Below are 143,160 nucleotides of genomic sequence, written 5' to 3'. Positions count from 1 at the left end.
CCTATCCCTTCCTCTCATATGTAAGCTACAGGTAACAAATGAAAGGAAAAAAATAGGTGTTGAGACTGTGTGGCAGAGCAGAGGGGAGAAATGGACCCGCGGGAGCCAACGCCAAAACGGACTCGACAATTTGGTTTCACTACAGTTTACTTCCACCCAACAGGGAAAGACTTCCAAGCCTTCATATCTGGTGGTCACTTTTAGATTGAGTACTTACTGTATTAACATGACATTGCATTAAGTGTACAGTCGGCAATAAAGTATCGAGCACCCATAGGTCGACTGAATAGAATGGAGCGAGATCTATTGCTATTGGCTATTGGCATCCACTCAGCCTACACAATACCATGTCCATAGATTTTACTCAAATTCTCTTCAGTCGACCCATGGGTGTTCGATATTTTTTTTGCCCACTGTACATTGCTTAGAGCTCAACACCAAGTGAGTAAAGGCAAAGGCTGTCAACATATTCCTGTGCTGTCAAGATGGTGAAACACTGACTCAGAACACTCAGTACTCTTAAAGGAAGGGAAAACATTACAGTCGAGTCCTTACTTTAGGGGATGAGGGTAGTGGAGTTTTTTCTCACTACCATGCCACTGTTGAAGCCCATCTTAATGGCGTCAACTGCCATTGTGAGCATGCTGAGCGTCAAGACAACATGATTGATCACCTCGGATGGCCTTTGCTGTTTGTCAACATTGATATTGAACGCAGTCAGGAGTCCCACCATGATGACCGCCAGTGCCTACGATAGACAGAGGTGTATAACTATCACTAGAAAGTACGCGGGGACAGAAAGTCAGCTCTATAGTCACACCCCGCCAGCCCCGTACAGCCTCAGCCACACCCACACACGGCCGAGACAGTGGGCCAGTTTCACAGTTCCCCATGATGGGTTAGTAAGCTCCCAAACCAATACCAGAGCCATCGAAATTTCCTTGTATAGTGTTTGGTGTTTATATTTAAGTTCACAAATTTGACGAAACTATACAGCAAAGGTCTTGTGTATTTAGTGTGGCATCGAAGACCTCACCGTTTTGGATTGTTTGGGATTCTGTTGTTTGGTTCGGGCTGTTACGAAGACACTGTATTGGACTGTGAAATCGGCTTAGTGTTAGGGTTAGTTGGGCCCATATTCTCAGACATTTCGGCGCCCACACACACCTTTTGTAGATGTGTTAGTATTTCCCTGGGTAGTTTTATGAGCCTGGTGATAGTTTGACAAGGCTTTTGCACCATGAACTTGGAAAACACTCTGAAAGCCTGACTAATCTCCGTTGTGGCCTTTGGAAATACTAGTTGTGGGAGCCGAAAACGCTTGAGAATACTGTTGTTTTTAGAGTGCATTGTGTCATGTCTTTGGTGCCGTCCAGCTGGGCCACACTTAGGAAGGAAAGAAAGGATGACTGAAGCCACTTTGGTGCTGACAACATATATGCTCTTTTTAGGATTTTTTTTTAGTATTCATAATTATAAGTTTAGTAGAAATAATTGCAATTTACACACACACACACACACACACACACACACACACACACACACACACACACACACACACACACACACACACACACATTAATTAATATTTTGTGTATGCTTTTTTAAAAAATTAATTTACGTATTGAATGAATGTTTAGCCACTATGCAACAAGGGTTATTTTTTTTAGATCTGTTGTGCATTTATTTATTTATATATTCAGTCATGCGCTCGTTATTTTTGTATGTTAATTCATGTATTTATTATGTTTATCATTTTACTTAATGGCTAGCTAAACATAACACATTCAGATTATAGTGACAAATCATAGAAAACCAACTAGGTTCTTTTAGTATGGGTGGCGTTTTTAAATAACAGAACTGTATATGCACTGACGTTTTCCATTAAGTAGTGTGTTGTAACCACGTTAGTCTCCATAGAGGTGTAGCAAAAGAAGTAAACTCTCATATACTCGGCGTTAAGTAGTTTAGTATATTGCGACCGCGTAGGCTTCCATAGACTGTTAACAGGCCTCCACACAGCTTGGCCAGACCGTCAACACGCCATACAAGAGAAGAGTTTTGGCTACCTTGATCACAGGCGCCTTATTACTACCAAAAGAACCGAACGAAATTGAAATTGACGCTGATACCTTTGTGTTTTATTGTGCTCTAGGCATCGTTAGAATCTTGAAGTATCTAGAACATACACACACACACACACACAAAAAAAAAACTTATATCCGCATCAATTTTGATATTGCACGGCATTTTTTATAACAGCTTGGCGCCTATGATCAAGTTGGCCACACTCTCTGGTAAAGCTGTAAAACATGCTGCCACGTCACACATCTGCAGTCAGAGAGCGAACGATTTGGGAGCGACTCGGAAATATCCCAAAGCCGTTGATGATGATGTTGAGGGAGGCGATGACGAAGACAGAGGCGAGGTTGACGTGGCTGATAATGTTGGCGGAGCGGTGATAGTCAATCATGTGTAGGCGACAGTCCCGCAGCATGGACAGGGAGAGACTGAGGATCCCGACCATCAGCTGTTTGGCGAGCATATTTAGGTGGGTGGGAGGCTCCTTCTGCGAGCACGAACTCACAGACACACACACACACACACACACACACACACACACACAGGCCCATATTCTCAAACATTTCGGGGCCCACACACCCACTTTTGATAAGGCTTTCGTAGAGGGATAGTTCCTTTTAATATTTTGACAAGGTTTCTGCACCGTGAACGTGAAAAAAATTCCCACTCATAAACCGACTAATCTCCTTTATGGCCTTTGGAAATATTGGTCGTAAGAGCCGAAAGCGTCAAACCTTCCGGGGCTTACACAAGGTAAAGAGAATGGAAGGTAGGTTCACCGAGGGGGGGGGGGGGAGGTAGGTACCAAAATTTGTCTCTTCTGCGCATGACGTCACGTGAAATATGACTGCGGGGTCCGGGCATGGATGGAAGAGAGGTCGTGAGTCTTGCGCGCACCAGCCTCCTGGCCTGAGCTCCTCACTCACTCAATGGGAAACTTAGTTAAAGTGTGTTTTCTTTCAATATACCAACTATTTGTACTGTGCGCGGTTGTCGATCAATTTATGTGAGAGGAAACAATAATATACGGTTTCATCGGCTGCCAAGAGGTCAAGAACTTAGAAAGAAATGGATGGAAATATGTGATATAAAATAATTTTATTCTCGAGCAGATTCTGTTGGCTTTGTGTGTGGTCGTCACTTTGAAACTACAGCTTTTGAACGCAACATAAAATACGAACTGTTTGGGTTACCTGTGCCACCAAACAACATAAAATTAAAGCAAACCGTGTTGTCTTTTGTAGATGCTAAATAAGTTATTTTGATTTGAAAATATTCTTTTGAGTCCGTACTAGAGTTATTGCCCGTCAATGTGAGTATACAGTCTGCTGCACAAATGTCACCAGGCCACCCATCTCATGCTTAAACAGCACTTAAGATCTTATACAACGTCAGTTATACCGACATATTAGTAGAAGTGGCCGCCCTCACTACTTCAGTGGCACCTACCAGGTGTTGTGATTTATGATTCGTGGCTAGACACCACTAGGATGACGTAAGTGTCGTTTGCCGTAAATGGGTACCTGTGCATTTTCTCAGTATCACATTTGATCGGCAAAATTAAGGGCACAAATCTTTGATGTTTCTAACTAGTTGGACATGCCGTTAAAGGAATAAACACTGGCATAAAATTTCATTTTGGTCGTAGACATTAGTTCTCCATCACTGAGTATACCAGGCTACCTGTCATTCTCTTTAACTTTAAATTACACACGTTTCATTAGACGTCCGCGCTAATATTTACCGTACCAATATGGCGGCCGGCGGCCGGCCGTATAGGCCAGTCAAGCGCGCGGTATCTACTCTTCCACAACTTTATTTCGCGTGACGTCACACCCTGCGCGGAGCGGCCGGTGTGAACCTACCTCCCCTTCTCTTTACCTTGGGCTTACACACCCACATTTGATAAGGCTTTCGTAGAGGTTGGGGGGTGGGGGGGTGGGGTGATTTCCATGTGTAGTTTTGTGAGCTTAGTGTTAGTTTGATAAGGCTTCTGCTGTGACATGAATGCGAAAAACACTCGTGAGAACCCGACTAATAATTATAATCTCCGTTGTGGTCTTTGGAAGTATTTGTTGTGAGAGGCGGAAGCGTTTGAGAATACGGGCGACACACACACACACACACACGGACACACGGACACGGACACGGACACTTGTACGTAAACAACACCCTGACACTCTAAGGACAAAGGACTGGCTGGCACTTCTTGAAACCTTTACTACAAGACAACACAAGACAACACAGAAACTTAACACAGCGACACAACTCACCTGCAGGACGAGGGAGGAGATGATGAGGACGAGCATGACGGTGTAGAACTCGTGCTCCTCGCCCACGCTGAGCACGTACTTGAGCTGGGAGGCGTTGGCGGTGAGGAGGGCCACGTCCAGCATGCCCTGCGCCACGGTCTTCTTGGTGGCATACTGGTTGGCGTCCAGGCCCTTGCCCACCTGTTAAAGGGACAAACTCTTAGTATAACAGCTTCGTTCAAGAGGAGCACCGGGAGGCAGAATGGGCCAAACAATAGTCAGATATCACGGCAACCACTATAAATAAAATTCGCTTGCGCCACTAACGGGCTCGGGGTCGCTCAAGAGGCCCCTCAAGAAAGCCTACCGGCGTTACTTTGTGTAAAAAAAAGTCATCTCTATGAAAAGGGATAGTCTGCACTTTGTATCTAGTCAGTGATTGTGAAGTAAAGGGCTGTATATTCGTAGTTAGGAACGCTAAGCACTACACAGCGGAGGCACTTGGCTCATTGGATATAATACAGAGAAATTTGTTGATCCCCTCTGTTGACTAGTATAGCAAATTCATCGTCAGGCAAAACTGTTGTTGTAGTACAGATACAAAGTGCAGGACATGCTCCTCGATGTACAGAAGTGGGAGCAACAATCTTTCTTGGCGATGAATTTGCTATGGCGGTTACCAGAGGACGTCACAAAGTTTATAAGCAACATCAAAGCAGCCCATTTCGCTTTTAATTCTGTTGATGAAAACTGTGGTGGCGGTGATGATGGTGGTGGAGGGTGGGTGGAGGGAGAGGGTTCTTTTGATGATGTTTCTTTTGGTGGTTATTGATGAGAGATGATGCAACAGTTAAGGATACAGATAATAATCAAGTGGGCATAAGGGAGTGAGGAGGCGATACAGGGTTCATTTCGCTCTTGGTCATATAAGCTATTGAATATATTGTGATGGTGTGCGTAGTAGTGGTGGAGGTGGCTATTGATGAGAGGTGATGAAAAGGTTAAAGATAGTGGTAAAAATGAAATCGGCATGAGGGAGCAAGGCGATACTAAACATATTTCGCTCTTGGTCTTGTAAGTGAAGATTGTGGTGGTGGTGGTGGTGGTGGTTATTGATTAGTGGGTGTTGGTGGTGGTTGGCTGGGAGACTGACCGAGTGACTGAGCGTTGGTAGCTACAGGAATCGACACCCACCACGCCACGAAGTCTTCCAAGAACGCATTAAATATTACCATACACACACACACACACACACACACACACACACACACACACACACACTACAAGAATGCCAGTGTTTTTTATATAGCAAAGGAGACAGCACAAGGGCACAAAAAAAGGAAACAATAATAAAAAAAAGCCCGCTACTTGCTGCTCCCAGTGTATAATATTATGTATTAACGTTATATATAAATTCGCCCCTGACATTCATTCCTGTGCTCGGCGTGATCAATACCTGCCTACCTACTCCCTACCTGCCTGCCTTCCTTCCCACCTGACCACTGATGAACGCCTTCCTTCACCTTGACGCATACATTGTTATTCGTGTTATTTCTTTGTGCTATTAGTGTTCATTGTTTTGTTAGTTTGCTCGTTTTATTAGTGTTACTTTGTGTTACTTATAGACACCGTGGTGCATTAAATTGGTCCCTTCCTCACCGTCTCTCCAAGGTAACATTGACCTCTAAATCCAACCTCCTTCCATTCAGCCAATCAGCTCCCATGGCTATGAAAAAGAGGGCGGGGCTTCGGGGTCAGTTTAGTGTACAGTGACTATAATTGGTTGATGTAAGGGAAGGTTAGGTAGGTTTGTTGGTAGTTAGTTAGGTTAGGTTAGGTTAGGTAGGTTAGGTTCCTTCGCTTTAATACAGAAACAGGCCATCTTCGTACTATTTAGTTAGTTAGGGTGATGGTTGGTAGGTTAGGTTAAGTTAGGTAGATAGTTGGCAGGTAGACATGTAATTAGGCAGGTTGGTTTCTTAATTAATTAGTATTTAAATACGTTGTGTTTTTCTACCGTACAAGAAACAGACCCAGGGCCCATACTTATAAAGAAGTTAGGCGTTTGACTTAGGTCTCGTCTCAGAGGTGAGTGTGTACCCTAGCTGGGGCTCCAGCCGCCACGGGTAGTGGGGAACGTAAAGTTGACAACAATAGCGAGATCAGTTATCTCATTTGAAAATTAATGGGAAAGAATGCCTGAAAATGGTGAAAGTATTGAATAGAAGTACATCATATCCATTATAATAAGGTTTTGTAATGCTATAGTGAGCGTTTGAATGTAAAACGATTTAATGAGGCACGCTGGCAGTCTGGCAACACCCGGCAATGTTTACATATGAAGGTCGAACCTCAGACGAGCCCCAGGATTTATACCTGCCCGGGACCAACTTTAGCTACTTGCGGCGCGTCTCAGATTCACACCTAGCTCCAGAGGGCCGGTTTGGGCTCTTAAGACGAGCCTGAGACGAAGTGTTAGCTCCTCTAAAGAACACAATGATAATATAAAAAAAGGATCAAATATGATAACAGAGGTGTCTTGATACTCCACTTTGAAATAGTTGTAGCATATACGAAAGGAGGAAGAGCACTAGATAGGAGGAATACTGTTTCGTGGAGGAAGAAGGAAGAGGGAGGGAGAGGAAAGGAAGCACAAGTAAACAACAACTACATCAAAACAACTAAGAAACCTACACCATGCAACTGTACGCTCCTACTGTCTTTCCTCTTACCCCATCTTTGTCTTCTCCACCAAACCACTTCATCATCTTGTTATACCTTGTTATACCTTCGATTAAGAGTAAGCACAAACAGAGATGAGACTTAACGACCGCTCGCTATAACACTGCAGCCTTCCGAGTAGTCCTCTCCTGCTCTTCACAAAGGTTACAGTCTGGCATTTACACTATCTCACACGGTAAAGGTCGGAGAGGATGTGTGGTTGCTAAGAGGAGAATGCAGAGAGAGACATTTTCGGTTTTGGTATTTGGCCCACTTAAAGATTTCGGGGCTTGCGCATCCACATTTGTTAGGTCATCAGGAGAGGTCAGTGTTACCAGATAGTCGTACTCAGCGCATTATATTGCCCGATTTCTGACCCAAAGCTCTGACACCCACACGAAAAAACGATATTGAGTCATACTTATTAACCCGTCCGCTGCGATTGCCACGGATTTGGCCTTTCCTGGTAGCCTGGTAACATATAGTCCCAGGTCTTTCTCTGCCTCTGGTGGATAGTGGAGTGTTTCCCACGTGGTATTGGTGTGCTGGATATCCCCTCCCATGGTGCAGGACTTTACATTTTTCTTCATTGAATTGTAACAGCCACTTTTTGCTTCATTCCAGTAGCTTGGTGAGGTCTGACTGTAGGAAATCCGCATTCAAGGAGTTAAGACCGTTGATTATAGATGTTTTTGGCGTTCCTAAAGCCGGTCTGATTATCGTATATTTAGGAATCATAATATCGTACATCTGGGAACACTGGCCGAGGTTATGATAGTATTAATTGGGTATGAAAAAGAGGGCGGGGCTTCGGGGTCAGTTTAGTGTACAGTGCTTATAATTGGTTGATGTAAGGGAAGGTTAGGTAGGTATGTTGGTAGTTAGGTTAGGTTAGGTTAGGTAGGTTAGGTTCCTTGGCTATAATAGTGGTAGTTTGACAAAGGTTCTACACCAGGAATGTGAAAAATAACTCGTGAAAATCCGACCAATCTCCTTTATAGCCCTTGGAAGTTGTAGTTCTGAGAGCTGAAAGCGTCTGTGGATACGAGCCTTTGCCAAATCGTCACCCTCATCAAATAATCGCCAAGTCATTTTTCAGTGATTTCCAGGTTTTTGTCTACATCAATTTTTCAACATGTGTCGGCTATTTTTGTACAGTTGCCTTGTCATTCAGGGCTTGAGTGTTCTAGAATTGGCCTTTTCATTTCTGCCTAAATCTTAAGCCAAATGAGATGATGACAGTTCTTTTCTGATTCCCTGGAAAGTAGAAAATAATGACTTAGGCGGTTTCTTTACGAAGGTGACGAAATATTCTTATTAAACAGTTCGACGCCCAAACACACCTATTTGACAAGGCTTTCCTAAGAGATTTTGTCCTTTCTATGGGTAGTTTTATGACCTTGATGGAAGTTTGACCATTCTTCTGTACCATGAACCTGAAATAACACAATTGGAACCCGATTTATCTCCTTCGTGGCCTTTGGAATTAGTTGTTGTGAGAACCGAAAATGTCTGAATACGGGCTTTTCGGCTATAGTATTAATCTTCCCATTCCCTTTCCGTCCCCATCCCCATACGCGGGTGCCCTCTCTCCAAGTAGTGTTAATCAACCCCAACCCCACGGGGACGCTTAACCCGGTAGCAGCGACGGGCCAAATTTGTGGCTTTACCGTGTTGCAGCGACGGGCCACATTTTTGCCATGATATAAACCCCCAAAAATAGATGATACATAAACTGATCACAAATGCGTTGATATATATTATTAAATGGTTTGCGTGAGTGATGATTTTTCTCATTTTTCTCGCTTAGAGGGAAGGGCCTTTAAGAAACATGATCCTGCAGCTACCGGGTTAAAACTGCGGGTCACAGCCAGGGAAAGGGAAGGGAAGGGAACGGGAATGGGGGAGATTAATACTACGGCCGTTTGTCCTACACGCTGATGGATGAGGTAAAAGCGTAATGGTTAGGAAGAACATACAAATGGTAGGTAAGAGAGGCGTTCAAGGGGGAATGTGACCTGACTTATCGGCCTTCATGACTAATTTTATCCACTTTATGGAGACAAAATATAAGCGTAATGGTTAGGAAGAAGATTCAAATGGGGGAAAGAAAGGTGTTGAAGAGGAAATGTGACCTTGCTTCTAGGGCTTCATGATTGGTACTGGGTGGGTGGGTGGGTGGAAGAGGGGGGGGGAGGGGTTTCTTGGTAGCCCTGCATTAGTCCTTTGGTCGGTCTTAGACGCTCCCGGCTCGCACATCACCTGTTTCCAAAGGCATAAAAGGAGATCAATCGCGTTTTCATGAGTGTTTTTTCACGTTCATGGTACAGAAAAAAGGGCAGACTACCACCAGGGTCTTTAAACTACCCCTGGAATTGCACAGAACTCCTACGAAAGCCTGGTCAAAATGTGTGTGTTTGGGCGCCGATATGTTCAAGAATATAGCCCGTTGTTTTGAATCCCAGCTCTTGACTAAACCAACCCCTTGCATCGTTCTGCTTTCCTCTTACTTTCCCTTTCTTTACCTCCTCCTCTACTGACCCCTCGTAAAATACTGACCCAACATTCCTTCCCTTCATTACACTCAACCAACCAGCTTTGTATTGTGCTGTTTCTTATACTTTCTCTTTCTTTTCTTTCCCTCTCCTCTCAGCCCTTCTAAATACTAACCCAACATTCCTTCCCTTCATTACACTCAACTAACCAGCTTTGTAATGTGCTGTTTCTTATATTTTCTCTTTCTTTACTCTCCCTCTCCTCTACGTAAGCCCTCATAAATACTAACCCAACATTTCTTCTTTTCTTAATTAATAACACTAGCGATAGGTAAAGGTAAAGTCGGGGGCATACGCTAGACCTGCGCGTGGCCTCGGTGTTCATTTCTGTTGCATTGGGCTTAAGGTTTTCTGGTCTTATACAACTTCAGGATGGGAAGGTTACTCAAGTTTTCTCATACTTTCACATTCTTTACTTCCCTCTTCTCTCAACCCTTCAAAATACTAACCCTACATTCCTTCTCTTCATACTCCATCACACTAAAGCGAAGAGACTATTTATGTTTAATATATTATGGACTCAACTAACTATGCATCGACCTGTTTCTCATACTTTCCCTTTAATTTATTTACTTTTCCTCGTAAGTTCGTAACCTTACCTAACCTGCACACGAAGTACCCCGAAGCCGTTGCGTGTTCCCGGTGACGCTTCTGTTCTCGCCCTCAGCAGTGAGTCATGCAAGGTCACCGGGAGGGAGGGGCGGGGCAGGGCTGAGGGGGGGAACAGAAGGAGCGGAAGGGGGCGGGAAGGAGGAGATGGATGAGGGGAGGGAGAGCGAGGAGGTGGGAGGGAGACAGGTAGTGAGGGAGACAGGAAGAGGGAGCGGTGGGAGAGGCGGAATGGGGTTGAGGGAGACCAGATTTTCGTGACGTGACATAACTTTGGTCTGTTTTTCGTGACCATGTGTGTGTGTGTGTGTGTGTGTGTGTGTGTGCTCAAGAAAAGTGTGTAGGATTGCGTAACTATCATATCACTACTACTACTACTACCACCACCACTACTACTACTACTACTACTACTACTACTACTACTACTACTACTACTACTACTACCACTACCACTACTACTTCTACTACTACTACTATTACCACTACTACTACCACTACTACTACTACCACTACCACTACTACTACTCCTACCATTCACATTTACTTTTATATAATACACACTCCCACCAAACTCAACGAAACAAAGCCAGCCTCGTCCTTGTAATCCCGCTCCTGTTGCGACACACCGCGGTTCACGAGGTTCAACATTTATTATTTGCCGGGTGAAAGAAAATGATAGCCGAGGTCAACGTTGCCAGATTGTTGTACTTAGAGCATCGTGTTTACTAATTTTTGACACTTGACGATTCCCAAAAGACATCAGGAATTAACGATTGTACTAATTTTTGATACTTGACAATCCCCAAAAGACATCAGGAATTAACGATTGTACTAATTTTTGATACTTGACAATCCCCAAAAGACATCAGGAATTAACGATTGTAATGATAACTATAAATGAGTCTCGTTATTTGGATGTAGGAGACAGTTATTGGATCGGAAGTCGGTATAAAGAAGAGGCTGAGTAAGGCAATCTGGCAACGCTGGACGAGGGGAATATTACGTACGTTGGCGTCTCATTTCGTCACGGGGTGTAAGTAACAAGTCAAGGCCGACACATGAATGCAGTCACGTAGATGAGATGTGAATAATGAAAAATTAAAATACACTCGAAATCGTTTTTTTTTTGCCACTCATTATACTTTTTTTTTTTTATATGAGCGGTGATTAGCTGCCTTTTTTTTTACTTTTTTTTAATTTTGCCCTTGAGCTGCTTCCTTTTCTGTAATAATAATAAAAAACCTCAAAGAACCAAATTAACTAAGAACGAAGAGCTGAATAAATGAAAAAAATAAAAAATTGACATCTTTGGAGAGCAAGATATGAATTAACTTAAACATCAGCAGCTCAGAATACAATCTAGAACTATATTGTGTTCCTTCTCTGTTTATATTTGTTTTCTATTTCTCCTTATATTTCTGTTTTATATTTTTCAACCTTCTATTCTGCATCTTTTCTTCTATTTCTATATCGTCACCCTCATACAATAATCGCCTAAGGCATTTTTCAGTGATTTCCAGGTTTTCGTCTACATCAATTTTTCAACACGTGATGCCCATTTTTGTATAGTTGCCTTCGACATTCAGGGTTTGAGTGTTCTAGAATTGGCCTTTTCGTTTCTGCCTAAATCTTAAGCCCAATGAGATGATGACAGTTCTTTTCTGATTTCCTGTAAAGTAGAAAACAATGACAGGCGGTTTGTTTACGAAGGTGACGATATATTTTTTCCCCCTTTTCTATTTATATTTATCATCTACTATCTGTTTTTGGCCTTGAGCTGCCTCCTTTACAGTAAAAAAAAAAAGAGTAACGGTGAAAAGAAAAAAGCACTGGGCACACACACAGCCCGCAAGGTGGTGGGTGCCCCGCTATCCCGTTGGCTGTCCTCCGCGAGAGTAAGAGAAAAAATAAATCAGTCTGGCCTTTAAATCGTTACCCGGAACTCTCTGTCACGCTTCATTGCTCTCGGGGTTGCTTGCTTGACTCTGCGTACGTGACTCACCAGATTTTCGTAATACACTGCCAGAACCGAACACGTCGCGGTGGACAAATATATTATAATGTTTGGGACCGTATTAGTCAGTAGTCACACGCACACACACACACACACAAAAAAAAAAACCTATCAGTGTCCATATTTTCGTGAGATAAGTCTACGAATATATCACGTATAATACAAAATTTCAAGTAATAAGATGTCGCATTGTTAAATCTTTAGGTTCAAACAGTTACGTTTCATCGCGATGCTGAAAGTTATGAGTGAAAAGTGAATGAACTATTTTTTTTTTTGTGTGTGTATATACATGTGTGGAATTCACCATGGCCTGATCACGAACTAGACTCGTCATCGGCAGCAAGTACCCTTATAATCGATATCTGTGTACGTGCTAAGACCTTCACACACCACACACCCCATCCCCCCTGCTCCTGTGTGTGTGTGTGTGTGTGTGTGTGTGTGTGTGTGTGTGTGTGTGTGTGTGTGTGTAATACGCAACCTTGATATCATTGATGGGAGACATAACAATAACAACAACAGCATCAACAACACACCAACAGCACCAACCAACAACGTAGGTAGTTCCCAAGCGAGCATCCTGAGGGTCACAATAATTAAGGTTTCTTCTGCCTCGCCATCAACGGTAATAACTGTCTCGCGGCCGCCAAACACACACACACACACACACACACACACACACACACACACACACTCGTTTTTCTTCCTCATTGTTCAGCGCCAGCGATTCGTGCAGCCGTGAGGGACGCAACGGGAAGAGAGAAACAGCAGAGAGAGAGAGAGAGAGAGAGAGAGAGAGATGCAGATTAATCATAATAAAAAAGGTAGTCACACTGTTTTCCTGGGAGAGAAACTACTTTCATTATTCATAAATGTAACATACCAACAATAATAATAGTAATGATCATATTCCATGCTGAGTATTTATAAAACCAAACAAATATCCACATGAATTTTAGAAAGCCTGTCTGTTCGAAGAAATGCGTAACTACATACACTCGTCCCTCGGATATGGCAGCAGAGTATCAATAGCGGGACATAAAGTGCGGTGTTGGGGAGATACCGCTCACTGGGGGCCGCCTCCTCGCTCCTTTCTCTCCACTTCATCCTTCAGACGTTCAAAGGGATCCTAGAAACTAACTCATCTCCGACTGACTGGCTGACCAACCAACCAACCACCTACCTACCTACCTACATAACTAACTAACTAACTAACTGACTGACTGACTGACTGACTGACTAACTAACTAACTAACTAACTAACTAACTACCTTCCTTCCTTCCTTCCTTCCTTCCTTCCTTCCTACCTACCTACTTACCTACCTACCTAACTAACTAACTAACTAAATGATTAACTAACTGATTGACTGACTAACCAACTTACTAACGAACGAACACACTCTTCTCGATGCGGCTTATAGTGTGGGTTAAGGCATTACCCTCACGTCCCCTTGTAAACTCTTAGCAACGATAGCGAACAGTGTGTGACTCTCATTCAGTAGGCTATATTATATGTGTTTATCCCTCTGTTGAAGTTAGCGACCCAGAACATCGTGCGAAGGAGATTGGAATTATAAGAAACAGATAACACTACAGACTACATGAAGTACAGTTGCGTGTTCCAGTAATAGGTAGCGAATTGTACTTTGAAGAAATGTTGTTTAGACGACTTGAATGTTAATATATCTAGAAAGTGTGGATATGTCAAGTGTATAGTGTTTGCATTTTTCCATCTCCCCCTCCCCCTTTCCTTCCCCTCTTTTGGCCCTTTCCCCTCTCCTCGCGCCCCCTTCTACTGTCTCCCCTTTTCCCCTCCCTTCTACTCCCTTCCCCTTTCCATTTTTCCCTCTCCCTCTCTCCTTTCTCTTCCCTTCCCCTCTTTTGGTATCGTGTTTCTACTTTTATCCATTCCCTTCCCCTCCCGCCCCCTTCTTCTACTGTGTTTCCCTTTCCCCTCCCTTCCCCCTTTCCATTTTTCCCTCTCCCTCTCTCCTTTCTCTTCTCTTCCCTTCTTTTGCCATCGTGTTTCTACTTTTATCCTTTCCCTTCCCCTCCCGCCCCCTTCTTCTTCTGTGTTTCCCTTTCCCTTCCATTCCCCCCCTTTCCATTCCCTCCCTCTTCCTCTCTCCCCTTCCCTTCCCCTCTTCTAGCGTCGTGTTTTTCCCTGTGTTTTACCCTTCCCCTCTTCTACTCTCTTCCCCTCTCCTCCCTTCTTCTCCCTCCCCTCCTCCTTTTCCTCTTCACCCTCTTCTACTGTGTTTCCCGGTGTTCCCCCTCTCCCATCTCTTCCTCTCCCCCTTTCCCCTTCCCCTCTCTTTTCTCTTATTAGTGTTTTCTCGTTTTTCCTCCTTTCCCTTCCTCTTTACCATCGTTTTTCTCCCATTTTCCCTTCCCGTCTCCTCTTCATCCATTGTTTCTCCCCTTTCCCCTTCCTCTCCCCTCCCCCTTCCTCACTCACCCCAGCACTCCCCCGCTCTCGATTGTTCCGTCCTTCCGTCACCCCAGCTCACTTTTCTCCCCCTACCATTTTTTTTTTTGTGCGTCGCTCCCTCAGGCACCCTCTTCCCCCCCTCCCTCGCTCGACTTCCGCCACTTCCCTCCACTCCCTCTCTCTCTCTCTCTCTCTCTCTCTCTCTCTCTCTCTCTCTCTCTCTCTCTCTCTCTAATCGTACACGTTCATCTATTATCTTTTTTTTTTTTCTTTCTTCCTCTTCCTGTCTTTGCATGATTCGTTTAACTTTTTTTTTATCTGAATTATTTGCTCGTTTCGTGATTCATTTTCTTATTATTGTTATCTATTTCCTGGTATCTTTATTTTTCCTACTCTTATATTCTTATTTCTTATTTCTATGCTTATTCTTATTTCCTACTCTCCTCTCCTATTATCATATATTTCCTGTCATCTTTATTTTTCCTATTCTCCTCACATTTTTTTTCTCAGCCACACACATACACACTTCATTTCTCCTCTTCTACCTGTCCTTCTTTTCCTTTCTTCTCCTCTCCTTTTCCTGCTTTCGTTTTACTTCTTATCGTTTTAACTTCTCGGGTTTCTCTTCCCTCGCTTTGCACAGTAGAAGAGGGTGAAAAGAAAGGGAAAGAGGAAAAGGAGGATACAATGCAAGATGGCGCCACTATAAACACTTGCCTGCGCCACAACGGGCTGGGGCCAACCATCAGGCCCTACTCCGAGGGAAGGCGAAGACGTAAAAATAAAATAATTATAATGAATAAATAATAAAATCCACACGCAAGCCTTTTATCCTCCCTTTACCCTCATTTATCTTGTTCTCTCTTCTCATGATTATATACAAGCAATTCAAGACACTTATTCTCCCCTTTGGTAGTCTGAAGTTTTATCTATTCCATCTATTTCTACTTATGGTTCACGTTTATATATAAGTAATCTGATTCTCCTTTTCTGCCCTTCCCTTGTTCGTAGTCTTATCTAGTTCTTATTTTTCTCTATCTTTTATTCGTTTATATATACATTTTTTTTTTTACAGCTAAGGAGACAGTTCAAGGGCGTAAAGAAAAATATAAAAAAAGGCCCGCTACTCGCTGCTCCTGAATAGAGGTCAAAGGAGTGTCCAAAAAGAGAGGTCAATTTCGGGAGGAGAGGTGTCCAGATACATAATCCAATCCTGCTATTCTCCCCATCCCTATTCTGTATTTTTAGCTATTTCTTATACATTTCTTTCTCATATTCCCTCACCATGATTCTCTATACAAGCAATTCAGTCCTATTCTTTCCTTCCGTCATATATTGTCTTAGCTCTTTCTTATACTTCAATTTGCCTTATACACTCTTGAGATTATGTGCACGCCGTTTGCTCCCAACTTTACCTTACCTTAACGGAGTCCTCTTAGGTGGGTATTTTAAGACACTTTCGCTTCTCACATCAGTTATTTCTAAAGGTCAAAGAGGGGGTCAGACGGGTTCTCATGAGTGTTTCTCCAGGTTCATGGTACAGAGGAAGGGTCAGACTACCACCAGGGTCATGACTACTACTGGAAATGCCCACAACTCCTACGAAAGCCTTGTCATACATGTGTTCTTGGGTGACGAAATGTTTTATAATACAACCTTGAGCATTTTTTTTTCTTAGTCTGTTGTCTTTAACCCGTCTGCTGCGATTGGCACGGATTTGGTTTTCACTGTTAGCCTGATCGCATATACTTCGAGGTCTTTCTCTGTCTCTGTGGTGGATAGTGGAGTGTTTCACATGTGGAATTTGTGTGCTGGATATCCCCTCCCAAGGTGCAGGACTTTACGCTTTTCTTCATTGAATTGTAGCAGTCACTTTTTGTTTCATTCCTGTAGCTTGGTGATGTCTTCTTGTAGGAAATCCACACTCTAGGGGTTAACATTCCCTTTACTTATATTGCTGTACTGTTTTCCCGCGAGGTTATCTACACGCAACCTTCCCATACTCCCCTTCCCTTCCGTGTTTCCCCCTCTCCAGGTCCTTCATTGTTCATTCATTTGTACTCTGTAAGGTTACCGATTCCCATTATCTCTCCCTTCCTACCTTCTCATTGTTTTATGGCGACACACACACACACACACACACACACACACACACACACACACACACACACACACACACACACACACACACACACACACACAGGACATAGTAAAAAACTGAGGACGGGGAGATGCTTGAGAGACATTAAGAAATATAGCTTCCCGCAAAGAAATATAGAGGTTTGGAACAAAGTGAGAATGTAGTATCGGCGAGGAGTGTGCAAAGCTTTAAAGAAAAGTTGGATAAATGCAGATACGGAGACGGGACCACACGAGCGTAAACCCAGGCCCTGTAAAACTACTAGGTAAACACACACACACACACGCACACACACACCGCGTCTCCCCATTTCCCCCTCCTAGCTCCATGTCCTTCATCCACCATAACTCTCCCGTATGCTATAATTTACTACCTACACCCGACACCCTCCCTGAGCTCCCTCCTACACCCAACACCCTCCCTGAGCCCCCTCCCTTTTTCTCCTCCTCCTCCTCTTCCCCCTGTCGCGTGTTGTGGTGACGCCTAGGGTTGCTGTTTACATTTTTTTTTTTTTATGGTAGAATGAGGGCTATATAACAGAGAGAGAGAGAGAGAGAGAGAGAGAGAGAGAGAGAGAGAGACGTCAGAAGGGGAAGTATATATAATCGGTTGTATGTCAAGCTCTTCCTTATATATATAATTACTTAAGAGATGTCAGCTATTACGCCTTCGTCAAATTCTACATAGTTCTCATCCACCCATTGACCTTTTTGTGCCATACTATCATTAACCTAAGATTGATAATGCTGGATGTAGCCATTAACTCCTAGAGGTCGGTCATAGAAAGCTTGTGGCGAATAGATTTTGTCATTAATAACCATATGTACGTGTTTAGAATCAGTTATCAGTTATTTCCACATGTAATCTTCACTTTTATTTATTTTCAGTATGTTATTCTTCACTTTTGTCGTTAGTATATATGTTAAGAATCAATTATTTATCCGTTGTTTTCACTTAATAAAAGACTAACCATGCTTTTTTCTTAGCCCTCACAATTATTTCTTCCCCTCATTCTTCTCTACTTCATCTCCATCACTCCCTCAGTGCTTTTCATCCTCACCCTCGCTCTGTCCTTCCTTTTCTTATGTATTAGGTATGTTCATAAAAGGCTAACCATGCTTTTTTCTTAGCCCTCACAATTATTTCTTCCCCTCATTCTTCTCTACTTCAGCTCTACGCCGCACCGTTGATATCACTACCTCAGTTCCTTCCATCCTCACCCTCGCTCTGTCCTTCCTTTTCTTTAAGTATGAGTCCATGAGTATATATTTTTTTCATTCATTCATTCATTCATTCATTCTAGTTCGTGTACCTCATCTATTACTTTGATTTCCCTTTTAGTTTTAGTATTTTTAAGGTTTCTTCTTTTGCATTATTCAAGTTCGTATTGATATTGACTCGAGAGGTGAAAAGCGTACATGTTTATTGATTGGGTGTATTGGTGTGTGTGTGTGTGTGTGTGTGTGTGTGTGTGTGTGTGTGTGTGTGTGTTGGGAGGGTGTTCCGTTGTCTTGGTTGTGTTTGTGTTTCTGCTTGGGCTATTTGTGTGCTTGTATTTATGTGGGTGTTCGTATACATGGAACTGGCACGCTACTCTGTATTGGAGACCCAGACGCTTGCTATATGTAAAAGTACCAGCAGGGGGGGGGGAGGCTTCAGTCTATTCATGTGGGAGACGCACGCAACGCTCGACGCTGCTGCTAAATGTGCGGAAACCCGAGAAGATTTAGGCGAAACTGGTGGGGGCACTGTAGTCGTTTGTATGGCAGCCTCAAAATATCAACTTCAAACACTTTAGATGGAATTTTGTTAGTTTGGTTTGTGTTTGGTTTAAGAGCTTACTAACTTACGGATTTATTTAGGCGATACTGGTTGGGGCAGTAGTATGGCTGGTTGCCTCAAAATTCTAGCTTCTGTATTAACTTCGAACACTTTAGATGGAATTTTGTTAGTTTGGTTTGTGTTTGGTTTAAGAACTTACGAACTTTCGGATTTATTTAGGCGATACTGGTTGGGGCAGTAGTCTGGTTGGTTGCCTCAAAATTCTAGCTTCTGTATTAACTTCAAACACCTTAGATGGAATTTTGTAAGTTTTTTTTTTTTTTTTTTTTTTTGTTGGTTTAAGAGCTTACAAACTTAATGAATTACTTTAGGCGATACTGATGGGGGCACTGTAGTAGCATGAAATGGCTTCCTCAAAACTCTTAGCTTCTGTAGCAACTTCAAATACTATAGATGGAATTTTGTTAGTTTGCTTTGTGTTTGGTATAAGAGCTTACGAATTTTCAAACTTACTGAATCACTTTAGGCGATACTGGTGGGGGCTCTGAAGTAGCGTGAATGGCTTCCTCAAAATTCTTATCTTCTGTATCAACTTCAAATACTATAGATGGAATTTTCTTAGATTTTGTTTGGTTTAAGAGCTTACAAACTTACTGATTTATTTAGGGGATACTGGTTGGGGCAGTAGTATGGTTGGTTGCCTCAAAATCCTAGCTTCTGTATCAACTTCAAACACTTTAGATGTAATTTTCATAGTTTTTGTGTGATTTTGTGTGGAGTATGTAGAGGTGCTTCAAAAATCTTAGGGCTATAATCAGAAACATTCGGCGCCCAAGGAGCTACACACACATAATAATTGACTAGGCTTCCGTAGGAGTTTTGGGCATTTCTAGGGGTAGTTTTATGACTCTTCCGATAGGTTGATCATTCTTCTGTGCCACTAACATAGAAAAAACACTCATTAGAAAGCGACTGATCTCCTTTTCGGCCTTTGGATATGGTTGATGTGAAGGGTGGAAGAGACTGACAGTTTTTATTATTTTTTTTTTTTTTTACAGCTAAGGAGACAGTTCAAGGGCGTAAAGAAAAATATAAGAGAAAAGCCCGCTACTTACTGCTCCTGAATAGAGGTCAAAGGAGTGTACCGATCTTAGCCTCCATATCAACACCAAAGACGATAGATGGAATATTCTTCGTTTTTTTATGCATGGTTTGAGAGCTTACGAATTCCGATGTGCTAGGCTAATGCGTGAGGCGGCGCGCTCTACACATTCCTGGGTGTCGTGAGCATTGGGTGGCGTGGAACGGCTCACTCACCGAGGCAATCACTAATAATTCACGATACAGGATGGATTTGTTCACACCACATCCATTATCTCTCTCTCTCTCTCTCTCTCTCTCTCTCTCTCTCTCTCTGTCTTTTATTACATCTATCTGCATATTTATTTTCCTATCTGACTATCTCTTAACATCTAAACGTGTCTTATGTCTAATTCTATGTGTTTGTCTGTCTGTCTCTTTTGACTCGTCGTTCTCTTTCTTTCTTTCTTCCTTTGCTCTCTCTCTCTCTCTCTCTCTCTCTCTCTCTCTCTCTCTCTCTCTCTCTCTCTCTCTCTCTCTCTCTCTCTCTCTCTCAAGGTTGGTTTCATCTTTTTTTTTTTTTTTTTTTCATGGGTGTGTGTCATTGTGCACTCACGAATTTCTCTCTCCCACCCTCTCACCCACCCAACCGTGTTTACCTCCCCTTCCCCATCGACACCGCCCTTCTTTCCTCGTCTCTCCTCTCTCGCAGGTGTGTTGCACAGGTGTTGTTTGTCACAGGTGTGCGATGGTAACCCCAATATAAGCATCCGTGTTGTTGTTGTTGTTGTTTGTGGTGGTGGTGGTGATGATGGTGATTTGGATAGAAGAGGTAGTAATAGTAATCGTAGTAGTATTAGTATTAGTATTAGCGGGGTGGGGCCAATGAATTGCTTTGTGAAAGGATATGAGAAAAGATACCGCTCACAACGCAACTCTAATAGATGGAGGCCCTTAAAAAAAAAAGTAGCAGTAGTAGTAGTAGTAGTAGTAGTAGTAATTATTGTTGCTGTTATTGTTGTGTTGCTTAATGATCCTCCACTTTCTATTGGTGAGAGACAAACCGAAAGACTCCAAAATAGAACGAGAGGGGAAGGGAACAGAAGGAGAGGGAGGCGGTGGAGTAGACGAGAGAGATACATTATTTACTCGCCCCAAACAGACAGGTTAAAACGCTGTACAGGTATGGAACAAAGGACAATGCAGATACCCGGATGTGGGATAACAATAGACACTTCAAAACAAGCCTCTTCTCCAGCCCGCATGGTGCCAGGTTTAGGGACGAGAGACAACGATGAGCGAAGGATAGACAGATAACTGATACACACAATAGGATGACGCGACGCCTTATCCTCAGCTTGCATGATTTGATTTGTGGATTTTACCTCAAACAAAAACAAGAACAACAACAACAATAATAGTAACAATGACGATAAAAACAGTAACAATAACGACGATAAAAACACCAAAAGCAACAACAGTAAAAAACAATAACAACAGTAAGAATGACGACGCAAGTAACAACAACAACAACAACAACAACAACAACACCCCACACTCTACATACCCACCATTAATAATAAACTGTCATTCTACTCCATCGTGACTAATGGCGTCCTTCAACTTGTCTCATTTTTTTTAATACCGAGACTTTTTTTTCAACACTTGGCAAGCGTGTGTAAAGTGTGTGTGGGGGGGGGGGGGGGCGTCGAAGGAGGGGGAGGGAGAGAGATGGAGCGCATGTGTGTAGTTTTTGGAAGGGAGGGGAGGGAGGGATGTCATAGTGAGGGTAGGGGGCGTTGTTGTGGTGGGGGCGTTATTTATGTTGTGGGAGGTAAGGGAGAGGAGGGAGGGGGAGCAAGGCGTCCGGGGGTAGGGGGTAGGCAGGGGGGAAGGTAGGGGAGAGGAGAGGGCAGGGGGCAAGGCGTCGTTTTCTAAGTAATTTCTTTGTATACTCTGCTCATTTTAACATGGTAACGTGTTGGCGGATTCTGTTCATTTGCCACCAATTCTGACGCTGTTTATATCGACTATCGTTTGTTTATTGTTTATACTAAATTGCCTTAGTCCTGGGTGGGGTGTAGTCCCTTAAGAAATCTGTATGTATCTACTCATTAACATTGTGGCGTGTTTATGGGTGATTCTGTCCCTTTTCCCACTGAGTCTGACGCTGTTTATATCGATTTTCATTACTATTCTTTTTATATTTCGAAGCCTATGTCCTGGGTGGGGTGTAGTCCCATAAGAAATCTCAATATAATCTTCTCATTAACATATTGACGTTTTGGTAGCTGATTCTGCCTTTCCTCTACTGATTCTAACGCAGTTTTTATCGATTATCACTATTATTCTTTTTATATTGCGTTGCCTATGTCCTGGGTGGGGTGTAATCCCTTAAGAAATCTGTATGTAATCTACTCATTAACATTGTGGCGTGCTAGTAGGTGATTCTGTTCCTCTTTGTTGGTTCTGACTCTTTATATCGATTATCATTATTATTCTTTTCACTACGTAACCTGTATATCGTGAGTAGGGTGTAGGAACCTCTTTGTAACTTGCTGGTTAGGGTCTTATTCTGTTTTGTTGCTTCTGACGCTGTTTATATCGATCACTGTCATCATTTCTATAATAATGTTAATTGCCTCTGTCTTACGTGAGGTGTAATCTCTTAGTATCTCTCCCTCTCTTTGTATGCTACTCGTTACGGTCTGATTCTGTTTTTTTCTGCTTCTGGCGCTGTTTATATTGATCACCGCTTGACTGACGAACAAACAGACTCGGCGAGAATACTGGAAGCGAGGAGAGCAGAGCGTCAGGCACGAACGGAACGGAGGAGAAGGGGAGAGAAGGGGAGAGTCAGCTGCTGTATAGGGGTGCCTGTCTGCGTGCGTGCCTCTCTGCCTGCTCCCAATGGACTGCTCCTCTTTAAATAAGGCACGACGGGCTTTCCACTCTTGCCTCCCGTGTGTGTTGCGAAGTCACATGTGCTAAGGCCCTATACACAAAGAGACCAGGTATAGAAGGTAGTTACTATACGTACGCAAGGATAGAATCACATGTATACCCGGTTACGATGCACTCGGATATAAGGAGACCAGATACATACATAAGGTAGTTAATATACATATACGCAAGGAGATAAGGAGACCAGGTATATAAGAGGTTACTGGGAATACACGTGGCTGCTCTACAGGAACCATATATGCATTATCTGCTAATCCCTTTAATACGCCAGTTTAATGTAATTTAAGCAATCTAACTTTTTTATCGTATTTGCATTAACTACACATACATTTATTCTTCACTTGCTCATCCAGTACCTCTTCGTAGATCCTTTCTCGCTTATCTCCTTTCGAAACCTGAATTCATCCACTTTGTAACTAGCATATATTAATTAAGGAATCTTACTTTAATCGTATTTGCATTAACTTCACATCTCTGCTCCATTTGTTCAATTCATACACTGCCTCTATTCGTAAACCCCGTTCTTGCTTATCTCCTTCCGAAACCTGAATTCATCCTATTTATCCTATTTGTAACTTTCAATCGTATTTGCATTAACAATTCCTATTTGCTCCATTTGTCCCATTCACTCAGCACCCTATTCGTAAGTCCCTTCTTGCTTATTCCCTTCCGAAACATGAATTCATCCTATTTATCCTATTTGTAACTTTCAATCGTATTTGCATTAACAACTCCTATTTGCTCCATTTGTCCCATTCACTCAACACCCTATTCGTAAGTCCCCTCTTGCTTATTCCCCTTCTCAAAACTGAATTTATCCACATTGTATCGAGGATCTTTTGCAATATACTTGACTTTATCAGACTCATCAACATGCCCTTTGTTTCCTCACTCGCGTTGTTCGCCTTCATCTCGGAGCGAGCGAGTCAGCATCATCTCCGTTTGGTAACTGTATTGAAGCGAAACGCGGCGGCCTTGCTCGCTCGCTCGCTCCCACTTCGAGGACAAAGAGACAGACCAGTGCACGGAGGAGGAGGAGTGCCTGTCTGTCTGTGTGAATGACTGTCGCTGTCTGGATGCCTGGCGGTCTTGCCTTTTTTTTAAGTCTTTTTGTCATTAGTGATTTCATGGGTTGTGTAATGAGTGGAAAGTGATATAACACACACACACACACACGCACGCGGGCAAGCAATCAGGTACTAACAGGTATACTCCTCTTTTTCCAGGTATTTCGGACACACACACACACACACACACACACACAAACACGGGCAAGCAACCAGGTACTAACAGGTAAACTCCTCTTTTTCCAGGTGTTTCGCTGTTCTTCCCACCACACTCTCAATGGGCACAGCGACAGAGATGAGCACCGAGGCCACGCGCCACTAAAGCATATGCCCCCAAATGTACCTTTACCTGCTACCAACCCACTGCCCTAACTTACTAACGGTGAGGGAAAACACACGAAGATCAACCAGTCCAACCCAACCCAACCCAAGCCATGCCCTTAGCAATACTCACGCCCACGTTGTCGGTTTGGGAATTCATGGCCTTAGGGAGTGAGACGCCGTCCTTGGAGGTGTACGTCACACCTTCAATGTTGTAGGTCGGGGTGAAGAGGCGGTTGGACATTCACTCCGAGGAGCAGCTTATACAGGTAAGGTCCACACGTGTTCGTTAAGTTGGGGTGACGATACGCGGTGGCTAGTTCGGGGCCGCTTTCAGGAGGGAGATGCAGGGGTGAGGGAGGGGTATGAAGCATGAGGGGAAGGGTGAGGGAGAGGGAGGCGCGGTTAGTGGGGAAGGGTGAGGGGAGCGGCGGCGTCGGTGTGTCCCCTCGGGCCTCGCGTCTACCAGTGAGCTGTGCCGCTGCCGGACACACTAGAGTCACGGCCACAGGTGCGCTGCCGAGCTGTGAAGGGAGGAAACTGTCTCGCTTCGCCTCGCCTCGCGGTTACCAGGATCACTGTGAGTCAGAGTCTGGGTACGTTTTCCCAGACACTTCCGCCTCTCACATCACCTATATCCAAAGGTCGAATAGGAGAGCAATCAGGTCCTCGTAAGTGTTTATTCATTATGATCAAATTACCAGAAGGGTCATAAAACTATCCATAGAAATCCCCGAAACTCTTACGAAAGCCTTATCAAGTGTGGGTGTGTGAAGGAGCTATTACACTGGGGGCAAATTTTCCGTGGATCTTCAGTCAAACCACGATTTCCGCTAGCGTGGTTCTCATTTGTTTCTTGTTATTGCTGATGATGATGATGGTGAGTAATACCGTCGTCCTTCAATGAAATCTACCGTAGGTTTGGAAGATCGTGGACACGTCAGAAAACCACGGAAATATAAGAACCACGCCAGCGAAAGTCGTGGTTTGACTGAAGATCCACGGAAAATTTGCCCAGTGTGATAGCCCCTTAAGTCCCGAAATGGTTGAGAATATGACGCCAGTTAACTTTGTCTCTCTGGCTCCTTCCCCCTAGTTTTTTTTATTACCAAGGGAGTGGAAAAAAAATTGTGTGGAGGGAAAGAAAATGATGTAGACGGAGGGAGAGAGAGAGCTTGGGGAAAGAGAGGATGATTGGGAAGGAAAAGGAAGTGGGCGGAGGGAGAGAGAGCTTGGGGAAAGGGAGGATGATTGGGAAGGAAGAGGAAGTGGACGGAGGGAGAGAGAGCTTGGGGAAAGGGAGGATGATTGGGAAGGAAGAGGAAGTGGGTTAATGGGGAAGGTATGGTGCTACTTTAATATGCGGTCAACCACATTTTTGTAGTCTACTCCAGTATGCCTCAAATGTAGTGGTACTTTAGCGCGCGGTCTACCGGTCTGACCTGTCTCCCGAAACCTCATCTGATGTAATGTTTTCCGAGTGCTCTTCACTTGACACCTGACTGACCTGACCTGTCTCCGTGGACCTTAGCTTGACCTGAGTAATTACCTTATCACAGTCAGGTCATTACTATCATGTTACCTGAGTGCTGGTGTGGTAATGTCATGCAAGAAAAACGAAAGCATGGCAGAGGTGGGGAGTTCCGGCCTGTACTTCGCTGTCCTCGAAAGGGGTGACAAACTTCGCGGTCTGTTCGGCAAGGCAACCCATTTTTCCATTATACAGACATCAACAACAAATTAAATTGCAAACTAAGCTCCTCCCGAAATTGACCTCTCTTTCGGCCACCTCTTTTGATTCTTTTTTTAGGAGCAACGAGTAGCGGGCTTTTTTTTTTATTATTGTTTCCTTTTTTTGTGCCCTTGAGCTGTCTCCTTAGTTGTAAAAAAAAAAAATAATAATAAGTAGCACCGAAGATATACAGTATACAGTTATTGTTTGCTTTTGGTGTAGAAATTGTTTATCTGTCTTAACCACCCCTCCCTCCTTTTTATTTATTATTATTATTATTATTTTTTTTTTTTTTACCCAATCTTCCTCTCCCCGGACTCCCTCTTCCCCATCCGTCTACCTCATTTTTTTTTCCACTCCCCTTCCCGATTCGTCCATAATCCTCCCCTTTTCGGGCCTAACTTTTTCCTCCCCTCTTTCCTCTCTCTCCCCCTCTCCCTCTCTCCCTTCATCCATATTCCTCCCCTCCACCGATCCCACTCATTTTTTTCCCTCTCCCCTTCTCTCTCCCCTTCCCTCCTCTCTTCCCTCTTACTTAATACCTGTTGTTCCTTTCTCCTCCTCCTCCTCCTCCTCCTCCTCCTCTAGATCGACTTGCACGTTGGGCCAATCAATGGCAAATAAAAAACAATAACAATCGCGTTCAGTACGTAATGAATTGCCAGCAACTTTCTGCAGTAAAGAAAAGATCAAGCGATTTAAAGCCCAGTCAGCATTGTTCAATTTATCTTATGAACAAAGGCTTAAAGAAGTAAATTTATTCAACCTATCAAACGAAAAATGAAGGCGATCTAATAATAATTGTTTACAATTGATCGATCAAATAGAACAAGAAGAACAATTTCTAAAAGATCTCGTCGCACGAAGCCAAACACTTTTCTTCAATCGAGTCGTCGTTAATTGGGAATTCTACCCTGTGATGTCGTTGATCAGCAACAGTACAGTTACCAAGAACAGATTAGACAAGTATTTTGAATCCAATCAGCAACTGAGATATTACTCATTGTCGTAAATAACGTTAAGTTCCTTCGAATACTGGTGTCCTTGTCCGTTTTTATCGCCCGGTTAGTGGTAGCAGTAATGGTAGTTCTTTCCTCTTTCCTACATAATTTCCATGCAGTTTTTCCATGCTGCATGGTTCTTTTTCCTTTCCTGCCAGCTTTGGCTGAAGGGATGGGGGAGTGGGGAGGAGTCTTCGCCTTTGCTGTCCTTCATCTTCCGCCTTTGATTATAGATATTCAGTGTAGCTTGTCACAAACAGGCTCGTAAGGGCCATTAGGTCTGCTGTTGTTTGTTCTTCCTTTGTGTTACTTTGTGTTCGTCCTCCCCATCCCTGACCCTCCTTCCATCTCTCCTTTTCTCCCCTCCTCCTCCCTCTCGTTTTCCCTCATATCCCCACTCCCCCCAGTTTCTCCATTGACCTTGCTCCCTCCCTCCCCCTCTGCCACCCCCCTTTTATTTTCTCTCCCCTTTTCTCCCCTTCCCCAAGTCTCATCATGTTCTCTTCCCCCCACCATTTATTCTCTTCTCTCCTCCCCCCCTTTTCATTTCCCCTCAGCCTCCTCCTATTCTCTTCTCTGCACTTTTTCCTTCTCTCCAACCCCCGCCCCTTCACCCAGCTTCATCCTGTTCTCCCCTTCCACTTTTTTCTTCTCCCCCCTCCCTCTCCCCCTCCCGCAGCCTCTTTCTGTTTTCTCCTCTCCCTCTTTCTCCTCCGTCTCCCCCTCCCTCTCTGATCACTTTCTCTATTCCCTTTCTTTTTTTTATCCCCTCTACTTCCTCTGTTCCTTTCACCTCCTGTTTCCTCCTCCTTACCTTTTCCCTCGCTCTCTCTCCCTCTCTATTTCCCTCCGTTCACCTCAATGCCAATCCCCCTCCTCCCCACTTTTCTCTCCCTCCCCACCCGTTTCCCTCTCTCCCCCTTTCCTCCCACTCGTTTTCCTCTCCCCATTCGGCCTCTTGCAGTCTCCCTATGTTCTTATGTTCTGATGTTCTCCCCATTTTCCTCTCCTCATCCTTTCATCCCCTTTCCTCCCTCCCTCCCTCCCTCCCTCCATGGTTCACCCCCTTCCCCTCCCCTCCCCTCCCCTCCCTCCTTCCCTCCCCTCTCCCACTCTCTTAAATTACCCAATACTTTGTCACGCACGTTATTTTTCTTTTCTTTTTTCTTTATTATTTTTTTTTTATCCGCCACTTCCCATGAACAACCTCCCCCCTCCCCCCCTCCCCCCCCCTCCGCCCCGTCATTACGACAGCTCACTTCTTGGTTGTATTCTCTCATTTTCTTTTATTATCTCAGTTTTTCTTTTTTTTTTCTTTTTTTCTTCGTTTCTTGCTTTCCTCCATTTTTCGCTGTTTCTTTTCTGTTTTTATCTTTTTTTCTTTCGTTCTTATATTTTTTTTTTGTTTCTTGCCTCCTCTATTTCTTGGTTGTTTATATTCTTTCATTGTTTTTATTTTTGTTTTGATTCTCGGCTTTTTTTCTTATTTTTTTCCTCTAGTTTGTCTTTTCCCTTTTTTTGTCTTTTCTTTCTTCGTTGTTTTTTTTCTGTTTATCTTTTTTTCTTTGTCTTTCTTCTCTTCTTTCTCTCTTCGTTGCTTCTTTTTTATTTTTCTTTCTTTCTTTATTCGTTCTCTTTCAGTTATTTTCTTTCTACGGTCATTATTTTTCCTTTTCATTCCTCTTTTCTATCCTTCGCATTTTCTTCTTTCCATTGTTTAATTCTTTCCCTTTTAACTATTGATTTTATTTCCTTTTATTCCTTTTATTTTTTTATTGTCCATTTTTTTTATACTTATCTCTTTTTTTCTTTTTTTCCTTCCTTTCATTCATTCATTTTCTCTCTCTCTCTCTCTCTCTCTCTCTCTCTCTCTCTTTTTTGTTATTTTTTTTCTTTCTTTTATTTTTTCTTTTATTCTCATTCATTCATTCACACACTCTCTCTCTCTCTCTCTCTCTATCCCCTCCTCGCCCCTCCCCTCCCCCACCCCTACCCTCTAATTCACTTAACCTTCCTTCTGGTGATAACGGCAAAGCTCATGATATTTTAAGTTCGCCTTGATGCAAAGCGCTTAGGTTCGATACCCGATAGTCGACAGTCACGGTGCCATTGTTGGTCATGGGGATAAAACGAATGAAGGGAGAAAAATAGTATTACCTCAACAATGACCAACAACGGAATGGAAGTTTTTTTTATTTTTTTTTTATTACAACTAAGGAGACAGCTCAAGGGCACAAAAAAGTAAACAATAATGATAATAAAAAAAAGCCCGCTACTCGCTGCTCATAATAAAAAAAAAAGCCCGCTACTCGCTGCTCAAACGGAAGATATGAATAGTTTAGTTTGGCATACCTGTTAGTTGATATTTAAGGTGCTATTGTTGATCACGGGGATAAAACGAACGCGGGAAAAAGTATCGCCTTGTCAGTGTCCGGCAACGAGAGAGAAGTGGCAGATAAAAAAAGAAGCTCGATCGACACTCCCTTCACCTTTATATTCAATGAAGTCGAAATGCAAAGTCTTGGTGGCATCTGATTTAATATATTTTCGTATCTCAGTTGTATGATTTTTCTTCCTTGTATTTCTTTTTTTTTCTTCTTAATATTTTCTTCCTTTATTTTTGTCATTCCCTCCTTTTTTTTCTTCATTTCTTTAACTCTCTTTATCTTTCTTTCATCTTTAATTTTCTTTCATTCCTATTTATCTTTCTTTCATCCATCACCCTCTCTCTCTCTCTCTCTCTCTCTCTCTCAGACCACCTAATCTGGATCATAGGGTCTGTGTGGCTTGATTATCTGTATAAATATATGTTAACGAAATGGTAGTAACAAAAAAAAACAAAAAAAAAGGTTAGTTAGGTACCCGTTAGGTGAGACTCGCGGTGCTATTGTTGATCACGTGAAGAATATGATGGACGAAATAAATATATAGTTTAGTTAGCCTCGAAATTATGACGAGAGAAGGAAAATCGGAGTTATAAGAGAAAATGGGAGAAATTGCTGATCACAGTGAAGAATATGATGGACGAAATAAATAAATAGTTTAGTTAGCCTCGAAATTATGACGAGAAAAGGAAAATCGGAGTTATAAGAGAAAATGGGAGAAATTGCTGATCACAGTGAAGAGTATGATGGAGGAAATAAATAAATAGTTTAGTTAGCCTCGAAGTTATGACGAGAAAAGGAAAATCGGAGTTATAAGAGAAAATGGGAGAAACTTGCTGGAGTATGATGGACGAAATAAATAAATAAATAGTTTAGTTAGCCTCGAAATTATGACGAGAAAAGGAAAATCGAAGTTATAAGAGAAAATGGGAGAAACTTGCTGATAACGATGAAGAGTATGATGGGAAGGGAATGATATGCAGTGACTGAGTACGCCAGAAATTGTCCTATCACGATGACAACTAGGATGATAGAAAAGGAATGATGTAGCAATAGGGAGCCACAGAAACTTGCATATCACGATGAAGAGGATGTTTGTGTGTGTGTGTGTGTGTGTGTGTGTGTGTGTGTGTGTGTGTGTGTGTGTGTGTTGCGGTTGTCTATTTTGCTAGTGCCAGCATTTCCAGAATTTCCTATATCTTTTCTGTCATCTAGATTTCCATACATAACTTGTTCATAACCATATTTGTATATATATATCAACGCACCAGCCTTTCGTACCGTGTGAGGGTGTTGTGTGAGACTGGTATAGTACTTGTAGTTAACTTACTTCCTTTGCTGTAGTTCCCAAATGTTTGACCATTACTGTAGTGGCTATGGCTGCAGGTGTTAGGGAAGGAATGGTCCAGTAAGTAGCGGTCTTTTTTTAATATTTTTCCTAACGCCCTTGAACTGTTTCCTTAGCTGTAAAAAAAAAAAAAAATTAAGGGACGGCAGAAATTGTCTTATGATGAAAAGAAGGATGGGAAATGTATGATGCAGCAATAGGGAGCGACATACACTTGCATATCACGATGCAGAGGATGTTAGGGAAGGATTGGTGCAAGAATAAGGAACGGCAGAAATTGTCTTATGATGAAAAAAAGGATGGGAAATGTATGATGCAGCAATAGGGAGCGACATACACTTGCATATCACGATGAAGAGGAATAAAAATGTAACTTATCGCGATGAAAATTAAGATGAGAAAGGTATGATGCAGCAATAGGGAGCGACATACACTTGCATATCACGATGAAGAGGAATAAAAATGTAACTTATCACGATGAAAATTTCGATGAGAGAGATATGATGTAGCAATAGGGAGCGACATACACTTGCATATCACGATGAAGAGGGTGTTATGGAAGGAATGGTGCAGCAAGAAGGGACGTCAGAAATTCTCCTCTCATGATGAAAATTTCGATGAGAGAGGTATGATGCAGCGATAGGGAGCGACATACACTTGCATATCACGATGAATTGGAATAGAAATGTAACTTATCACGGTGAAAATTTCGCTGAGAGAGGTATGATGCAGCAATAGGGAGCGGCAGAAACTTGCATATCACGATGAAAAGGCTAAAAAAAAAAGAATAATAACAATAGAATAAAGATGATAATAGTAGATTAATAAAATAATGGAATAATAGCAATAGAATAAAGTTAATAATAGTAGAATTATAGAAAATAGAATAATGGAGTATCTCAAACTTGCTGATCACAGTGAAAAGAAAAAAAAATGTAATTCTTTAATAACTACTACTTTTACTACTACTATTACTATTACTACTACTACTACTACTACTACTACTACTACTACTACTATATAAAAAATAGAATAATATAACACCTTGTAAACTGGCTAAATACGACTTAAACAAATTACACTCCTCACAAATCTGTAGAAAAAAACAAAAGAAAAAAAAGTTTTCAAATGATTATATCCCTAAAATAGTCAACTATCAACTAATGCATTAAAGCAGAGTTATTATCTATCAATATATCTATAAGTACGTTTTTTTGTGACTTATGAGAGGCAATCAAATAGTAAGATTCAGAGAGAGCGAGAGAGAGAGAGGGACCGGAGGGGAGGAGGGAGTACTTGCAAACTTATACCAAACAGACAGATGGGCAGAGATAGATAGACAGATAGAGATAGAGATAGAGTGAAAGGTGGAGAGAGGATTACATGGAAACTCAAACCAGACTGACAGACAAAAGGACAGAAAAACAGACAAATAGACAGACAAAAAGACAGACACACAGATAGAGGGGAGGCAACATGCAAACTTATGCTAGACAGACAGACAGACAGACAGACAAACACTCGACTCTAACCTCCTGACTCCACGTACTCCAGCAGTCACGCGATAGTCCTTACATAACCACTGTATGAAAGACCCTCCAAGGTTACCCCAAATTACTGTTACTACCACACACACACACACACACACACACACACACACACACACACACACACACACATGCGAGTAACGTGCAATTCATTCACAAGGAAGGTCTGATTTTTTGTGGTCATTTTTTTTTTCTTCCTGGACTTCTTTCATTCATTGTTTGTTTATTTGTTTGTTCGTTTTTGTTCTTTTTTGTTTCTTTGGTTCTGTATTCCTTACTTTAATTGCTTCCTTCTTGTTTTTTTCTGCCTTTCTTTTACTTTTGTTTTTTTCTTATTTCTGTTTTAATTTAACTTTTCTTTCTTTTCCCTCTTCTCTCTCTCTCTCTCTCTCTCTCTCTCTCTCTCTCTCTCTCTCTCTCTCTCACACACACACACACACACACACACACACACACCTTTCCCTCCCTCTCTCTCAGACCCCTGCACGGATGTCTTCTCTTGACCTATAAAATGGTATAGTTAGGGCAGAAGGATTAAGGCGCTGTGACGTCGTTTTCTTTGACGTTATAACTACGTAGTTACGACTTAGCAACGTGGATGGGGTTACATAAGCAGGTTAAGTTATATCAATAGCTGTACGAAAAAGCCTGTTTTGTTTATAAGTCGGTGTTAGTCTTTATTCACACTAGAGATATAGGGAAGCAGAAAGAGAGAGAGAGAGAGAGAGAGGCTGGTTTGTCTCTTTTCATCCGTTTTTCGAGACGTAGTTGGTTGCGTCGATTTTTTACATCACATTTTACGACTGAGCTTATAATACGTTGACTTTAATTGAAAATCCAACACATTCAGCAAACTCCATCCCGATTGTGGAAATAAAAAAGCCAAACTGCTCCCATAATTGTTAATACTAATGATACGTTTAAAGGATCTAGCGTAAGTGAGGGGAGAGGAATGGACATAAGAGAAAATGTGGTAGATGGTGTGTGAGGTTTTAAAGTTATTCACGTCCAACGTTACCAGATTGTCGTACCGTATTGTTTTTGCCGATATCTGACCAAAAACTATCGCACCCACAAAGCTAACGATATGCATTTATAATTATTGTTAAATCGGTAATTATTGATGCTCTTTTTTGCAATATTTATGGGCCAGAAATACAAATACAATGTTGTGCGTACGATAATCTGCTGGTAAAGTTGTACACGTCTCATACTTGTGTCCACGCTCTCCGTCTGTCCTTGCTAAGATTCCTCTCGTTGCCCTTCTTGGTAGTGACTCAACCATCTGCCTCCGTCTCTCTCTTCTGGCGCCAGCATCTCCCTCTATCCACTCCATTGGTTGTGGTGTTAGCCCTCTTCACCCTCGGACAAACTGTACATTCCTGCCGCTCTTCTATATTCCTCCCTTCCTCTCCCTCCCTCTCACATACACGCATCCTCTCCCTGTCGTCCTCTTGTCCCTCCCTCTCCTGCTTTCCTGCTCCCTTTGCCTATCGTTCACTGCTAAAATAAATGTATAAAAAAATAATGCATAAAAGGCGTCAATAAAGTTAATATATTAGTTTCCTTTGTAGAGTGCATTTGAGGTCATTTGATGTTTCTCTCGACCTCGCTTCCCTGATTCCTTCCCCTTTCTTCCTTTCCTTTCGTATGCTCCCTCCCACTTCTCTCCGTCCCTCTCACTCCCATATCTATACCACATCTCTATCCGCCTGTCACATTTCACTTCCTCTCCCTCCACTCTTTATTCTTCGTCCTAGTCCATACATAATAATCCATTCCTGTGTACCGTTGCCTCTCTTTTTCTTTCTCTCCCTCCATCTCCCTTCCTCCCTCATGCATTCATTTCTTCCTCAATCCTCTCTCTCTATCCTCACTGCTGCATCTTCCCTTTCTTTCCTCTCCTCCTCTCTTCCTTAAGCCCTCCTTCACAGCATCTCTCTCCTACTCTTCCCTCCCTCTCTCCTTCTCTGCATATCTCTTTCTTTACTTTACTTCTCTCCTTCTTTCCCTCCTACCCTTCCTCTCCCTTCTCCTATCTCTCTTTTCTCTCCTATATTCCTCTCTCTCCCTCTCTGCTTCCCTATATATATCTCTTCCATTCTTCCTCTCCGTCCTTCTCTCTCCTTCATATCCCTTTCATTCTCTCACACCCTTCCTCTCCCTTCCTCCTCCCCTGCATCCCTTCTAGTCTTTCCTCTCCTATATTCCTCTCGCTCCCTCTCTCTTGTATCTATCTGTCTTTCCAACATCTCTCTCTCCCTCCTCCCTCCCGGGCTTCCTCTCTCCGGGTTTCGTTTCCTCCGCCCCAGCGTCGCTCGTCATTGATTCCGCCCAGCCAGGTGAGTATCGTGAGAGTAATCAATAGAGGTATGCCACTGACCCCCTCCCCCCTGCCTCCAGCCCCCCGCCCCCTCCTCGTCTTTCTCCTCACCTTCCATCCCCTCACCTGCCTGTTCCTTTCCCGCTACCTGAGTCTCCCTTCCTTCTTTCCTTCTTTTCTTGGTTTCTCTTCCTTTTCTTTACCTTTCTTCTACTTTCTTTTCTTTAACGTCCTTTTCCTTTCCCTTCCTTCCTTCTTTTCTTTTCCTGTGTTTTCGTTTTCTTTTCTTTTCTTCCTTTTGTCCGTCCTTCCTTCCTTTCTTCCTTTCCTTTCCTTCCTTCTTTCCCCTTCCTTCCTTTCCTTCCTTTTCGTTCTTCCTTCCTTCATTTCTTTCTTGCTTTCTGTTTTACTTTCTTATTTCTTTTCTTTTCGTTTCGTCCTTCCTTCCTTCCTTCCTTCCTTTCTTTCACTTATTCCTTCCTTTCTTTCATTTATTTCTTCCTTTCTTCCTCCCCTTCCTTCCCTTCTTTTCTTTCTTGTTTCCTTTCTTCCTTCCTTCGTTCCTTTCTTTCTCGTCCTTCTTTCCTTCCGTCCTTCCTTCTTTCTTCCCCCTTTCCTTTTTTTCTTTCTTTTCCTTCCTTCCTTCCTTTCCTTGGTTCCTCACGTCACACCTGTTTTCCTCTTCTTCCATCGGGCTGTTTTTATTTATTTATTTTTTTTAAGTTCCCTTCTCCTTTGTTGTTTACTTGCAACAATAAACTATCAATCAAGTTTATCCATTCATTGTTACTTGTATACTACCAATGTTCCTCCTTCTCTTCCTCACCCTCCTCCTCGCCTGACATTCATTGTTACTTGTATACTACCAATGTTCCTCCTTCTCTTCCTCACCCTCCTCCTCGCCTGACCTCCTCAAAGGGACGGACGTTGACCTCGCTGCCCTACCGGCATCAAACCTTAACCTTGCTTTTCGCCTCGTCTGGTGAAACGACACTTGTTATTTTGTGTGTAAATCGACTCCGTGTGTGTAAATCGACTCCGTGTATTACATTTTAACGTCACAACTTTTGAAATCCGTTCATCCACGTTTTTAATTAACCGTTACTTAAATAGGCCCGTACGCCTTCTCAGAAATCGAACGACTAACTGTGCTTGTTTACTTGTCTTATTTAGCACCACTCAACCTAATTAATTAACGTCTAACTCAGTGCTGTGACGCGTCTAACTAGTGTTTGAAGTGTTGCGAGGATTACCTTACAGTGAGAGGACTTCCCTGCTACAGCCACGAGCGGTTAAGTTATTAATCGACTTTTTTGTGTTTCCTGTCTTTCCTCAGTAGGATTACAACTACACGACCTAACACAGCACCCAGTGAAAGACAGTGAGCTTCTTGTGTCTAACTAACGTAGAAAATCTGTCACTAACGTAGAAGTACAAAGCTTGACCCGTATACCAGCACACCTGTTTTGAAAAGGAGGAAAAGTTTAATCCCCCAGAGAATTTTAATCCCGGAGGGAAAACACGTGTGGGCCCTCATAGACGCCACACCTCAAACTCTCCCGCGTGACTCGACCGATTTAAAGCCGCCTCCCTTCAGGTGTTGATACAAAATTCATCTTAACTGTAAAGTTCACCGATATATCGTCTTGCAACAGTAAATAAAATAAAAAAAAAAAAAAGTAATCATGCCGTCCAACTATTTCAATTGCTGTAATTGTTCAAAGAAATATGCTGCGATTCATTACCAAACCAGCGACGCGATGTGTAGGTACTGTGTCTTAGACTTACGTATTCAGGCACTACAAACAACCAACGAGGATCTACAACGCTCCAATGCGTTACTCTGGGACATCGTGACGTCACACCCTCAACTCCCTTCTTCTTCTTCTTCTTCTTCTTCTTCTTCTTCTTCTTCTTCTTCTTCTTCTTCTTCTTCTTCTTCTTCTTCTTCTTCGTCTTCTTCGTCTTCTTCTTCTCCCTCTTCACCCTCCACCACCAGCACCGCCATCACCCCCGCCCCCTCCCCCACCCATCCCACCATCACCACCACCTACTCTTCCTCCTCCCCTTCCTCTTCCTCACTCTTCTCTTCCGCCCCTTCCTCCTCCTCCAACTCTGCCCCCTCCTCCACATCATCAACATCCTCCTCCTCTACTCCCCCCCAGCCAACCCCTTCTTCCTCTTCCTCCTCCTCCGCCTCTGCCACCTCCTCATACATTTCTTCTCCCCCCTCCTCCACATCCTCCTCCTCTACTCCTCCCCAGTCAACCCCTACCGCCCCTTCCTCCTCCTCCACCTCTGTCCCCTCCTCCACATCCTCAACATCCTCCTCCTCTACTCCTCCCCAGTCAACCCCTTCCTCCCCTTCCTCCTCCTCCGCCTCTGCCCCTCCTCCACATCCTCAACATCCTCCTCCTCTGCTCCCCTGCAGTCAACCCTTCCGCCTCTTCCTCATCTTCCCTGGCTCCCCCTTGTCCCTCTCCTCTACCAGCCCTCCTAACGCCTCCACGTCCAGTCGCCACCACACTCCCACTCCTCACTACTCATCCATTAGACGCCACAAGACCATTCTTCCTGCTGTGGTCTGCGTAGATCAGACACAGTTTCGGGGCACAGACAAGCTGAAAACATCTGTTAGACTTGTAGGGGACTCGCTGGTTAGAGGTCAATTAACGGAATTCTGCGGCAGGAATACAGAGACGCGGAGGCGTTATTGTATTCCGGGAGCCAAACTGGACGACATTACTTCAGCTGTCGATGCTGTCACGGAACTCGCGAAGGAAGACACAGTTTATTTGATTCACGCGGGGACAAATGACGTTCAGTCTACTCAAACTCAGGCCCTACTATCAAAATACCGTCAGGTCATTCGGCGTTACAAGACCAAGTCCCCTCACGTCATTGTCTCTGGAATTCTACCCAGAATCAGCGCTTACGCCGGCTTCAACAGCAAAGCGAGCAACATCAATACTAGTCTGAAGGAAATTTGTGACGACGAAGGCGTGGCGTTTACAAACGCCTGGCATCACTTCTTTGAGCGCCCAGACTTGTTTTGGAACGATGGACTACATCTGAATGAGGTTGGATCGGCGCGTTTCGGGAGGCTTCTGGACGAGGCAGTGAAAAGCTTTTCGAAAAGCCTTTCAAAAAACGGCGGGCGAGGACGGGGCAAAGGCAGCCCTTGATCAACCAACCCGTAGCGTCAGTGCGACCCACAAGAAACTGTGTAACTAACCACGCCTCCGACAAGCGAACTGGTACAACTCGTCACGGCCACATTTCTATCATGTACACAAATGCACGTAGTTTAATACCCAAAAAGGACGAAATTAGGGCGTATATTGCAACAGAGAAACCAGATGTGGTAGCCATCACAGAGACTTGGGCCAACTCTACCCATCTAGAATCCGAAATGTCATTCCCTGGGTACGAAAGCTTCCACAAAAGTCGAAAGCACAAGAAAGGAGGAGGAGTAGTTTGCTACGTAAAAGTACACTCCCTGCCATAAAAATAGACAAACAGGACGCAGAGAAATACTATTCTGTCTATGTGGAAATAACCGCAAATAACAAGAAACTAACACTTGCAACCGTATACAGGCCTCCGAAACAACAGGCAGCCGATGACACTGCCCTCTACGAAGAGATTCACTCTCTAACACAAAGCAAGGAAGCAATTATAATTGGGGACTTTAATTGCCCTAACATTGACTGGGGACTGATGACTGGAGATCAAGAGGGTAACAGGCTTTAGAAATGGTGGAGGATTCGTTCCTCACTCAAGTTGTAACTCAACCAACAAGAGAAAACAATCTGCTGGATCTGGTATTAGTAAGCGACCCCTGACCTCATTCGCGACTGTACAGTTGGTGAGAAACTTAATGGGTGATATCACCACTTACTACGTTTTAATATCAACATATGTCACAAACTCGTAGATATTCCTTCAGTGATACAAGATTACAAAAAGGAAATTTCAACTTAGCCCGTGCACTGCTTCCCTACGACCTGCGACCAACTTGGCATCACCGACAATACAATCGACAACGCGTGGAACGTCTTCAAAGATAAGCTGTTGCAAGTAGAGAAGGCTACAGTGCCTACGAAATCCAGGCGAGTAAATGGGGCCGTAGATCCACCGTGGATGACCAGAGAAATAAAAGGGCAGTAAACCTAAAAAAAGGAATTATAATTTGATGAAAGAGAATGCTACGGCCGAAGCCAGCACACAGTACCACAACAGACTCAGAGCTTGTCGCAGCCTTATTCGAGTAGCAAACGCAACTATGAAAAGCAAATAGCGCGCGAAATCAAAACTAACTCCAAGAAATTCTTCACGTACATAAGATCGAAAAGAAAGTAAAATCCAATATTGGTCCCCTGACAGACGAGACTGGATCTGTAACTCAGGACAGTAAACAGATGGCCAGAATCTTCAACAGTAACTTCGCATCCGTATTCACAGTCGAGGACATCGAAACCATTCCCGAGAGCCCTGCCCGCCGAGTGAGATCACGCCGCTGGAAATTGACTCAATATGCGACCAAGAAGTAAAAAGTACTTGGACAAACTCGACACGAACAAGTCAACGGGACCCGACAGTTTGTCCCCGCGGTTATTAAAAGAGCTTAAACAACAAATACTTCAACCACTCACTACCATATTCAACCGGTCAGTTCAACTAAACAAGGTCCCGGAAGACTGGAAGATGGCGAACGTAACACCGATTTTCAAAAAAGGAGACAAAAGCGTTGCATTAAACTACAGGCCCATAAGTTTGACATCAGTGGCAGGAAAATACTCGAAAAGATTATTAGAGATAAACTTGTTAAGTTTCTAGAAAACAATAATGTAATCTCCGACACCCAGCATGGCTTCAGAAACAAGCGCTCCTGCCTAACGAATTTATTAGACTTCTTCCAAGGTATATATAAGAACTGGGATGCCCACATCCCCAGTGATGTTATATACCTGGACTTTCAGAAAGCCTTCGACAAGGTACCGCACGAGCGACTCCTTAAGAAACTGCACTCGGCGGGCATCGGAGCCAATCTGATCGCGTGGATAAGAGATTGGCTCACCGACAGAAAACAACGAGTACTACTCAACGGACAGCCTTCCGATTGGCTACCAGTCACTAGTGGAGTGCCTCAAGGGTCAGTGCTGGGACCCATCCTCTTTATCATATATATCAATGACCTAGAATCAGGACTGAAATCCACAATATCGAAATTTGCAGATGACACCAAGGTGGGTGGAGATGCCCTCACAAAGACCGACTGCGAAATCATTCAGAAAGACCTCAATCACATTATCGAATGGTCGGAAAAATGGCAAATGTCTTTTAATGTTGACAAATGCAAAGTCATGCACATTGGGTCCCAAAATAGTAACCACACATACATCATGAATGGGAGACCTCTGCAAGCGATGCAGGAGGAAAAGGATCTTGGAGTCACTATCAGCAGTGACCTGAAACACGCGAATCACTGTAAAAAAGCATACAACAAGGCCAACATTATGCTCGGGTTCATAGCGAGGAACTTCGAGTGTAAAACACCAGACGTGATGCTATCCTTGTATAATTCCATGGTAAGACCGCACCTCGAGTATGCAGTGCAGTTCTGGTCTCCCAATTACAGAAAGGACATTGCTTTACTGGAAAGGATTCAACGACGCGCCACAAAGATGATTCCAACCTTAAGGGCTCAACCGTACGAGGAACGACTCAAGCGACTCAATCTCTTTACATTGGAGAAAAGACGCCTACGAGGGGATATGATTCAAGTCTTCAAGTATCTAAAAAAGTTCAATAACGTCGATTACTCCAAATTCTTTGAACTGCAAACCAACTCAAGAACTAGAAATAACGGTTTACCCATTCAGTCGAGTCGATGTAACACAGACATTGGAAGGAGTTTCTTTTCAAACCGAGTCATCCGCCACTGGAACAATCTTCCCTCAGAAGTAGTAAATGCGAATACCATCAACTCCTTCAAATATAGAATCGACCGTCATTTCGCTGCGTCAGGAGTAAACTGAATAACGAGGGGCTTACATCTGCTCCTCAATATCGAGGTGCTTTCATCTGCTCACCAAGCCCCAAGTGGCGGTCGAGCAGATTAAATCACCCAAGCGGGCGACCTCGTAATGAGCCAATAGGCTTTCTGTTGCCTGCATTTCCATGTTTCCTCTACATATCTTCGCCTTTACTACTCATGCTAATATTAATACGACTATTTATCCTCATTTCCGTATATTTTCAATCTTTGCTTCCGTCAAATTCAGTCTTCTTACCTTGTTTCTTCATTAATTACCTCGTCCATTAATTAATTTAGTTAGGTACTCACTCACTCACTCACTCACTCATTCCTTTCCGTTCTTCCTTCTTTTCCTTCTCCGTCCTCCTTCCTTCATTTCTTTCTCGCTTTCTGCTTTACGTTCTTATTTCCTTTCTTTTCGATTCGTCCTTCCTTCCTTCCTTCCTTCCTTTCATTTATTCCTTCCTTTCTTTCATTCCTTTCTTCCTTTCTTCCCCCCTTCCTTCCCTTTTCTTTCGTGTTTCCTTTCTTCCTTCCTTCGTTCCTTTCTTTCTCGTCCTTCTTTCCTTCTTTCCTTCATTGTTTCATTTATTCCCTCCTTTCTTCCCCCTTCCCTTTTTTTCTTTCTTTTCCTTACCAATTCTTTCCTTTCTTTCTTCCCTTCTTTAACAGTCTAGATAAAGAAGGTATGGTGTAAGGCGTTAACCCCTACAATCTCCTTTAGCCTCACGTTATCAAGTCATCGTTACACAGCGATGACGAAAGAGGAAACGGTGAAGCAACTTGTACTCGCTGCACTTTTTTCAGCCGGTGGATATCGCTGAGCCAAGTCTGGGGTGAAGAAATTGCTTATCCATCCCAGCGTTGCCAGATCATCATACTCCAAGCATCGTGTTTTTCAGTTTCTGGCCACACAACTAATGCGCAAAAATAGAAGCACATTAGTAGTTAACCATTTCGACGGTAACTATTAATGAATCTAGCTATTGGGGTGGAGGAGATGGTTTTAGGGGCGGAAATTGGTAAATGTGATAGGCTGAGGACGACACCTTGGCACCGCTTATCCATCCCGCAAGTCCTACATTTTTTTTTTACAACAAAGGAGACAGCTCAAGGGCACAAAAAAGGAAACAATAATAAAAAAAAAAATGCCCGCTACTCGCTGCTCCTAGAAAAAAAAAAAAAAAATCAAAAGAGGTGGCCGAAAGAGAGGTCAATTTCGGGAGATGATCGTGAGTGCCAAATTTATCGCCTCGCCAAGACATTCAGGTCGTGTGACGCTTCCTCCCACATTACCAGAGACCAAATGTAAGGATTATATAGGGTGTTAAACTCTAAGGGGGCTATTACACCTGGCAAATACTCCGTGGATCTTCAGTCAAACCACGATTTCCGCTAGCGTGATTCTCATTTGTTTCTTGTTATTGCTGCTGCTGATGGTGAGTAATACCGTCGTCCTTCGGTGGAATCTACCGTAGCTTTGGAAGATCGTGGACACGTCAGAAAACCACGGAAATATGAGAACCACGCCAGCGGAAATCGTGGTTTGACTTAAAATCCACGGAAAATTGGCCCAGTGTAATAGCCCCTTTACTGTGAGGTATTTAGTATTTGCATAATGCCTAAACTCGGACTTTCCCATAATTTCTGAATGGGATTGGATGAACTCAATTTCTCCACCTATCAACTCGGCACAATCTACCAAACGCCTCTCCCCTATTCGTCGATAACACTCAGATGTCCCCTTCTCCTACATTAAACATTTTCAGTCTATCCTTAACTCAAATTTTCTGCTGGAAACCTCATATATCTTATCTCTTACTAAATCATCTTTCTCGAGGTTAGGCGTTCTTCCTTCCTTCGCTCCTTTCTTTCTCGTCCTTCTTTCCTTCCTTCCTTCCTTCTTTCACTTATTCCCTCCTCTCCCCCTTCCCTTTTTTTCTTTCTTTACTTCCTTTCTTCCTTTCTCTTTTCCTTCCTTCCTTCCTTCCTTTCCTAGGTTCCTCACTTCACACCTGTTTTCCTCTCTCCTCTAAGGTGTTGTGGTAAATAATCCACTAGTTCTTTTCCCCCTCCTAGATCCAGTCCATATATCGTCACCTTCGTAAACAAACCGCCTAAGTCATTATTTTCTACTTTACAGGAAATCAGAAAAGAACTGTCATCATCTCATTTGGCTTAAGATTTAGGCAGGAATGAAAAGGCCAATTCTAGAACACTCAAACCCTGAATAACGAAGACAACTATACAAAAATGGGCGTCACATGAAAAACTGATGTAAACAAAAACCTGGAAATCGCAGAAAAATGACTTGGGCGATTATGCTAGATGCTGCAGGAGGAGCAGATAATGGATAAATCAGTGTGAGCTTATTAGAATAGTGAAAAATTGCCTGCCCACGGCCTCGACTTGGTGATTCCCTTTTATGACCTCTCCGTGGCGCCAAATAAGTGGCTGTTACACTGGGCAAATTTTCCGTGGATCTTAAGTCAAACCACGATTTCCTCTGGCGTGGTTCTCCTATTTCCGTGGTTTTCTGACGTGTCCGCGATCTTCCAAAGCTACGGTCACCATCATCATCATCAGCAATAACAAGAAACAAATGAGAACCACGCTAGCAGAAATCGTGGTTTGACTGAAGATCCACGGAAAATTTGCCCAGTGTAATAGCCCCTTTTAACTAGAGAGAAGACGAAAGGTACACATCATTGAGATTAATGAATTAGGCAACGAAGAAGTTATAGCGGATACATCGTCGAGGTAAATACCGTATACTCAGAAACAACCTCGAGCTTCGGTATTGACGGTCCTGGCCACACGCTGTTCCTGTATCATTCTGTTAATAAAAAGGCGTAGTAGTAGGATCAGTGAATAAGTTTGATGTGCTCCCTTGACAAATTATGAATCATCAGGGGCTAGTATTCCCCCAAATATTAATGTGGCTAAGTACCTAATTTAGTGAGAACAGATAAGTAATTTGATGTCGGGTGTTTACTAAGTGGCCCCCAAATATTAGTGTGGCTAAGTACCTAATTTAGTGGGAACAGATAAGTAACTTGATGTCGGGTGTATTCTAAGTGGCCCCCAAATATTAGTGTGGCTAAGTACCTAATTTAGTGAGAACAGATAAGTAATTTGATGTCGGGTGTTTACTAAGTGGAAATAACTGATTTGTGATGCTACGTTACTTGTTTATGTTGTTACGGTGCCAAGGCTAAGACTAAGGCGAAAACGAGCCAGTAGTATACTTGTCGGAAGGAAAGATTGTCACGTGTAAAGGCGCCTTAAGAGTGGCAAGTCACGTGTAAAGGCGCCTTAAGAGTGGCAAGTCATTGTTACTCAGCGGGTAGAGAATATACGAGTAAGGGGCCCACGAGTAACATGGATAGAATCGGACTCAATATGTGTGTGTGTGTGTGAGAGAGAGAGAGAGAGAGAGAGAGAGAGAGAGAGAGAGAGAGTTATCCTTTTACTTCCTTAATAATCAACCTCTTTTTTTTTTTTTTTGAGAGAGAGAGAGAGAGAGAGAGAGTATATTAGTAGTGAGATCAGGCACGTGATTGATGGAACTTACTTGCATTTAAGGAAGATGCATCAGAACTTGTCGGCTGTAAGCAAAATGAGGAGGAAGAGGAACAAGAAAAGAAAAAAGATCAGAAGAGGAAAACAAGATGAAAAAAAGGGAGAGGAGGAGGGAGGAGGAAAAAAAATAAACAGCTGCTTTTACGTCACATGAAACTGGCAGCGTGGTATGACACTACCAGAGGGCTGTTGCTGTTTGCGGTCTCTGCGGGCGTTCAGTTGTGTGGTGGGAGCGCCGCGAGTAGGAGGTAAGAGTAATTTAAAGGTCTCGGTATTCTTAGACGCTTCCACCTCGCACATCAACTATTTTCAAAGATCAAAATGGAAATTAATCGGGCTTTCATGAGTTTTTTTTTTCACATTCATGGTACAGAAGAAGAGTTAAACAACCACCAGGGCCATTAAACTACACCTGAAAATGCCCGGAACGCCTGCGAAAGCCTTGTCAAATATGTGTAATTGGGCGCTGAAAGGTTTGAGAATACGGTCTCACTCCTATGGTGGGCGCGCCGCGGGTAGGTGGATGGGTCGACGTACTGATGGTTGGTGCAGCGTTGGTGGGATCAGGGCCCTGGGTGGGACACGAACCGTTGTCTCTTGTCGGAATGTAGTGGTGGTATGCATTCCAGGTTCCTAAGGGGCGCTTGTGACACCGTTTGTATAGTTTGGTGATAGCGGCAATGGCAAGGAGGTTGGAAGTGGAGGGTTTTAAGTTGAGTCGTTTTATTAATAGATTCGTTTTTGTTTGTTTTTTTCATTTTTTGTTTTGTTTAATGCAGGTTCTACCGGTATTGTTAGTGTATAAGGTCACGCAGATGTTTGCCTACTCGCTGGCCAGTGAGTATTCGTGGAAACCGGCGTATATTTATGATCAACACCTGCCTATAAGAGACGAGTCAGACTTTGGTTTGAATGTGTAGTGTGTGTGTGTGTGTGTGTGTGTGTGTGTGTGTGTGTGTGTGTGTGTGTGTGTGTGTGTGTGTGTGTTTTGGTGCACTGGCCACACAAGTATTGATCCGCTGTTGTGAGTTAATGGATACTACTTGTGAGCACCTACGAATGGGGTAAATGACGGGTTTGAGGTACGAAAAGCCTATGTTTGGGTCCACGAAAGAACAGTTAGTGTACCAGGGATCGGAGAGGAGGTGGGGGTAGGGAGCGAAAAGGAAGGGGCCAAACACAGAGTCGCCCCACTCTCACCACTACGAGTAGTAGTGAATCGCCCGACCTTAGGCCCGACCCTTCGCCGAAATGGGTGAAGACGAGCTGCGAAAAAGCCACGAATCATTGCACTCCATCCCTCACGCCGGCCAGTAGACAGAGATGGGAGGTGGCGGCGAAGCTCCTCAAGCCACGAATCTCCGAACCCTCTCCCCACCTTCAACCAACGATCGGAGAAAAGGGAGGGGGGAGCGAAGGGCCGGTGTTGTGTTCCTGGCTGTCCTCCCGCGAACTGCGCATACTCGGAAGCGAATGTAAACAAACAAAGACTTGTTGATAAATAAAGCTGTTCTCACATATCCCCCGACAGCATAGCTTTGCTCACTTCGCGCGCCCCCCCCCCCTCTTCATGAACCTATAATGCCTCCTAGTCCCCCCCAAAATGTCAAAATCACGGGTCTGCATATGCACAGCGAGTCTTGTTTTATTGAAAAAAGCAAGATGCTGTTTCCTGTAAATTTACCCCCGAGTCTCTGCATGAAGGCTGTTTAATGGCCCCTCACTTCACTTATTACAAAATAGAGCGCTGTACTGGATTCATGAATGTTTTTTCCTATGAAAGAAGAAAACAATATGCCCTCCCGTGCTTGAAAACACTGGGGGGGGCAGCCATGTACACGCGACCAGCTGCATACACGGATCCGTGCTCATTGTGATCCGCCTTTTTGTTCGTAAACATAGGTGGGACAGCCAGGATCAGAGGGCGGTCCGGAACACAACCTGGCGCCACGAATCACCAAGGATAAAGGAGGAGTACTTTCTATATTCTTGCGAGTCACCATGCTGTCCCTCTCTCCTTCCTGGAAAGGAAGGCAGAAAAGGGCCGGAAGGAAGAGGGGCTGCTTCGCAAAAGCCGCGAAACTTCAGCACCCTATAGGCGCCAAGAACCACTATACTTCTACTCCCTCTGTCGTATATAGGGCAGAGTGGGGAGGGTGAGGGCCAGGGGCCGGTTTCATCAAAGGTCCCAAGTCCTTGAGACCATTTTCAAGGACTTGGGACCTTTGATGAAACTGGCCCCAGGACGTGATGAGCGGAAGCAATAGGGTGACGGAAAGAGGAAAGGGGAGGTGCGAAAAGCTCCCAGCGAAGAAGCTGAAGAATGATCGAGCACTGGGCAGTAAACTCCACACTCCACTCGTTATACTGCGACGAATTAGCAGCTGCCTTAAAAAAAAAAAAAGTCGATGACCAGCGTGGAGCAACTTACTGGCGGGAAGTATCAGCTTGATTATTTACTTGTGCTTGTTTACAACTTGTTTTCAGAGTGTTTGCTGTTCCTGACGTCCAGTAGCGATCAGCAGTAGACATGTTGGTGGAGGCCCTGCTGTTCGGGGCGCTGATCTTCCTGCTGTGGCAGAGCTTCAGGAAGCCTCCCGGCCTGCCTCCAGGTTGGTGGTAGTAGTAGTAGCATAGCTGGGCGTTATCGCGATACTTTATCGCTGATAACAAAATCGGGTTATCGGCCTTCCGCTACTTATATATATATATATATATATATATATATATATATATATATATATATATATATATATATATATATATATATATATATATATATATATATATATATATATATATATATATATATATATATATATATATATATATTCGTTACTTTTGTAACCAAACTAGCGATAATCGCTACTTTTTTCCGCCTCAGAAAAAAACGTTGTCTTTTCCCTACTGCGCATGCGTGGCCCGGGCGCCCGGTGTCGTATGAAAAAACTTAGGGGTCTGAAATATCTTTGGTGAAGAGATTTCATACTTAGATCATCAACATTAAAACACTAGGTTATTTTTTTGTTAGACTCAAAAATCACTATATTAAAGAGAAAAATCATTTAACTTTGCCCCCAAAATGATTATGCACTGCATGAAATTTGTGATCCCGTTGTAAAGAGCGCAAACAGAGACCATTGGCTTGTGTTAACACGTGGCGTGGCGCGTGGCCTCTCAGCTGCGTCTCGAGTGACGGAGGGAGTGCCAATGTTCCGGTTCCCAGTGCTTCTTTACTGAAGTGACACAACACCGGTTCAGGCGTTTCTAGTATTACCGTCCATATGTACTTGTCAGCGTGTGGTTTTCAGGTTTTGTAAGTTTTCTAAAATACAGATAATGAAAATTTGAATTCATCTATGTTTTTTTTATTTGAAATATCAATATAGTTATCGTGAGCAGCTATTATTAGTAGTACAACTCACCTTTTTTTGACAGGAAACAGACCAAGGAAAAAAGGCTAAGGATATAGGAATTATTCAAAAAGATCATTGCAAGATCAAATCCAGAGGTGTCTCGATACTCCCTCTTTCGCCGTACAGGAAGAAGGAAATACAATCAAAGAAAGACGGCTTCAGAGTTTACCCGTGAAGGGATGAGAGGATAATACCAACTGGCACTTTCATGTGACCTGGGACTCATGTTTTTCTGTACAATTTGGTGTCGTTTTATGGTTTCAATGAGCTGTGTGAAATTCATAACAAACGGAGATCCTGTAAGTATTTTTTTTTTTTTTTTCGTTTTCTTTGTACAACTTACCTGGCACCTCGGTTGTCTTCTTCCCCAGGGAGGTGGGGCCTTCCCCTCGTGGGCTACATTCCCCTCACATCGAAGTCTATGGAGGAACAAATACAAGACCTCCGGAAACAGCACGGAGACATCTTCCTGTGAGTGTTCGGGGTATCATTCTTTCACTTGTTTCGCTAGAAGTAACTGAGAGAAAGTCCATGAGAAACACATACCACAAGCTACAATACCGTCAAAATAGAGATATTGCTGCCCACAGCCTTCATTAAGTGCCTGCATGATCTCTTGTGGAGGCATGGCTTGAGGTAGTGTTGTTTGTGTTTAACGTAAGTCTAAAACTGCTTCACAGAATACTAACTCTTGGGATGCATAGATGAGTCTAACTTTAGCTTTTTTAAACGAGAACTTGTAGTCTTGTGATACTAAAGGATCAAAATTTGTATCATATAATAAGATTAGATTCTCAGTGAGCACTGTTTATGCTGTAAACTAAGTTCTTGTTTTTTTGTTGATTATCATACTTTAGGCACCTCTACACCCCGTTACGCACCGTTCTGTATTTTCCCCTTCATTTTATTTTCACCTTCCCATTGCTATCTCTGCCCCTTCACCTCACAGTCTACCTCGCTACTACATTCAACTTCCTCACCTTTCCTGCATAGACTTCTGCACAGACTTTTCTTCTCCACTCTACTTCATCAGGTGCACCGCCCTCGCTCTCTTCACCCAACCTCTGCACTCTGCATTATCTCAGTCATCGTCACCGCCCCTCCCCTCTTCACTGGGTACGCATGCCCTAGTCACTGTTACAGGGTACTGCAGCTCCTACGCCCTTTATGCAGCTCTCTTTATCATCACACTCCATTTGTTACTCTTCTCCAGGAGCGCCGATAAGGGGGGAAAAAGGAGAAGTATTCTAGGGGCCCGTGATTGAGGGGGGCCCAGAACAGGAATTTTTGCTGCTGTGTTGGGGCCCTGCAAAGATTCTTTACATGGGGCCCAAAATCCCTAGCGGCGCCCCTCCTCTTCTCCGGCGCTGGTGTAATAGTTTAAACATTATTTTATCATTTTTCGTGCAGAAGTAGTGCCCTGTTATTGTGATCCCAGTTCAAGAGCTTGATAGCAAGCATCGTGGGCGTGTTTAGGCGATATACCTTGCGGATCATGCATAACATCGCTCTTGGTGTGAACTGTTACTTAGATATCCTCTTCGTGCACGGTGTATCCTAACGCAGATGGAAGATGGGGACGCAGCTGATGGTGTTCCTACATGACTACAAACTCGTCAAGGAAGCCTTCAGCCGGACAGAGTTCACGAACAGGCCAGACTGGGAGACGTTCAAGTTTTTCGAGGATCCCATCAAGGGTAAGTGAATCCCTGGTCAAAACATCCCCACCAAGCCCTAATGCATCATCATCATCATCATCATCATCATCATTATCAGTATCAGCAGCAGTCATAAGTAGTCCACTGAAGGACAAATAACTTTCCTTGCTCTCATTTAACTTTTCCACCTGATTCTCTCTTATTGTTTACAGAAGATGAGGCAGCTCAAGGGGAAAAAAAAAGAGGAAACAAAACATCCTGCTCTGCTATGATTATAACAACTCTCAAAAATTATATGATGGAAACTCAAGTGTGGCAGGGACAATTAATTCTCATAATATTAATTCATCCATCACCATATACAGATGTATACACAAATTTACAAAGATTCAAGATTTTTGACAATTACTGGCTGGGTTGCTACTCTTACTCAGGATTCGCATCTATTGTCAACTTTACATGCGAACACCACACTTTCTAGGGTTCAGTCTCAGGGAGTGTACTGGTACTTGGGGTGTAGGAAGAAACAACCCTTTACAGAAAACTACTCTTTAAAAGGCACTTCTCTAAGCAGGTCTATCTTATCATTGTCATCAGTGTTACCATTATAGATGTGTAGGCCTACAGTTTTCCGTGGGTGTTACATTGCTTTTTCTTCCAGGGATTGCCTCGAGCAATGGCCTTCTTTGGCACAACAACCGCCGCTTCACCTTACGGCAGCTTCGCGACCTTGGCATGGGCAAGTCCAAGCTGGTAGAGGCGATTCAACACCAGGCGCTGCAGTTCAGGAAGAGCATTGCGAAACAAGCGGGGAAGGCGGCGCCGATCCCCCACGACCTGCACGTGGCCGTGGTCAATGTGATCTGGCAGATGGTGGCAAGTGAGTGTGTGCCAGTGTAGTGCGGCGACTAGACCTGATGGGCGAGCCTCCCATAACCCACTCAGTGAGCGGGGACCTCTTTGGCCGACTGGTAAAGTAGTGGCTCTCCCGTCACGCTGGTCGCGGGTTCAATCCCGGGCAGCCGACAAAACAAAAATGAGAAGGGTGGGGGGAGGGAGGGGCAGAAGGGAGAGTCAGGTCATGTCTTGACCTGAGTCAGGTCATGTTTTGACCAAAGCCCTGATCTGACTCTCCTTTCTGCCCCGTCCTCCCTACATCCTTCTCATTTCACCTTCTGTGTGTGTGTGACAGGTATGGACATGACCTGACCTGAGTCAGTCACTCGGTTAACGTGTTAATAAGTCTCTCTCTCTCTCTCTCTCTCTCTCTCTCTCTCTCTCTCTCTCTCTCTCTCTCTCTCTCTCTCTCTCTCTCTCTCTCTCTCTCTCTCTCTCTCTCTCTCTCTCTCTCTCTCTCTCTCTCTCTCTCTCTCTCTCTCTCTCTCTCTCTCGCCATAGCCACAATGTTTGGAGGAAAACGTCCAGTGTGATACTACCTTTTAAGGTAACGTGCGTGACGCCGATGGTAAGAATTTAGGGCTAACCGTGAAACTCGAGGATCGCGAAAGTCGGATAGCGCGAAACTCGAGAGGGTACTGTTGTAGTATATGGTAGATCTATACTGCAGGTCATGAAACAAACAAGAAAACATTGCAGTAAGATTGGTCAAGGTCAAGATAGTATTTTTTTCTTAAATGTAACACCTAAAAATAGATGTCTTCAATGCTGGCAAATATGGTACTTCTTTCATTCTTTCCTTCTTTCTTTTTTAATTAATTATTTATTCTACCTCAGTATATTTCTTTTCTTTTTTTCTTATTTTTCGTTACCTCTGTCTTTCAATCGTTTATTCATTCCTTCTTTCCTTCTTTCTACAGGCAAACAGTTTGATGCAGAAGATCCCAAATTAAAAAAGTTTGTGAAGCTCATGAAGGATATCTTAATCACCTCTAACCGTTTGGCCTTCAAGGACTTCTTTCCGTGGCTTGAGTACCTCATGCCAGCTTTCCTCTTTAAGATCCTGATAAAGTATTCTGATGTAATGGCCATCAATGAGGCATTCTACACCTACTTCTACGTGAGTCATTATTTACTGCATGCTTGTTTCACCTAAGTTCGTAACAAACATTTTAATGATCTGGTTTATCATATTTTGCCCCCAAAAATTCCCGTCAGCTTTCCTAGTAAATGAGAATGAATTAAATTAAATTGTTATGCATGACTATAGTAGTCTGCTTGAAGCAGTCTGATTTATCTTATAATCTTGCTGCTTAGTATCAGTTTTTCTGGGAAAAGTATTTCAATATATGTACGTCAGCAGTTTTGGACATAAGGTTTTATTATCCACAAATGGTTCAAACAATATCACACTTTGAAAGATGCTTTGAGATGTCGTGGCTGCACTCCATTCTAAAAGACATAATGGCTGCTCTCCACTGTACTTCTAGGAGGAGATTGAGCGCCACCGAGCCACGCTGGATCCTGACAACCCACGGGACCTGATGGACGGCTACCTGCTGGAGATGGAGGAGCGGAAGGACGACCCGAAGACGACCTGCAGCGGTGAGTTGTAGTGTCTGGTTCCATACAAGACCCTCACACACCGCTTCACCCATATTGTATTCCTTATAGTAATTAATAAGGCTTCCCCATATCATATGTATGTTTACATAGAGTGGGGTATGCTAGTAAGAATGTTATTGGTTCTATGTAGATTATCATTTGTTCCAGCATTCGTTCGTTCTAGCATACATTGATATACTTGTAAATGTATTTGTGGATAATTTGTTCCAGGATCTTTGAATTTTCGTGGGATTTTTTGGGGGTGTTGATATTGGAATATTATTTTTCTCACACCGGCAACAGTATCAGAAAAGGAGAGTTAGTCTGTGCAACTATGCCATTGAGAGAAAATGTGTTTCATGTTCATCTTACTTTCTTTCTTTTAAGCCCTTGTGGCAATTTCTAATAATTTAAGTGGCATGTTATTTTAAAAGGATGCCAAGTGGGGCTGGTGGTTCTGTGTGTCTTTTATCCTTGTTTAGTAAATATGTTACTTAGTTTGGAGACTGGAGGCTGCCAGCTATGAGCAGGCATACAGAGAGGGAGAGACGGGAGACAGACGGCAAATAAGCCCTCTTGAGTGAACAGTTTCCCCTTTTATACGGAAAACACACACACACACACACACACACACACACACACACACACACACACACACACACACATGTTGCATCTTTCATCACCAGATCAAGACTTGGTTGCCGTTCTGTTCGATCTGTTTTTCGCCGGGAGTGAGACCACCACCAACACCATCATCTGGGCCTCTGACTACCTGGCGGCTAACCCCAATGTGCAGCAGAAACTTCAAGCTGAAATTGATGCCGTGCTGCCCAAGGGTGTTTTGGCTACCCTAGCAGATAAGCCCAAGTAAGTCGCAGTGCCAGCCTGGTGTTTATTAATTGATGTTTTTTTTTTTTTTTTTTTTTTTTTTTTTTTTTTTGTTTTTGTTTTTTTTTTTTTTTCTCTCTCTCTCTCTCTCTCTCTCTCTCTCTCTCTCTCTCTCTCTCTCTCTCTCTCTCTCTCTCTCTCTCTCTCTCTCTCTCTCTCTCTCTCTCTCTCTCTCTCTCTCTCTCTCTCTCTCTCTCTCTCTCTCTCTCAGACAGAACAATAGCTGAACACACACACACACACACACACACACACACACACACACACACACACAGCATAATGGCTGCAACATGCCACTACTATAAAAATGACTTAAGAATTCCAGAGAAAATGAAAAAAGTAATACTTCCAAGAAGTATCAAATTTAATTATCATGAGCTCCATGATATGCCAGAACTGATCTGATTTCGGTATAGGTTAGAAGAATTCAGGCTTAAGAAGGGACTAGATAAAAGTTTATTTATGAATACTGTGCTGGGCAGGCATATAAGTCTTCTGATCCTTTGTAAATGAAGAATCAGATTTTTCATGTCATTACAAACCATCCTCTTTCCCCCCCCCTTTCTTGCTTTGAGCTTCAGTCCTTGTCTTAGGTAGTATAAACACACGTTTTACATGGTCCTACAAATACCTCGCACTCTTTTCCCTCTACTCCCAACCCCCTACCCCTGTCCCTTTGATATCACTTAACAATTTTAATTTCTCACTCCTCTTCTTCATATTGTTTGGCCATTACATTACTACATGGACTTTCCTGCCTTGAGAAAGGGTACTATTACTAATCCAGTGTAATCCTTCCTTCAGAATGCCTTATCTGGAAGCAGTGGTTAACGAGGTGTTGAGGGCATCGTCGCTGGTGAACTTTGGGGTGCAGCACGTGGCCAACACAAATACTGAACTTGGAGGGTACACCATTCCCAAGGTGAGGACCCACACCAGTCAGTCTCTTGCAAGGCGTTGTATATACAAGTCTTTAAGGGGCTATTACACTGGGCAAATTTTCTGTGGACCTTCAGTTTTTGTGGCCCAGAGTCGGCACAGTGTGAACGGGGCTTTTAAGACAATCTGGCAATGTTGGTCAAGACTACGGAACGCTGAGCACGGGGCAAGTGTGATTGGAAGACGATGGTAGTGTGTCGACGTAGGCAAAAGTTGACGATTTTATGATTGAAGATCCACGGAAAATTTGCCCAGTGTAATAGCCCCTGTTTAGCTCTTGGATGGAACACAAACACGGAAATTGGAGGCTACACTGCTCCCAACAGTTTCATGTAAGGTGTTGTATACTTGGATCTTTAATGTTTAGCTCTTGGATGAGATATTTTTTGATGAAAACAAAATTCTAACAAAAAAAACATTACTTTGCCCCCACAAGAACATGTTAGTTCTTAATTGTGAACATAATGATAGAACCAACTCTAATCTGTTCATATTAACTTTTCAAATAACCCTTGTCCATCCCTGCTCAGCAACCACTAACATGATTCAACTTCTTCCACCATTCGCCAGTCAAATGCAGCCTGAGTTAGAGATGGGCATGGGTAGAATATTGGTGAGCTTAATTTGATATAGTAATATAGTGTGCTTGTGGGGTAGTATTTCAGTCAGAGGAGCAAACATATATGTTTTGTTAGTGTGTGCATGTGGTTGTTGCTGTGTTGCACATAGGCAGATAAGCACAGGTATTTTTCATATCTGCAGGGAACGGTCCTGAGCAGCTCAGTATTTGCCATCCAGTCTGACAGCCGCTATTGGAACCAGCCTGAGAAGTTCATGCCTGAGCGATGGCTGGACGAGTCGGGCAAGTTTGTGTCCAAGAAGGAAGGTTTCTTGCCATTCGGTGTAGGTGAGTTGAGATGTTGCCGTGACGTACCTTGTTTAGCACTAGTGTAAAACTTTAACTACATGCTCAGTGTTTTTTCTACAACTAAACACAGGAGAGACAACAGGAGATAATTCCACCGCTTTAGCCACCACTTGTAATACTCGGAATTTTACTTTCCCAACTTCCACATGACATCTGCCTGTCACGAAACTCATGAAAAATTGATCTAGATCTGGAAAAGGGGAAGCACATTTCTGACGCCGGGTATTGAACCTGCGACCAACCAGACGGGAAGCCACCCCTTTTTCATCCAGCTAAAGAGGTGCCCCCCTAACCGAGTGGGTTTTGGGGAACTTTCCACGTCAGATGGGTCTCTCTCTCTCTCTCTCTCTCTCTCTCTCTCTCTCTCTCTCTGTCTCTCTGTCTCTCTCTCTCTCTCTCTCTCTCTCTCTCTCTCTCTCTCTCTCTCTCTCTCTCTCTCTCTCTCTCTCTCTCTCTCTCTCTCTCTCTCTCTCTCTCTCTCTCTCTCTCTCTCTCTCTCCCCCCCCCCACCACCACTTTTGATTGTTGCGTCATATACATAATACATGTATATTCTTCCTTTCAGTTCTGTTACTGGATACGGTGCAGGAATTTTCGCCAAGATAATTTGCTCTTTCTATTTTTCTATGGTATAAAGGCTTTTTCAGGTGTTTCAATGATTACATTTTTTTTTTTTTTTCTTTGATGGTCTGGTACAGGGAAGCGCACATGTCCTGGGGAGAGTCTGGCCCGCATGGAACTTTTCGTCTTCCTCACCACAATCTTCCAGAGCTTTTCTGTCGCCCCGCCGCCCGGCAAGCCCGTTAACCTTACGCCTGATGTCAGTGGTTTCTTCATGCACTTGCCACAGTTCAATGACCTCGTCTTCACCACCAGGCAGCAATAATCAGTGTCACCATCAATTGATGTCCACTGCCTTGCTGAGACTTGTGGCAGTCACTGACTAAGAGTATGCTCACGATGATTGCAAACTTTATAAACTCTATATATACAAATTAATCATTAAAACCAAACACTAAGTTATATTAACATTCATGTAAGTTCATGCTCATGCAACTGATTTAGCATATAATTAATTGTTTAATGTTTATAGAATCCTACATACTGTATTCCTGGATATTAGCTTTTTATTTTTTCAATTAATATAAGTGATGCGGCAACCATAAAATTGTACCTAGCTAGGTCTGATTAAACTATAACATCTTTCTGAGGATAAGGTGGAAAAAAAGCTGCGTGATGTTCTGCCTCGCACTGTTGAGTGCTGTTACCCGCTGTGCGGAGTGCCTGGCAGATGTGAGTGTATACATTTATGACTGCTATTGTACCGCGTACCTGTTAACTGTTCCCATGTGTTTCATCTCGCGTCCGCCTTGTCCACAAACATCCTGAGACGCTGTGCGCTGGCCACCCATTACTCTCCTCATCGGTAAATAGGCGCACCTAACATCACCATAGCCGAGCCAGGATTCAGGACGTTTCCTAAGTTAAAGGAGGTAATGTTATAATTGTATTTCGTAAAGAATCCTTATAACCAAAAACTAACTAAAATTATGAGTATTCCTTTTCTTGAATAGAACATTGAATAAGCAACAGAACAATGGCATGAAAATACGTATAGCCACCGTTGCCAGATTATCGTACTCAGAGCATAGTATTTACCGGTTTCTGACGCCTAACTACTGTATTGCCAAGAAACATCAGGATCTAACTCTTTTAATGATAACTATAAATGAGTTTCGTTATTGGAGCCCAGAAGAAAGTTTTGGGGCAGAAAGTCGGGAAATATAAGCGGCTGAGTACGACAGTCTGGCAACAGTCTGTGGCCCTAGGCAGCAACTTACGCCATTTTGCGGGTATCAGATTTTTTAAATAGCATATTTTTACTGCGCAAAGCAGGTGCTGTCACTTACTGTGACTTCGTGAACTTATATATATATATATATATATATATATATATATATATATATATATATATATATATATATATATATATATATATATATATATATATATCATTATTATAAATATTATTATTGTTATTGTTATTATTATTATTATTATTATTATTATTATTATTATTATTATTATTATTATTATTATGGTGTATATTCATCCCTACCAGATGTCACCAGCTACTACGTCTTTGTTCTTTCAATTATCGTAAATTACCTGTGTTTCTCAAGCACTTTTAACTATTACACTTCAATACAATAAGTGATACTGTTATTAATAAAAAAATGTAGTTGATCATTCTCGTTTTATTTATCGGTAAACGAGAGAAAATAAATGACTCTTGGAAGCTTATCCTCATTAAAAATCTATCTTGCATGACAGCCCTGCGAAGTAAAACAGAACATTTTTTTTTTTTTTTTTTTTTTTATGTTGTTGCCTATTGCGCCGGTAGGCATCTTCCGGGCCTGATGGTCGGCCGTTTATAGTGGCGCCATCTTGCATTGGCTCATGTTGATGGGTGGTCTTCAGGACAGCATGTTATCTTCCTGGTATGTTGCAATATTTGCTAAGTACCTCCTTTGGATGTACCAGTCTCGCTATCGACAGAAACCGTAGCATCCACTGTGTTGATCTTCGTGAGGATCACTGGCTTCCGCTTCCATTGTATTGTACTCTGTCCTCAACTCCTGACATTAAACGTTAATTTTTACCTGTCTACTCTCCTGCTAGCGGCAGGTGAACACTCCATAGAACAACCAGCTGTTAGTTGAGGGTGGAGTGTACCATGATGGGAGTGGAAGTCAGTAATCATCACGGAGACCCAAACAATGGATGCTACCTTACTGTCTTAGTGATAGGTGGGGTCACACAAGCTAGATTCGCTGGAGGATTCTGCCGACAGTTTTCTGCCGCGAATTTATCCTCGAGTTTGATCACACGGAAGACTTGCATTCTGGGAAATATCAATTGAAAAGAAGCAAAACAAACAATAGATCCAGACGTTGCAGCGATTGCCTTGTGGTGTTTGCTAAAGAAAAAGAAAGAAATGAAATGTAAGCGCCTGTGGATTCGTGAATGGTTGACTCGTAGGCAAAAGGAGAGTGTGTTACAGGTTGCTACGAGAACTTAGCAGTGGATGAAGCAGTGGCTACGCTTGGATGAGACTTAGGCGGCGTCACACAGGGCAAATTTCTCCCAACATGTTGCTCGTTTTGGTTGGCGGTTGGGCAAAATGAACAACCACCAACAAGATTTGGCAGATCGGGAAGGATGGACAACATTTTTGTTGCCAGACTGTTGGGAGAAGTCGGGGTCAAATGACATTTGTGCTGTAAGCTGTAAATGTAAATTGAAAATCAATCATTGTATATATTTACTCAAATTGTCAACTGTAAAACTCCAAAAACAGGCGTATATGTGCAAGTATGTGTTTGTGATTTATGTGTCCACTGTGTAAAGTTATTTATTACACTCAACTGACTGTGATGGTATGCTGGGTGGACCCTGTGCCTGGTGCCAGGTAAAGAAACTGTTGAGATGGAGAACACTGCTTCTTCTGGCGCTCTGAATATACCCCATTATTATTATTATTATTATTATTATTATTATTATTATTATTATTATTATTTATCTATTTATGACTCTATGGACATTTGCTTCGCCGCTGTATAGTGTCTGATGGTAGCGCGTGCTGCCAAGACCTAAAGTACTCTACTAGGATCCACTTACAGTGATGGACACAGGCTGAGTAAAGGTGCGAAATACTGTGTAGGGTTGGCCTTGGCACCATGTCTGTTGGTTCACTTGAGTCCTTCCTTCCTTCCTTCCTTTCATTTCACTCTCATCTCGCCCTACATACCTGTCTCCGTCTTTCCTTCCTTCCTTCCTTCTCCCCTTCACACCTGTCTCCTTTCCTTCCTTTCATTCTTACTTTTATCTCCCCTTTGCGCTTGTCTCCTTCCTTCCTTCCCTCTCACTCTCCCTTCCACACCCGACTCCTTCCTTTCCCCCTTCCTTCCCTCTCACTCTCCCTTCCACACCCGACTCCTTCCTTTCCCCCTTCCTTCCCTCTCACTCTCCCTTCCACACCTGACTCCTTCCTTTCCCCCTTCCTTCCCTCTCACTCTCCCTTCCACACCTGAGTCCTTCCTTTCCCCCTTCCTTCCTTCCTTCCTAACTTCTTACCTTCATCTCCCCTTTACAAATCCCTCCTTCTCTCCTTCCTTCTCTTCTCCTTTTCCTCTCTCCTCCACATCTGACTCCTTCCTTCTTTCCTTTCCATTCTCATCTCTCCTCCACACGTGAGTCCTTTCCTTTTCCTTTTACTCTTCTCCCTTCGAAATGTCTCCTTCCTTCCCTTCTCACTCCTCATTTTCCCTCCACATCAGCTGACTCTTTGGTTGGTATTACAAGACACTCGGTTCTCACATCAGCTATTTCTTAAGGTCAAAGAAAGGGTCACTCGGGTTCTAATGAGCGTTTCTTTAGGTTCACAGTACAGAAGAATGGTCAAACTACTACCAGGGTCATAAAGCTACTCTTGAAAATGCCCCAAACTCCTATGAAAGCCTTGTCAAATATGTGAACTTGGGCGACGAAAGGTTTAGTAATACGACTCTTTTTATTTCCTTCCCTCCTCCCTCCCTTCTTTTTCATCTCCTCTTTACATCCGACTCAACCCCTCACCCCCACCCCACCCCCACCCCCCCCAAAAAAAAAAACGAACAAAGGAGGAGGAAATAACAAAAGAAGGATATAAGGTGGAAGGAATTAAGCAGAAAACACTATCTAGGCACTACATTAGAGTCCGTGGCCTTGTAGAGTTAATTCATTATCTTATCTCTGCTTATCAGGAAGGCTACACAGACGCTTAATACGAATGATCAAAGCCTCAATATTTTCACCGCTGTTTTCTTAGAGACCTAGACGCTCTGTATCGGGCATGACCTATACTCGCTAGTGCAGGAAGGGCTGAAGAGGTTGAATTTGATTATTCTACGTTCTAGATATTGAAGAACTCCCTCTCCACCTCCCTTTCCCTTCTCTTTACCGGGGCAGTGCAAGGCTTAACGAACTTTTTTATGCACTTTTTACTTTTGAGCTGCCTCCTTTGATTAAAAATATATATATTTTTTTTCAATTTTCACTTTAATACCATATAGCTAATGCCATTATAATTAGAAGACAATATAATTTGAGTAATTGAATTCGCAAGTAATGAAAACATCGTAATTTTCTGCGTTGGTTCACGCCACCTGATCATTGTATTGGCACCACATTCAGGTCACCATTCATTGAGCACTGCGGAGGACAAGTCAACTGATAAGAATAAGAGATATGTTGGATAAGATAAGGGGGTGTCAAAGGGGAACAATCCTCCACCCCATGAGGAGATAATTCTAAGTTTGAGTCAGGTCATTATTCTCGATAATATTTGAGATGCGTTTCGCTACAACATAAGTGCTTATTTTTACTCACTTCTATGTATTGTGAGGACAAAAAAATGATAACTATAAATTTAAAGATTATTAAAAAAATGTATGTTATTAATTTTGTCCACAGGGATTTTGCCCTAAGGGGGGATTTATCTAAATGGGTTAATTTTGTCCTGGGAGATTTTGTCCCGAGGTTTTTTTTGTCCCGGGGGAGGTTGTCTTACACGAGAGAGAGAGAGAGAGAGAGAGAGAGAGAGAGAGAGAGAGAGAGAGAGAGTTTGGTTTGGCCTTCAGGGTGTGATGTGACCTTTACATATGCAATTAACTGAAGATAACATGTGCAGCTTCTAACACCCTCGGAAGACAATGAACGAGGTGTTAACCCACTCTATAGTCTCCATAAGTGTCCTACGTGTGCAAGTCATCGTTACACAGCCGTGACGCAAAAGGAAGTGCAATCTACACTATACGCACAGCCCTAAGTGTTGCAAGTCATCCTTACTCAGGGGGCCGTTGCTAAGGGTGCGGTTGCATTCCACGCGGTTTGCTGGGAGAGTAGAGGGTAGCGGATTGCCTAGCGGGTCAGCGGCAAGAACGAACACATGTTATCTAATACGAGTGGGTAAGCTTGGAGGGAACCCGCTACCTGCGTCCGATATGGCCACTCGTATTAGATGACATATGTTTGTTCTTGCCTCTGACCCGCTAGGCGTCCCGCTACCCTCTACCCTCCCAGCAAACCGCGTGCAGTGTGGGGAGATTCGAGGTCACAAGCAGAGAGAGAGAGAGAGAGAGAGAGAGTTGTTCTTATTCTTCCAAACTAAACAACATCTTTTCCTCTCGTTGTTAAGGTAAGGTTTTGATCCCAACTGAAGGGTGTTGAAAGATCATTGCGTATTTTCATATTAGAAGTGAGATCAGGCACACGACTGAGGGAACTTATTTTGTATTCAAGTATATGCATCAGACTTTGTTCAATGTAAGCATAAGGAGGATGAGGACGAGGAATAGAAGGAAGAGGAGGAGGAGGAAAAAGAGAATAGGAAAGAAAAGGAGGAAGAAGAGATGAAAAAAAATTACTGCATACATCACCTAATAGTGAGAGCCTAATCTGCCGTATACTCTCTCTCTCTCTCTCTCTCTCTCTCTCTCTCTCTCTCTCTCTTTTGCGCCTGTGTCCTTGGAGCTCCCCTTCGTCACTAACCGGTAACCGCTGAGTATGGATGACTTGCAACACTTCGGACTGAAGGGGGGAGGGGAGGTGAACGCTGCTTTTTGTCATTCGCGGTTCCTCTGCGCGTTGCCGCGTAGTACCTCTGAGTCAGTCGTGTGGTGAACGTGCCGTAAGTAGGTGGGCGGGATAGTCGGTGTCGCGGGTGGTGGGCGGGATAGTCGGTGCTGCGGGTGGTGGGCGGGATAGTCGGTGCCGGGGAAGGTGGGAGGGATAGTCATTGCCGCGCTCTGGGCAGTGATTCGAAGCTTTTGGGATACGAATCGGTTTCTTGTTGGAATGCGGTGGTAATACTCTATTAAATGTTCATAAGGGGCTAAGGCGAGTCTGAGGTGACACCGTTTGTACAGTGACAATTGCTTGACGTGAAGGTTGGAAGTGAAGTTCTGAAAGTTACGAGTGAGTCCGTGTTTTGGTTTTGAGAAATACATGTTTAATGGTGTTGTTACTTCTTTGGACACAGCATAAGGAAGTGCCCGAGGACGAAATTTAGCAGCTGAGGCAACGCGAGGCAATTTTGAACGTGTCCGACTGACTTACTGGGGGGAAGTTTCAGTCTGATTATTTACTTGTGCTTGTTTACGACTTGTTTTTAGAGTGTTTGCTGTTCCTGACGCCCAGCAGCGATCAGCAGCAGAAATGTTGGTGGAGGCCCTGCTGTTCGGGGCGCTGATCTTCCTGCTGTGGCAGAGCTTCAGGAAGCCGCCCGGCCTGCCTCCAGGTTGGTGGTAGTAAAGTAGTAGTAGTAGTAGTAGTAGTAGTAGTAGTAGGAGTAGCAGCAGCAGTAATAGTAGCAGTAGTAGTAGTAGTAGTAGCAGTAGTAGTAGTAGTAGAAGTAAGATTAATAAGTAGCAGTACTGTTTTATGAGTTAGTGTGAGATTCATGACAAGCGGAGGCCCTGCATTTTTTTTTTTTTTTTTTTTTAATTTCTGTTCCACTGAAAATCATTATTGCTACTGTTACTTATGTACTGAGGAAGTGTGAGATCCTTACCTGGCACCCCTGTTGTCTTCTTCCCCAGGGAGGTGGGGCCTTCCCCTCGTGGGTTACATTCCTCTCACGAGGAAGTCCCTCGAGGATCAAATACAAGACCTCCAGAAACAGCACGGAGACATCTTCCTGTGAGTGTTCGTGGGGACTCGTTTCGGTATTCTCAGACGCTTTTGCCTCACATCAGCTCCTTCCCAAGGCCGAAAAGGAGATTGGTCGCGTTCTCATGAGTGTTTCCTCTTCACATTCACGGTACAGGACCTTTGTCAAAACACCACTAAGGCCATACAACTACTCATGGAAATGCCCACAACTCCTACGAAAGCCTTGTTAAATGTGTGTGCTTGGGCGCCGAAATGCTTATGAATAAGATTATGGCCTCGAGTCCTTTATCAACACAGACCGCAGATGCCACTACAGCCAAAACAAACATTTTTCTTCTTTTCGTGCTGCCTGTAGTGACGGTAGGCTCTTGAGGGGCCTCTTGGACGGCCCCAGCCCGTTAGTGGCTCACGCGAATTTTATTTACGGTGGCTGCCATCATATATTTCTCTAGCTTGGCCAATGCTGTCCCCCGGTGCTCCACTTGAACGAAGTCACTGAAGTTAGGGTTGATTGGAGATCTGGGCAGCATGTGAGTGATCTTCCGCCACTCGGCGATGGTTCACCACTCCAGCACGCTGACTACTCGGCCACCGTCTCCAGCCTCCATCAGGTGTTTTATCTCTTGCAGAGGCGTGGCTTGAGGCATTGTGTTTGTTTATCTAACAGAGCCTAAACCTGCATCAGATGACAATAACTCCTGGGATGCATAGATGAGACAAACTTTAGCAATGGTTTTCTCTTATTTTTATGAGTGCTTGTGGTCTTGTGATTCTGAAGGGTCAAGATCAGATAAGATTCTCAGCGAACAGTGTTTGTGCACTAGATAAGGGATTTTTTTTTGTTTGTGTATCATAACCAAGGGCCGCTTCCCCCCTCACCTGGCATTCTGCATTGGCCCCCTCCACTTTATTTTCACCTTCCCAAAGCTACCTCTGCCCCTTTACTTCGCTGTCTTCCCGGGTCCTACATTCACCCTCCTCGCCTTTCCTGCACAGACTCTCATTCTCCACTCTACTTCATCAGCTGCACCGCTCTCGCTCTCTTCGTCCATCCCCTGCACTCTGCAATACCTCAGCCATCGTCACCGCCCCTCCCCTCTTCACTGGGTACGCTTGCCATGGTCCCCGTTACCCCTACGTTTTTATGCAGCGCTTCTCTTGATCGTCACGCTCCATTTGTCGCTCTTCTCTTGCCCTAATTTAATAACCTAATTTAAATTTATTTTGTGGCCGCAGAAATGGGCTTAAAAAAATATATATACACTACAATATTTGCTGAGTACCTGCATTTGGTGTATCAGTTTCGCCTTCGACGAAGTTGATAAAAAACTTTAGGGTGTGAGGCATCTCGACAGAAAGCGTAGCATTCATTGTTTGTCTCCGTGTGCGACACTGGCTTCCGCTCCAATGGTGTTTCACTCCGCCAACAACTCCTGGCCTTAAACGTCATCACCTTGGACCTCCCAACGCTCCTGGAAGCGGCAATTGTCCACCCAAGGTCTTGGTGCATCTCATACAACAACCAGCAGCCAGTTGAGGGCGGAGATAATATGCTGGAAGCGGAAGTTAGTGACCTCATGGAGACACAAACACTGGTCTTCCTAGTGTTGAGGGGGGGAGGAGGGTGTCGAGATGCCTGACGCCCTAATGTTTTTGATAAATTTCGCCGAAGGCGACAGTCACCATTTACTCAGCAAATATTGTAATGTAAACAAAAATAAATAAAAGCCCATGCCCGCTTGATTTCGCAGGACTTTCATGCAAGAACGATTTTTGATGAGGATAGGCTTCCGGACGGAATTTATTTTTTCTTGTTCACACAAATCGAACAGCAAGAATGATCAGCTACATTTTTGAGGCCGCCCCTTCCAAACTGAGAAACTGATTCGAATCAGTATTAGCTATTTCTCTATATCACTGAAAGTTACAAGACACGTGTTGTCCGTTCGGCGGTGTGTGTGGCGTCGTCTGTTCCAATGTAAACAAAGACGCCCGCAATGACGGTAAGATGCCCGTACTGGCGGCAAGAGGACGGTTATACATACATAGGAATACATAGGAAGAACAGAGACCAGAGGACCTGTCGGTCTATGGCGAGGGTGTCTGTTTACTACCGCTACTACTAGTAATCTACGTGTGGTAGGAGAGGACTGAAAAGATGAAGGCTCCTTCCCACCCACCTCTCCCTCCGCTCGACTCCCCGTTTGCTACCAAGAGATGTCCGTAGCGGCATCAGATGGTATGAAAAAAAAAATGCCAGGAAAAGTGTCCGTGTGACACGGGCTTGGGGATTCTCCTCGTGCAATAGTGTCCTTCTATAACGGTGTATCCCAACGCAGGTGGAGGATGGGGACGCAGGTGATGGTGTTCCTAAATGACTACAAGCTCGTCAAGGAAGCCTTCAGCCGGCCAGAGTTCACGGACAGGCCAGATTGGGAGACGTTCAAGATTTTCGAGGATCCCGCCGTGGGTGAGTACAAGGTGTCTCTACACCTTGGGTGAGTGAATCCCTGCTTAATTAAAACCTTCGCGCCGAGCCAAGGCCACCGTGGTAGCCTTGGCCGAGCCCTAATGTATCATCATCATTATAATCATCAGCAGTAGCAGCAGTCACAAGTAGTCCAGGCAGGCCAAAAAACTTTCCCTGCTCTCATGTAGCTGGGTCCTAAGTCTATATACACCAAGTTAAGTCATACGCAGGTTTGTGGGAGGAGACACGGCCGAGGCGTGGTTTATGCGTGACACTGCTTAGAGCCAAACTAAAGAATGTAGAAACAGGGATTTAGAGAAAACGAGGAAAGGCGGACTAGGTAATTTAAATCAATCATTTCAACATGCCCTCCCTCACACCCCACACCGCCGTTTGTAGTCATTGAAATTACAGTCACGCAATAGCACAATAAAAAGACATTTTTTTCGTCAGTGGCTTGCCTGAACGCACTGTGAAAGAAGGCGAGAATGCACATCCAGAGTGCACATACGGCCCCAACTTTAGTCACCCCTGAACAATTTTTTTTTTTTTTCCCCAAGTGACGTCATCCCGCTGCTCCGCCCCAAAACCGCCTCCTGCGCGTACCGGTCGCAGTTTTGAAGCAGAGTGACTTGACTTGGTACTATATAGACTTTTAGGCTAGGTCTTCCACCTGATTCTCTTTGTTTACAAAAAAGAAGGTAGCTCGAGGGCACGAACACTATAGCCTATACACATCCTGTAGCTATAGCCACACTTCCCGACACTGAATCCCCAGAAAACTTTATGCGGTTCAGTGTCAGGAAGTGCAGTTCGTGTGTGTATTAGTATTCGGAGTGTAAACAGTAATAACCCATTACATAACTACATCAAGTGACACTACGCAGGTCTACCTTGTCATTATCATCATCGTTATCATAGATGAATGCGTACACGCTTCCTTGCCTGTCATTTTTCTTTCAGGGATCAGGTCGAGGAACCATATCAGCAGGCTATCACCATCATTACCATTATGGATGTGGATGTGCACATGTTTCCGTGTGTATCACATCTTATTTCTCTTGTAGGGATCGGCTCGAGCAATGGCCTTCTTTGGCACAACAACCGCCGCTTCACCTTACGGCAGCTTCGCGACCTTGGCATGGGCAAGTCCAAGCTGGTGGAGACGATTCAACACCAGGCGCTGGAGTTCAGGAAGAGCATCGCGAAACAGGCGGGGAAGGCGGCGCCGATCCCCCACGACCTACACGTGGCCGTGGTCAACGTGATCTGGCAGATGGTGGCAAGTAAGTGTGTGCCAGACTCTGACAGGCCCATGTTCGCAAACATTTTGGGACTCACATGCCCACATTTAATAAGGCATTGGTAGAAGAGGTGGGTATTTTCATGGGTACCTAGTGTTATGAGCCTAGTGATGGTTTGACAAGGCATCTGAATCATGAATGTGAAAAAAACCCACTCATGAGAACCCGTCTGATCTCTTGTCCTTTGAAATTTTGTTGTTGTTCTTTCTTTCCTTCTTTCATTCACTCTTTTTTGTGCATTCATTCACTCAATCACTTCTTTCGTTCATTCATTCAGTTATTATAATTTTTCTCATTCATTCATTCATTCATTAGCCTGTTCATTCATTCACTCTTATTTTTTCCTTTTCCCTCTTCTTTCTTTCATTCTTTTAATTCTTTCCTTTTCTCTAGTTTGCTTATTAATCTATATATTCCATTCAGTTTCTTTTCTACCTTGGTCTCTTTTTTTTGTTGTTGTTACTTCTCTCGTTCATTCGATCATTCTTTTTCCTCATTTCAACAGGCAAGCAGTTTGACGCAGAAGATCCCAGATTGAAGAAGTTTGTAAAGCTCATGAGAGACTTTTTAGTCGCCTCTAACCGTTTCGCCTTCAAGGACTTCCTGCCGTGGCTCGAGTACCTCATGCCAGCTTTCCTCTTTAAGATCCTGATAAAGCATGCTGAGATTGTGGCCATCAAAGAGTCCTTCTTCACCTATTTCTTTGTGAGTTATCATTTACTTCATGGTTGTTTTACATAAATTTTTGACAGACATTTTAATGATGATCTGTTGTATCATATTTTCCTCAGATTTTTTTTTTCAGTGTTGACCAAGCTTGGGTTCCAGTGAGTCCAAGTACGATTACATTACGGTATAACGAATCCAAGTACAATTACAAGTACTCAGTTTTATAGCTTAATTCGAGTCAAAGTGCGAGTTCTTTTGTGCTGTACTCGAATCCAAGAAAAGTACTTTTTACTGATTTAGCCTGAGTAACCTCACATGACCTCAGTGTCACCTCACCCCAGGGCCCATGTCACCTGACTTCCCCAAGCCCCAAACTCAGAACACACCTTTGTTAACCCCTCACCCTGACCTCACCTTTACCCTGCAGGTCGTCAAACACCACACCAGCCACACATTTGCATTTTATTGTTGTACTCGAATGCACTCGAAAGAACTCATAAAAGTGTCGAGGACTTGAAGTCCGAATACAAGTACAAGTATGCCTACTAAGGAAACTTTGACCCTATGTACAAGAACAAGTACATGATATTGTGTATTTAAATACGAGTGTAAGTACAATTAATTGGACCCAAGTCTGGTGTTGACTCTCTTAGTAAAGATCAAGTTTGGGGTATACGCTATGCGGCTACAGCTGCTCATGGCCTCGGTGCTCATCTTGTGCCCGGGGGGTTGAACTGAAGGAAGGATGAACACAAAAAAAAAAACTAGAACTCTGCGTAGCTGAGTGTTCACTGAAACGGTTGCGCTGCCACCATCCCAATGATCTACTGATCGAATCAACAGCTCGATGGGGAGAAGGGAGAACCTAACTTGAACCCAGACTCGAAACTAACACTCAGCCACAGAGTGCAATACTGAAAAAAATCTTGGTAGCGTGTAAGAATTAACATGGGAGGACGTGAGCAATTATTTCCAATTAATTCCGGCCAATCATTGCGTAGATATACTAAGGGGAGGAATACTTAAAGTAGAGACGATAATGATTACAATTAAGGGGGTTATACTTGAAAAAGTTTACAAGAATTATGGGAAAACCGACTTGTGGTAAATAAAAAAATTATGTGTGCCTTAACCTAAGGCCTTAAGATAATTACACACACCAGAAAAATACCCCAGAGGCCAAGAGGGCCCTTCCAGGCACACTGGCGATCGGACTACATGCTGAAGGCAAAAGCGGGGAGGGAGAGGGAGGGTTGGCGTGTATGGGGGACACAAGACGCGAGGCGGGAGGCGAGACAAGCCAAACCAGACCATATGAAGGCCAGGGAGCGACTCTTGTTAGTTCACAAGATATGGGGATATAACACTTGGTTGTTTACAAGGAGGGGAGGGGTTAGAATTACACGCAATATTTGATAGGGGGGAGAACGAGAGTGCAGCAATCTTAAGTTCCTAACCATTATTATTAAGGGCCGTGGGAATTTAAAGATAGCGGCAGCGGGCTTCAAGATTTGCATGGAGTTAACTAGTCCAGTTATATAGGAGATCAGTGGTCTGAATGCGTGACTGGATAAGCGAATGAAAACTTATTTATAATGTTTTAAGACAATTAAGTATGTAATAAAGGCTGGGCCGGGAGTGTGTGTGGGGGTATTAATTATTATAATAATAACTACTATTGTGACTAAAATTTAGTGCACAAAAAATGTATTTGATTTACTTAGGAAGATTGTGTCAGACTAGGCATTGGATGAATAAACTTTCCCACGCCACTGTCTGGGAGGGGAGGAGGGAGCGAGAAGTATGCGATTGATACGTATATATAGCCTGTCTCGCTTGATCGACTTGATATTAGTACAGATATGTTTTTACCTTAATATAAATTCCTGATTTATTGACATCCCAATCAATGGGTGAAGCAAATTCTGACTTTCCTTATTATCTTGCAGTTTTTAGTAACAGGTTTTTTTCTGGTAAAAGAAAATACATTACTCTGATGTGTATACTTCTGCAGTTTTGGACACAAGGTTTTAGTATCCACAAATGGTTAAAAAATCATGTTTCAAAGGATGTCATGACTGTGCTTTGAGATGTCGTGGCTGCACTCCATTCCCAAAGACGTAACGGCTGCCCTCACTGTGCTTCTAGGAGGAGATCGAGCACCACCGAGCCACGCTGGATCCTGACAACCCACGGGACCTGATGGACGGCTACCTGCTGGAGATGGAGGAGCGGAAGGACGACCCGGAGACGACCTGCAGCGGTGAGTTGTAGTGTCTGGTTACATACAAGACCCTCACACACCGCTTCACCCACATCGAATTTCTTATAGTAATTAAATAGTTGGGTGTGGGTGTCACCAGCGATTTGGTCATAAATGCCTACGAAGCTTGAAATATTCTTTCAATTATAGTAAATGACCTGTGTTTCCCTGGGACTTATAACAATTAAACTTCAATACAATAAGTGATACTATATATTGTTAAAAATGTACTTGATCATTTTCGTTTTTTTTTTTATTTTTTTATTTTTATTGGTTAACGAGAGAAAATGAATGACCGTTGGAAGGTTCTCCTCATTAAGAATTTTTCTTTCATGAAAGCCCAGCAAAGTCAAGCAGAATAGGACTTTAAAAAATAAATATATTTATATTACAGTATTTACTGAGTACCAGCTTGGAGTGTATCAGTCTTGCCTCTGACGAAATTTATCAAAAACATTAGGGCGTCAAACAACTCGACAACCCCTCCTCCCCGAACACCAGGACTGCCAGCTCCTTGTGTTTCCATCAGGTCGCTAGCCTCCGCTTCCAGAATGTTACACCCCGACCCCAGCTAATTGTTGGTGGTTGAGTGAGGTGAACCAAGAGCTTAGTTGGACGCCCGCCGGTCCTAGGAGGGTGGGCAGGTCAAAGGTGATGGCCAGAGTTTCAGGGTGGGGCGTAACACTGGAAGCCGAAGCCAGTGTCGCCCAGTGAGATCAAACAATGGATGCTACGCTCCCTGTCCAGTTGCTTGATGCCTTAATATATATATAGATATATATATATATATATATATATATATATATATATATATATATATATATATATATATATATATGCAGTAGCTTACGTACTATGCTTCACTACACATGTAGACAAACCAAAAAAAAAAAAAAGAAAAAAAAATATAATATCATTTATCATATCAAATCAAAATAAAATTAATTTCATATCTACATCTTCTTTTTCATTATATTACTTATACTGTTATTTATATATATATATTTATATATATATTTTTATTTATATATATATATATATATATATATATATATATATATATATATATATATATATATATATATATATATATATATATATATATATATATATATATATATATTTTTTTTTTTTTTTTTTTGGGGGGGGGGCGCCACTCCCCCGGGTGGGGACACAGGCTATATGGAGGCCGTCAGTGTCAAGCGCGTACGCCCCTTCGAGGAGGGACCACAAACCCTTGCTGGGTGACGGTTCATGAAGGGGAGAGGAGGATGGCGATAGACCGACTCAATCGGCTGACGTCAGCCTAGCCGACCAAGTCGGTCTTTCGACGAGGACTGGCGTGTCTTTTTGTACAAGTTGAAGACGTGAGCGTGTGCTCCCTTTGTTCTCTGAAAGACGAGTGCTCAATGCAGAAAACGATGGGAATAGAGTCCCAGTTAGGGCTGCCACCTTGATCTAAAAAAAATAGGGAACGCAACGTCCCATTCTCCAATACAGAACGAATCCATAGTTTTAGGAACGAGTGGGAACCCTAAAATTTCTCTAGCCTGCCATTACTGACAGCCGCTGCCCGCTGCTGGTGAAGGGAAGAGGAAGGGGGGAGAGATGTTACGACGCGTATTTTACACGTATTTCGGGACGACCCTTGACTAATACTTTATGGACTGGTTTTGTGGTCCATCGAAAAATGCGCTCACTACAGTTTTAAATTATTGAATTTTATCTGCTTAACCATTCAGACAGCCAAATACGGAATGGCGTTCTGTATTTTAAGGAAAGGGTGCCAAGTTTGCAACCCTAAGGCGTCATCTGGTAATATATGCCCTTCTTGAACGACCCCCCATTCCTGAGACTGTTTTTCACCTCCCTCCCGTAATCCACTAGAGCGCTCTTGCTTGTCCATATGATTGGATGAACCAACACTATTTCTCATTTTGTCAGTCATCAATGACAACACGCGTTAATTGAGTCACAGTTACGAGATCTACAGTTCATTAGGAGTACTTCAGTAGCTACTTAGCGTCATTGCATGCGACGGAGTTTCTTAAAACTCTACAAAATATTGACAAATAGCATTGTTTCACTTACTTGTTTCTAACGATAACGAGGATGTTTTCACACCGGAAAGTTCTTACTTATCCTACAGTGATGCTTTAAAATGTTCTGTGGTGCAGCAGTAACACAACAGTTACCTCGTGAACTCTATATCCACCCCCACCTGGCAGGGTTACCCATAGGAAGATCAGAAAATGGTCATCGCCATAGGCCTATGGATGTGCGGCAAGCAAGACAGTGGCCATACCCAGCCCCCGCCGCGGCTTGCGCGGGACCCCCGATTGTTGCCAAGAATTTGGGGGAATTCTTGAAAATGTGACACGCTAGAACAAGAAACGCAAGAATTTCGCAAGATATGGGGAAATTCTTGCTCGGTCTAGGTTATCCTTGACCGCCAGATGAAGGCTGTAGTCTCAGTCCGCGTTGTAAACTCGTAGAAATAGCATCCATGAGCTCGTGTCATGTTTTCAGCACTACAGTGTGTTTTCAGTACTACAGTGTGTTTTCAGCACTACAGTGTGCGTTCTTTGTGCTTTAAAATATCCCTCAGAAAGATGGTTAAAAGGGATGGTGCTGCAAAGAAGAAAACAGGAACGGCGGATACTATGCTCGCAACAGGAAAGGGGGGCGAGCCTCGGCGGCTTGGATGCCCTTCTGGACGTAATCGACTCCCTTTCACCCTCCATCTCGGATGATACTTCTGGTTAGCTTCACGTTGGTGGTCGAATGTAGTTCCGGTGCCTCGAGAATAGTGAAACTGCGGCTGCTAAACCCCGGTGTGAAGCCTACACCTGAACGTAATTAGCGGTTGCGGTAGTCTCCGTAACAGCCGTAACACATTGGTTTGTGTTTCATATCATTTATCATTGCTATTTGTTAGTAAATTTACTTTAATCCTGTATAAAATAACATGTAAAATAATTTTTATATAATTTTTTTTTTTGAGATATTGGACACATTAATGGGATTTACATTAATTTCATCGAGGAAATTCGTTTTGGTTTACGAGTGTTTTGGTGTGCGAGCAAAATTCCGGAACGAATTAAACTCGTAAACCGAGGTATGACTGTGTGTATATATATATATATATATATATATATATATATATATATATATATATATATATATATATATATATATATATGGGCATTGAGAAGGCAAAGAGTACCAGAAAGATTGGTTGAATAGGTGATGGGATGGGATCTGCCCTTAGTCCGCTTTTATTTATAACAGTAATGGAGGAGGCAACAAAGGAAGCAAGAGGAGAGACACCATGGGAGCTGCTGTATCCAGATGACTTGGTAGTGAATGCAGAGACAGCAGAAGTGAAAGAAAAGTTTAATAAATGGAAGGAAGGAATGGAGGAGAGAGATTTGAAAATTAATATGGAAAAAACAAAGTATGGTGACTGGAAAAGAAGCAAGAGAAAAGATTAAATCAGGAAAATATCCATGTGGATGCTGTGGGAAGGGAGCAGGTGTAAATTCAGTCTTGTGCACATGTTGCAGGCAGTGGTGCCACCTTAGATGCTCAGGCTTTAGAAATGTAAGAGGAGTGCAGAATTTACATGCCCAGCTTGTGTAAGGAGAAGCAAGGACAAGAAACTGAGAGGGATGAACTAGAGGTGAATGGAGGAAAGCTGGATGAGGTAGAACATTTCTGTTGTTTGGGAGATGTTCTGGACTGTGAGGCGGGAGGAAGAGGACAGTGAGAGCGAGAGTGGCGGCAGCGTGGTTAAAGTGGAGGGAGGTGGATATAGTCTACTTGTGAATCGTAGCATCCCTCTAAAGAGCAGAGCAGGGGTGTACCAAGCGTGTATTAAATCAGTGATGTTGTATGGAGCAGAAACATGGGCTCTAACTAAAAAGTTGGTGGAGGTATTTAGAGCAAGTGATCGCAGAATGCTGAGGTATATGGCGGGGATCAGGTGGCAAGACAGGGTACCAAGTGTAGATGTAGCTAACAGATGTGGAGTAGAGGACCTGGAAACAGTGCTCAGAAGGGAAAGACTCCGATGGTTTGGACATGTAAAGAGAGCAGGGGAGGATACAATGCTGTGAGTTTTGGAGAGATTGGAGGTAGAAGGAAGGAGACCAGTTGGTAGACCTAGGAAAACGTGGAGAAGGTGTATACAGGAAGACTTGGCATTGATGGGATTGGATGAGCATCGGGCAGAAGACAGAGTAGAATGGAGGAGAGCCAACCGCTCAGGAAGAGTGAAAACGGACGTTAAACGAAATGATGATGATGATGATATATATATATATATATATATATATATATATATATATATATATATATATATATATATATATATATATATATATATATATATATATATTATATTCATGTCCACACACAAACATGTTGCACCTTTCTTCACCAGATCAAGACTTGGCTTTCCTTGTGTTTGACCTGTTTTTCGCCGGGAGTGAGACCACTACCAACACCTTCAACTGGGTCTCTGGCTACTTGGCAGGTTATCCCAACGTTCAACAGAAACTTCACGCTGAAATTGACGCCGTGTTGCCCAAGGGTGTTCTGGCCACCCTGGCAGATAAACCCAAGTGAGTCCCTCTGCTGGCCTGGCATATATTTATCTAGTTAGTAAAACCCTGACTACCTGGGCCCCTGGTTTCCGGAAACCCCAAGTCTCTGAAAAAAATCTGGCCGACCTAAAATTAAAAAAAGAAATCCAAGAAAATGCATAAAAATTTACGAAAGTCAGATTGGCTTATAATATAAAATAACAACGCCGCGCATTTAGTGGACATGTTAGCCGCACAACTCCCCGCAGATGAAGGGTGAGCCAAACTGGATAATGGATCACTGAGCACAACAAAAATGGCTTCCCAAACAATGGCTCCCTCTCAATGATCCTGCAGCAGCTCTTATAGGCAACCATTTACCAGAAACAGCAATTACAGTTGAACGAAACTTTCGTAGAAGGCAAGAAAATGCACCACAGATGACACCTATTGGCCACACTTAAAACAGCGACCTTTCCTTTATTTGCAGACACTTTCCTCCCTCCCCCACCTACATAACCCCCTGCGGAATGACTGCGGGGTGATTGGGTAAAGCCACCTGTTTGGCAAAACTTGTTACCTCTGATGCATGAGATTGCAAACATGTGAAAATCTCGAAATGTGCGCCACTAAGTGCTTGGGATTGAACCCATCATCTCATAAATTTATCTGTGCTATAGTTGGCAATCTGCCGTGACTTCTAACTATAGAAGGCCTGGGTTTGATCCCGGGCACCAAGTAGTGTACATTTCAAGATTTTTCACTGCATTATAGTAGTTTCTCTAAAGTATATAAATACGGTATGTGGCACTGTGAGTTGATTAACAGCATTACCAGCGTCCAAAAGTGTGATGGAGTCACCTCTCCTTCATGTCCACAGTGTGAGGCTTAGGTGTGAAGTAAAGTGCCCAAATGTGGCTCCTGGCACAATGACCTTTCTAGCTCATCGGTGGCTCAGTTGGTAGGCTGCCCTGAACACTACTCATAAGGCCTTGGTTCGGTCCCTGGCACTCATTAGTATACATTTCAAGACCTACATATTCCTCTCACTCTTCCCACTCTACTCCCAACTCCTTCCATTATCCCTTTCATATCATTTACCAGTTTTCACTTCACACTCCTCTTCTTCATATAGCTTAACCCATTATATACATTACTAGTCTTTTTGATTTCATCTGGCCATCGCCAAAGTGGGAATTTTGATGGACGTGGCACCTGCGCATTTCTAGTTCGTGAATACGTGAAAATCAACTGTTATGACTGATATTCAAGCTAATGTTTATGTATACAAAAGAACACTCAGTCCACATAAATCCCAAACATGCCGATTTGCATCGATAACCTACCATACAAAAACACGAAAAGACAGTATATATATAGTCAGATCATACTCGAACGATCAGTGGCCTTTCAAATGCCTATAATTAATTTCATTTCAGGTACATTAAAAAGACATCTGGCTCTGCAAGTCCAAATAAAGGGTATTGTGATAATGACTGCATGTAAGTAACAATTAATATTCGAAAGAACATGAAATAGTAAATAATAACTGTTGAATGTGATGGTCGGCTATATCGAATATTACTCAGTATGTTATTTACATGCAACAAATTAGTAAAATTCCTTATGTATAGACACTTTCTATGTACCTGCAATGAGATGAATTATAGGTATTTGAAACACTGATCTCAAATATAACAGATCAGTGATTTGAAAGGCAATAGATTGTTCGATTATGATCTGAATATACTGTTTTATACAAACTTGTCTTTCGTGTGCTTGTATGGTATGTTATTGATGCAAATCAGTATGTTTGCGGTTTATATAAGAGGGTTTAAGTGTTATTTGTATACACAAACATTCCAATGTATAACTGAAAAAAAAAAGTTGATCTTAACGCAATCACCAAATAACTGCGCAGGTGCCACATCTATGCTCGCGAGTGGACAGATGGAATGAAACAGATTATACGTACATGTTTTTTTTTTCCTGTCAAGAGAAAGGGTACTATTACTAATCCAGTGTTATCCTTCTCTCAGAATGCCTTACCTGGAGGCAATAGTTAACGAGGTGATGAGGCTGTCTTCGCTGGTGAACTTTGGGGTGCAGCACGCTGCCAGCACAAACACTGAACTTGGAGGCTACACCATTCCCAAGGTGAGGACCCACACCAGTCTCTTGAAAGGCGTTGTATATCTAGATCATTACTGTCTAGCTTTTGGATGGAACACAAGCATTGAACTTGCAGGCTACACCATTCCCAAGAGTGTCATGCCAGTTGTTTTATACTTAGATCTTTATTGTTCAGCTCTTGGATAAAACACAAACACTGAACTTGGTGGCTACACCATTTCCAAAGTGAGGACCCACACCAGTCTCTTGCAAGGGATTATATATCTAGATCATTACTTTTCACTCTTGGATAAAACACAAACACTGAACTTGGAGGTTACACCATTCCCAAGAGTGTCATGCCAGGTGTTGTAAACTTATATCTTTATTGTTCAGCTCTTGGATGGAACACAAACACTAAACTTGGTGGCTACACCATTTCCAAGAGTGTCATACAAGGTGTTGTATACTTATATCTATATTGTTCAGCTCTTGGATAGAACACAAACACTGAACTTGGAGGTTACACCATTCCCAAGATGAGGAGCCACGGTGGTCTCTTGCAAGCTGTTGTATTTTTTTTACAGTAAAGAAAACAGCTCAAGGTTAAAATAAAAAAATAAAACAAAAAGGCACACATAGTGTTCTTTACTGTTTAGAGCTCTTTTTTTCTTTTTTTTTTTTTTTGTTTGTTTGTTTGTTTTACAGCAAGGGAGACAGCTCAAGGGCACTAAAGCAAAGAAGCAACAAAAAAGCCCAACAAGCGCTGCTCCAACAACAGAAAACAGAACAAGAGGCCAAAAAAGAGGTCAATTTCGGGAGAAGAGGTGTCGTGACACTCCTCACTTGAGAGGTCAAGTCATATGCAGGAGGAAAAATATATATATATATATATATATATATATATATATATATATATATATATATATATATATATATATATATATATATATAATGGTTAGGGAGTCGATACCACACCTTGAATCGAGGCAAGGTTAAGGCATCGAGCCAGGCGGACCAGTGTAAAAGGTATGAATGCAGAAACGAATACTTGTTTCATGCCTGACAACAAACCCCCACTGATTGCCACAAACCTGCTGTCACCTATTCTTTTTTAAGTGGGACGCGGCTCCCTTGCCTCGATTCGAGGTGTGGTATCGACTCCCTAACCATTATATGTCTGTGTTCAGTACATTTTATATATATATATCTATATATATATATATATATCTATCTATATATATATATATATATATATATATATATATATATATATATATATATATATGTGTGTGTGTGTGTGTGTGTGTGTGTGTGTTGTTGTTGTTGCTTTGATGGTTTAGGCCAGGGTCGGACAATCTTTTCGAAGGGAGGGTCAGGTGAGACTTTCTGGAGCAGGCCGCGGGCCGGTGTGAAAAACGAGAACCCCAAAGTAAAAGAAAAAAAAGAAAAACATACAGATCAGTGAGACAACTGGTGCGGCTTTCCATGAAGAAGTGTTTCAATGTCTGACTCGGTGGATGAGGTAGACAACAGAATAGTGTCATTGAGGTGGAGGTCTGTGAGTAGGGAGCGAAGTCGAGACTTCGTGTCCTTCATTTTGGAGAAGAGCAGCTCACAACAGTAGTGCAGCAAGGCAAGGAAAATACTCAAACTTAACATCAGACAACTGATCACGTCTAAGCCTCAACCTCGAAGGAATTGATGTGTGCGTGTATGTCTGTCAGGAGAATGTCTTTGTCTTGCAGTTTAACATTAAGGACTTTCAGATGCGCAGCGATGTCCGTGAGTAGGGCCAGGCCAGCGAGCATTGCACCTGGTTTAGGGAGGCAGATAATCACATGTGTATACCTCTTATCTCTGCAGGGAACGATCCTGAGCAGCTCAGTGTTTGCCATCCAGTCGGACAGCCGCTATTGGGACCAGCCTGAGAAGTTCATGCCCGAGCGATGGCTGGACGAGGCGGGGAAGTTTGTGTCCAAGAAGGAAGGTTTCTTGCCATTCGGCGTGGGTGAGTTGAGATGTTGCTAGTGACTTTGTTTAGCATTTACGCAGAACTTTAACTACGTACATGTCAATTATTATTTCTATAAGGTGAAAGAAGGAAGGAAAGATGCCTCATGCGAGATACTTTTGAGTTCACCTTTATAATGTAGTTCCTATGCCTTGTGTGTGTCCAGCCCTCATTAGATGGACTAATTGGTCTTGGCCAAAACCTTTAAGCTCCATACTGTTCCTAGTGGAGTTTCTCACCTCCCACTCTGTTCTGCAGTTATCCATTTGCTATCTTCGGTGTTTTCTTCATTCATGTATTTTTTTTCTCTCTCTCTCTCTCTCTCTCTCTCTCTCTCTCTCTCTCTCTCTCTCTCTCTCTCTCTCTCTCTCTCTCTCTCTCTCTCTCTCTCTCTCTCTCTCTCTCTCTCTCTCTCTCTGTCTCTCTCTCTCTCTCTCTCTCTCTCTCTCTCTCTCTCTCTCTCTCTCTCTCTCTCTCTCTCTCTCTCTCTCTCTCTCTCTCTCTCTCTCTCTCTCTCTCTCTCTCTCTCTCTAGCTCTCTCTCTCTCTCTCTCTCTCTCTCTCTCTCTCTCTCTCTCTCTCTCTCTCTCTCTCTCTCTCTCTCTCTCTCTCTCTCTCTCTCTCTCTCTCTCTCTCTCTCTCTCTCTCTCTCTCGGATTTTTATTGGTAAGATAATCTGTTCTTTCTCATTTTGTGTTTTAGACAAGTGATCACGATTCACACTTTTTTAAAGTCTATTCATGATTACAATTTTTCTCTGAGGTTCTCTCTGGTATGCTACAGGGAAACGCGCTTGTCCTGGGGAGAGTCTGGCCCGCATGGAACTGTTCATCTTTCTTACCACTATCTACCAGAACTTCTCCATCGCCCCGCCGCCCGGCACGACCGTTGACCTGACACCGGATACCAGTGGCTTCTTCTTCCATTTGCCAAAGTTTAATGATCTCATCTTCACCGCCAGGCAATAATCAGCTTCCACTGTCTTTCGGAAACTTGTGTCAATCACACAATAAGAGTGTGCACACTCTTAATTCTGTGCGCAAGCTTTATAAAAGTCAAGATGATTACCTCTAGAACAAATTAATCATCAAAGCCAAACACAAATTACATGAACATTCATGTAAGTTCATGTCCATGTAATTGATTCAGCATAAAATATATTGATCAAAGAAAGACCGGTTGATTATACCCCAGCCAGAACTCGAAACGCTGCCGCGGCGCACGCAGTCACCTCCGTTACGTGAACATTAAACGGAGAGACTCACCTTGGATTTTTATCTCGTGTACAGCACAAGAGAGAGAGAGAGAGAGAGAGAGAGAGAGAGAGAGAGAGAGAGAGAGAGAGAGAGAGAGAGAGAGGAGGTATGGGGGAGAAAGATGGGGGGGGGGAGGGGAGTGAGAGCGCGGGGGAGAAGGAGGAGGGTAGGAGAGAGAGAAAGGGAGGGATGGATGTAGGACTTGTAGGAGAAGCCAGGGGTGGAGGTAGTTGGTGGATACACGTCACAAATACGTCACGCCTCACTTGTTCGAATGTGTAAGTGGCTCACGCAGGTTTTGCCATCACTGTCAAGAGTAAACGCCATGTTTAACCGCATCTGGTAATGCACAATAGCGTCAGAAATCTCTGCCAAAGCACCATGCTGATCCGAGTCTTCGTTTGAAAGATATTTGCGAAAAACGGTGTCATAGGATTTGATATGGATAGTAGTGTTCTACGTATGTAAGTCATCGTTACACAGCCGGGACGCAAAAGGAAGCACAGTGAAGCACAATATACACTATTCTTTCAGGCACAAGTGTTGCAACTGATCCTTACTCAGCTGGTATTGGCTAAGGGGAGCTACATTAAGGTCACAAGCATAGAAGAGAGAGAGAGAGAGAGAGAGAGAGAGAGAGAGAGAGAGAGTTTTATTTTCCTTTTTTTATACAACCAAAAACTAAACAACCTCTTTCCCTCTCGTTGTCATGGTAAGGTTCTTTGATCCCAACTCAAGGGTGTTGGAAGGTCATTGCGTATATTTATATTAGTAGTAAGATCAGGCACACGACTGAGGGAACTTATTTTGCATTCAAGCAAGATGCATTAGACCTTGTTGCATGTAAGCAAACGGAGGGAGAGGGCGAGGAAAAGAAGGAAGAGGAGATGAAGGAGAATAGGAAAGAAAAGGAGGAAGAAAAACGAAGATGAAAAAGGAATCATACACTGAATACATCACCTCATAGTGGGAGCATGAATTGACACTAGCTGAGGGGGAGGGTGGAGGGTGAACGCTGTTGCTGTTCGTCACTGCCTGTGTTGCCGTATTTGGTACAAACGTACCAGATTACTTTTGGGTTTACAAAGTACGACTTCCACTAGATCTGATACTAAACGGAGATGGTATTTTTGTTCTATTCATTGTGGAAATAAAATGAATAATGTCGTAAGTCGTTACATTTGTTCTGCCACGTACTTCGTTAGTGTTCTACACCTTCATTTACCCAAGAGGAGATAGATTTACATTTTTATAGGTATGTAGACCTGTACATAATGTTATACTTACTCAATCTGGTACGTTTTGTTCTCATTTGATACTTTTTATTGGTGCAATCTGGTACTACTTCGTAAAACTGAGTGGCAACACTAATCGTCATTTCGCGGCCCCTCTGAGAGACTGCGAGGCGAGAGCCCTCAGTAGGGATGGGCAAGAACCGTTAATTTGAGTACCAGTAGTACCGGTACCAAAAACTCGGGTACCATTAGTACCGGTACCGGTACCCAAAGGAGTATTTTTTTTTATCTTAATGACGTCTGATGAAATTTCTAAATAAATTCCCACCATTTTGTCCTGCTTTTCGTTTCCATCATAGCTCCCGTCTCCATTATTTTATTATTGGATTTATTTATTGGTTAATTTTTCATGTCCGATTCTTTATTTAGGATGCTAATATATATTGTTATAGTTATTAGACTATGAGTACATCCATAATAACTACGCATACATGCTTTTTTTTTTTTTCGAAAAAAATATTCACTTCATTCAGGAGAGAGAGAGAGAGAGAGAGAGAGAGAGAGAGAGAGAGAGAGAATAATGAGAGAAAAAAGTCCAGTGTGTGTGACACACACACACTGGACTTTTTTCTCTCATTTATTCCTGCCCTTAATTAAGGTGTTTCTTCTGTTGTACTCTCTCTCTCTCTCTTTCTCTCTCTCTCTCTGAATGAAGTGAATATTTATTTTTTCGATAAAAAAATAGCATGTATAGTTATTATGGATGTACTCGATCATAGTCTAATAACAATAACAATATATATTAGCAACCTAAAAATAAGAATCGGACATGAAGAAATATCCAATAAATCCAATAAATAAATCCGAGCAATCTGGTACCAGTTCCGAGTAATCTGGTATTGGTACCGTACCGTTTAGTTGGTACCGTTAGCACCGGTATTATAACCAGTACCAGCCCACCCCTAGTACAGTGTAGTCACTGTAGTGTGTAGCAACTGACGTGAAGGTTGGAAGTGAAGGGCTGAAAGTTACTAGTTGCTTTAGAAAGTTACATTTGTGCCTTTGGTTTTGAGGAAATACATGTTTAACCGGTATTGTTAGTGCATTGGTCACACAGGTGTTCACCTTCTTATAACGGGTCAGTGAGTATCCGTGGACACCAACGAGTGGGGAAAAGGATTCATATATACAGCCAAGACATGCTTAGGGTGTGACGAGTCAGGCTTTGTGTGTGTGTGTGTGTGTGTGTGTGTGTGTGTGTGTGTGTGTGTTGGTGCACAGGCCACACAAGTATTAATCCGCTGTTGTGAGACAGTGGATACTACTTATGGAAACCTACAAACGGGCTAAATGGATTTATGTACGTTACAAGCATAAAGAAGTGCTCGAGGGACGAAATTTAGGGCGAGACAGAGCGTTGCAGTTTTTAACGTGTCCATCTAATTATTATGGCGGGAAGTGTCTGCCCGATTACTTACTCGTACATGGTTACAACTTGTTTTCAGAGTATTTGCTGTTCCTGACGTCCAGTAGTGATCAGCAGCAGACATGTTGGTGGAGGCCCTGCTGCTCGGGGCGCTGATCTTCCTGCTGTGGCAGAGCTTCAGGAAGCCGCCCGGCCTGCCTCCAGGTTGGTGGTAGTAGTAGTAGTAGTAGTAGTAGTAGTAGTAGTATACATATATAGTAGACTCAGGGATGCAGTATTCGTATTCGGTATTTGTATTCGAATACATTCGAATACCGTATTGGTGTGTATTTGCATTCGTATTTGATGGAATTAAAAGTATTAAGAAAAACATAAGAACGTAAGGAGTCTGCAAGAGGCCGGTAGGTCTGTACAAGGCAGCTCCTGTGAACCTAAGCTCCTGTGAATCTAACTCCCCTAATATCACTGTCCTTGCTTTTATCCAATCTTTTTTAATGGGACTATTGTATTGGCAGTCACCACATGAATGCAAAGCCTGTTCTCATTCGTATTCGAACACAACTGAAAAGTATTCTTATTCGGCGAATAATCTGAGAAGTACTTCAAAATTTATTATCAAAAGTAACAGCCGCTGTTCCTTACAATCCATCCTCCTGGGCGGACGTAAGGACGTGTATAGTTGGTTAATGAGCTCATTTTACTATTGCTTAACTTTAGAACAGTGCTTTACCCAGTTACGTCAAGAACGTATTTTTCAATGAAAAGTATTCATGAATACTTTCAATAAGTATTCGTATTTGTATCCGAATTAAAACCATTTCAGTGGATTCGAATTCATGTTCTTATGCGTTGAAATTTGAAGTATTCGTATTCAATGCCCGACTCCTGTATTCACTCCGTCCTTTGTACCTAGTAGTAGTGGTAGTAGTAGTAGTAGTAGTAGTAGTAGTAGCTGCAGCAGCAGCAGCAGCAGCAGCAGCAGTAGTAATAGTAGTAGTAGTAGTAGTAGTAGTAGTAGTAGTAGTAGTAGTAGCTGCAGCAGCAGCAGCAGCAGTAGTAGTTAGTAGTAATAGTAGTAGTAGTAGTAGTAGTAATAGAAGTAGTAGTAGTAGTAATAGTGGTAGTATAGTATTGTGTCCTGTGATTATTTTTTCTGTACATCAATTGGTGTCGTTTTATGGTTTTAATGAGTTAGTGTGAGATTCATAGCAGGTGAAGGTCCTGAACTCCTACTTTTTCGTTTTCTGTACCACTGAGCATCGTGAGAGAAAATGTAGCCGTTATGACTGCACCGAGGAAGTGTGAGATCCTTACCTGGCACCCCTGTTGTCTTCTTCCCCAGGGAGGTGGGGCCTTCCCCTCGTGGGCTACATTCCCCTCACGAGGAAGTCCCTCGAGGATCAACTACAAGACCTCTGGAAACAGCACGGAGACATCTTCCTGTGAGTGTTCGTGGGGACTCGTTTCGGTATTCTCAGACGCTTTTGCCTCACATCAGCTCCTTCCCAAGGCCGAAAAGGAGATTGGTCGCGTTCTCATGAGTGTTTCCTCTTCACATTCACGGTACAGGAACTTTGTCAAACCACCACCAAGGCCATAAAACTACTCATGGAAATGCCCACAACTCCTACGAAAGCCTCGTTAAATAAAAACATAAGAACATAAGAACGTAGGAGTCTGCAAGAGGCCGATAGGCCTGTACAAGGCAGCTCCTTTGAATCTAAGCTCCCGTGAATCTAACCCCACCTAATATCGCTGTCCATGAATTTTTCTAATCTATTTTTTTAATGTGACAATTGTATTGGCACTCACCACATGACTGCTCAACCTTTTCCACTCATCTGCCACTCTGTTAATAACCAGTTTTTGCCTATGACCCTGTTGAATCTGAATTTATCCAGTTTAAACCCATTATTACGTGTCCTACCCGGTTCTCTTACCAACAAAACCACATGAATATCCCCCTTATCAAAGTCCTTCATCCATTTAAAAACCTCGATCATGTCTCCAAGCACCCTTCGCCTTTCTAGAGAATGCAAGTTTAACTGTTTGAGTCTTTCCTCGTATGGCAAGTTTCTTAACCCTTGAATCATCTTAGTCATCCTCCTCTGCACCGATTCTAATATTTTTATATCCATTCTATAGTAAGGTGACCAGAACTGAACCGCATAATCAAGATGAGGTCTAACTAATGCTAAATATAGTTTGAGGAAGACTTTGGGACTTCTGTTGCTTACGCTCCTTGAAATAAATCCCAGTACCCTGTTTGCTCGATTTCTAGCTTGAATGCATTGTGCCCTTGGACGGAGATCAGAGCTCAATAAGACCCCTAAATCCCTCTCGCACCCAGACCTGCTTATGGGAGTGTCATTTAAGCAATAGTTATGTGAGGGGTTGTTCCTATATACACTCAGAATACTGCACTTCCTTACACTGAACTCCATCTGACATTTATCCGCCCAGTCATGCAATCTGTTTAGTTCATCCTGGAAAATGCTAGCGTCCTGATCCGACTCAATTACTCTACCGATCTTGATATGATCTGCAAACTTACTGGCATCACTACTAATTCCTGTATCTAAGTCAATGATATAAATAATAAACAAAAGTGGACCTAATACCGAACCTTGTGGGACCCCTCTCTTAACATAGCCCCAGTCAGATCTTTTACCATTGATTTGCACTCTTTGCTTTCTATTGCTAAGCCACACCTTGACCCAGTTCAAAACTTTACCCTCTACTCCGTGAGCCTGTTATTTAGGCAACAGTCGTTGGTGTGGAACTTTGCCAAACGCTTTACTAAAATCAACATGAATCACATCATAATTTTCATATCTGTCTACCGCCTCAAATATTTTATTGTAGAAGGACAAGAGATTTTTGAGACATGACCTACCTTTCCTGAACCCATGCTGCGAGTCGTGAATTAAGCAATGTTTTTCTAGATGCTCCTGAATGTTCTTGGCTATTATGGACTCCAGCATCTTGCCTATAACCGATGTTAAGTTAATTGGGCATGCTTGGGCGCCTAAATGTTTATGAAGAAGTTTATGGCCTCGAGTCCTTCACCAACACAGACCGCAGGCTCCACCACGGCCAAAGCCAAGGAGGCCAAAACAGACATTATGCCGCCAACAGCCTCCGTCAAGTGTCTTACCTCTTGAAGAGGCGTGGCTTGAGGTACTGTGTTTATTAATTACCGGCTACTGCATCACAACAATAACTCTTTGGGACGCATAGATGAGACAAACTTTAGCAATGGTTTTCTCATCACTTTTTTTTAATGAGTACTTGAGGTCTTTTGATTCTGAAGAGTCAAGATTAGATACGATTCTCACCGAACAAAGTTTGTGCACCAAATAAGGATTTTTTAAAATTTTTGTTCGTGTATCATAACCTAGGGCCGCTTCCCCCCTCACCTGGCATTCTGCATTGGCCCCCTCCACTTTATTTTCACCTTCCCAAAGCTACCTCTGCCCCTTCACTTCGCTGTCTTCCCGGGTCCTACATTCACCCTCCTCGCCTTTCCTGCACAGACTCTCATTCTCCACTCTACTTCATCAGCTGCACCGCCCTCGCTCTCTTCGTCCATCCCCTGCACTCTGCAATACCTCAGCCATCGTCACCGCCCCTCCCCTCTTCACTGGGTCCTATGGCCCTATGTCCCGGGGTAATAGGCTCCCTCCCACCACAGGCTCAAGGGCCAATGTTACGGAGATGAGCACCGAGGCCACGCGCTGCTACAGCGTATACCCCCAACTTTACCTTTACCTTTATCTATATATATATATATATATATATATATATATATATATATATATATATATATATATATATATATATATATATATATATATATATATATATATATATATATATATATATATATATATATATATATATATATATATATATATATATATATATATATATATATATATATATATATATATATATATATATATATATATATATATATATATATATATATATATATGTGTGTGTGTGTGTGTGTGTGTGTGTGTGTGTGACTGTGAGCAGTGTGAGCAATTTTTCTTGGCATGTTATGTACCAGACATACTAATTGAGGCCAATTGCAGCAAGATGACGTCATCCCAAGCCAGTGTTTGTTTTGGATGCGGGAAAATGCCAGTGGAGGAAGCTCGTAGCCGAATCGAGTTGACTACATGCGCACCTTTTGCCGCCATTATGGGAATCTCTTGGTAGCAAGATGCCAGAAAACATTGCTTGTGTAACACGGGTTTCATGTCCAACTCTCTGTTTGCTTCCAAAAGATGTTTTTATCTGCATCAGACTACAGGAAAATACCAAAAGGTGCCGGAAAAAGTGTCCGCGTGAAGCGGGCTGTGTGGCACATTGTGAGGGATTCTCCTCGTGCAGTAGAGTCATTCTAACGGTGTATCCCAACGCAGGTGGAGGATGGGGACGCAGGTGATGGTGTTCCTACATGACTACAAGCTCGTCAAGGAAGCCTTCAGCCGGACAGAGTTCACGGACAGGCCAGACTGGGATACGTTGATGATTTTTGAGGACGGTGGCTTTGGTGAGTGAATCCCTGCTCATAACCTCCGCGCCGAGCCATGGCCACCGTGGTAGCCTTGGTCGAACCCTAATGTATCATCATCATCATTATCATCATCCACAGCAGCGGTCACAAGTAGTCTACGCAGGATACACTTTCTGCGGTTCAGTGTCAGGAAGTGCAGTATGTAGGTGTAGTAGTATTTGGAGTGTAAATAGTAATATACCCATTACACAACTTTTATATATATATATATATATATATATATATATATATATATATATATATATATATATATATATATATATATATATATATATATATATATATATATATAATATAAAAGCTGCTCCCACAACATAAAATAGATAAAAGTAGCCAAAAGAAAGGTTAATTTCGGATGGAGAAGTGTCTTGATTCTTCTTGAAAGAGGACAAGTCATAGGCAGGAGGAAATACAGACGAAGGAAGGCAGTTCCAGAGTTTACCAGTGTAAGGGATGAAAGAGTGAAGATGCTGGTTAACTCTTGCATAAGGGGTTTGGAGAAATATTAACAACAATCAACCGAAAATGTCACGCAAATGTAATCGATTTAGTTATAAGATCGGATTCTATAAAAATCGACTTAGCACAAAAACCTGACCTGATCGAGAGAAACGGGTGTCATTTTCGGATTCAGCGGTGCAAATTTGTCCTAAATCAGTTGAAAAAAACTTAGACAACTTACACTTTTTTTTTGTAACCCAGTGAATTATCAGTAGGCTATCACCATCATCACCATTATGGATGTGGATGTGCACAAGTTTCCGTGTGTGTCACATCTTATTTCTTCCAGGGGTCGCCGCGTGCAGTGGCCTTCTTTGGCACAACAACCGCCGCTTCACCTTACGGCAGCTTCGCGACCTTGGCATGGGCAAGTCCAAGCTGGTGGAGGCGATTCAACACCAGGCGCTGGAGTTCAGGAAGAGCATCGCGAAACAGGCGGGGAAGGCGGCGCCGATCCCCCACGACCTACACGTGGCCGTGGTCAACGTGATCTGGCAAATGATGGCAAGTGAGTGTGTGCCAGACTCTGACAGGCCCATGTTCGCAAATATTTCGGGACTCACACGCCCACATTTAATAAGGCATTGGTTGAAGAGGTGGGTATTTTCATGGGTACCTAGTGTTATGAGCCTAGTGATAGTTTGACAAGGCATCTGAATCATGAATGTGAAAAAAAACTCTTGAAAACCCGTCTGATCTCTTGGCGTTTGAAAATATTTGTTGTTCTTTTCTTCTTTCATTCATTCTTTTTTTGTAAATTCATTCACTCAGTCACCTCTTTCCTTCATTCAGTTATTATCCTTTTTCTAATTCATTCATTACTCCATCATTCATTCACTGTTTTTTTCTTCTTTTTTCTCTTCTTTCCTTCTATTGATTCTTTCCTTCTTTCTACTTTTCTTATTAACAAGTATTAACAAGATATTGCACTCAGGTGTTTTCTATCTTGGTCTCTTTTTTCTTTGTTCTCTTTCGCTCATTCTTTTCCTTATTTCTACAGGCAAGCAGTTTGACGCAGAAGATCTTAAATTGAAAAAGTTTGTGAAGCTCATGAAAGACTTATTAGTCGCCTCCAACCGTGTGGCCTTCAAGGACTTCCTGCCGTGGCTCGAGTACGTCATGCCAGCTTTCCTCTTTAAGATCCTGATAAAGCATGCTGATATAATGGCCATCAAAGAGTCCTTCTGCACCTATTTCTATGTGAGTCATTATTTACTTCATATAGTTGTTTTACATAAGTTCTTGACAAATGTTTTAGTAATGATCTGGTGTGTCATGTTTTCCCTAGATTTTTTTTCAGTAAAAGAAAAGACCAAAATACGGTTGGCCTCTAGACCTAAATTTTCGAAGGCCGTTGTACCTCTAAAAAGGCCAAATTGGCCTTATAAGGCCAAATCTGGCAACCCTGGCTAAGGGCTGGCGGGAGCCGCGGGTCATAACGGCAAGAAGGAATGTTTGAACGCGTGACTAGGAAAGTGGATGAATACTTAATCATAATGTTTGAAGAGAATTAAATATGTATAGGCTGGGGAGAGTTGGGGGGGGGGGGGTAAATGAAAACGGCGCGACTTGCCGCAAACTTAGGCCGAGTTCCCACTATTCCGGTTTTATGGTTGCGTCGACATTAATGACGTCAAAATGACGTGACGAAATGACGGGCGCTCGGTACTGAGGAGATGGGATTCGTCACGCCTTTTGTGGACAAACAAAGCATGGACCCCATGGACGACGCAACTTCTTGACTGCTGCCTTTGTACTGGCTACTGGGTCAGACACGCCAACAATTATTATAAGCCTTAAAATTATTATTAAATGCTACAGATCATTACATGTGGAATGGCTGGACAACCACATTCGCAGACAACGTAACACACACTCTACAAGGGAGAAGAAGGAAAACCCAGTCCGAGGCAGGATCTGGTCTGCTCTGGCAGACAGCTGATGAGCAACTGAAACAACAACTGTCTGCCTATTGAAGTCGCCCCCTGTTCACAGTGTCATTTTGGTATGGGGGGAACTGAAATAGTTCGCAAATGACCTCCGGGTGTTCTCTGCAACAGAAGAATACATATATTTGTCCCCAATCTCGCCGCCACACCCATGGGTTTGTTTACACCTGGATGGTGCGGTAGTGTGCGTTGGTGCCACACTTCTTGTTCTCAACGAAAATGATTTATTATCACACGTACTAGACGTATTGTACTTACATAGTGCAAATATATCTAAATTATTACTATCTTGAAACTTAACTATATATTATTTTGTTGATTTTGCTGGGCTTTTATGCAAGAAAGGTTTTTTAATGAAAAAACCTTGCATCGGTCATTTATTTTTTTATCGTTTACCAATAAACAAAACAACGAGAAGGGTCAACTACATTTTTATTAACAATAGCATCACTTATTGTATTGAACTGTAATATATAGTTATAGTTATTGAACAGTGGGGTGTGCTTGCAGGAAGGTAATTGGCTCTGGATCACCAGTTGTTCTAGCTTTCCTTCGTTCTAGAATACATTGAAATATGTGTATTTATGGATAATCTGTTCCTGGACCACAGCCAAGGCCAAAGTAGCCAACATGTTAAAGATTAGCTTTATTAATGTGGCCATACTTTCTTTTCAATGATTTTCAAAATGTTTCAAGGTCAGTAGAAAACAGGTACGACAACACGATAATTGAAAAAAATAGTTCAAGCTTCGTGGGCACCATGACCAAATCGCTGGTGACACCTGGTAAGGATGAATATACCTCATTGCTATGCATAAATATACTGTATATTTTGCCATGAAAAATGGGTGAAGCAAACTCTGATTTGCCTTATTATCTTGCAGTTCTTAGTATCATTTTTTTCTGTAAAAGAAAATACATTACTCTGATGTATATACTTCCGCAGTTTTGGACACAAGGTTTTAGTATCCACAAATGATTCAAACAATATCACACTTTGAAAGATGCTTTGAGATGTCGTGGCTGCACTCCATTCCCAAAGACGTAACGGCTGCCCTCACTGTGCTTCTAGGAGGAGATCGAGCACCACCGAGCCACGCTGGATCCTGACAACCCACGGGACCTGATGGACGGCTACCTGCTGGAGATGGAGGAGCGGAAGGACGACCTGCAGCGGTGAGTTGTAGTGTCTGGTTCCATACAAGACCCTCACACACCGCATCACCCACACTCAATTCCTTATAGTTATTGAACAGTGGGGTGTGCTTGCAGGGAGGTAATTGGCTCTGGATCACCAATTGTTCTAGCTTTCCTTCGTTCTAGAATACATTGAAATATGTGTATTTATGGATAATCTGTTCCAGGACCACAGCCAAGGCCAAAGTAGCCAACATGTTAAAGATTAGCTTTAGTAATGTGGCCATACTTTCTTTTCAATGATTTTTAAAATGTTTCAAGGTCAGTAGAAAACAGGTACGACAACACACGACTCACAAGTAGCTTGTGAGGGCAGCACGTTGTAGGCATTTTCTTTTATTATTTTGTTTTGCCCTTGACCCTCTATGACATATATATATATATATATATATATATATATATATATATATATATATATATATATATATATATATATATATATATTTATTTATTTATTTATTCACACGCACACACAAACATGTTGGAGCTTTCTTCACCAGATCGAAACTTGGCTCTCCTTGTGTTTGACCTGTTTTTCGCCGGGAGTGAGACCGCCACCAACACCTTCATCTGGGCCTCTGGCTACCTGGCGGCTTCTCCCAACGTGCAGCAAAAACTTCACGCTGAAATTGATGCCGTGCTGCCCAAGGGTGTTCTGGCTACCTTGGCAGACAAACCCAAGTGAGTCCCTCTGCCAGCCTGGCATGTATTTACTAGGTAGTAACACCCTGCTGAATATTTGGGCCCCAGGTCTCCGGAAACCTGAAGTGTCTGACAAATATCTAGCCGACCTAAAATAAGAGAAAAGAAAAGAAATAAAATCAATAAAAAATTACGAAAATCTAATTGGCTTAAGTTATAGAATACCATCGCCGTGCATTCAGTGCATGGACAACTCCGTGCAGATGAGGGTTGAGCCAAACTGGACAATGGATCACTGAGCGTCACAAAAATGGCATTCCAAACAATGGGTCCCTCACAATGATCCTGCAGCAGCTCTTATAGGCGACCATTTACCAGAAACATCATTCACAGTTGAACGGAACATTCGTGGAAGGTAAGATGTTTCCCCAACGGTTGGAGGAAAACGGCCAGTGTGACACCGCCTTTACAAATTTTAACTTCACACTCCTCTTCTTAATATACTTTATTACTACGTGGCCTTTCCTGCCTAGAGAAAGGGTACTATTACTAATCCAGTGTAATCCTTCCCTCAGAATGCCTTACCTGGAGGCATTTGTTAACGAGGTGATGAGGATGTCTTCGCTGGTGAACTTTGGACTCCAGCACGTGGCCAGCACAGACACTGAACTTGGAGGCTACACCATTCCCAAGGTGAGGACCCACACCAGTCTCTTACAAAGGATTGTACATCTAGGTCATTTCTGGTTAGCTCTTGGATGAAACACAAACACTGAACTTCAAGGCTACACCCTTCCCTTGAGTGTTGTGCAAGGTGTTGTACACTTAGATCTTTACTGCTTAGCTTTTAGATGGCACACAAACACTGGTAGTGCCTAATGTTGAAGGTTGTAGGTAGGTTACAATAGGGAAAGTTAGGTTATGTAGTTTAAATATATTAGCCATGCGGTGTGGCCCGAGGAAAATGCGCGGAACAAGACGTGGCGGCGGCGGGGGTGGGTCCATTACGCGTCTCCCCGAAAACAAGCTTGAGGACCTGGGGGAATGCCTGATTTCCGTATGGGGAACACTAAATTCGTCGCAAAAACACATCTTACCTGGGGGGGGGGGGGCGAATCCTTAAATGTAAGGAATTTTCCTATATCTAGGGTATTTATCCTCCCCGCTAACTCAGAATATATGTGACTGCGACCTCGTGGCCTCCTCTAATCAGGATTGTCTCTTACGGACGACCTGATGAGCAGGGTCGGCTTCTGGGTAGCGTACCACAAGCCCATATAGCTAGAGTTGGCGTTGACGGATTATGCAGGTAATATATGTTGAATCACTCTTACAGAGTAGTCGCTGTTTGACAAAAAGCCATTCCAGCAATATCCCATAATTCTACATAGACACTTATAACCAAAGGCATTAATCCACCTCTCCAAGTCCCTGTTTGGTGTCCATGTCTCCCAGCCATAGAGTCAGCACACCAAGAGTCCTTGCAAGAACCCCACGGAGTCGCAGGAGATCCCAGAGTGCCTCGTGATGCACTGAGTCAAACGCCTTGTTTAGATTGACAGTCTGCAAGCATCCTCTGCTGAATTTCACGTCTGCGCTCCACCAGCACACAGAGCGCTTGGATACAATCAGTTGTCGTTTAACCAGGTGTACGGCTTCAGTAGCTGGCTGCAAATTCGCCTCAACATTAAGTGGGCAAGCACCTTGCCTGGCACACTGAGCAGTGTAATACCACGGTAGTTGTTGCAGTCCTGACGGTCTCCTTATCCTTTCTAGATGGGGACAACCAACCCCCTATTCCAGTTAAGAGATATGGTACCAGATTGCCATACAAGTGGGGAGGCGGTGGCTGAGTGGTTAGGGTGCCGGTCCTGTATTCAGGGCGTCGTGGATGATGTGGGTTTGAATCCGCCGCTACCACCTGGGATTTTTCAGTCACCGCTGAGTGGCCTAAAACTACCCACATGCTGTCCTGAAGGCCACCTATCAATCTGGACTCTAGAGGAACTGTCAAAGGGAAATCAAGAATGAGCTCCGGGGGAGAGCATGAGCCAAGAATGGATGAGCGGCGCCACTACGGGCTCGGACCGACTACCAGGCCCCCAAAGAAAGCCTACCGGCGCCATAGGCCAAGACGAAATAAATAAATAAAAAATAAAAAATACTCCAGTGAAGATCGCATGCAACCCGCCGACCATGGCCTCACGCTCAGGAAGAGTGAAAACGGACGTTAAACGAAATGATGATGATGATGATAATCTCTCTCTCTCTCTCTCTCTCTCTCTCTCTCTCTCTCTCTCTCTATATATATATATATATATATATATATATATATATATATATATATATATATATATATATATATATATATATATATATATATATATATATATATATATATATATATATATATATATATATATATATATATATATATATATATATTTTTTTTTGGGGTATGAAAGGGCATCTTGGCTCACTCGGCACTGCCATCAGGAAAGTATACCAAGACTGCCTTTGAACTCACCACTGAACATTTCTTCATTTCTCTTATCTCCTTCTTCTTCTTCTTTTGATCTGTAACGCTTTGTATCGCTTCTTAGGTCCTCTCTTCTGTATATTCACACGTACACTTTGCTCTTTAAGGGTGCCTGACCTACACTAATGACTGGGATGAAATACTGAACTAGAAGGCTTTGCGAATGGTTTAATATAAGAATACATTGTGGTTACATTGTGTGGTGGAAGTTTGAGAGAGAGAGAGAGAGAGAGAGAGAGAGAGAGAGAGCACACTAACCAAATTCCTTTTTCTTTCTTTAATTCCTTTTTGTCTGTGTATTTCTCTCTCTCTCTCTCTCTCTCTCTCTCTCTCTCTCTTATTTCTTTCCCTTCGTTTCTCCTTATCTTTCTCTCCTTCTCCTTCTCTTCCTTCTCCTTCATTTCTTCCTTACTTATTTCCTTCCTCTCCCTCTCTTTGGTTTATTTTTCCTCTCTTTCTTCTTTTTCTCATATTTATCTTCTTCCTTTCCTTCCTTATCTTTCTTACTCTCTAGCTCTCTCTATCTATTTATCTATCTATCTATCTACCTCTCGCCTCCATTCTAAGTCGAGAATAAGTAGATCATCTGGGTCCCTGTAATTTCGCGGTTGAGGTTTAGGTGCCGCCAGAAGCCCATCTCAGGTAGGTGGCCGTTCGTGGTGCAGGTGTGACAACAGTGGTAGGAGGGGAGGAGCAGGTGGCACTTCTTGAATTTCACAGCGATCGCACATATATCCGCACCGGTCGGGAATGTGGAGTCGAGGCAGGGGTAGACGGGGCCTGTCGGAGGGGAGACGAGCGTAAGGAAATATAGAAAGAGTATATACACATGGAAACAGAGGTAGATTGGAGCTGTTGAAGGGAGGAACATAGGAGGAAATGATGACAGATTAGAGTTATTGAAGAAAAGAACAGAAGCGATAGCGGCGTAAAGGAGAAAAGAAGATAATGAAGGTGAAGGAAACAGGTAGATTGGAGCTGTAGAAGGGAGGAACATAGATGGAAATGATGACAGATTAGAGTTATTTAAGGAAAGAACAGAAGAAGCGATACAAATTAAGCGACGTAAAGGAGAAAAGAAGATAATGAAGGTGAAGGAAACAGGTATATTGGAGCTGTAGAAGGGAGGAACATAGATGGAAATGATGACAGATTAGAGTTATTTAAGGAAAGAACAGAAGAAGCGATACAAATTAAGCGACGTAAAGGAGAAAATAGAAGAAGAGGAAGATGAAGATGAAGGAAACAGAGGTAGATTTGAGCTGTAGAAGGGAGGAACACAGATGGAAATGATGACAGATTAGAGTTATTTAAGGAAAGAACAGAAGAAGCGATACAAATTAAGCGACGTAAAGGAGAAAAAAGAAGAAGAGGAAGATGAAGATGAAGGAAACAGAGGTAGATTGGAGCTGTAGAAGGGAGGAACACAGATGGAAATGATGACAGATTAGAGTTATTTAAAGAAAGAACAGAAGAAGCGATACATAGCGGTGTAAAGGAGAAAAAAGATAAAGAGGAAGAGGAAGGGAACAGAGGTAGAAGGAAAAGTGGATTGGACTTGTGTAAGGGAAGAACGTAACGAGGAAAGGTGGAGAAAGGAAGAGAGAAAAGGAAGAAGGGGATGGAAGAGAATGGGGAGAGAGAGAAGTGGAAGTGTGTGCATGTGTGTGTGTGTGTGTGTGTGTGTGTGTGTGTGTGTGTGTGTGTGTGTGTGTGTGTGTGTGTGTGTGCATTAAAAGCCACCAGCGCAGGCAAGTATTTATAGTGGCGCCATCTTGCTCGGCTCATCCTCCCCCCCCTCCCGGAGCTCATGTTTAATCTGTAGAGAGCTAATCTAGAGGTCGGGTTGGCAGGTGGTCTTCAGGACAGCATGTGGGTAGTCTTGGGTCACTCGGCGGGAACTGGGCGAGAGGGATTCGAACCTGGGTCCCGCTACTACTTCTACTATACTGAGTGGGCGGAATGAAGTACTCGAAGGCCGTGCTAATAGTTTAATATGAGCATAAACTGTGATTACATTTGTATGGTGGATGCTGGTGAGCGTGCCTCTAAATCTTCCCGTTTTCTTCACCTTCATTTCTTCAGTCTGCCCTTTAACTCACCACGTTCTCTTTCTCTTCCGCCCTCTATTACACACACGCCTATCTCATCCTCCACATTTCATCGGGTCGTGGGTCACTACATCATACACATATACCAAATCATCACCTATATTATAACAAACTCACCGATGTACACTAATAAAGAGAACGTGGTGAGTTAAAAAGCAGACTGAAGAAATGAAGGTGAAGAAAACGGGAAGATGTAGAGGGTCACTACACCTTCTCTCCCAAGTCACTCTACGGGGCAAACACGCTGATCACTTGGAAGGACTTGACGTGGCGTGTCAGATTGAGGTACCTCCACGCCCCCATCTCCGGGATCAGGCCGCGGGAGGTGCAAGTGTGACAGCAGTGGTAGGACACGAGGGGCAGCTTGCATTTGTTGAACCTGGCGGCCATTTGACAGACCTTAAGATTCTTCGTTCCTGTGAAAACCGAGTCCAAGCAGGGATAGACCGGGCCTGTGGTGGTGGTAGGGGGGGAGAACGTGAGTGTATGAGTACAGGTGAACGTAAACCAATGCTGTGGAAGGGAAAAGAACGTGAAGGTAAGGGAAGATAAGAGAGAGAGAGAGAGAGAGAGAGAGAGAGAGAGAGAGAGAGAGAGAGAGAGAGAGAGAGAGAGAGAGAGAGAGAGGTGTGTGTGTGTGTGTGTGTGTGTGTGTGTCGGTGTGGGTGTATGTAAAACTTCTCCTCCTCCTCCTCCTCCTCCTCTTCTTCCTCCTCCTCCTCCTCCTACTACTACTACTACTACTACTACTACTACTACTACTACTTTTTTTTTTTACAGCAGAGGAGACAGTGCAAGGGCGTAAAAAAAAGAAAACAATAATGAAAAAAAAAAGCCCGCTACTTACTGCCTACTACTACTACTACTACTACTACTACTACTACTTATTACCTGTTGGTTGTTCTTCTTCTTCTTCTTCTTCTTCTTCTTGAGGTGGTGGTGGTGGTGGCGTAGCGGTTAACAGATGGACCGAGTGTGATACGTCCTCAAGTGTACTGGAGACATTCCTGGTGCTCATGGCCAACCTCTCCACCTCCTGCGCCATTACCTCCACGAAGTTCTTTACGTCTCTCACCTCCTCCGAGACGTTCTGTTGGAGAGAAAGAGTGGAGGGAGGGAAGATCGAATTAGGCTAGAGCTAAGATTTGCTTCCTCTGTCTCTTTCTCTCTCTCTCTCTCTCTCTCTCTCTCTCTCTCTCTCTCTCTCTCTCTCTCTCTCTCTCTCTCTCGGCTCACAATCGAGAGAGCCCGGGTTCGATTCCCGGGCGGAGTGGAAAAAATTGGGCGGCTTTTCCGATACCCTACGCCCCTGTCCACCCAGCAGTGAATGGGTACCAGGTATTAATCGGGGGTTGTGCCCCGTCTCCTGGGGTCTGTTCCCTTCTCCTATAATTCTTTCCCCTTCTGTCTCTCTCCGGCATATGACCACAGATGTTGCGCCGACTAAACGAAACTTTCCAACTTTCTCTCTCTCTCTCTCTCTCTCTCTCTCACCTGGCCAAAGTACTGCTCCATTCTGCTCTTCATCTCCACATTCTCTCCCTTCACCTCCTGCAGCACTTCCTTCATCTCCAACACATTGTTCTGGAGTGCCGTCAACCTCGAGTCATCTCTACACCTATCCTTCAACTCCACGGCCTCTTGCCTCACCACCTCCACCATCTCGTCCTTCGTAAATATCCGCTTCTCCAAACGCCTGCTCCCTTCCTCGATTTCGGTTGTTATATCGTTTTGCAGGCCCTCGATTAGCCCGTTTGAGCTCAGCTTCAGGTCCTCGATTTTCTGCAGCAGTTTACCCTCTAAAGCCTCCGTTTTCTGCAGTGCTTCATTGAGTTTGCGTGTTATCTGTTGCAGCTCTGTATTACACGTTTCCCTCATCGTTGATATTTGTTGCTGCGCTGTATTACATGTTTCCCTCATCGTTGATATCTGTTGCTGCGCTGTATTACATGTTTCCCTCATCGTTGATATCTGTTGCTGCGTTGTATTACATGTTTCGCTCATCGATGACTTCATTTCCTGCCGCGCTGAATTACATGTTTCCCTCATCGTTGACTTCATTTCCTCGATGTCGGATGTGATGGGGGCCAGCTTGTCTTCTATGTCTTTCCTGATGATGTCAGCGAAGTGGTGTGCGACCAGGAGGTATTCTGGGGCGTCCGGGTTCTCGGTGAGGTCCTGCTGGAAGCCTAGGCAGCACGTAGCCCCCGACACCAACACAAGAGTCACAAGACGCAGTGCAGACATTTTGAAAGGTTAGCTTGAGTTACCCCTTTAAATCTAGCGCCCTTTTTCTTTTCTTTTTTTCTTTTTTTTATTCGTTTTACTCTAGTTGGTTTCTTCTCTCGTTTTCTTTTCTTATTTCTTTTGTGTTTTTTTCTTCCTTCTTCTTTCCCTTGTTCTCTCTATCTTCTTTCTTTCGTTTTTCTATCTCTTTCTTCGTTTCTTCCTTCCTTTGTTTTCTTTATTTCTTCCTCAGTTTTCTTAATTATTTCTTTCCTCCTTGCGTTTTCTTTGTCTTCTCTTTCTTTCTTCTCTTATGTCTTTTTCCTCTTCAGTATCTCTTTCAACCTTTTCTATGTCTTCCTTCCTTTCTCTTTTCTTCCTCGGTAACTCTTCCAACTTCTTTCTTTCCTTGTGTGTGTTCTTCTTTCTTCTCTTCCTTTGTTTTCTATCTCGTCTTCTCCCTCCTCTTTTTCTTGAGGGTTCTGCACTCGGCACCAGCAGCGTACGTCCTTCTACTACCGCTGTCTGCCCACAACTAAGCTAAGAGGAAGAGGGTCGAGGGGAACGCAAGTGGTAATCATATGCGGGGTGTTTATCATTAATCATTATTTTGTTTATTACGAGACAGAATCAAGGCCTCGAGGCGTCCACTTGACTCCACACTCTTCAAACTATTTTTCCTACATTCTCAGTTTCCCTCCTCCTCCTCCTCCTCCTCCTCCTCCTCTTGAAGTTCCCTCCCCCCTCTCTCTCCTTTCTCAAGTGCAGTGGTTCTCAATCTGGCACCCTGAACTTATATAAACCCTTTTGTGGCACCCCTTATTCATACACCCCCCCCTCCTCACATGAATTAACTCCTTATACACAATTGTACCTGTTTGAATTACTGAACTTAATGAATTAGAATTATTATCCATACTCAAAACAAAATTAACATACGGTACAGTACATGCCCAAAGAGAACTCATCAGTCGAATTCGATTAACTTAAGAGTTATAAATGCAGACTAACATAAAAAAAGAAGAAAAAAAATGATTCAAAATTCATGATGATCTTGTGGCACCCCTAGGCACTGTCCACGGCATCCAGTTTGAGAACCTCTGCTCTAGTACAACCCCTCCTCCTCCTCCTCTTCTTCACACTCTCTCTCTCTCTCTCTCTCTCTCTGTCTTTTCCTCTCCTTTCTTAATTAAAACAAAAATCTAAAACAAAAAATCAGTATTGCCCCATTCCGTTGGTAGCGCGGACGAATTTAATTTATAGTGGTGCCGTGATGTGTGACTCTTGCTTGGCCCATGCTGCCCCCCGGTGCTCCCCTTAACCGAAATCACAGAAGTTAAGGTTAAATGAAGATCCGGCCCCAGCTCGTTTATTTATGGTGGTTGCCGTGGTGTGTGACTCTTGCTTGGTTGGTTGAAGATCCGTACTATGCTCGCACTGGTTGATTATATAGAAGCGTCTGGCAATATCGATAACAGCCTTGAGCCTATACTTAGCAGCCACTTGCTCCGAAACGTTTTAAAGTAAATATATGTGTGTGTGTGTGTGTGTGTGTTGTCGTTGCTTTGATGGTTTAGGGAGGCAGATAATCACATGTGTATACCTCTTATCTCTGCAGGGAACGATCCTGAGCAGCTCAGTGTTTGCCATCCAGTTGGACAGCCGCTATTGGGACCAGCCTGAGAAGTTCATGCCCGAGCGATGGCTGGACGAGGCGGGCAAGTTTGTGTACAAGAAGGAAGGTTTCTTGCCATTCGGCGTGGGTGAGTTGAGATGTTGCTAGTGACTTTATTTAGCACGCGCAGAATTTTTATTAAACGTCAATTATTATTTCTATAAGGTGAAAGAAGGAAGGAAAGATGCCTAATGCGAGATACCTTTGAGTTCACCTTTATAATGTAGTTCCTATGTCTTGTGTGTGTCCAGCCCTCATTAGATGGACTGATTGGTCTAGGCCAAAACCTTTAAGCTCCATAATGTTCCTAGTGGAGTTTCTCACCTCCCACTCTGTTCTGCAGTTATCCATTTGCTGTCTTCGGTGTTTTCTTCATTCATACATTTTTTTTCACTGGACTCGGTTACTGTACATAATCAGTTTATGGTCCTGCTGCAGTGAAGTTACTAGATATATGTAACTCTCTCTCTCTCTCTCTCTCTCTCTCTCTCTCTCTCTCTCTCTCTCTCTCCACCACCATCACAACTACCACCACCACTTTGACTGTTAAAATCTACTAAGAATTTTTTTTTACCTCCTATAGTCGCTTCGTATAATATATTCTCTCATACAACTTTTCTGCTTGAACTGGCGCCGGAACTTTTTTTTATTAATATAATCTGTTCCTTCGTATTTTGTTTTAGACAACTGATCACCATTCTGCCTTTTTTTAAAGTCTTAATGTGGTTATATTTTTTCTCTGATGTTTTCTCTTGTCTGCTACAGGGAAACGCTCATGTCCCGGGGAGAGTCTGGCCCGCATGGAACTGTTCATCTTCCTCACCATCATCTACCAGAGCTTCTCCGTCGCCCCGCCGCCCGGCAAGACCATTGACCTGACGCCTGATGCCAGTGGTTTCTTCTTCCACTTGCCAAAGTTTCATGACCTCGTCTTCACCGCCAGGCAATAATCAGCATCCACTGTCTTTCCGAGTTTGTGTCAATCACACACTAAGAGTATGCACACTTTAATTCGTTGTGCAAACTAGTATATAAAAGTCAAGGTGTTATCTCTATAAACAAATTAATGATTGAATAACACCAAACACAAGGTACACCAACGTTCATGTAAGTGGATGTCCATGTAACTGATTGAACATAAAATATTTAGTGCGTACAAAGTCCTTCTGTATACTTGGATACCAGCTTTTTTTTACTTGATGTGACTGATGCAGCAACAATAAAACTGCACCTAGGTAGGTTTCATAAAACTATCACATAGCTTTCTGCAGTATTAGGAATAGTTCAACAATTTTATTTGTTTATTGTAACATTTAAGTTTCAATTCTGTTTCCTTGTAAATCAGATGATGAGATGAATTTAAAAGCCTGTCTCATGAAAATTCTCATCTATTAGCAAGATCTATGGAAGAGCAATGTACAATAGATTAGCAAACTTCCTTCAGGAATACGACATCTTAACAGACTCACAGTTTGGCTTCCGGAAAGGTCTGTCCCCAAAATCAGCCATCATGAAATTAATTGATCACATATTAACAGCACAGGGAAGAAGGGATTTCACTATCAGCGTCTTTTTAGATTTAAGAAAAGCTTTTGACACCTTAGGGCTTAGATCATAACATTATGTTGGAAAAAATAAATAGGCATGGAATTAAAAATGTATCTAACAACTGTTTTAGAAGCTATATAACAGGTAGGGAACAATATACATGTGTAAATAATGTGTCGTCTAATACAGTCAAAGTCACAACAGGGGTACTCCAAGGCTCTACCTTGGGTCCACTTTTGTTTCTGTTATATATCAATGATATAGCTACATCCTCACGTCAATTAAAATTCCTTTTGTTTGCTGACCAATATAACTTACTCTGGATCAGACATACCTATAATAGCCAACATTTTAAATCAGCAGTTTAAACATGTCACTACCTGGATACCGGCAAATAAACTATCTTTAAATGCAGAAAAAAACTCATTATTTGATATTAGCTGGCAATAAAATAAAAAAATGATGAAACAATTAATATAAAAATCTGCGACAAAATTATTCAAAGATCATCAACAGTAAAATACCTGGGAACATAGCTGGGCGTTATCGCGATAAGTTATCGCGATACTTTATCGCTGATAACCAAATCGGGTTATCGGCCATCCGCTACTTATTTAAATATATATCGGTATCTTCGTTACTTTTGTAACCAAACTTGCGATAATCGCTACTTTTTTCCGCCTCTCAGAAAAAAAAAAAAACGTTGTCTCGTCCCTACTGAGCATGCGTGGCCGGGCGCCCGGTGTTGTATGAAAAAACTTCGGGGTATGAAATATCTTTGGTGAAGAGATTTCATACTTAGATCATCAACATTGAAACACAAGGTTATTTTTTATGTTACACTCAAAAATCAATATATCAAAGAGAAAAATCATTTAACTTTGCCCAAAAAATGATTATTCACTGCCTCAAATTTGATATTCCATATTAGTTTGTGAGCACCCGGTGTTGTGTTATTTGGTGTCCCATCGTCAAAAGCTGGCGCTTTTGTTTACAAACACTGGTCTCTCGTGAACTGCGCATGTTCAGACCAGTAAGCGTAGCCCTGTACAGTCTCACAAAGCTTTTTAACACATTAAAAGTTGCTGGAAGGCTGAATCAGACATACAGTACCACCATCCTTGCTGTTTCTAGAACGACACTGTACATATAAATACAACTCGAACAGAGTGTCTTTCTAGAAACAGCAAGGATGGTGGTAGTGGTACTGTATGTCTGATATGTGTGGCTGAAACTCGTCATAAAGTTTTAAAATTACAAAATGCAGTATTGTGCAACAAAAGCAGCTAACATCTTGCAATAGGTAGGCGGTGGCTGAGTGGTTAGTGTGCGGGCATAGCCTTCACGGCGCCAAGGACAACGTCGGTTCGAATCCCCACGCTACCACCTGGGATTTTTCAGTCACCGCCAAGTGGCCTAAGACTACCCACATGCTGTCCAGAAGACCATTCCATGGGGAGGCGGTGGCTGAGTGGTAGCTTGCCGGCGTCGCGTTCGGGAGATCCAGGAGGGATGTTAGTTCGAATCCTGGCCGGTACACAGCTGGGATTTTTCAATCACCGCCGAGTGGTCTAAGACTACCCACATGCTGCCCTGAAGACCACCTATCAACCCGGACTCTAGATAACCTCTCCAAGGAGAGGCTCAAAGATGAGCTCCGGGGGGGGGGGCAATATGAGCCAATGCAAGATGGAGCCACTACAAACACTCGCCTGCGCCACAATGGGCTGGGCCGACCATCAGGACCCACCAGTGAGGAAGCCTAATGGCGCAATAGGCTGCGATGTAAAAAAAAAAAAAAAAAAAAAAGCGGACTCTAGAAGATACCGTCCAAGTGAATCAAGAATGAGTTCCGGAGAGCAGCATGAGCCAAGCACAACTGGCGCCGCTTTAAAAAAAAACTGCCTGCGCCATGAGAGGTTGGGACAACCACCAGGCCAAAAACGAAAGCCTCCGGCGCTACAGACCGAGATGTAAAAAAAAGGTGTTATTTATTGAATTATCAAAATCATGAGCACATCCGCATCCGTCAGGATGTCATAATTTGGTATCCGCATCCGCATCCGCAGTTTGGTAGAAACTGATATCCGCATCCGCATCCGCAAAATATGTAAATATGACATCCGCATGCACATCTGCATCCGCGGATCTATAAAATCTGACATCCGATACATGACTAATATATATATATATATATATATATATATATATATATATATATATATATATATATATATATATATATATATATATATGCGTTAGCCCACACACACAGAGAGAGAGAGAGAGAGAGAGAGAGAGAGAGAGAGAGAGAGAGAGAGAGAGAGAGAAGGGTGTGAGAGGTACGGTGTGCGAGGTCAGTTGGAGACGTGGCAACAGGGTCTAGCGGGCTGTCTACGTCACCGCCACCCGGGCGACATTGGTAAATTCAGAACCAAAGAGGAGACTGAACGATATCGCTCGGGCCTCGCTACTGCAGAAAGCCAACTGATTGGGTAAGCGCCACGATGATGTCATCAGACTCGACAGCCAATCACAACAAGTCTTTGAAAAACATTCAGGCAATCATACGGCTGCATGCATTCCTCAGCTGTGGCGGTCAACGTTGCCAGATTGTCATACTCAGCCGCTTATATTTCCAATTTCCTACCCCAAAACGGTCTTCAGGGCTGCAATAACGAAACTCATTTATAGTTATAGTTAAAAGAGTTAGATCCTGATATTTCTTGGCAATAGTTAGGCAACTTAGGCGTTAGAAACCGGTAAAAACTATGCTCTGAGTACGATAACGCCCACCTTACACACGGCAGGAAAGTACTTTTATCCAGAAAATGGCTCAACCATTGAGGAAAATGCGGCGGCCGAGGTTCAGTGAGTCTGAGCTGCTGACAATAGTTGAGGAGGTGGAGTAGAGAGAGGCAGTCATCATGGGGAAACGTGACTACGAGGCATAACGGGAGAAGAAGCAGCCTAGCTATAGCCTCTTATGGTTACCGATTTCCGGCACAAAAACTCTCTCCTGGGCCCCGATAACTAGATTCATATATTGTTATAGTCATAATGATTAATTATTAGTGCTTCTGGGCAATAGTTAAGGGTCAGAAACAGGTAAATACGATGCTCTGAGTACGACTATCTTGCAATGGTACTTAGAGATGCCAGATTTTCTTGTGACAGTGACATTCTTTACCGGGGAGGGGGCCGCCGGGGCACGGGCCGGGGTGGAGGTACGCAGCAGCGAGGCAGCGCTTGTGTTGATATTTTAGTCGTGTGCAGTGTGTACAGACCATCCTTTTATAATCAAATATGCTCTGTGTACTCTAAAACCTATATCTAATGCTAAAAAATCATAAATAAGTTTATCATGATGAACTTCGTTACGTTTACGAGGGACCTGGGGCTCTCGTTAAGTTAACCACGCTGTGACGTCATAGTTTAGCTTCTTGGATGTCATTAACGAATGTTTACATCGGTATCTCGGTTAACGAGTTCGTTAACGCTTCTTGGATCTAGGCCCTGCACGGTCCGCCTAGCGCGGATGACGACCAACCGGGTCAAGGAGGAGCACTGGCTCGCCTGGTGCGCCTCCCTTGATAACACCACGCCTGTGTCCCTCCTCTGGCGGAAGATCCGCTCGGTTGGCCGAGGGAGTGTTTCGAGGCCGGCACTCCACCCCCGGCCGCAAGAGGAGGCTGAGCCGGTCTGCCACCGCTCGTCTTCCCCTGCAGTGCGGCTTCAGCAAAGGCGATTGAACCCGGAGAGATGGTTGCCCCATCCAGCAGACGCGGCCATCACTCTCCAAGAAGTCCGGCGTGCCATCCCGGATCGGTCTACGTCGCCTGGGGATGACAGGGTCAGCTATGGTATGCTCCGCCACTCCGGCCCTACCATGGAGGCTGAGCTGCTGCACCTTTTCAACGCCTCCTACACCTCCCGCACCGTCCCTACTGCCTGGAAAAGCGCCACCATCGTCCCCATCCCGAAGGCCCCTCCTCAGCTGCATCGGGAAAACGATGGAAAGGGTGCTTGTCCCGCCTCGAGGAGTCTCTCGGTCCCCTACATCACCATCTGTTTGCTTTTGCCGGACTGCGTCACGACACTTCTGTCTGGGATTGTGGGCTGCAAGGCAGTCGCCGTGTTCCTCGACATCACGAAGGCATTTGAGATGGCCTCCCGCCATTCTCTCTGTCTTGGCTGCCAAGGGCGTACGTGGCCGTCCTCAGCTGGCCTCGAGAGGTTTTGAAAACGGTACGCCGCAGGGTGGCATCCTCAGCCCTCTACTGTTCAACCTTCTGATGGGGAACGGTCATGTCCGCGTTTTGAGCTACGCGGACGACATCGTCATCGTCGCCTGCTCGCGTCATGCTCCGCCGTGTCCTGAGTTCTCCTGCCCCCTGTTTATGGATGACACCCGTCGCGTCTGTCCGCGTCAAAATGATGGCCAGGGCTCCTATGTTGGTGCCGTCCGGTCCTGCCTCGACTATATGCTGCCCCTGCCCAATCACACTCCCGCCTCCTCCCTCCTCCCTGAGACTGCTCAGAACTCCGCCCTCCGCACTCTGCTCGGCGCCCCAGGCTGGACCAAGTGCCTCTGCATGCAGAGGGCGGCCTCTGCTGTGTCTCGGAGCGTGTCCGGCAGCTCGCATCTGGTCGCCCTCCTCCGTACCAACGACAGCCCTGGCAGTCTGCATCGCCCAGGTCATCCACAGCAACGGCCTGGCGGGCATGCTGACGGCGCCCTCGACCTCCCTGTCCCCTCCTCCTTGATCTCCTTGTTCCTCTGCTGCGGACCTGCGGCGCGAGGCTATAGAGCGCGTCGCTGGACCACTGCCTCCCCGGCCGTTGTGTATTTCACCGACGGCTCGGTCAACCACCAATCGGGAGCAGTTGGTGCCGCCTTTGTGGGTGGTGGAGCCACTGGTGCCTTCCGCCTCACTGATGGCTGTTCCTCTACCCAGGCTGAGCTTGCGGCCATCTCGATGGCCCTCCTCCACGCCGAAGAGATGACAGCTCAGGCAATCAACCAGGCCTCCGCCCGCGACAATGTCCGCCTGCTCACCTCCATCTGGCGAACTCTTGCGGCCTTACCTCAACTGGCTGCCTAGCCACGCAGGCGTTGAGGGCAACGAGGCAGCCGATACGGCGGCGAAGGATGCCATTCACCTCCCGCCCAGTCTTGACAGCTCCGGACTCACCTACCTCTCGGGCAGGGAGCAGTATCGTCCAGGAAATCGAACGGGCTGTGGCTGTGGAGTCGCCCTCGGCTGCTGGTACGCGGCCGCCACTGATTTAGGACGCTCATCCCCGCTCCGTCAGTGTCCCGCTAGGCGGTCCTCACGCAGCTGGTTGAAATCTTTATGATGATGATGAGGCCCTGCACGGCTCTACCCTTCAATCAACATGCCCAAGAAGCTATCTACAAAGATGAGTTTTTATTGCTGAAGCCAAACTTACAAAAACTGACCAGATTGTGCATAGTTGAGGTGCAATTTAATTAACGATATATAATAGCCGTATGTTCAGAAAAGCTAATTTGGTGATATTCTGATCCTATACTCAATCTTCAGTGACCCACACAGCCATGGGACTTGGCTTTAACAACGAAATCCTATGTTCCTTTGTAAATCGTTACATTTTTCACCATCCTTCCAGATAAACACCGAGGAGTTTATCGGGCTGTTGCCTGCGAATGATTCCTGTGCAGGTCGCCCTGCTCTGCTTATATGGGAACACCTAACCGCGCCGCTCCGCTTCGCTCTGCTCTGCTCTGCCCTGCTGTTTTGCTTGTAGTGTGAAAGAACCCTTAGGGTGACGGATGGCGAGACAGAGAAATTTAACATCGCATAGTTGCGTCTGCTACTGCTATTATCAAGTTAGCAGCGCCTCGGCGATCCTGTCAGATAGACTTGTTATTTTCTTGTCCATTTTTTTACCCCCTGATTATTGTTACATTGGTCATTGTCATATACCATCTGAATCGGAAAAATGTGCTGGATTTGAAACTGTAAACGAAAATCTAATGCAATAAAAAGTACATGAATGACAAGGAGTTGAAGCAAAAAAGGTGAACAAAAATGTTTATACACTACCATAATTTTTTCTCATTATTATATTGTAGGTATACCTGAGTGCAATAAATTTGTGATGATGATATGCAGCAATGTCTCATGAACACGATGATCGGCTCAGTTTTCCAAAATATCATAATGGTGGCTAGCTAATAGTGGTTAAGTGTAAACATGTGGAATCATGGAAAGGTCGCCAATCCGTCACCCTATGGTGGCCGACCACAGAGTTGCAGGCGGGTGCAGGCACCGTGGCGAGAGATTGGAGTTGACCCCTCTTGTCTATAACTCTATGATTAGCCCACTCTAATCTTCTTTTGCCTCCTAAGCGTGCAAGTCATCGTTACACCGCCGTGATATAAGAATTACAGTGAAACGCAGTCTGCACCTCGCTCAGCCCTTAGTGTTGCAAGTCATCGTGCCTCAGCGGGTAGTTAATAATGGGAATGGGATATACAAGGACACAAGGGCTTGGTGGTAGTGATGCACACAGGGTGACACCGTTTGTGCAGTGTGGTGGTATCAACAGTGACGTGAAGGTTGGAAGTGAAGGGCTGAAAGTTACGAGTTGTTTTTGAAAGTTACATTCGCGCTGTGGTTTTGGAAAATACATGTTTAACCGGGGTTGTTAGTGCATTGGTCCCACAGCTGCTAACCTTCTCTTTATAACAGACGTATAGAAGTGCCCGGGGGACGAAATTTAGGGCCGAGACAGCGCGAGGCAGTTTTGAACGTGTCCAACTGACTTAACTTACTGGCGGAAAGAATCTGTCTGATTACTTATTCGTTCATGTTTACAACTTGTTTTCAAAGTGTTTGCTGTTCCTGATGTCCAGTAGCGATCAGCAGCAGACATGCTGGTGGAGGCCCTGCTGTTCGGGGCGCTGATCTTCCTGCTGTGGCAGAGCTTAAGGAAGCCGCCCGGCCTGCCTCCAGGTTGGTAGTAGTAGAAGTAGAATTACAGGCCCGTATTTCTTTTGACAGATTTTTTTTTTTTTTTTTTTTTTGTGGGGGGGGGGGCTAGAGGGCATCCATAGGTTCGTGAGGTGGGGGGGGGGGGGGGGGGCTAGAGGGCATCATAGGTTCGTGAGGTGGGGGGGGGTGGAGGGGGGCGAGCGAAGTGAGCATGCGCAGGTGGGTGTATTTATTTGAAAAAGAAGTACTTAAAGGGATATTTTGAGGCCGATATAGAAGATATTTTGGGGTGGCCTCCAAGTCCCCCACAAATTACGGCCCTGAAGTAGTAGTAGTAGTAGTAGTAGTAATAGAACTGCTACAAGAAGTAGTAATACTAATAGTAGTAATAGAACTGCTACAAGTAGTAGTAGTAGTAGTAGTAATAGAACTGCTACAAGAAGTAGTAATACTAATAGTAGTAATAGAACTGCTACAAGTAGTAGTAGTAGTAGTAGTAGTAGTAGTAGTAATAGTAGTAGTAGTAGTAGTAGTAGTAGTAGCAGCAGTAGCAGTAGTAATAACAGTAACAGCAGAAGTAGTAGTAACAGCAGTAGTAGTAGTAGTATAGTATTGTGTCCTGTGTTTATTTTTTCTGTACAACTTGGCGTCGTTTTATGATTTTAATGAGTTAGTTTGAGATTCATAGCAAGTGGAGGTAATGAACTTTATATATATATATATATATATATATATATAGATAGATATATATATATATATATATATATATATATATATATATATATATATATATATATATCGTATCCATGGCCTCGAGTACACCTGCATGAACCTGTCACTCACGGAGAGAAGACGTGGCAGCGCCTTTTCCTTTCCATCTCCCATGGGAGGGCTGACTGTCAAGTGTCTAAATAGTTTTCAGGTGTGTGTGTGTGTGTGTGTGTGTGTAATTCACCTCTTTTCTGCTGTGGGTATCTTTTGAGACAGCCAGCCGTTCCCCTACGGAAGAGCACAGAGCTCATAGTACCGATCTTTGGGTAGGACTGAGACCACTCACACACAAGTTGTGACACAACACACCGCGACAACGAGGTCAGAACTCCTTGCCTGACGTCGCGTACGTACTCACTGCCAGGAATCTCTCTCTCTCTCTCTCTCTCTCTCTCTCTCTCTCTCTCTCTCTCTCTCTCTCTCAAACACACACACACACGCACACACACACACACACACAAGCCTGGAAACTATTTATAAACATTTAACAGTCATCCCTCCCATGGCAGACGGAAAGGGAAAGGTGCTGCCACGTCTACTCCCCGGGAGTGACAGGTGCATTTTGGTGTACTCGAGGCGAATGAATACGATTACCACTGAACATCGTGAGAGAAAATGTAGCCGTTATGACTGCACCGAGGAAGTGTGAGATCCTTACCTGGCACCCCGGTTGTTTTCTTCCCCAGGGAGGTGGGGCCTTCCCCTCGTGGGCTACATTCCCCTCACGAGGAAGTCCCTCGAGGATCAACTACAAGACCTCTGGAAACAGCACGGAGACATCTTCCTGTGAGTGTTCGTGGGGACTCGTTTCGGTATTCTCAGACGCTTTTGCCTCACATCAGCTCCTTCCCAAGGCCGAAAAGGAGATTGGTCGCGTTCTCATGAGTGTTTCCTCTTCACATTCACGGTACAGGAACTTTGTCAAACCACCACCAAGGCCATAAAACTACTCATGGAAATGCCCACAACTCCTACGAAAGCTTTGTTAAATGTTCATGCTTGGGCGCCGAAATGTTTATGAATCAGCTTGTGACCTCTAGTCCTTTTTCAATACAGACCGCAGGCGCCACTACTGCCAAAACAAACATTTTACCGCCAACAGCCTCCATCAAGTGCCTTATCTCTTGAAGAGGTGTGGCTTGAGGCATTGTGTTTGTTTCTCTAAGGGTGGGGCCACACTGCACGCGGTTTGCTGGGAGGTTAGAGGGTAGCATGACGCCAAGCGGGTCAGAGGCAAGAACAAACACATGTTATCTAATAGGAGTGGCCATACCGGACGCGGGTAGCGGGTTCCCTCCAAGCTTACCCACTCGTACTAGATAACATGTGTTTGTTCTTGCCGCTGACCCGCTAGGCAACCCGCTACCCTCTACCCTCCCAAGGTCTAAATAAATGGAGCCTCCTCTCGCTCTCTCCCTCCACAAGAAAGGAACCTAAGGTAGCTGGCAGCTCCCTTAATCCCTCTCTCTCGCTCGCTCTGGTAAATTCTCTCTCTCTCTCTCTCGTTCTCTGTGTGTGTGTAATAATAAAGGTCAAAGGAAGAGGAATCATTAACAATATTTTGCATATTTGTAGTACTAACTACTTTGTAGTTTCACATATCATGCATGTAGCATCTTAGCCAGAGATTAATAGGACCTTTATTACATACTGGAGTTCTTGGTAGTTTTCCAATAAATCCCGTATATTTTATAGATTTATTAGTGCAGGATATAAAAGGCATACATGTGCTTTGGAAGTATTTTATTTTCTCTTGTACTTTTCTTCAGTATGTACAAGCATTACACAAGCTATTACATACTATATACCTATATTTATATATCTATCTATCCATCTATCTGTATTTAGTCATCTATCCACCTATATATCTGTCTATATGTAGCAAGGCCCAATCACACCTAAGGGATGATCTTTAGTCAAGGTCAGCATCCACCCACCTGACTGATAACCACTCCTAGTTAATTAAGTCACACCCCAGTGCAAATGTGGACAGTTACTCACAAATTGGCTCCTAAAGCGAGGTAGGAGACCTGCCCACCCGTCTACCAGCCCACCCTTTCCGCCACACACACATACACAGGTATACACGCACATACATACAAACAAGTATGCACACACACAAGTATACCAACACACACACACACACACACACACACACACACACACACACACACACACACACACACACACACACACACACACACACACACACACACACACACACACACACACACACACACAAGTACTATACACACACACACACACACACACACACACACACACACACACACACACACACACACACACACACAAGTACTATACACACACACACACACACACACACACACACACACACACACACGCATACCGGGGCAGAGAGAGAGAGAGAGAGAGAGAGAGAGAGAGAGAGAGAGAGAGAGGTGAATGTGACTGGAGGGATTGCCTGCTCGGTCAACTTATTTTATACCCTGTGCTACGTCACTTGGTCAGAGGGAGGAGCCTCGAGAGGATGCGCGGAATGGGACGAGTTTTGAGCCGACCTTGAGTTGACCTCCCTTTCTTTCGATCTTGTACCCTCCCGGCAAACCGCGTGCAGTGTGGCCGCACCCTAACGGAGCCTAAACCTGCATCACAAAACAATAACTCCTAGGACGCATTGATGAGACAAACTTCATAGCAATGGCTCTCTCAGTTTCTGAATACGTACTTGTGGTCTTGTGATTCTATGGGTAAAAAAAAAAAAAAAGGTGTAATCAGATCAGATCAGATTCTCAGCGAACAATGCCTGTACGCTACACTAATAAGTATAGGCTACTTTTGTGTTTGTTTATCATAGCCTAGGACCGCTTCTCCCCTCACCCGGCGTTCTGCATTGTCCCCTCCACTTTATTCCCATCGCTACCTCTGCCACTTCACCTCGCAGTCTGCCGTGCTCCCACCTTCACCTTCCTCACCTGTCCTGAACAGACTTTTTTCACCACACTCATTTCATCAGCTGCACTGCCCTAGCTCTCTTCTAGGATTGCATGTGTAGGAATGTTTCCTGGAATTTGGGGAATTTGGGGAATTTTCACATTTTTCACACGTATTTGTATTCATAAACAAACCAATTTTTGTAAATATTACTATTAGTTAAAAATATCCAAGTAATAAATTTTTTTTTTTTTATACAATTACAACACCTACACTCATGTTATTGTAGGCTCGCTTTGAGCTGTACAATTCCGGGTTGGGTAAACCTACAGATACTTAATTTCCACGTAAACTGTAGTTTTATGATTGCTGCATTACACTTTTTATACCTATCAGTATCCCTCTCTCTCTCTCTCTCTCTCTCTCTCTCTCTCTCTCTCTCTCTCTCTCTCTCTCTCTCTCTCTCTCTCTCTCTCTCTCTCTCTCTCTCTCTCTCTCTCTCTCTCTCTCTCTCTCTCTTTGTGTGTAGTGTGTATTTACCTATTTGTATTTACCTATTTGTATTTACCTATTTGTATTTACCTATTTGTAGTATTCAGGGCCTGAGCTTAAGCTTGAATAGTCCTGTGTCCCAATCTACATTTGTTCAACTTTTCCTTCACTTTATGAACATTGCTCGCTTCAACAATGTCTTTGTTTAGTCCATTCCATGTATCCACACCCCTGTATGGAAAACTCTGCTTCTTTATGTCTTTCAGACAAGTCCCCTTTCTCAATTTCTTGTTGTGACCTCATAATTTTATCCTTCCTTCTGTCTCGATGAAATCGAAACATTGTGTGTGTGGGGGGGGGAGGGGGTAAGGGACATTCACCAACAGCCCCCTAAAACTGACGTACAAAAAAAGTATAAAAAGAAAAGAAAAGCCTAAAGGCCCTATAGGCATACTTGTATTTTATTCAGTCCTCAAAATTCCCGAAAATCCTAAAAATTCCCGAATATTCCTGAAAACTCCCAAAATTCCCCGGGAAAGTTTCCCAGTTTAAAACTCCCGGGAATTTTTCAACCATACTCTCTTCGCCTATCCCCTGGACACTGTAATGCCTCAGCCACCTTCACCGCTCCTTCCCTCTGCACCGGGTACGCCTGCCCTGGTCACCGATCCCGTGTACTTCAAGCCCTACGCCCTCTTCCTCTTCATCATCACGCTCCCTTTATTGCTCTTCACCGGAGCAGGTGTCGGAAATTTTTGTATAAAATTTCATCCCATTAAATCATTAATGTCAGTAGGGATAACTTATGCACTATTTTGGGTAATTTGCACTTCGGGTAATAAGAATATGATTCTAAATTACGACGGTAACTTAGAACTATATTAATTTTTACACCAACTAACACGGCTGACGTGGCAAAGAGTGACGTCACGTGCCGAAGCTTCGAAGCTTCGACACGTGACTCGCGTCACGTACACTTGAGGCACAAAGCTCGGATTAAGACACCAACCCGTCGCCACTTGCTCCCCGAATTAATACCGTCTCACCTTTCCACAACCTCTATGGTTATTATTTTTATTGTACATATGTAAATTTGTAGTACAACACACAATGTAACGTAAATATACATTGTTCATGGTCTACAAGCAACCACCGGGAACTCAGCCAGACGATCTCCTCCACGACGCTTCACCCAACTCATCTACCCTGAGCTATGTACATTTAAATTGATTTCATGTGTGGTATCCGAACGATTAAATCATCATCGGATTCCCTGTGAGTAACACGGATCCATAGTATTCGGAAATTAATTTATTGTACGACTCTACGCTGGTCCATCCCATCTGGACCACGTAAGTATTTGGTGGCAGTTGGGGTTGGGGTGTTTATCCAACTTTGAAGCGTGCCATCATTACGTAGCCAACCATTTCATAATTCGTTCTGTGAAACCCCATTTCATTTTTCACAGCAGGTGTCCAAGTTTAAACTTCATTGGGGACCCTCCTCATAGTATTTCGATGCAAGGGCTGGATTCAAGCATTATATTACAACCCTCCTCGAGCAATAGTTTCCTAGCATTAGGAATTCGATGAAGTTTTTGGCCTTGAATCGTTGTCATCCTTCTCCTCCTCATACAATATTGTCCCTCCATAGAAAAGTAATCCCGAAGTAATGCTCCTCATGCACTAGTGTTATCCTATTATAATGTGATTCAGATGCAGGTGTGGGCTCCACACGTAGAGATTTTCCTCTTGCAGTAATGTCCTTTTAACGGTGTATCCCAACGCAGGTGGAGGATGGGGACACAGCCGATGGTATTCCTAAATGACTACAAACTCGTCAAGGAAGCCTTCAGCCGGCCAGACTTCACAGACAGGCCAGACTGGGAGACGGTCAAGGTTTTCGAGGATCCCGTCGGGGGTGAGTGTGTTGGTGGTAGCGAGTGTTCTAAGTGCTAATTGGTTCACGAATAGAGAAACTCATATCCGCCAGGGTTACTTTATTTCGACAAACATACAAAGGTCATGGGCACAAACGAGACACATAAAAGAGGTGGTTGTGTGTATGTGCGTGTGTGTGAATGTTGTACTGTGTAGGTAACATTTATGTGTTAGTGTATATGTGGAACAATGTGTAGTAGTGGACAACAGGAGGACATGGACGGACAGTCAAAGATAAACGAGTAGCAAGAAAGACAAACATTGAAGACGCACAAGACAGACAGGGAGACAATGAAAGTACACTTAACGAGTATGCGCTGCAGCGCCTATTTTCTTATGAGTCACCGGGGAGGAGGATCACGCGACTTGAGCGGTGACTGCTACAAGTGAATCCCTGCTCAGGACCTCCGCGCCGAGCCAAGGCCACCGTGGTAGCCTTGGGCGAGCCCTACTGTATCATCATCATCACCATCATCATCATTATCATTATCGTCATCAGCAACAGTCACAAGACATTGACGGACGAAAAAAACTTGCCCTGCTCCTATGTAACTTTTCCCCTTGATTCTCTTTGTTTACAATACAGCAGGTAGCTCAAGGGCACGAACACTATTTACACTTTCTGCCGTTTAGTTTCAGGAAGTGTAGTACGTAGGTGTAATAGTAACTCTTTCTTATGGGAGCAGTGATTTGCGGGCTTTTTTTCATTATTGTTTCTTTTTGCCTTAGAGCTGTTTCCTTTACTGTAAAAAAAAAAAAAAAAGCAATATACCACCGTGCGAGTCACTCTTCTTTCAGGGATCAGCTCGAGGAACCATTATCAGTATCACCATCATCACCATTGTGGATGTGGATGTGCACAAGTTTCCGTGTGTGTCACATCTCATTTCTTCCAGGGGTCGCCTCGAGCAGTGGTCTTCTTTGGCACAACAACCGCCGCTTCTCCTTGCGGCAGCTTCGCGACCTTGGCATGGGCAAGTCCAAGCTGGTGGAGGCGATTCAGCACCATGCGCTGCAATTCAGGAAGAGCATCGCGAAACAAGCGGGGAAGGTGGCGCCGATCCCTTACGACCTCAGAGTGGCCGTGATCAATGTGATTTGGCAGATGGTGGCAAGTGAGTGTGTGCCAGACTCTGACAAGCCCATGGTCACAAACATTTCGGGGTTCACACGCCCACTTTTAATAAGGCATTGATATTTCCATGGGTACTTAGTTTTATGAGCCTAGTGATAGTATGACAAGACATTTGCACCATGAATGTGGAAAAAACACTCATGAGAACCCAACTGATCTCCCGTCCTTTGGAAATATTTGTTGTTCTTTCCTTCTATCGCTCTTTTTTTACTGCATTCTTTCATTGTGATTTTTTTTTTTATTAATTCACTCATTATTCGCGCCCCGCCCGGTGCCACAAGCTGGGATTTTTCAGTCACCGCCGAGCGGCTTAAGACTACCCACATGGTATCCAGAAGAACACTATCAACCCTGACTCTAGATTCTATAGATCAAAGATTAGCTCCGGGGGGCAGCATGAGCCAATGCAAGATGGCGCCACTATAAACACTTGCCTGCGCCACAACAGGCTGGGGCCGACCATCAGGGCCCACCAAGAAAGCTTACCGGAGTCATAGGTGAAAACGTAAAGAAAAACCTTTCAATTATTTATCTCTACTTTTCTTATTTAGACATTCCACCTCACTGTATTTTCTATCTTGGTCTCTTTTCTTTCTTTTTTTGTTACTGATCTCGTTCATTCGTTCATTCTTTCCTCCTCTCAACAGGTAAGCAATTTGATGTAGAAGATCTCAAAGGGAAGACGTTTGTGAAGCTCATGGATGATTTCTTCATTGAATCTAGCCGTTTGGCCTTCAAAGACTTCTTTCCGTGGCTTGAGTATGTCATGCCAACTTTTCTCTTTAGGATCCTGATAAAGCATGCTGATATGATGGTCATCAAAGAGACTTTCTTCACCTACTTCTACGTGAGTAATTATATACTTCATGATAGTTTCACCCAGTTCTCGACAAACATTTTAGTGATGAACTGGTAATCATAATTTCCCCAGATTATTATTTTATTCATTGCTGACTATCCTAATAAAGGTCAAGTTTGGGGTATGTGCCATAGAAGCAGAGCATGGCCTTCGTGCTCATCTCTGTCGCATAGGACGAATTAGTACCTACATACTGAATTGCTAAGCATGAATATACTTTATAGTTTGCCATACACAATAGGTGAAGAAAACTCGAACTTTCTTCATTATCTTGCAGTTTTTAGTATGTTTTTTGAAAAAGAAAATACATTACTCTGATGTATATACTTCTGTAGTTTTGGTCACAAGGTTTTAGTATCCACAAATGGTTCAAACAATATCACACTTTGAAACATGCTTTGAGATGTCGTGGCTGCACTCCATTCCCAAAGACGTAACGGCTGCTCTCACTGTGCTTCTAGGAGGAGATCGAGCACCACCGAGCCACGCTGGATCCTGACAACCCACGGGACCTGATAGACGGCTACCTGCTGGAGATGGAGGAGCGGAAGGACGACCCGGAGACGACCTGCAGCGGTGAGTTGTAGTGTCTGGTTCCATACAAGACCCTCACACACCGCATCACCCATATTGTATTCCTTATAGTAATTAATAAGTCTTCCTTATTTCTTATATATGTATATATAGAGTGGGGTATGACAGCAGGAGGGTAATTGGTTTTCGATCACCATTCGTTCTAGCATTCATTCATTCTAGCATACGCTTAAATACATTTATTTGTGGAAAATCTGTTCCAGGGCCACAAGTCAAGAAGTCAAGAAGTCAGAGGGGGTATGAGAAGGAGGAATATGCCCAGAATCGTCCAGGGTGGAGTTCTTACAGAAAGTTTGAGCGAAGAGCTCAGCCTTAGAGATAGATGAGACGGCAGTGCTGCTGTCAGGGTTAAGGAGGAGGGAAAGAGGAAGAAGTGAAACTGGAGGAGATATTTTTGGCTAGATGCCAGAAGTCACGGGAAGAATTAGAGAAAGCAAGATTTTGGCATTTTCTATTAATGAAGGAGTTTTAGGTAAGTCGGAGAATAGATTTGGCACGATTCCGGGCAGAAATATAAAGATCATGGTTAGCAGGAGTGCGAAGGCTCTGGTACCTTTTGTGAGCTGTCTCTCTATCTTTAATAGCACGAGAACAAGCATGATTAAACAAAGGCTTTTTAGCATGAGAAGTAGAGAAAGAACGTGAAATGTATGCCTCCATTCCAGAGACAATCACTTCTGTGATGCGCTGGGCACACACAGAGGGATCTCTCTCCTGGAAGAAGTAATCATTCCACGGGAAAATCGGAAAAGTACATCCTCAGGTCGTCCCACCGAGCTGAAGCAAAATGCCAAAAGCATCGCCTCTTCGGTGGGTCCAGAGGATGTACAGGACCGATAGGACAGGATACAGAAATAAGGTTGTGATCGGAGGAGCCCAACGGAGAGAACAGTTGGATAGAGTAAGCACAATGGTTAGAAGTAAGGAAGAGGTATTGTATGTTGGGCCTGTCTCCAAGACGGTCGGGGGTACGTGTAGGGTGCTGAACCAACTGCTCTAGATCGTTGAGGAGAGCAAAGTTGTAGGCTTGTTCACCAGGCTGGTCAGTGAAAGAGGATGAAAACAAAGCTGGTGGTGAACATTGAAATCTCCCAAGATGGAGATTTCAGCGAAGGGAGAGTGGGTCAAGATGTGCTCCACTTTAGAGTTCATATAGTCAAAGAATTTTACATAGTCAGTAGAGTTAGGTGAGAGGTAAACAGCATAGATGTATTTAGTAGTAGAATGACAATGAAGTCTTAGCCAGATGGTGGAAAATTCAGAAGAGGCAAGGTCGTGGGCACGAGAACAAGTGATGTCGTTGCGCACGTAGACGCAACATCCAGCTTTGGATTGAAATTTAGGATAGAGACAGTAGAAGGAAACAGAGTAGAGATTGCTGTCAGTAGCTTCAGAAACCTGTGTTTCGATGAGGAAGAGAAGGTGAGGTTTAGAGGAGGAGAGATGGTGTTCCACAGAATGAAAATTAGAACGAAGACCGCAAATGTTGCAGAAATTGAGAAGAAAAAGGCTCGAGGAGTTATCAAGACACCTCTCAAGTCGGCAGCCAGAAGGGGAGTCGTCCCTGGGAGAATTTGTGTTCCCCCCCAGGTGGGGACTCCGAGGCGGTGTTTTCGTTAGCCATTTTGAATTTAGAATTTTGGGAAAAGGTGTGCGTGTTGTGTGAATGTGGTTTGGTGTAGATAGAAGAGGATCTGTCTTTAGAGAGCATGCTGAACTACTCTCTGGTGTTGATGAGACAAAAGGGAAACGGTTAGTGAGGTAATGGGAAGGGTCTATGGAGGGCTTCAGCACCCTCCTCACTTCCCATATATACCTCACCGGGAGTGGCTTGCGCCCGTTCGGTAGGTGTCTTCCTACCTACTCCTACCTACTCCTATGCGTATATATATGTGTATATATATATATATATATATATATATATATATATATATATATATATATATATATATATATATATATAGATAGATAGATAGATAGATAGATAGATACACACACACACACACACACATATATATATATATATATATATATATATATATATATATATATATATATATATATATATATATATATGTGTGTGTGTGTGTGTGTGTGTGTGTGTTTGTGTGTGTGTGTTTGTGTGTGTGTGTGTGTGTGTGTGTGTGTGTGTGTATCTATCTATCAATCTATCTATCTATCTATCTATCTATCTATACATATATTCTTTCTTCACCAGATGGAGACTTGGCTTTCGTTCTGTTTGACCTCTTCTTAGCCGGGAGTGACACCACCATCCACACCTTCACCTGGATCTCTGGCTACTTGGCGTCTTATCCCAACGTGCAGCGGAAACTTCACGCTGAAATTGACGCCGTGCTGCCCAAGGGTGTTCTGGCCACCTTGGCAGATAAACCAAAGTGAGTAGCACTGCCGGCCTGGCATTTATTTATCTATTTGGTAAAACCAAGAATTCCCATTACCCAAAGTATCCGGGAAAAATCTGGCTCATCAAAAAAAAAAAAAAAAAAAAAAAAAAATCCAAGAAAATCAATAAAAAAATTATGAAAATCAGGTTGACTTAAGTTAAGATATAAAATACCAGCGCCACGCATTCAGTGGACGTGTTAGTCGCACAACTCCCCGCAGGTGAGGGGTGAGCCAAACTGTACAATGGATCACTGAGCACAACAACAAAAATGGCATTCTAAACAATGGCTCCCTCTCAATGATCCTGCAGCAGCTCTTTTGGGCAACTATTTACCAGAAACATCAGTCACAGTTGAACAAAACATTCGTAGAAGGTAAGAAGACGTAGCACAGAGGACACTGGCTGGCCACACTTATAACGGCGGCGTTTCCTTTATTCATAAAAACTGCTCTCCCTCCCCCACCTGCAGAACCCCCTGTGCGATGACTCGACGGGAAACATGGAGTGGCTTGCTTGGTTAACGCCGTCTTGGCAAAACTTGTTGGCTCAGTTGCGTAACTTTGCAAAAACGTGAAAAATCTCAAAATGTACGCCACTAAGTGCCATCATCTCACCTGCTCATCGGTGTTGCAGGTGATAGGCTGCCCTGACCTCTACTAAGAAGGCCTGGGTTTGATCCCGGACACCAAGTGGTATACATTTCATCATTTTTTCGCTGCATTATTGCAGTTTCTCTTAAGTATATAACTACGGTATGTGGCATTGTGAGTTGATTAAAAGAATTACCAGCCTCCACGAGTGTGATTTGAGTCACCTCTCCTTCATGCCCACTGTAAGGCTGGGGAGTGAAGTAAAGTGCCCAGATGTGGATCCTGGCACAATGACCTTTCTAGCTCATCGGTGGCTTATTTGGTAAGCTGCCCTGAACACTAATCATAAGGCCCTGGTTCGATCCCTGGCACTCACTGGTGTACATTTCAAGACCTACACGTACCTCTCACTCTTCCCGTCTGCTCCCAACTCCTTCCCCTAGAATTTTGAAATTACTTACCCATTTTAATTTCACACTCCTCTTCTTCATATACCTTATTACTACATGGCCTTTCCTGCCTAGAGAAAGGGTACTATTACTAATCCAGTGTAATCCTTCCCTCAGAATGCCTTACCTGGAGGCAGTAGTTAACGAGGTGATGAGGATGATTTCGTTGGTGAAATTTGGGGTGCAGCACGCTGCCAACAGAAACACTGAACTTGGAGGCTACACCATTCCCAAGGTGAGGACCCACACCAGTCATTTACAAGAGAATGTTTATCTAGGTCATCACTGTTTAGCTCTTGGATGAAACACAAACACTGAACTTGGAAGCTGCACTATTCCCAAGGTGAGGAGCCATGCCGGTCTCTTGCAAGCCGTTGTATTTTTTTTTATTTGTATATATTTTTACAGTAGAGGAAGCAGCTCAAGCTCAAAAACAAAATGGAAACAAAAAAGCCCACATAGTGGTCTTTATTGTAGAGTTCTGTGATAATATTTTTCGATCATGACAAAGAAGGGACAGTTAAAGCAGTTTTGTAACAGAAGAAACTTGCATTGCTCTCTCCCCACAAGAGCATATTATAGTCCGATATAAATATGAAGTCTGCTTGGGGGGGCCCAAGGCCCTCCACAGCCCTCCATAACACCCCCAGTACATCACTCTCTCTCATATGTCGGCTATTCACTATTTGAATTTGTTTATTAAATATGCTGTATACATTGAATAAGGCTATATAGTGCTTGGTATGTGTCACCTTTTTAGAATAGTAGCAATGCATTATATGAATTCCATAACAAGCGGCAGAATTGCTCTCCGACGACAGTGATCGAGGACACCATTGCCACTTCCTCCCTGTCTCCACCAGGGATGGAGTATTCGTATTCGAATACATTCAAATACCGTATTTGGGTATATTCATATTCGTGTTTGAATAATTGTTGATAAATATGAAAGTATTCTCATTCGTATTCGATACAAGGGAAACGTACTGGTATTCTGTGAAATGCTGACGAATACTTCAAAATTTATTATCAGAGATAACAGCCGTTGTTCCTAAAACTCTAGCCTCCTGGGTGAACGTGTAATGGTCGTGTATAGTACAGGTTCATGAGCCCATTTTACTGTTGCTCCTCCAACAAGCACGCCTCTCGTAACCTCCCAGGGCCGCCCCTGCCTGAAGCACACAATCGAGGTGACTTGTGGATGCTTGCAGGGTAGGAATAGAATACCCACCACGATGTAAACACGTGGAGCGGAAGGAGAGAGATCCAGGCACGTCCTACGCGAGTGATGTCACACCTCACCAAGGACAAGGAGAGAGCGGGGTTCAAGATGGGTCGCCACTCGCCCTCCCTTGCCCGGCGGTCAAGATGCCAGCACTCGCCACAACTGACATCTCTCGTCCTGGATTGCACTTAATCTAACGCCCTTACGGCTATGGGTTATTATTTATTAATACCCTAACACCATGCACTAAATAAAAATGGGTCATGCATCCCACAAATATTTCAGCATTGGCTGCAATCGGCGATAATAAGTATTTGATAATATTGATTCATGACAGTGTGTGTGTGTGTGTGTGTGTGTGTGTTGTCGTTGCTTTGATGATCTAGGCAGATAATCACATGTATATACTTCTTATTTCTGCAGGGAACGATCCTGAACACCTCAGTGTTTATCATCCACTCGGACAGCCGCTATTGGGACCAGCCTGAGAAGTTCATGCCCGAGCGATGGCTGGACGAGGCGGGCAAGTTTGTGTCCAAGAAGGAAGGTTTCTTGCCATTCGGCGTGGGTGAGTTGAGATGTTGCTAGTGACTTTGTTTAGCACTAGAGTAGAACTTTGACTTCACATCAGTTTTTGTTTCTATAAGGTGAAAGAAAGAGGGAAATATTCCCCATGTAAGACACATTGGAGTTCACCTTTATAATGTAGTTCCTATATATGCCTTGTGTGTGTCCAGCCTCCAGGCCATAACCTTTAAGCTCCATACTGTTCCTATTGGAGCTTCTCACCTCCCACTCTGTTCTGCAGTTCTCATTTTTTGCTGTCTTCAGTGTTTTTTTCATTCATGATTTTTTTCACTGGACTTGGTGACTGCATATTATAAATTTATGGTCCTGCTGCAGTGAAGTTACTGAATATATGTAACTCTCTCTCTCTCTCTCTCTCTCTCTCTCTCTCTCTCTCTCTCTCTCTCTCTCTCTCTCTCTCTCTCTCTCTCTCTCTCTCTCTCTCTCTCTCTCTCTCTCTCTCTCTCTCTCACACACACACACACACACACAGGTGATAAGGATGTAAGAAAATTCAGTTTTACAAATAGAGCTGTTGATCAGTGGAATGCACTACCAGATGAATTTGTGTGTCAATAACATTCACAGATTTAAAGAATTGTATGACAAAAAAGGCTTTTAAAAATCGGGACAATACGAGCCTGCTCAATCATGTAAAAATCCAATTTGGTAAGAACACACACACACACACACACACACACCATTTTACTGCTTTAAACAACGGGGTCACAATTCGCCTTACGTCGCGTACCTACTCACTTCTAGGTGAACAGGAGCTACACGTGAAAGAAGATAAACCCAACTTATCTTCACCCGGCCGGGGAATCGAATCCCGGTCCTTCTGGTTGTGAGGCAGACGCTCTAACCACTGAGCTACTGGGCTGTGTGTGTGTGTGTGTGTGTGTGTGTGTGTGTGTGTGTGAGAGAGAGAGAGAGAGAGAGAGAGAGAGAGAGAGAGAGAGAGAGAGAGAGAGAGAGAGAGAGAGAATCATAGTAAGACAGGGTTGACAGGAAGGGTTTATGGGATGTTCTAGGGATATTTGGTGCGGGAGGGCATTAGCTTGAGGGGATCAGTTCCTTCTATAAAGGGTGGTTCACACGGGCAAAGTTTCCTCGGTGCCGGTATCTCCTGTTCCCGTTTCCTCGGCAGCCTCATCCTGCTTTGCTGGACCACTTGTTCACACGATACTGGAGTTTGCTCCTGCGAGCAGCAGCGCACCTTGCGGCCAGTCTCGGACTTGCTAGTGTTTACAAACACCACCAGGTCCACGGCTGATTTTTGGCGCGAGTTTTCTTGTTTTTTGACGTGTCTGATGTAATTTTAGGCCTATCAATAGTGACCTGTGTTCATGAATAAGCCAGGCATATGTTGGTGGGGTAGTGAGTACTGAAATAGAATATAATATGATCGTTTTCCATCCACCAAACGCGATCGTTATGGTTGTTTATATTTAAGTAGAGTAAAAAAAAAAAAAAAAAGGGCTATAGTATATTCGGTGTTTTTAGACTGTGCAGAGCGTTGTTGGCTCTTTTCTGTGGTGCATTTGGCCTTCTTGGTTCATTTTTGGGTTGCCTTTGGCCTTTTTCTGGCATCTATGCTTTTCTGTAAACTCGCACAGGGATTTCAGTACACTTTTGGGCCTTAATACTTAATACCTTAATGCCTCCATGGGCCACGCCAACTCGTCAGACATTATAATGTCTGTAATTTTGACGTGAGAAGGCCACAAGAGTTTCCGACAACAGGAGAAAGATGACCGTCGTCACGGAACCACGGGAAGGCGGTCACTTCCATCCGCCAAGGGTGCCGGTATCCATTTCCCGTTTAACTTTGGGCCGCAGCATAGTGAAACTTTGCGTCGATGGTGAGTTGAATGAGTTTTAATATTGGTGTGGGTGTGAGACAGGGTACGTGATGTCACCCTGGGTTTTTAATGTGTAGCCTACATGGACAGTTGTATGAGAGAAATGAGGTGAGGTGAGGGAAAGAGCAGTGAAGGACAGACAGGTAGAAGGTGCATTGGAGAGAGTTATGAAGGGAAGAAGTGTGAGCATGGAGGTAATGAGGGAATGGGTGAAGAGTGGTGCCCTGAGATGGTTTGGACACGTGATGAGAATGAAAGAGAATTAATTTGTGAAGAGAGTGTATGAGGGAAGGATTTAGGGAAGGGGTGTAAGGGGAAGACCATCTGTGAAGTGGATCAATAGGGTGAGCGGGTATTGCAGCGAGAGAGTTGGGAGCAGCGGGACTGAGTGTGCTGACAGGGAGTTCCAGAAGAGAGATGGAGACACTTCTGCCGCGGCCACCCCTTGGAGGAAAGTTTCCGTGAGGGAGCTGGGCGTCGAAGATATAGATAGATATATGATTACATTTTTTCTCTGATGTTCTCTCTGGTCTGCTGCAGGGAAACACTCGTGTATCGGGGAGAATCTGTCCCGCGTGGAATTGTTCATCTTCCTCACCATCATCTACCAGAGCTTCTCCGTCGCCCCGCCGCCCGGCAAGACCATTGACCTGACGCCTGATAACAGCAGTTTCCTCTTCCACTTGCCAAAGTTCCATGACCTCGTCTTCACCGCCAGGCAATAATCAGCATCCACTGTCTTTCCGAGTTTGTGTCAATCACATACTAAGAGTATGCACACTCTAGTTCGTTGTTCAAGCTATATAAAAGTCAAGGTGTTATCTCTATAAACAAATTAGTGATTAATTAAAACCAAACACAAGGTACATCAACGTTCATGTAAGTGGATGTCCATGTAACTGATTCAACATAAAATGTATTGTTTAGTGTGTACAGAGTCCCACTGTATACTTGGATACCAGCATTTTTTTCAGTTGATATGATTGATGCAGCAACAATAAAACTGCACCTAGGAAGGTTTCATAAATCTATCACATAGCTTTCTGCAGTATTAGGAATAGTGCAACAATTTTACTTGTTTACTGTAACATTTATGTTTCAATTCTGTTTTCTTATGAATCAGAGGATGAGATGAATAGAAAAGCTTGTCTCAGGGAAAAGGAACCCATGCATGCAAAAGTTAAACTTGAATGATTTTTGTGCAGAACACTTGTGTCATCTTATTATCATGATCAAGCTGCTTGAAATGATTAAGCCCCCCCAAAAAAGCTCAACAAGTAGTAGAACCAATTTGTAGGTGTAGGTGCCAGTTGTGGGTGCAACCCAGCAATCCATCCCTGATCTACGAAGAGATACAATGCGATACGAATGACCTGTGAAGACATACGATGGGCTACGAATAACGTTACGATTTGGTACGAATGACACGATATTCTACGAAGCCGTACGTCTGGGAGTCATGCCCAAGCTAGACAAGCTAGGTCGGGACATCAAAAAATCTGAGTGCTGTACATTATTCATGTCGTTTTAATTAACACTTGGCAAAATAAGAGCATTCATCGATATATCCCACGACATTCCATCCTGTGGTTAATAGGAATGCATCAGTGCGACCTCTTGGGTAAATATTTCCGTCGTGCAAGAAAAGAGAAGTCAAACAAGTCTGGCATGGTGTCATGTTCTCAAAATCTTATAGTAGTTGTGGAAGGTAGTGTTGAAAATTTTGTCACTCAACATATCTCCGGCTGGCACGCCGCTACCTCAATACGATGCCTTCCTCTGTCCCTCCCATCAGAGCGCGGGAGGTTGTTTACACTGCTGCTAAACATATCGTACGCTGTCGGCAGCAAGTATATTATACCTGTTTCATATTTCTAATTTAAATCATAATACATATATCTTTAGTATCTTATAATATTGTTACGCAGACACGAGCGAACCCGCACCCGAATGGTGGTTCACGGGTTCCCAGGGGCCCGGGCCCATTGGATTACGCTGAGCGCCCTGAGGAACGAAAGGACGCCAGCACAGCGAGCCCCACGAGCGGATGGGGACGGTACTCGGCGCCCCTGACGGAGCTGCAAGGTGCTGAGAAGGCGGGGACTCGACCAGTGTGTCTAGGCGTGTCGCTATTGTGGGGGAGCCAATAAACCAGCTACCAGAAAACGTGTTTCCCTCATAGTCCGTGGGCCACCCTGGAATATCTTACACTTTCGTCGGGCATCATTCCGCAGCGCTCGTTTTCTTCAGGATATAATAGGTTTTATTACATAGAAGCTAGTTTCGAGGAGCTTAACTAGTTTTACTTGCACGTTTACGAAATAATAGCATATTAAAATCTATTTTTTTATATGAATAGGATAGTATTCCACAAAAACTTGTGGTATTCTCTAATGCTTAAAAGCGCCAAAGAAAATGTACTTTAATGGCTGACTAAATTAAATTCAATATTTTTTTTTTTTTTAATGCTTTAATGAATATTGAATTGAATAAAAAAGCACAAATAAAGTATGTCAAATATATGTAGTTTTATTTATACAAAAAAATATTTACGTACCTATTCTAATAAGGTTTTAATATTAACTGTTAACAAACGCCTTGCCTGTTCGTTCTGATGAATATTTCGACTCACGGGACTATTCTCGTTTTTTAAGAAGACAGAAGACCGTAATGTTAGTAAATATAATCCATATAATTTTGAAATGGCCTTGCGACTTTGAGAATTTGTTAGAACAAATTACTTGTATGTTTATTTTTACATTTGTTGTACTTGACATGAGACCGAATGTGCATCAGGCACCTGCCCACCTTGCTGGCGGCGGCAGGATAAATTTTTGTAGTAAATCTTTTCTTAGGATCACATTGACGTAATGTTACCTATTAGTCCGTGGGCCACCATCAGATATCGTACACTTTCGTAATATTGCATAGAAGCTAGTCTCAAGGAGCTTAACCAGTTATATGTGCACGTTTACGAAATAATAATATAAAAAAAAGGCTTCTTGGTATGTATAAAATAGTATTCCCTACACGTTAAGTGATAGGAAAAGCAACTCTAAGCACTTTTTCATCTATGGCAAGGATGCTTAAATACGAAAATTGATCCAGCCTTTGGTCCTGATCTGAAAATAAAGGTAGAGACATCAGGATGGTTGCAAATTACTCTAAAATACAAGACAAACAATTTATATTCAGACAACATTGGGCTAATGTTAACTATTTGACCTATAAAAACAGTCAGTTATGCATGCTGTCATGAAAATACCATTTGCATCGTATTTTTGCTTAAACAAGTTGTACAGCCTAAACAGTTGCCACTAGACAAAGACTGTCTTAATGTAATTTGTTTGTCTTGTAGAGTAATTTGCAACCATCCCGAAGTCCCTACCATGATATTCAGATTAGGAACAATGACTGGATTCCAATGAATTTTTCTTATTTAAACATCCTGTAATTAACTGGAATACAACAATTGTTCCTGATCTGAATATCATGGTAGAGACTTCAGGATGGTTGCAAATTACTCTACTTTACAAGACAAACAAATTACATTAAGACAGTCTTTGTCTAATGGCAACTGTTTAGGCTGTACAACTTGTTTAAGCAAAAATACGATGCAAATGGTATTTTCATGACAGCATGCATAACTATGACTGTTTTTATAGGTCAAATAGTTAACATTAGCCCAATGTTGTCTGAATATAAATTGTTTGGCTTGTATTTTAGAGTAATTTGCAACCATCCTGATGTCTCTACCGTTATTTTCAGATCAGGACCAAAAACTGAAATTGATCAATTTTCGTATTTAAACATCCTGTAACTTTAAAACGAAGGCGTTAAACACAAATTGCCATAGATGAAAAAGTGTTTAGAGTTGCTTTTCCTATCACTTAACGTGTGGGGAATACTATTTTATACATACCAAGAAGCCGATGTATGAATTTTCACTGTATGTTAATGTGCAAGTATTTTTGGTTAAGCTCTACGGATAAAGTGTTGAGAACATTGCTGCAACCTATTACAAGTGAAAAATTTCAATGCGGACATATGCCCGACGAAACTTGTTTTCTAGAGCTATTTTGTGAGGGTGGCCCACGGACTACAGCCCTTCCCGTTCTCTGCAAGGTCCCGATCCCTTAGTTGTGGCGCAAGCAGGCCCCAAGGGGCGCCACCCCTTACTCCTTTCGTTACAATATTATATTCACTATATGGAACTTTAAAGGAACAACATAGAGCATGTAACGATTGTTTATGTAGGAAAAAAATATTTAAATTTTCTATTTCTTGCATTTCCTCGTTTCTTAAATACTACTGTACCTTGTTCACGTAAGCTAATAAAACTGCTATGGTTCCGCCCTAGGAAGGACGCGAACATAAATTGCCATCTAAGTCGTTCAGGACGTCTTTCCTGTCGTGAAAAGTCAGTCTCCGTCGCTGGTGGTGGTGGTGGAGCTCGGCCATGATTACTGTTATGATGGAAACTTGAGGAGAACTCTGGCCAGTATACCACCTCGGGAGGTGACTTACTAGCGCCTAGGAAGGTTGGTAAGGCTGCAGCTGATTGGCTGCACCGCTCTCTCGCTAACGCTCATGTCGATTGTCGGACCACATCTTGCATGCTCGAGTGAGACATGTTCTTTTATTATATGCCATAGCTCACCTCATATACGAAATAGCCAGTTTTGGTTGACACCATCAGACTCAGCAGTAACTGTAGAATCAAGATGTATTCTAAAAACTTGACAAAACAAAAAAAGGAAATGGTATTACGATGAGTTGACTGTGAAGATGTTAAAAAAAATATTTATAACATGTTTTAATTATGCTCGCTGTTTTCAACAGTTGTTCATTGACTGCAGAAATATAATATTACGTTACGTAGGAAAATCTCTCATGAACACGATAGTGTGATCAGAATGCAGATAAAGCTCCACATATTGAAAACACAGAGTTATTTATAGCAACATGTCACTCGCCGCAACCATCACGGCGCGAGCGACACTCGGCGTGCGGAGGCAGAGTGAAGTTAGACACTAAACAACTGCTGATTAGAAAGTTATAAGTTGTATGTATTGATAGAAACGGACGATGAATGTATGGAACATATGCCATTATCTCCTGAGTAAATCATAAGGAATAGAGGAAGATATATACAGGAGTAGGCTAAGGTTATGCTACATAACATGTTACTTAAAATACTATATACATCTTTATCCTTACTCGTTTTTATTTTGTATTTGACATTTGCTATGATGATGAATCTTATGGTGAAACTGTGACTTTGTTTTTCCTTCTTTGTACATAGATAAGGACACGCTAAGTAAGTAAGGTTATAATTAGATTTTGCTGTACAGGTCCAACCAACATTGTGACTGCTTGAGTTACATCTCTCACAGCGGCGGCGCGGCCTGTAGTCGTGAGTCGGACAGACGGACACGGCCGGTTCAGTATGGTTGGGCAATTAATTTACAATTTGAGGAGTCTAAAAATACCGAAAAGAAAGACGTCGTTTAACTCTGACTGGACCAAAGAGTGTGGATTCATTGCTAAAAGCAGAAAGGATGAGTTAGGGTAAGACTGCAGTAGCCTATGTGCAAGATATTTTTGGCCAACAAGAAACTATTGATAGAGGACAAAAATACAATAAATAAACCTCCAGGTATGAAGGGGAGGACACACCTAGGTTTTATTTGTGCAGTAAGATCTATTTGTTTTTTGTCAGTTTCATTAGAAGTGAAAGTTTTTATTTACATTCAATTATATGCAGTGTCCTCCTTTTTGGAAATTTGGAAATGGCCACCCTAGAAGTGAGAGGTGAGTGATATGAGTCGAGTCTGGCGGAGGGAACGCACCGGTCTGTGTGGGTTGATGGGGCTGGATGTGAAGGATATGGAGCAGGGTTATGGGAGGTGAGAGGATTGACTGATTGATGGACTGATAGTTTATTGTTGCAAGTAAACAACAAAGGAGAAGGGAGAAGCATGCCATCCCAACCCCCAGGCAGTACAGAGTGTGATTATACAACTAAGGATACATGTGGAAGAGGTGTTAATTGAGTGTTTGGGGGTCAGGAGGGGAGTGTGTTGTGTGTCAGGGTTGTATATGTTGTGTTGATAAAGCGTGTCGAAGGAATTGAATAGTGGAATACGATTAGCACTCATTCTTATTATCTCATTCTTATTCTCTAATTCTCATTCCCCCTCATTTTCAATCTCTCATTTTCATTCTCTCTCTCTCATTCTCATTATCATTCCCCCTCATTTTCAATCTCTCATTCTCATTCTCTCTCTCTCATTCTCCTTATCATTCCCCCTCATTTTCAATCTCACGCATTCTCTCTCTCATTCTCCTTATCATTCCCCCTCATTATCAATCTCTCATTCTCATTCTCTTTCTCTCATTCTCCTTATCATTCCCCCTCATTTTCAATCTCTCATTCTCATTCTCTCATTCTCATTCTCTCTCATTCCCATTCTCTTTCTCATTCTCTTTCATTCTACGGTGCCAAATTGTCGTACTCAACATCTATATTTCCCGATTTCCGACCCAAGAACTATCTCCTCCACCTCAATAACCAGATAAATTTAAAGCTATCGTTAAAACCGTAAATTAATGATGCTTCTTTGCAATAGTCATGGACCAGAAACATGAAAAAGAAAAATAACCCGCTGTTCCTAGTACGATAATTTGACCCCGCTGTTCATTCCTTCCCTCTCCGGCTTCCCGCGTGGAGGAGCTCACAGGTCAGGTCGGCTTATATTTTACCCATTTCTACGCTATTTAGCCATCAGGGAGTCAATTTTTACCTATAATTAGACAGCCCAGTTAATATATATTGTGTGCTTGGGGAAATATTCTACTAATGGCCGGTAATAAGGGTGGGAGGGATGGAGATACTAGGTGGTGTCCATTCGTCCATATTTTACCCATTATTACGCTATTTAGCCATCAGGGAGTCAATTTTTACCTGTAATTAGACAGCCTAGTTAATGTATAGTGTATGCATGGGGAAATATTCTACTAATGGCAGATAATAAGGGTGGGAGAGATGAAGATACTAGGTGGTGTCCATTCGTCCATATTTTACCCATTATTACGCTATTTAGACATCAGGGAGTCAATTTTTACCTATAATAAGACAGCCCAGTTAATATATAGTGTGTGCTTGGGGAAATATTCTACTAATGGCCGGTAACAAGGGTGGGAGGGATGAAAGTAGATATGGCGTTAGGTGGTGTCCATAAGTCCATATTTTACGCATTATTTCGTTATTTAGCCATCAGGGAGTCTATTTTTACCCTTAATTAGACTGCCCAGATAATTTATAGTGTGGTAAGAGAGAAACATCCTACCAATGTCCTTTGATAATGCTGGAGTTATTACAGCAGGGAGTTGGGTGTACTTCTGGAGTTTTTGCCGCAGGGAGATGGGTGTATTTCTGGAGTTTTTGCTGCAGGGAGATGGGTGTACTTCTGGAGTTTTTATAGTAGGGAGTTGGGTGTACTTCTGGAGTTTTTGCCGCAGGGAGATGGGTGTATTTCTGGAGTTTTTGCTGCAGGGAGATGGGTGTATTTCTGGAGTTTTTACAGCAGGGAGATGGGTGTATTTCTGGAGTTTTTGCCACTGGGAGATGGGTGTATTTCTGGAGTTTTTACAGCAGGGAGTTGGGTGTACTTCTGGAGTTTTTGCCACAAGGAGATGGGTGCACTTCTGGAGTTTTTACAGCAGGGAGTTGGGTGTACTTCTGGAGTTTTTGCCACAGGGAGATGGGTGTACTTCTGTAGTTTTTGCCACAGGGAGATGGGTGTATTTCTGGAGTTTTTACAGCAGGGAGTTGGGTGTATTTCTGGAGTTTTTACAGCAGGGAGTTGGGTGTACTTCTGGGGTTTTTCCTGCAGGGAGATGGGTGTACTTCTGGAGTTTTTACAGCAGGGAGTTGGGTGTACTTCTGGAGTTTTTGCTGCAGTGAGTTGGGTACAATTCTGGAGTTTTTACTATGGTGAGCTGGGTGTATTTCTGAAGTTTTTACCACAGTGAGTTGGGTGTATTTCTGGAGTTTTTACCACAGCGAGTTGGGTGTAAATCTAGAGTTTTTCCTGCAATGAATTGGGTGTACTTCTGAAGTTTTTTTTTGTAATTTTGGAGTTTTTACTGCAGTGGGTTAGGTGTAATTCTACAGTTAAACCAAAAAATAAGCATTTCCCTCCCTGGCTGAGGTTATGAGGTTAGCAATCAAATACAATACAAGGTTTCACATTAGCTGGGTGTACATCTTGAGTTTTACCCGAGTGAGTTGGGTGTAATTCTTAAGTAATGCCTAGAACTACAGCAGCAATATGAGGAATATCCAAATGATGTCACAGGAAAGTTTGGGGATTATTAACAAGAGGGTAGCCTACTATTTCAAGATGCTGACTGCTTATTTCTGGACAAAATCTGATACTGTTTTTTATGGAGATAGTTGTTTTTCCAAAATCACTAAATGATTGAATTTTCAATGCTTCTTGTGCTCTCCCCGCTGCCACCTGTTACCACTGGCCCGCATAGTTGACCCACCCCTGCTGCTGCCTTGTCCTGTCCCACGCTGCACATTTCCGCTGCCCTACACCGCATGCTTAATAAATCTGAATTAGCTCAGCCTAATTTAACCTAATGTAACATATCTAATGGGGGGGGGCTTCGCCCCCCTCGATCCCCCTTCTATTTTCCAGAAGTCATTTGTTACTGCATTGCATTCAAGGTCCAAAAAAGACCATTAAAATCCACGGGATTTACACATGATCTACATAGATCCTGTTGCCTGCCTCCATATTCATCCGAGTTTTGTGTTTGTCATGTCTCTTCTTGAAAACCACTTTGTGTTGTATTTGTCGTTTGGAAATACGAGTGTGAGTGTATCTATTGTAAGTATTAACTCGTTAATATTATCCAAAAGTTTTTAGTCGGTAAAGAAAACATTGAGAACAAAAAAGAACTGTTGTACAAACTTTGGAAAAAAAGAAAGCAGTCAAAATACAGGAACAGAACCCACAGTGAAAATATTTGGGACATAAGTACCGTTACAAAGGCTACACTTCACCTCATCAACTGAACAGGACAAACACTTTCCTTCCTAGCCTCTCAGCAATCACCAAGGTCAACACTCAAAAGTAGGAGACAAGATATCAGAGCGTTAATAAAACCAAACTTAACCACGCCCAGCTAATATGGAGATTAACATAGCCATCATGCATTAAGTTAATACTGACACTATATTTTGTATTTTACTTTTCTTATGCAGTGAAATAATCAAAAGCTTTTGGTAAATTAAAGGAACTTCAAGATACTGATGCATGAAGTTTATGAGTGCCACTTAGCACATTGCATTTTGGCAGCAGGGGGGGGTCAGGTTAGGTTAGGTTTAGTTTGGTTAGATTAGAAGTAACAATCCGAATAAAACCCATTTGATAGTAACATATTGCTACTTGATGGTAACCTATTGTTGCTAAAGATAGTAACTGATTGAGTAAAATTGTAACATTCTGACATTCACCTATTTAATGAGTTTTATGTCACCTGCAGGGCACTAATGGGTTCTCTCCTTCCTCAGCAGGCTGTGTTGGTTGCCGTTGACCAGACACAACCGCCATCATGACGTCCCGGTTCTTTATGTCCGACTCCGAGTCGGAGTCTGACTCGAGTGAGGAGGAGATTGTTGCCGAGCCGCCAGGAATCTCATCTTCAGTGTTTGTGGTGAGTTGATTTCCTCCGCTGAGTTCTTTGTTCTGTGATTTGAGGCTTAACCTGCCCACTATAGCTGTCAGTATTTTTTCCGGCAGTAAAGGGAATATAATATAACGGAAGATGCCAAAACAAGTCATCAAAACGAGTGTCAGAAGTGTCTTGATATGCCTCCCTTGAGTTATAGGAAGGAGGAAATGCAGTTGAAGGAAGTCTGTTCGGAGTTTACTAGTTAAAGTGGGAAAATGTCAGAAATGGCTTTTATCATAGCTAAATGACTGTTATTAATAATCCCATTGCAACTGAGATTCTGTGGAGAGTATTTACTTAGTTACACTTCTACATTGGTTGTGTCTTATTTTCTTCAACAGTTCAGTGAAGATGAGGAAGACACCAAAAGAATAGTGCGCTCAGCCAAAGAAAAACGCTATGAAGAACTCAAGAACATCATCAAGAACATCAAGAACTATAAGAAAAACAAGGATATGGCCAGCTTGTTGTCAAGTAAGTTAGCAGTTCAGTACAGCCTTCTCTGGAAAATATTTTGAGTGCAATAAGATAAGCTGTAACTCTGGATGGAGGTATACTGCAGCATTCTGAGGAAAGGTCTTGACTGCCAACTTATCCTATCTTACTCCATCCAACAAAGTGGGAAACTCATTCTTTTTTTATAAGCTTAGCCATTTTAATGGGGCTAGGTTACTGTTATTGTGGGGTAGGTTACTCTTTCTTTGGTTATGCTTTTTTTTATATTTTTTATGCAGTTTGTTACCTAGACTCATCAGACCTAATGTGAGGGGTTTGCAGTTGGTGTCTGGTTGTTTGGGTTCTAGTTTGCTGCATGTGAATACATATGGTTTCAAAAGCAAACTTCATTTTTTTTTTTGCTTTTCAGGCTTTGAAGATGTTTGTCGTGCTTATGCCAAAGCTTTGCCGGTGGTTCAAAAGGAGGAGGGCGGCCGCACCCCGAGGTTCTACGTTCGTTGTCTGGCGGAGCTGGATGACTTCATTCAGGCCGTGTGGGAAGACAAGGCTGGAAGGTAATGGTGCTCCCCTTGCTGCAGAATAGTTTAGCTCTTTCAGTGTGTGTTTTTCTTTCTTTATGAGTATCAATATTAATACTTTGGGGTATATGATCACCTGAACAAAGTTTAATGTCTTCGATGGTAACTAATTATTCTCTTCAAAGGAAAGTTGAGCTTTTTTATTTATTTTTACATGTCCTTGTATATATGATAAAATTTTAAAAAATATACGTTAATTTATTTAATTTGGATACTGTACTTGTCCTCAGAAAGAGCATGTCAAAAAACAATGCCAAGGGCCTGACCACCTTGCGGCAGAAGTATCGCAAGTATGCCAAGGACTATGAGGCAGACATTGCCCTATTCCGGGAAAACCCTGACGCCCCGGACTCTGATGCTGAGGTGGAGCGTGAAGACCAGGAGGACGAGAGTGACGACGACAACTTCATGGATAGTGGACCAGCTGCCTTCGGGAAGGATGTTGCTCCATCCAAGTGAGTTTTATTATTACTATTTATAGCAGTGTTTTAAAATGTGTTGAGGTTAACCCCTTAATGACAACAATGCTGCTGGCATCACATAGTTCTTTCTGATGTAAGCAATGAGCATGACGCCAGCGCTGGAGAGCGAGAAGCTCTCTGGAAATTGAACGGCATGCGTAACTTTTTATCTGTTGATGCTAAGTGACTAACTGGTACCTCTTTTGCCCCTTAGACAACTCTGTGCTAAAAATAGTCTACAGTTCTTGCCTACACATCATGGCATCTGCAGAGCGATTATGTTCCCTCAGCCGAAGCGCCTTTCTTGTATTTCATTATAATAGTGAGTCACATACAGATGGAATAGGCACTAACAGTTGTCTCTCTCCTCAGGGTCACCAGTAAGATCATCAAGGGAAGCGAAGATGAGGAGGACGACGATGATGACAGCATTGATTGGGGTCCTGACTCTGAGGACGAGACTTCCTCCTCTGATGGTGAAGGTGGCATTGACTCCCTCAGGTGCGTAAGGCTCTCCTCTCACAGCATGCCAGTAATGTGTCTGGTCAAGTGGTTAGGGAGAGCATCACACTGTAGTCACATTCAATCACTTAAGTGGCTAATTATGTTGTGGCTAGTTAAATTATTTAGCCTCTGTTGGTATTATTCTTTAGTGGAATTTTATATGTTCAATCAGATCATGTAACCTCATACAGTAAGTAGTTACACTTGTCCACTTTTTCTTAGAGTTCATGAGTCTGATAGGCATTTTGTTCAACTTGGGCAACAAGATCATGGATATTTGGTAAGATTATGTTGATTATGCAGGAAGAAGTTCTTGAAAGATAAGAGGGACCGAGATGACGACGACCTGAAGAAGAAAAAGAAAAAGAGGACCCCAAGGGAGATAAAGACCAAGGACGAGGAGAGTGATGATGATGCCGGCTGGGAGACAGTCAAGAAAGGCTCCTCTATGCCGATGGTAGGGTGATTTATACTTTATTATAAAAAAAAAAGTCAATAAATAGTTTTGATGTTGCAAAAACAGGATTGTTGTGGGGAATGGCAAACATATTCATAGTAGTTTGTATGTGAGAGAATAATGGCACACTTTTGAATATTTATTATAAGGAAGATTGGAATAACATTTATTTGAATTGGTGGGTGAGGGTATTGAAGGAAGAGGCTGATGTCTTCCTTCCCTTGACTTGCAGGAAAAGCCCAAGATGTTTGGGAAAGATGATGAGATCAATGTGACATCAGTCCACAAGAAGCTCAATGAGATCATGGCTGCACGAGGGAAGAAGGGGACAGACCGCAAAGAGCAGATTGAGCTGCTGCACGAGCTCCTTAATGTGGCCAAAGACAACAACTTGGGCCCTGCCATCTATGTGAAGATCCAGTTCAACATCACCATGTCCATCTATGACTACAATCCATCTGTCTCAGACCCTATGAAGACAGAGTTCTGGGAGAAGGTAAGCTTTCATGGTCATGGAGGTGCATTGCATTCACTTCATGAGGTTTCATTAATCAGGTAATTTAGGATAGACGTTGGTTTGTGTTTAAAGAGGACTAGTTATGTTTTAATGATGCACCTTTGTCATATTGAATTACTCATGTGTATTCCTCCAACAGTTAATTTGTTAACTGCAGAAGACTTGTAACAAAGGACTCTCCAATAAACATTGACATTGTAATGATTCAGGTGCTGGTGAAAATTGATGAGCTGCTGGACATGGTGATCGAGAACCCTGAACTGACCATTGGGGAGCAGGTCACCGAAGAGACGGAGAGCCTGGAGAAGGCACCGCTGCTGGTGCGCGGCTGTGTGCTCACCATTGTGGACCGCATGGACGAGGAGTTCATCAAGCTGCTCAAGGTGGGGCTCAGGCTATCGCAGTCCACCTTATTGAGTTTTTCAGGCACGACTATAGTATTTTGCTGTCTGTCTGGTGCTGGAAACTTGAGAACAAGTGGATGTAATTGGAACTTGTATGAATGTACTACATTTCAGTTAATTTCCCTTGACTCCCTTACATTATTTGCTACTCACATAGAGGAGGTCTGCCAGACATTATTTTTAGTCATTATAGTCTGTTTCATTCATTCATTCATCTTTGACGCCTGCTCCTAGGAGCTCCCACCAGGGGATGGCCACGGCAGAAGAGTTTCCATCTCTCTCTATCCAGACACTCCCTCCTTGCCTGCTCAAAGTTTCTCAAGGATCTTTCACCCTCTCCCTGACATACTCCTGCACCCTATCTCTCCATTTCACTGGAGGTCCTCCTCTAACATTCCCTCCCTCTATCTCACTCACATACACCCTCCTGGTCATCTTTCTCTCCTCCATTCGCTCCATGTAGCCAAACCACTTTAAAGTCTGTCGCTTCACTTCTTCCCTTCACCCACGTGACACATTCCAAAACCCTTATACACACTTTCATTACTCATTCCATCCATTCGACTCACACCACATGCACTCCTCAAATAACTCATTTCCACTGCCTGCACTGTAGTCTGTTCCAGTGATGTTTTACATGTTTGTGTAATTGATTTATCTATTTTTTCAGGCTTGTGATGCTCACAGCAATGAATACATTGTGAGTCTGCGTGATGAAATCCGCGTGTGTGCCATCATTGACAAGCTTCTCAAGTACAAGGAGGAGAAGGGCATGCCGGCTGACATTTGCCGGGTGTACCTACGTAAGATTGAACATCTCTACTACAAATATGAACCCCGGGCAGCCAAGCAAGCTGTGGTGAGCATCTTCTCCGTAGAAGAGACAAGCTTAGTGTTTTAAATGATGTTATAATACTTTCGTTCTACTGAGAACTATGAAGCCATTTTTTAATCTGATTAGAATTACTAGGATCATTTTATTGACTTCATCTTCCATTCCTGTGTGCATCATATCTCCTCTGCCTTCCCCAGGGTGATCTGCCCACCACGGATGACACCAGTCTGGCTGAAATGGATCGTCTCTGTAAGTACATCTACGTGCGGGACAACACGGACCGTCTGCGTACCAGGGCGGTGCTGTGCCACATCTATCACATGTCCCTCCATGACAAGTGGTACGAGGCTCGTGACCTCATGCTCATGGCTCACTTACAGGTGGGTGTGCACTCATTTGTTACTGCAGAATCAACACTGGTAGTTTACAATGTTTTGAAGATACAGTTGACAGTTCCAAGTTATTTCTGCACCATTTAGTTATATAGTGAAGTTATCAGTTATATTGGTTGTTGGTTCTGTTTTTTGTTTATTATGAAAAAGAACTTTATCTTTGATTTCACAGACCTCAAAGAAGCTCAGTGCTAGAACAGAAAGCCTTTGCTATGCTTCCTCCTTTTGTCCTTTTTGTGTGTTGTTTAGCTTCTTTCTTCCTGATACACTCAATAGTACTCTTATTTTTTTGTTGTTCTCTCGTTCTTCAAAAAGTATTCCCTTGTATAGTTTTACTTATTTAGATGTAGAAATGGTTTTTATTCCTGTCTTGCTTTAGATTACAGCATGATATTAATCGATTTCTGGCCACCTTACAGGAGACCATCCATCACTCTGACCTGCCCACCCAAATCCTATACAACCGCACAATGGTCCAGCTGGGCCTGTGCGCTTTCCGTCACGGCAACATCAAGGAGGCCCACAATGCCCTGCTGGACATCCAGTCTGGTGGACGTGCCAAGGAGCTCCTGGCTCAGGGACTCCTTCCTCAGGTGAGTTTCTTGGGCAGTAGGCAAATGGCAGTGATATAAAGTATCTCCTGATGTAGATGAAATTTGTGTCCTGTGATGATTTTATATTTTTATCTTCATAGCAAATGCCATTTATATGTTAAGTTCTACAGATTAAGGTATAGTGAATATGTAGTATCTTTATGATGATTTTTATACTTTCGTTCTCCTGACACCTGATGTCACTAGTACACTGAATAATGAGAAGCCTGGAGCAGTGGAAGAGTTATCTACTCGCCTAATATCACGTGAATTTTGTTTCAGCGTCAGCACGAGCGAACTACCGAGCAGGAGAAGCAGGAGAAGCAGCGCCAAATCCCCTTCCATCAGCACATCAACCTGGAGGTGAGGGCTGAGGGGTACCAGCAGGGGGAGGAGGAGGCTCCTTGGCTTTGTGTTGGAGGGAGTGTGTTGGTAGAGATATTTATAGGGCAGTCAGGAAGCTGGAGTGACATTATGGGAAAACTAATGATTTAGCTGTATTAACCTACCTTGCTTTTAGAATTATAACCTATCCTCCTATGCTCTTGTATATCTTTAGTTTGTCAGAGAAAGTGGTTATTCATTGCACTTTTTTCATATTAAGCTTTACAAGTTATAATGTATACTTGTTGAAGCTCTGCTCAGTTGTTCTGTGTTTTTTCTTTTGCTGTTACCCTTACATTCAGCATTACTATATAATCTTTGTTTGTTGTACATGGATGCTCCTGTGAGTGCTGTCTATGGCATGTGTATGATCCTGAGCACCCCTCAAAGACTTCCTCCTGCCTAACAGATGCTGGAGTGTGTGTACTTGGTGTCGGCAATGCTCATCGAGATCCCCTACATGGCCGCCCACGAGTTTGATGCCCGCCGTCGCATGATATCCAAGTCCTTCCATCATCAGCTCAAGAACTCTGAGCGACAGTCTCTGGTTGGTCCCCCGGAGAGCATGAGGGAGCACGTGGTGGCTGCCTCCAAGGCCATGCGCAATGGAAACTGGAAGCAGTGCAGGTGAGTAATGGAAATGGCTTAGCATGAGATGATGTAAATTAAAAGTTAATGTACCTTATAGTTACTGGGGTTAGTTACATGCTTTTTATGTTTTCCCCTTGGTGTATGATGTATGTGGTAATAATCATCATGGTGCAGTGAGTCCTAACATGACTGTCTTCCATCCCTTAAAGAAACCTGCTCCTGAATGACAAGATGAATGCCAAGGTGTGGGACTTGTTCCACGAAGCAGACCGGGTCAGGAAGATGCTGGGCCTCAAAATCCAGGAGGAGAGCCTGCGCACCTACCTCTTCACCTACTCCCACGTGTATGACTCCATCTCCCTGGTGAAGCTGTCGGACATGTTTGAGCTGCCCTACAGCACTGTGCATGCCATCATTAGCAAGATGATCATCAATGAGGAAATTATGGTAAGGGTTGCCACGGTGTTCAAAAATCTGTTGTGCAGCTTTCTTATCAATAGCTTTTGGTAGCTCTGTTGTATACTCTTCAGAAATTTATCCTGAACCCGTACAGCGTTTTGGTATTTTGTAATTTCCTCCCCACCCCAGCGTCGGAGGAAAACCCTTTTTTTTCCCATAAAGCAGCTTAAAACCATGAAAAATTAAGAAATGTTACGTCTTTTTGCTTACCATCACCTAGAAGTCAGTGTTTGGGCCATTTATATCGAGTCGGGAAGCGAAATGGTCATGTTGTTTTCCGTGGACTCTTGGATTTGAGGGTGCCTATCCAAGTAAATCGTTTTCTCTCGACATATTTAGCACAGACTTATATATATTGTTACAGAGTAACTCATTTTGAGCTTTTTGACTGTTCAACTCAATGTACAGTTGCCCACATTTCAATTTCCACATCACAATCCCCAAAACCACCTCCAACATCCACACAAATAAAAAAAGTGTACCCAGAATAATGGCTTCCAGGCTTGCCAGTTATGGCAATAGATGAAATATATTGGGTGGTCAGTATTCCCAAAGGATCAGTCTACTAGGGCACCACCACAGAAATCACCCTTGACACACTTCAGTGATGGGAAGAAATAATACATTAAATACGTACGATGTACGTATCTGACGCTCAATGGTATTAAAAAATATGTACGTCATACGTATCTGACGCTGTATGGGTTAAGCCATGATGTTCTTTATATCTGTCTCTGGCATCCCTCACCTTGGCAGTAAGAAAGGGGGCAACTTGAGGATGATAAAAGATCTGTCATTACTACATTGACCCTGCATTGGTAAGGGAAAATAATTGTCATTCCTCTCTTCAAAACTTCCAGCTTGCTCTTGTCCCCTGTCACTTTCCCGGAGGTTGCCATGGTGGTAGTGTCTGCAATATGCTCATGGCCTTAGTGCCCTTCCTTGTATACCTAATTTTTCACTTAATTGTGATGCATTTCAGGCGTCCCTGGATGAGCCCACGTCCTGCCTGGTGATGCACCGCACTGAGCCATCTTCCCTGCAGTCCCTGTCCCTGCAGCTGGCGGACAAGCTGTACAACCTGGTGGAGAACAACGAGCGCATCCTGGACCAGAAGCCCTTTTTCACCCGCGGCATGCAGGTCAGTGGGGACCCCGGGGGCAGCCTTGCGCTGTGTCAGAGGGATCTTTGGCTTGGTTTTGCCCTCATTGTAATGTCCCATCAAAAATTATTTGTCTTGTGTGTTATTTAATTTTTCACTGGAAGTATATTTTAATGATGATCTTAATACTTTCGTTCTCCTGAGAACTTGATGAAGATGTTTTACTGATGTTTGAACCATCGTGAGTTTTTTCCCCTCTGTGTTTGTGTTTCTGAGTGTGTGGTGTCTGTGTTCCAGGGCGGTGGGTACCGTGACCGCAGGGAAAAGGGCAACTGGGGAGACCGCAGAGATCGGCGAGACCAGAACATCCACCGCCGGGGTGACAGGGACTGAACCCAAAAGGTGGGTATCAGAGTGTGTGGAGGTGTTAAGATTTTGTGCAGTGTTGTTCATTGGGTGTAGTAAATATTTGTTTTGTCTTGGAATGTAGTGGGGACAAATGTGTCTTAAGTGGGCATAAAAGAATCTCAAAGATATTCAGTAGCAAGTAATGTCCTGTCAAGTAGATTTTGTTACAGAAGGAAGGATGATTTAGAATTAAGCCTAACCAAATATTTGTCGTCCTACTTAGTGCTAAGTTAAAAGTTGACAATTGCAATGCCTGCAAAACTCAAGGAATTGTTTACTTCTATTGCCTTTGCAGATTTACTGAATGGCAGCCAAGGACTGTGCATTTTGAGAAGTCTTCAATCCCTCTCCCCCTGAACCCAGACTTTAAAGGTGACTGGGGCCCACACACCCGCCAGACTCCCCCTTCAGCAGCCAGCCCTTGCCTTGGCCTTGTGGGTTGTGGCGATGTGGCAGTGGCAGGGAGGAAGGGAAGGTCGGGTGTGTGGGCCCCATCATTCCACACTCAACGTTTTGCACTACTGATCAGAAGTGAATGAAGCTATGCTAAGATATATCATGATGTTATGCTTTCAAGTTATGAAAAGCTATTGGACCTTAATTAAAGCTTATGGTATGGTAAACAACTTTTCATTACCATTGCAGAATTATATAATAGTTAAAAATAATGTGTTATTCTTTTATTATTTAAGTTTGGAGTAGCAAATCATCCTATCTTCACCTTAGATTATTTAGACCCACCTTGCATGCCCTTCTTTCTTAGATATTCATTTACAGATTCAGTAGAGGGTTTTATGGGATCTCTTTAACCTGGTAGCAGCGACGGGCCAAGTTTGTTGCTTTACCGCGTACCAGCGACGGGCCGAGTTTTTGGCTTGACATAAAGCACCCAAAATAGAGGATGCACCAACTGATCACAAATGCATTGTTATCTATTATATAATGATTTATGTGAGTGATGATTTTATTTTTTTCATTAATTTGCTTAGAGCCTTTAAGAAACATGATCCCTGCAGCTACTGGGTTAAGTTCTGCATCTGAAATAAGTCTAGGATTGAAACACCTTGATAATTATATTAGAGGATATTCTTACAGTTTTATATGAGAGTTTTGAAATTTGTTTATTAACCTGATAGCTTCGGGGATCATGTTTCTTAAAGGCCCCTCTAAGCGAGAAAAATGGAAAAAACTCATCACACGCAAACCATTTCATAATTTATATCAACGCATTTATGACCAGTTTATGCATCATCTATTTTGGGGGGGTTGTATCATGGCAAAAATTTGGCTCGTCGCTGCTACTGGGTTAAATTTAGGTAAGACTTCCTTTTATTTTCATACACTTAGCCTTATTGATTTTCTGTGTGTTATACTACTCCTTTCATGTGGTTCATTCCTCATACCTTCCTGTGGGTCATAGATAGAGAGCAAGGGAGCAGTACATGGGTATAATATTTCGTTCCTTATCAGGGGTTCGAATAATGTCTTCAGTAACAGCCTTGTCACCATAGTTTTGCTCAATTTCCTACATTCTACCTACTGATGACGGTTTTCATTATATAGTTCTAAGCTGTCTGGTGAGTTATATATTTATGAAAGAAATTGCAGACTGAGTATATGAGTTGTATCATTTGCAAATAGTAAATGAGTTGAAGTATTTGCAAACAGTGTATATAAGAGTGGAAGTATTTGTAAACTGAGTGTATGAGAGAGGAAGTATTTGCAAACTGAGTATAGAAGAGAGGAAGTATTTGCAAACTGAGTATATAAGAGTGGAAGTATTTGCAAACTGAGTATATAAGAGTGGAAGTATTTGTAAACTGAGTGTATAAGAGAGGAAGTATTTGCAAACTGTGTATATACGAGAGGAAGTATTTGTAAACTGAGTATATAAGAGTGGAAGTATTTGCAAACTGAGTATATAAGAGAGGAAGTATTTGTAAACTGAGTATATAAGAGTGGAAGTATTTGTAAACTGAGTATATAAGAGAGGAAGTATTTGTAAACTGAGTGTATAAGAGAGGAAGTATTTGTAAACTGAGTGTATAAGAGAGGAAGTATTTGCAAACTGTGTATATACGAGAGGAAGTATTTGCAAACTGAGTATATAAGAGAGGAAGTATTTGCAAACTGAGTATATAAGAGGGGAA

General features: G+C 43.2%; 6 protein-coding genes and 1 long non-coding RNA gene across 23 annotated transcripts in view; 5 read left to right on the top strand and 2 right to left on the bottom strand.

The window, feature by feature from the left end:
* LOC126985081 (ninjurin-1-like) overlaps positions 1-24,298 on the bottom strand; it is a 28,297-nt gene extending 3,999 nt beyond the window's left edge. For 3 of the 6 annotated variants that reach the window (XR_007738289.1, XR_007738290.1, XM_050839488.1), the window contains exons 1-2: positions 24,152-24,298; positions 4,356-4,535 (exon numbers count right to left, since the gene is read on the bottom strand). Coding sequence is in view for 4 of the 6 variants with exons in the window: in XM_050839488.1 (XP_050695445.1) it covers positions 4,356-4,535; positions 24,152-24,262 (291 nt within the window). In the remaining 2 variants the exon portion in view is untranslated. Of the gene's footprint in view, positions 1-555; positions 2,531-4,355; positions 4,536-7,066; positions 7,203-24,151 lie in introns of those variants that run through there. The other 3 variants (XM_050839490.1, XM_050839489.1, XM_050839491.1) reach the window with 3 other exon arrangements.
* Positions 24,149-56,553, top strand: LOC126985078 (cytochrome P450 2L1-like). 3 transcript variants are annotated; one of them, XM_050839480.1, is made up of 11 exons: positions 24,149-24,287; positions 46,463-46,587; positions 47,763-47,862; positions 48,958-49,088; positions 49,711-49,929; positions 50,867-51,066; positions 51,437-51,551; positions 52,238-52,418; positions 53,244-53,361; positions 54,141-54,285; positions 55,005-56,553. In XM_050839480.1, exons 2-11 carry the CDS (start codon positions 46,506-46,508, stop codon positions 55,190-55,192), a joined length of 1,479 nt encoding a protein of 492 aa, XP_050695437.1. In that variant the 5' UTR covers positions 24,149-24,287; positions 46,463-46,505; the 3' UTR covers positions 55,193-56,553. The 3 variants fall into 3 exon arrangements, with proteins under 3 accessions (XP_050695437.1, XP_050695435.1, XP_050695436.1); XM_050839478.1 differs by lacking the exon at positions 24,149-24,287 and adding an exon at positions 44,084-44,223; XM_050839479.1 differs by lacking the exon at positions 24,149-24,287 and adding an exon at positions 44,482-44,495 and having other exon boundaries at positions 46,461-46,587.
* A 3,840-nt stretch (positions 56,554-60,393) lies between these two features.
* On the top strand, positions 60,394-100,748 carry LOC126985077 (cytochrome P450 2L1-like). Of its 4 annotated transcripts, none has more exons than XM_050839474.1 (11): positions 60,394-60,544; positions 61,521-61,645; positions 61,947-62,046; positions 64,359-64,489; positions 65,557-65,775; positions 66,299-66,498; positions 68,611-68,725; positions 73,170-73,350; positions 75,351-75,468; positions 77,290-77,434; positions 99,547-100,748. In XM_050839474.1, the coding sequence occupies exons 2-11, from the start codon at positions 61,564-61,566 to the stop codon at positions 99,729-99,731; spliced, it is 1,476 nt and encodes a 491-aa protein (XP_050695431.1). In that variant the 5' UTR covers positions 60,394-60,544; positions 61,521-61,563; the 3' UTR covers positions 99,732-100,748. The 4 variants fall into 4 exon arrangements, with proteins under 4 accessions (XP_050695431.1, XP_050695430.1, XP_050695432.1 ...); XM_050839473.1 differs by lacking the exon at positions 99,547-100,748 and adding an exon at positions 78,220-78,611 and having other exon boundaries at positions 60,403-60,544; XM_050839475.1 differs by lacking the exons at positions 60,394-60,544; positions 99,547-100,748 and adding exons at positions 60,921-61,036; positions 78,220-78,611.
* On the bottom strand, positions 93,124-97,659 carry LOC126985080 (apolipoprotein A-IV-like). Of its 2 annotated transcripts, none has more exons than XM_050839486.1 (3): positions 96,375-97,659; positions 95,772-95,970; positions 93,124-93,549 (listed from the first exon to the last, which is right to left on the bottom strand). In XM_050839486.1, exons 1-3 carry the CDS (start codon positions 97,125-97,127, stop codon positions 93,332-93,334), a joined length of 1,170 nt encoding a protein of 389 aa, XP_050695443.1. In that variant the 5' UTR covers positions 97,128-97,659; the 3' UTR covers positions 93,124-93,331. The 2 variants fall into 2 exon arrangements, with proteins under 2 accessions (XP_050695443.1, XP_050695442.1); XM_050839485.1 differs by lacking the exon at positions 93,124-93,549 and adding an exon at positions 94,747-95,332 and having other exon boundaries at positions 96,375-97,658.
* On the top strand, positions 93,557-94,488 carry LOC126985082 (uncharacterized). Its single transcript, XR_007738291.1, has 2 exons — positions 93,557-94,020; positions 94,168-94,488. It is a non-coding gene; the product is annotated as an uncharacterized LOC126985082 (long non-coding RNA).
* A 2,039-nt stretch (positions 100,749-102,787) lies between the features above and the next one.
* LOC126985079 (cytochrome P450 2L1-like) lies at positions 102,788-123,844 on the top strand. 4 transcript variants are annotated; one of them, XM_050839483.1, is made up of 11 exons: positions 102,788-103,556; positions 107,208-107,330; positions 108,767-108,866; positions 113,275-113,405; positions 114,322-114,540; positions 115,208-115,407; positions 115,881-115,995; positions 118,232-118,412; positions 119,580-119,697; positions 121,111-121,255; positions 123,660-123,844. In XM_050839483.1, exons 2-11 carry the CDS (start codon positions 107,249-107,251, stop codon positions 123,842-123,844), a joined length of 1,476 nt encoding a protein of 491 aa, XP_050695440.1. In that variant the 5' UTR covers positions 102,788-103,556; positions 107,208-107,248. The 4 variants fall into 4 exon arrangements, with proteins under 4 accessions (XP_050695440.1, XP_050695438.1, XP_050695441.1 ...); XM_050839481.1 differs by lacking the exon at positions 102,788-103,556 and adding an exon at positions 105,732-106,824 and having other exon boundaries at positions 107,067-107,330; XM_050839482.1 differs by lacking the exon at positions 102,788-103,556 and adding an exon at positions 106,918-106,933 and having other exon boundaries at positions 107,067-107,330.
* Positions 123,845-129,811: 5,967 nt separating this feature from the next.
* On the top strand, positions 129,812-141,636 carry LOC126985076 (eukaryotic translation initiation factor 3 subunit C-like). Of its 3 annotated transcripts, none has more exons than XM_050839470.1 (18): positions 129,812-129,862; positions 132,712-132,851; positions 133,211-133,343; positions 133,735-133,879; positions 134,134-134,358; positions 134,737-134,865; positions 135,172-135,325; positions 135,558-135,821; positions 136,052-136,225; positions 136,917-137,105; positions 137,279-137,461; positions 137,893-138,066; positions 138,349-138,429; positions 138,860-139,077; positions 139,251-139,488; positions 140,483-140,641; positions 140,900-141,004; positions 141,306-141,636. In XM_050839470.1, the coding sequence occupies exons 2-17, from the start codon at positions 132,750-132,752 to the stop codon at positions 140,993-140,995; spliced, it is 2,664 nt and encodes an 887-aa protein (XP_050695427.1). In that variant the 5' UTR covers positions 129,812-129,862; positions 132,712-132,749; the 3' UTR covers positions 140,996-141,004; positions 141,306-141,636. The 3 variants fall into 3 exon arrangements, with proteins under 3 accessions (XP_050695427.1, XP_050695428.1, XP_050695429.1); XM_050839471.1 differs by having other exon boundaries at positions 129,828-129,862; positions 132,709-132,851; XM_050839472.1 differs by having other exon boundaries at positions 129,847-129,867.
* Positions 141,637-143,160: the final 1,524 nt, after the last annotated feature.

The sequence above is a fragment of the Eriocheir sinensis genome, chromosome 58 (genome assembly GCF_024679095.1).
Source record: "Eriocheir sinensis breed Jianghai 21 chromosome 58, ASM2467909v1, whole genome shotgun sequence".
Taxonomy (NCBI): Eukaryota; Metazoa; Arthropoda; class Malacostraca; order Decapoda; family Varunidae; genus Eriocheir; species Eriocheir sinensis.
This window is presented reverse-complemented; position numbering and strand designations above follow the sequence as displayed.

Coding starts and splice junctions, on each gene's coding strand:
- LOC126985079 (XM_050839483.1), top strand. CDS start 107,249: ATGCTGGTGGAGGCCCTGCTGTTCGGGGCGCTGATCTTCCTGCTGTGG. Junction 115,408..115,880: donor CTTTCTTCACCTACTTCTAC/GTGAGTAATTAT, acceptor CTGTGCTTCTAG/GAGGAGATCGAGCACCACCG. Junction 121,256..123,659: donor TTTCTTGCCATTCGGCGTGG/GTGAGTTGAGAT, acceptor GGTCTGCTGCAG/GGAAACACTCGTGTATCGGG.
- LOC126985080 (XM_050839485.1), bottom strand. CDS start 97,127: ATGTCTGCACTGCGTCTTGTGACTCTTGTGTTGGTGTCGGGGGCTACG. Junction 95,971..96,374: donor TGGAGCAGTACTTTGGCCAG/GTGAGAGAGAGA, acceptor TCTCTCCAACAG/AACGTCTCGGAGGAGGTGAG. Junction 95,333..95,771: donor AGAAGAAGAACAACCAACAG/GTAATAAGTAGT, acceptor CCACCACCACAG/GCCCGGTCTATCCCTGCTTG.
- LOC126985076 (XM_050839470.1), top strand. CDS start 132,750: ATGACGTCCCGGTTCTTTATGTCCGACTCCGAGTCGGAGTCTGACTCG. Junction 139,078..139,250: donor GGAAACTGGAAGCAGTGCAG/GTGAGTAATGGA, acceptor CATCCCTTAAAG/AAACCTGCTCCTGAATGACA. Junction 139,489..140,482: donor TCATCAATGAGGAAATTATG/GTAAGGGTTGCC, acceptor GATGCATTTCAG/GCGTCCCTGGATGAGCCCAC.
- LOC126985077 (XM_050839474.1), top strand. CDS start 61,564: ATGTTGGTGGAGGCCCTGCTGTTCGGGGCGCTGATCTTCCTGCTGTGG. Junction 73,351..75,350: donor ACCCTGGCAGATAAACCCAA/GTGAGTCCCTCT, acceptor TCCTTCTCTCAG/AATGCCTTACCTGGAGGCAA. Junction 77,435..99,546: donor TTTCTTGCCATTCGGCGTGG/GTGAGTTGAGAT, acceptor TGTCTGCTACAG/GGAAACGCTCATGTCCCGGG.
- LOC126985078 (XM_050839480.1), top strand. CDS start 46,506: ATGTTGGTGGAGGCCCTGCTGTTCGGGGCGCTGATCTTCCTGCTGTGG. Junction 51,552..52,237: donor CCCGAAGACGACCTGCAGCG/GTGAGTTGTAGT, acceptor TTTCATCACCAG/ATCAAGACTTGGTTGCCGTT. Junction 53,362..54,140: donor GAGGGTACACCATTCCCAAG/GTGAGGACCCAC, acceptor TCATATCTGCAG/GGAACGGTCCTGAGCAGCTC.